The following is a 127,100-nucleotide window of genomic DNA, read 5'->3' on the forward strand; positions in this document are numbered from 1 at the left end:
CCCTCATTCCCCTCCAGTGGAAAACAGACAGCCACTTTTCCAGAAGGAAAGAAGGAAAAGTAGGGAATCACAATGTGTATGTGCTCTGTGATCACCCCAATGACTATGCCATGTCAACTGGTCCCTCAGCTACTTTTCCCCCCTTCGTATTGTAAGACCTCTCTTAAGGAAGCCATTTGATAAGGAATTTGCCAGAAGAAATGAAGATTGGAAAGAAAGCATCAACAAAGATCGCCAAATTAACTGAAATCTCCTGCTTTTATAACTGAATTATCAAAGATTTTACAAAAAGCAGCAAACAGCCTTTTTTTTTTTTTTTTTTTGCTTCTTATGGTGTTATAATACCGACCTTAGTCCTTCTAAAATGAACCAAATGGTATTTACAGTGAAGACAGTGACATTGTAAAATCGAGCTAACTGCCTCAATTTTGACTTTATCATGTAGTGTGGACATAGCCATACTGTGTTGGGCGAGTGTCTAGGTTGGTAGGTTCTGATCCTGACATCACTGAGCACTCCTGTACTATAAATAACAATCCCAGGCAGTGACTGGGGCCTAACCCAGCAACTTATGAAGTCAATGGAAAACCTCCTATTGCTCTCCGTAGACCATGAAGATACAAGAAGCCCCCAGTCTATGAATTGGTACTGCTCGAAAAGTTTGTTTAGCACTCAGAACATGTTTCTCATAGAAACAATGTTATAAATGGTAGTTAGGTTCCCAAGCTAGCTCACAAAATCCTATTTAACACATAACACAGCTGAAATACTGTATATTTGCAATGAAAAATAGTAGAAATTGTTTTTTATTTAACCCTGATAGCTGGTGCTTGAGGAAAGGCAGGTTTACTTTGAGGAGGTAGGTGGAGATTCTGAAGGGGCCCTCTGGGCATCCCCCAGCTTCCATCCCCACAGGCTCTGCACTGGCTCCTGCAGCTAACACTATCCCCACCCCCAGGTGACATTCCCCATCCTGTGGATTGCATTCAGCCCCTGCTCACCAGAAGATGGTGAGCTGTACAAGGGTGGGCAGGACTCTGGATGAGCAGAGGGCGGCCATGCAGCCAGCAGCTGAAGAGAATCAGCACAACTTCTCTCCAGCTACTAGCTGTGCAATCACCCCCTGCTCTCTGGTGTTGTCCACCCAGGATTGTGTGGCTCACCACTACCTATGCCTCTTGTCTACTCCCCTGAGGACAGGGCCATCCTTACCCATATGCAGAATATGCAGCTCCCTAGGGCATCTGAAACTTGGGGCACGACTAGGTCTCAATGTCCCATATCCCTGTTCTGTGGGCTGGGCTTCCTGTGGAAAGGAGCTAGTTCACTTGAAACTTGCCAGGCCTATTAGTAGAACACTGAACCTGTGTAAGAGACATTTGGTAATGAAGCCATTTCACACACATTTGCCAGCCCCAAGTATAGACTCAATTTCTGAATTTATTGTTAGTCAACAGGACCTTACTTTAAAATTTGCTTTAAAAATATTTCATCAGGGTGTTGCTGGAGATAAAGAAGTTACTCACCTTTGGACCGTAATGATGGTTCTTCAAGATGTGTCCCCATGTGTGCTCCACCTTACGTGTCAGGCTTGCCCTGGCACCGCTGATTGGAGATCTTCATAGCCGTTTTCAGCCGGACCATGCATGCGTGTTGCACCCTTTCAATTATGTGTATGGTCCAGACTCAGCCAGTTCCTTGAAACTGCTTCCAATCTGAAACAGAAGAACACAGAAGAAGAATCAATCCAAAGCGGGGAGGAGGGAGAGAGTGGTGGAGCACCCATGGGGACACCTCTTGAAGAATGATCGTTACTGCACAAAGGTGAGTAACTTCTTTTTCTTTTTCAAGTGTCCCTGTGGGTGCTCCACCTTAGGTAACTGAGTAGCAGTACTCCCTGCCCCCACCCCGAATAAAGAAGGAGGTGAGTACCAGATTCATGCCTTGTCCAGGACAGACAGCACTGCTGTGGACAAAGAGAGATCCTCAGTCATCTGTTGGTAGATATTTTATTGCCTGAAGAACGTGTCATAGGACACCCTGCTCACCGCCCTGCAGGTCCGGCATTGGTGCCACACGAGCTGGTGCCTTCGTCAGTGACGAAGTGGATGGTACTGTTGGACTTGGGTCCGTGGGTGCCGAACATTGCGGTGCAGAGACCATCAGTGCCAACTTAGGACAGTCCAAGACCGATCTACTTCCTGGTTCCGCTCTGTATCTCAGTGCTGTTGGAGGGATAATTTTCTTGATCTTGGCCTTTTTAGACATGCCAGAGACCAGTTCAGTGATGCCCTCAGCTTCATTCATTGTTCCTCTGGGCAAACTAGGCAATGATCGAGTTGGGGAGGCTCTTGGTTACTTGTGCATGGCAGCTTCAAAGGAGCATGCCCTGCGCTTGCGCTGGCTGTCGTGGGCAGGCTCAGCACTCTCAAGAGAAGACAGCTGGAGGGCCTTGTCAAACACGATCACGTGCAACGGCATTTTCCTGTCTCTCCAAACCTGTGCAGTAAGTTTTGAACAATGCAGGCACTTCTGGGGAATGTGCCCTTCTCCCAAGCATCAAATACACATTGGAATGGCTGTCCAAGGCAGACATTGCCTCATGGCAAGTATCACATTTTTTAAAACCAGTGGTGCCAGGCATGATTACATAAGCTGCTTTTTCTCTTAACTTGTATATGTGTCTAGTTTTTTTTAAACAGAACTAGGAGTCCATTTGCTCCACAAGGGTTGCATGAGAGCTCTAACAGCTAATTTGTAAATGTAAGTTAACTAGGAAACTTTAAACTTCAAAACTTTAAACTTACAACTTTATGTTCCGTTATAAGAAGTCTCTATTTCAGGTTGAATGAACCAAAGAAGAAGGAGATAAACAACGCTCAAGGCTGAGAAGGTAGAAGCTCTGTCTGCAGCCGTTGGTAGTTGAGAGGAGTTGGCTGTCTGGACCATGCACATGATTGAAAGGGAGCAAAACAGCAGGTTGGAGCTTGCGCATAAGTAATCTGGCTGAAAACAGCTATGAAGATCTCCAATCTGTGGCACCAGGGCAAGCCTGACACGGTGGAACACCCACAGGGACACTCGAAGAAGAATATAAAAATTACATCTCTAAAAAATTATCTCGTACTCCCTCCACTGGGCTCTGTTGGGCAAAGGGATGCCAGTTTAATAATACTGCATAGGGCCCCTGAAGTCCCTGCCAGAGGCTGCCATTGAGCTTTTGTTTGGAAGTACAAACTGTAAGTTTGAGACCAGGATTTTGGCCACCAGGGGGCTGCAGCAGCTCATTTTCTGCTTTCTTTCCAAAGGCTTGCTTTCTGTGCACATGACTCTGCAGTTTAGTTTTGTGGTCTGCATGCACTGTCACTTGATGTGTGTCCAGCCTCTTACAGTTTTCAGCAAACTTCCTACTTTTTTGTTTTCATTTAAATTATTTAGCCAACATTTGTAAAGGTGTTGGTCGTTATTAGGAAAAAAAAGTATTGATGAATATGCACAGAAAAACTCTGAAATAAAACTATGCAATTTGCTTTCTGAAAAACATTCTTAAGATCTAGACCTTATCACAAAGGCTGTGTCTACACTAGCTCCCTTCTTCAAAGGGGGAACAGTAATCAGCCTGAGCGGAGGGCACTTTGAAGTACTCACACAACTTCCAAGTGCCCTTATTTCCTTTTGGGAGTATTCAAAGTTTTCAAAACAAAAGTATTCAAACATACTCAGAGTTTTTCTGTGCATATTCCTTTGGGGAGTAAGGGCATTTCGAAGTTGCGTGGGTAATTCAAAGTGCCTGCAGCTATACAGCATGACGGTGCTTCAAAGTTTGCAACTTCGAAGTTGCCATGGGGAGAATTAGCCTAATGAGGTGCTGCATATTCATCACAACACTTAATTAGTATTCTCCACTCAGGCTGATTTACCTCCACTCAGGCTGATTTAACCTTCAAAAAAGGGGACTAGTGTAGACACAACCAACATGAAACAGTGTTAGGATTCAAGGCACTGAAACTACCATTCAAGTAAAAAGCCTCCTGAACAACAGTGGAATCATTTAAGCATATCTAGTTAGAATAACTGGAAGAAAAACTTTGCATAAGCTTAAAAGCTTGTACCTCTCACTAACAGATGTTGGTCTGCTAAAAGATATTACTTCATCTGGTCTCTCTAGAATAATCTCACAGCACTGAACTCTAAAGCTACATATATACTCAAGAGTTTTGTCAACAAAACTCACAGAGTATCTACACTAAAAATGTATTCTCTCAACAGTAAATTGACAGAACACAGCACTTTTGTTGGCAGCCTTCTCCCTCTCCCCCACGAGACAGTACACCTTTCTCAACAGAATCTGTCAACAAAAAAGACAAGTGGACACTCTAGGGGGCTCTCTGTCAACAGACATGGCTTCTGGGTCACCGGGCAGTCCTGCTTGCTGTGCTTCCAGTTGGCCATTCTACCGAGAGAGTGGCCAGGCAGTCCAGCTGCTCTCTGTCGAGAGAGCGGATCGCTTTTTTTATCTGCTTTTCTGTCTGGTCGCAATCTATGAACAGAAATTTTGTTGGAAGAGTAACGGCTGTCAATAGATCGCTGTAGTGTAGGTATGGTTTAAGCGAATGAACCCTGAGGACCATTTTTTCTAATGCAGCAAATAACATGCCACTACAAAACATCTAATTAAATCAAGCAGAGTAAGGGACCCAGAGAAGTGAACAAAGTTTTGACATTGAGTTCAGTGGGGTCATGATTTCACCAGAGGAAGATGGATTCACAAGAGCGCCATCCTCTCCCCTAAAGAACTACGCTCATCCCTCGCTATGCGAGCACAATTGGTTCCCAACTTTCTGCTCGTAGGCAGAAACTCATAAGGACACTAAATTCCTATTAAATTACTTGTAAAAGTCTCTGCAAAGTTGCTAGGGCTCCTAACTCAAGGAAAGAGTGACGGCAGGTGGGGCTGCTTTTGAAAGGTGAGTGAACCTTGGGTTGAGGAGGATTAAAGGCTGGAGGTAGTTTGGGGCTGTAAGCAGGAGGGAGGGTTAAAATGTGGTGGCAGTTTGAGGTGGCGGGGTTCAGGCTGCTGCAGTTTGGAGCCGGCGGTGGGGGGGGGGGTCAGGCTGCGGAGCCATGGGAGGTCAGGTGGCAGGGGGCATCTGGTGGCCACAGCTTAGGGCTGCGGGGGTGGGTGTCAAGCGGTAGGGGAGGTTTGTCTGTGGGGCCAGCAGGCCATCAGGCTGCTGCGGTTTGGGGCTACAGGGCCACGGGGGCGGGTGGTCAGGCTGCGGGGCCAGCAGGGGGTCTGGCTGCAGCTGGTTGGGGCTGTGGGGCTGGTGGGGGGTGTCAGATTAGGGGGTTGGAGCCACAGGGAGGAGGGTAAGGCTCATATTAGCAGGGGAGTTCAGTCAGAGTGAACTAAGGTAGGTAAATGTGTCCCTCATTTGAGCGAGTACTCGTAAATAAAGTACTCATTTAATGAGGGCTGAGTGCGCTGCATTAACTTTTAAATGAATCTACAGTTGACAATGATGTGAGAGAACAGGGATGGTGCTCTCCATAGCAAGTTTCAGTCTGGAATATGGCAGACCAGAAAGCAAAGGCTGGGATAATCTCACAGCCAGTGTAACTTCTAAACTAAGCACATTTCCAATGGGTTATTTCCCTCTGGGTACGCCCAGACTCCTCATTTGTCCATATCATACCACTGTGAACATAGCTTGGCAAGGTTCATGATCTCTAGCCAAAGTAGCAAAATAGCTGTGGTGTTGTACTTCATATTAAGACAGATAGGAGTTTAGGATTACGAGAGTCCTTCCCTTTCATGGGCAGGACATTCACTCATCTGACATAATGCAGGCCAACTCCTAGGTTTTGTTGAAGGGTACATCTGCCAGACTAGCCTTGAAGTAAATAAAATTATGACTTGCAGCCATAAATACTGAGAGGAGATGTATACTTATAACGCCAATGTGCTATTTTGCTGCTCTAGGTTGCATGATATTGTTACATGTGGGCAGAGTTCATCAACAATATCATATTCCATTAGTAAAATCTGCTTATCAAATGTTTTTCAAAGGTATAAGTAGTCCTCTAATGACAGAATGGTGAATGTTTTTTTGCTACTAGCTACTGCAGCACAATGCAACTACTGTGGATGTGAAGTATGAGTCCCAGGAACACAATGACTAATAAGCAAGGAACAGAAACTATGAGGCCATGTCTACACTACTCAGGGAGCTTCCACACTGTCAACAGAACACAGCAATTTTCTTGGGAGAGTTAAGTCGCTCCCGTACAAGGCAAAACACTTCTGTCGACAGATTCTCTCAACAAAAAAATAGTGTAGATGCCCCATGGGCATCTCTGTCAACAGAGAGGGCTTCCAGGTCACCAGGTAGCCCTGTTTGGAGAGCTTCCAGTTGGATGTTCTATTGACAGAGAGCTGAGCAGTGTGGCTGCTCTCTGTCAACAGACGGTGTCGACAGGGAGTCTCTATTAGGTGTGGACGCGTTTTGTCGACAGAGGTTCTGTTGGGAAATATGTCCAGACAGTAACGTCTGTTGACAAAACTTTGTGGTGTAAACCCCAGCCTAACAGTGTATGGTTCTGAAACTGCTGGAAGTGGCTTTGGCCTGGTTGAATTGTCCCTGGCAACTGTATTGACACCTTTTCCAAGAATTTTGTTTGAATTTTGCTATTTCTATTAATGAGTCCTGTGCCTTAGCTCCACCTCATTATGTCCTTCTGGCTGCTGTAATAATCTGTTTTGTGCCTTTCTACATTATTTTCTCAAGCGTTTCTAAGATACTAATGATATTTGGCCTTCACTGCTATGTAGTATAATACCAGTCATTATGGCCATTAATGTTGGTGAAGCATTCAAATTCTATTGTGATATCTGCCATAGAAAGTCAATGATGAAATTAATAGTCCTGTATTCAGAGCACAGTTTGAACAGTGTGCAGTAAATAAAATCTGGGGATACACATTGAACTGTGAGGAAGAAAAAAACCTGAATAGCTTTTTTTATCATGTGGACTGAACCATGAGAGGTCCGGAGGGGAAACAATACTATGTAATCATATAGTTGAAGACTGTATCATAATGCATATGCACAAGGGGACCAAATTAAGGTTGCACAGGTGACCTTAATTTTGGTATTCCCTCTTTTCCAGTGCTTGACTTTGCAACCTTAAGAATAGAGAGACAAGGTGAGATAATATCCTTTATTGGCCAACTTCTGTTGATGAAAGTCAAGTGTACACAGTGCTGCTCAGGTCTGGAAGATTGCTAAGGGCTGGTCTACACGGGCAAGGTACTGCACTGTAACTTTCTCACTCAGGGGGTGTGAAAAAATGTCGGTATAAACACCTGCCCAGCACTGTTGTCTACTCCCCACCTGGGGGTGGTTTACCTAGAGCCATGGGAGAGGTCTCTGTTGCCATGGCTGTGCTTGAATCTTAGAGGTGTAGGAAAAGCCTCAGTTTCTCAGCTAAATACAAGGTGGAACAAATTACTTAGAGTAAGTGTTAATGCATATTTCAAGGGGCTATTCAAGGTGATGTTGCCTATTAACATCCTTCCAGTCATAAGGATTATAGATTGTTGTATTAAGGCATACATTTAGTGTGTCTGTTCAGGTCATGATTTTTGCCATCTAGCAAAGGTACGAATTTAAGCTCCCAGGCTGTTATTTTGAAAGTGTTGTTCCTCTAAAGATGAGGACTGATAGGTCAGATATAGAATGAACATTTAGTGATGAGGGGTTTCTGTCTTTATCATTTTCCTGTGTGAGTTCACTTGAGAGCATAGTGATTGTAGAAGGGTATGTTAATTATTGTAGTTCTGGATATATAGCTGCAGGGTTTGCATCTGTTATTTTCTATGTGTCCAGTGCATCTTTGAGCTGATATGTCCAGGTTGGTGGGGAGCTTGTTTCTGATGAACAACAAGAAGTCCTGTGGCACCTTATAGACTAACAGATATTTTGGAGCATAAGCTTTCATGGGCAAAGACCTGCTTCATCAGATGCATGAGTGGGGGGGCAGGGGTTCAGAGGAGTATTTAAAGAGGGGGGTCCCAGTAAAAGGGAGGGCCAGAGGGGCAAGGACTATGCAGTCAGGGTGGAAATGGCCCATTATCAGTAGTATACATCAAGAGAGGAGAAAAAAATGAGTCAGATCAGTCCGGGGGATGTGGCCCATTGTCAGATTCTAAGGTGGAGGTGTGAACTTCCATAGCAGAGAAACTGCTTTTGTGAGGGGCTAACCATTCCCAGTCTCTGTTTAATCCTCGGTTGATGGAGTCAAATTTGCAAATGAATGGCAGCTCAGAGATTTCTCTTTACATTTTATTTTTGAATGTTTTTTGTTGAAGGACTGCTAATTTTAGATCTGTTACTGAATGTCCAGATTGAAGTGTTCTCCAACAGGTTTATGTTGTTATTGTTCCTGATGTCTGATTTATGTTCATTTATTCTTTTACGTAGACTGTCCAGTTTGGCCAATGTAAATTGCAGTGGGGCATTGCTGGCACATGATGGCATATATTATATTAGTAGATGTGCAAGTAAAGGAGCCCCTGATGATATGGTTGAAGTAGGTCCTGTGATGATATCGCTGCCTGCCAACCTTAAACAAATTCTCACCAGCAACTATAGACCACAATACAGTAATTCTAATCCTGGAACCTACCCCTGCAACAAACCTCGCTGCCAACTCTGCTCACATATCTACACCAGCGATATGTGAGAGGTAGAAAAACACCAACCTGAACCAACAAAAATTTTAGTGGCAGGAAGCGCCTCTGTGGATGGCTTCATATAGGGAAGCTGCATTCCCAGCAATTAAGCTACCACTCCTTGTTGTAGGTGGTTTTATTTTATCATGGGGAGAGAGCTCTCCCAGCAATACAGAGCAGCCACACAACACACCTTAAAATGTTGTGGCTGCCACAGCACAGCTGCACCATTGTAATGTATGCAACGTAGACATAGCCTAATATCCTGGGATTGACACAACTACAGCATACATGTTTTGTATACATACATATAGAGTTTTTTTAAGTAATTGTGTGTACACATACATGTGAGTGAGTGAGAGCAACTATCATGTCTTATTAGCTTATGTTCAATATTCAACCTAGGATCAAGTGTAAAAGTCACACAATATATACCAGTGTGTAAAAGGAAATTTTTGGCTAAAGCAACTAGCCTTGTTCTTATTTTTTTTATGAAAAGATTAAAAGGGCCACCATTTCTTTAAGCAGAGAACTTCTGTTTTTAAAAACAATGAGGAATCCAGTAGCACTGTAAAGACTAACAAATTTATTTGGGCATAAATTTTCATGGGTAAAAGCCACTTCATCAGATACAAGATTCACTGTTTTTAAGTGAAACACCCGCAAACTTCACTCAGTACTTCATGATCTATCTTGAAAAGGATGAACAGTTGAAATAATGACTGTCTACTCCAATCATCTGAAGTGGGTCTTACCCATGAAAGCTCATAACCTAAAAACTTCATGAGTCTTTAAGGAGCTACAGGACTGCTTGTTATTTGCAATAATCCTGCTGAAATTTGAGCCTCCTGATTTGAGAGCATCTAGTATTTCAAAGATGATTCTAAGACCAGACATTCTGTGTAACCACATAAGCAAATTCTTGCTGAAAAAATATTCGTAATTCTTAAAAATAAAAGGAAACTTGTTTCAAGTATTCCTGTCACAGACCATCATCCAAAACCTATGAAAGTTAATGTGAGTCTTTCAGTTTATTTCAACACGCTCTAAGTCAAAGTCATAGTAAGTGCAAATTTAAAATACTAGGATATTTAATTTGCTTGACAAGTGACTACCTTGCTTATGTATTCAGCACTTCCCTCCCCACACACACATACTCAACGCTCTTAGGCCCCCACAAAGATTAGTGTTGAGACAGAAAAGAAACCTAGGGCAAACAAGTGAAGAATCATTTTAAAAATAAAATTAAGAGGAAACTGGAAGATTTCTTTGAGAAGCTGTCAACATCTGAAATGAAACCTTCACATTCATCAGATAAGTCAAACCACTGAAGTGAAAACAATTGCAAACAGAGACAGAGGTCTTCAACCAGCAAGATGAGAGGGCAGAGGCACCAAATCTATAAACAACCTTCAAATCCCAGGTTACACACCACAGGCTTCCAATATGACTCCTCTTATGGATTCCAAAATAAAACTCTTTGTTAAAATTTAAGTTAAATTTGTGAAATCACAGAACAGTGGTGGAAAAATGTCCTAGTTGACAAATTTAAACATGCAAGAATTAGCAATTTTCAATATCTCAACGTCTCAGTTTTGTTTTGATAGAATACAGACTAACATGGCTAGCTCTCTGTTGTTATTCAATGTCTCAATGTGACTTTCTCAATTAATATTCATTCTCTAAAATTATAATTAATGGATAGATTAGCAATAGCATCATAAGGCTCAAAAACTGAACTTTAACTCTATTTTCCTGTGCTGTGATCTTAGAGTATGTGGAATTCCTTTAGATTCAACAGCCTTCTGTGGATTATGACTGGATTAATGCTATGATGTCATTGATCAGATTTGATCAAGATAATGAGCTTGTTGCATGTCTGACTGCATTTGAACTGCTCTCCATAACCAGTACAGCTATGTCTACGCTACAGCGCTCTTCTGAAGGATCTCCCAGACAATACCCTCTGGAAGACCATCTTTTGAAAGAGCACGTCCACACACCAAAAGCAGATCCACTCTTTGGAAAGAGAGTGGCTACACACAAGTGCTCTTTCAAAAGAGCAGAGCAGGAAATGCCATAGAAGGGGTCGCATAGCTGCCGAGCCTTTCCGGGGTCCAGCCCAGCTGTTCCCTTAAAAAGCCCCTCACAGACACCCCCTCCTGCACACGCTGAGGCCTGCCAAGCTGACCAAAGCAAAGCAGAGCCAGTGCAGGGACCAGGTGGCCACTGCACAGCCAAATAGATCCCCAGAACTGAACATCGTGAATATTGTGGCCAGCTTCCTGGCCACGGTAGTTGTGGCTGTACTCCACCTCCTCCAGTGGGCAAGTGCTCCCTCCCCGCCACTGGGACCATGGAGCCCTTCTCCCTAGGACCCTGCTGGCACCCCACCCCCAGGTGCCCCAGCACCTTTGGAGCCATCCCAGCAGCTCCTACTGGGAGTCTGGCTTATGACGGGGGACTGGAAAGATGCCAGATGGCTGCAGAACTTCAGGATGAGCAAGCAGCCCTTCCTGAAGCTCTGCAACTGGCTTGTACCCGCCCTCAGACATCAGGACACCCAGATGTGGTCTGCTATCCCCCTCAAGAAGCAGGTCGCCATCACAGGCTACAAGCTGGCTACCCCAGACAGCTACGGGTCCATGGGACACCAGTTCGGGGTGGGCAAGGCCACTGTTGGGGCTATCCTCATGGAGATAAGCATGCCTTGGTCAGGCACCCACCACAGAGAGGGGGTGGGGGAGGGGGCTCCCAGGCAAGGGGCATAGGGGGAGGGGCCGGGGGCACTACATCACGGTCTCATGCATGTGCAGGCCCTCCATCCCATGCAGGTCATCTGGGCCACCAACTCCATGCTGCTCCAGAGGATTATCTGTGTGGGGAAACTGGACGCAGCCATTGTGGTATTCACCGTGGTCAGATTCCTGAACCGTTTTGACACCCTGCACGAGACCCATATCCTCATCCATGCCCTGGAACACAGTGTGGGACGCTCCATAAACTGCAAAGGCTACCACTCGGTAGTGCTCCAGGCCGTGGTGGACTCTAAAGGATGGTTCATGGACATATATCTGCGGTGGTCAGGCTGGACACACGATGTGTGTGTGTTCCAGAACTCTGTCTCTGCCAGTGCATGGAGGTGGGGTCCTCCATCTCCCAGTGGGAGGTCCTGGTTGTGGATGTCACCATGCCGCTATGAATGGCAGCAGATGCCACCTAGTGCTGCAGCCCTGGCTAATGCAGACCTACACTGGCCACCCAGACCCCAACCAGGAGCTGTTCAACACCAGGCTCAATGAAGAGTGCATATTCAGGTGCCTGAAGGGCCATTTCAGGTGCTTCCTAACATGTCTGGAGGTTGGCGTGCAGAACATCCCCCAGGTGGTGGGTGTCTGCTGTGGCCTCCACAATGTGGTGGAGAGCAAGGGTGAGATGGTTGTTCAGGGGTGGGTGGCCAAATCTAGCCCTGGCTACAAACAGCCAGCTGCTGCCCCAAGCCACAAGCCCCACCAGGATGGGGTATGCAGTAGGGAGGCCCTCCACAAAAGCTTCGCTCGTGGACCCCCACTGACTTTCCCCCAAGCACCCCACACAGGCTCCCCTGCACATCCATCTTCAGCACACAATGAGCATGGGACATGGGGATGGTGGCACAATAAATTGTTTAACATAATGAAAGAATGTGTGGAATAATACAGAACGTGCAACTAACTATTAACAGTGGGGAAAAGGAACTAACTATACACACTGGAGGGTCTGGGGGATGGTGGCATCTCGACCTGGGGGGGGGTGTTATTAGTCCAGGGTAAAGGTGGAGGGCCATGAGCTCTGTCGGCGCTGGAATACCCTTCCACTTGGGATTTGGGGTTCCCAGTGGGGCTGGGATAAGGCAGGAAGCACAGGGAGGTAGGGCTGTGGGAGGGCTTCAGCATGCTCAGGCTCGGTGGGGGAGGAGGAGCGGCAGGAGGTCGGCACAGGGGGGCAAGGGAGGAGCCAGGCCAGGTGTTCCCACAGGACAGCCACTATATCCTGCAGGTTCCCCCTCAGTTCTGCCCAGGCTTCCCACCACCAGGCCAGGTCTGCCTCCTTGCCTGGGAGCCTCAGCTCAGCCACCCCCTACCTGGCTGCAAATGGCAGGGGTGCAGATGGTGTCTGTCACGTGCCTCTGGGTCCTCCGGACATGGGCCCATCATGGTGCTGGTGGGGGGAGTGTCCTGCCCTCTCCTTTGCCTTTGGTGGGGTGGTTGGCACCACAGATGGGCTCACCTGGCCCTCTGACAGCACAGCTGTATGGATGGAAAGGAAGAGACAGAAGGAATGTCAGTCCCACGCTACTGCCCCGAGGGCCATGCCCCCTCCCATCCCATGGGCAGTAGTCCCCCACCTTCTGTCCAATGGCACAGAGTCCATGGGGGAGGGTACTGAGGGGGTCCCTGCCTGTGTTGGGCAGGCCCCAGGTGCAGTCCAGCCCTGCCCACCCACTCTCTGTGTATGTGGATTGTGGTGCAGTCCACAGGAGCAGTGCTGAGTGTTGCCAGAGACCATTACTGTGTGCTGAGTGCCATGACCATTGGGATATGTCCAGGCTGGGGCCACTGGCTGTGTAGATGGCCTACTGGCAGCTGTGGCGGGAGCAGGGCACCACCTCTGCACAACCCAGGATGTGCGCCCCAATGGGTACTTACCAGAGGGTCCTTCACCAAGGTCCAGCGATGCCTTGCTGGCTGTTGCCCAGCTGGATGACTGTGACAGCATGTTGAGGATGAGGTCCCCGTCATAGCTGGACTCATCAGAGGGTGGCTCTGGCTTAGTGCCAAGCAAGGTGATGTGGCCATGGGGTCCTGACTCTGCCTCCACCTCAGGGTGCAGCTCATCTGCTGAGGTGTCCAGGACAGCAGGTGGTAGTGAGGTGTCCCAGGACCCAAGGAGGATCCAGCAGTCTCAGTAATAGGGGCAGATGGTGGGTCCTGCCCCGACCGTGCTTCTGCATCCTGGGCCAGGCCATACCCCTGCCAGAGCTCCTTCACTTTACTACGAACCTGGTCCTGTGTGTGGGTAGGGTGTCCAAGGGATACCAGGCTGGCAGCAAGGCAGACGAAAGTGGCCGCATTCTGCTGCTTCTCAGCCAACGCACAGGGTGAGGAGGTCCCAGGGTCCATGACAGGGCCCATTTGTTGGGCAGCTGGGCAGGATCCTGCAAGTCCTGTGAGGATTTGGGGGGGTAGGGGTGGGGGCTGGGCTGGGGCTCATGCTAGAGCTGGCTGGTGGCCATGGCAGTTGTCTTGACTGAAGGTGGTGGCCATGAGGGTGTGCAGCAGGAGGCTTGTGCCTTTGCTACCTGCATGCTCTCAGCTTCCTGCCACTGGCTTTCTGGGTCCCTGCGTCTTTAAACACGGCTGGATATAGGGACCATCGAGCTCCGTCCACACTGACCAGGGCATCTCCACACACCAGCTGGCTGGCACCATGGAGGACTCCTCTTTTGAAAGAATAGCCCATGGAGCATCTACACGTTTTCTTTCAAAAGGATCTCTCAGAAGAAGGCACTTTTCCTGATCCATGATCTGACGAGTGCTTCCAGAAGAAGCACCATGTCCTTTCGCTTTACTTTCAAAAGAATGCATTTTGTGTGTAGACGCACTGCTAGTTCTTTTGAAAGGGCCCAGCTGTCAATTTTTCTTTTGAAAGCCCTTGCTAGTGTAGGAAGTGCTTTGAAATGGATATTATTTATGAAAATGGAAAAAGTTCCCAAAACTGTATCCACTAGCTCTTAAAAATGGCATGTGATTGATCTTATGCCTTTTGGCACTTTTTGATGGAAGTCCAAAGAATAAAGCTGAACTAGGGGTGGAGTATATCACCCTAAGGCTATGTCTACACGTGCACACTAAATCGAAATAGCTTATTTCGATGTAGCAACATCAAAATAGTCTATTTCGATGAATAACGTCTACACGTCCTCCAGGGCTGGTGCCGTCGACATTCAACTTCGACGTTGGGCAGCACCACATCGAAATAGGCACTGCGAGGGAACATCTACATGCCAAAGTAGCACACATCGAAATAAGGGTGCCAGGCACAGCTGCAGACAGGGTCACAGGGCGGACTCAACAGCAAGCCACTCCCTTAAAGGGCCCCTCCCAGACACAGTTGCACTAAACAACACAAGATCCACAGAGCCGACAACTGGTTGCAGACCCTGTGCATGCAGCATGGATCCCCAGCTGCCGCAGCAGCAGCCAGAAGCCCTGGGCTAAGGGCTGCTGCACACGGTGACCATAGAGCCCCGCAGGGGCTGGAGAGAGAGCGTCTCTCAACCCCTCAGCTGATGGCTGCCATGGCGGCCCCCGCTATTTCGATGTTGCGGGACGCGGATCATCTACACGTGCCCTACTTCGACGTTCAACTTCGAAGTAGGGCGCTATTCCCATCCCCTCATGGGGTTAGCGGCTCCGACGTCTCGCTGCCTAACGTCGATTTCAACTTCAAAATAGCGCCCAACACGTGTAGCCGTGACGGGCACTATGTCGAAGTTGGCGCCGCTACTTCGAAGTAGCGTGCACGTGTAGACGCGGCCTAAGGCAGCTATACCCAATGAGCTAAATTCATACTAAGTATTCCTATATGCCTCTACTGAGGTTACAAGAGTATGCTTTCGTGGGGACAGAATTTGGCACAATGTATTCCGTATGATCAACTATCTAACTTTACAGACCAAAAGGTGCAATGATTGCTCCCTAACATTGTTATAACTGTCTCAATCAATACAACAATTTCTGGGACACATTGTAGTGATCACCTTCAGTCAACAGCTGCTATATTACTTCATTTTGAATACTACTAGCTTAGTCCTTAATGCAGTGTTAAATTCTCTCCAAAATGTAAACACTCAGTGACCTTCCTTAATTCAGACGCATTCAGAAATTACTTCATTTTCTTTTGGTTTTGTAAAGTGCAAAAGACAGATCAATCATCACAGAAAGATGAGCAAGTAAATAACATTTTTTTCTTCAGCTTCCATGATGCGTTTGATGAAGTGGGTCTTTGCCCATGAAAGCTTATGCTCCAAAATATCTGTTCGTCTATAAAGTGCCACAGGACTTCTTCTTGTTTTTGAAGATATAAACCAACTCCGCAGCTCCTCTGAAACATGACACCAGTGGCATTATCTGAAGCCAATAGAATAGAAAGTTTACATAATTGCAAAGGCAGGCTCCTTTTCATATTGTGGCTTGTGAAACACACAATGCCTATGTTGAGATCAAAGACAATTGCTTTCTATTATCATGTCTTGTGGAGAGGTGTACTGATAAAGATGTTTCCACCCTAATGTTTAAACCCTATTCAGACCAAAATAAATGTGTGGACCCAGCACAGCCTCCAAGCTGGGAGTAGAAGGCCATGACTCCAGCACCAATTTGCTAGGCTGGCTACAGAACATATTTTGCCTTTGTGTGAAATGTATCATAGCTTGGCTTGCTGTCTCTAGGCTTCTTGTCTTCCAGCTGTGCAGAGAACTAACTACATTAAAACAAATCCAAGCTAAATAGCTGAATGACACCAGGTTGAACAAATACATTGGGGAAAAATTACTGGACAATAATTTATAAATGGTTTAAACTTAAATGGTGCTTAAAATTATTTTGAAAAATGTGATTTTTCTTTGACTGGTCTTCTAAGGAGCGGGAAAGAAAAGCTGAGCATGGAATGCATGTAATCAATTGAATACTTAACAAGAGAGGCTGATTTTAGTGAACAGCAGGGTTTTCATTCTCAAAATAACATTAAGGGCTTCATACTGGGTTTTGCAGCCTAAGATTGATGTCTAATTTTTGAGGCTCTCAAGAGGCTACTTTCATTATTAAAATAATAGAGGAGTAAACAGATTCAAGGTAGGATTGTTTTAGCAGACAATATTTGAAAGCTAGACTCAGGAATGTTATGGGACAACAGTAAGGACACCATTTTAAACACCCTCTGTAAATTAGTTGAAAAGATAGAGCACTTTGTTTGGGGACCATGCAACTTTGGAAGATTAGATCAGGGCCATTTTATAAACACAGAGAATTCTTGATTTAAGGTAGAGAGCTAAATCTACAAATAGACATGTAATGGGATGTGATATAGCTGTTAAAGCAATAAATTGGTACAAAAACTCCCAGTATCTCTTCCCAGCCTGCCACTGAATGATGTGACTTTCAGCATCTGAATTGCTTCATTATGAAAGGGAAGTAGTAGTATAAAATATAGCTTTTGGCAGAGTACCAGGTGGCACTAGTGGGAATCCCATGTGGTCATCCTTGACCAAAGGCAGAGTGTCTGTAATGGGGGCGGGGGGTCTCAAATGCGGAGAAGGAAAACGAGAAGTATGACATATTCAGTCCTTTTGCAGGTATTTGAATACAGGGGGATGCTGGAATAGAATAGAATAGAACTATGCCAATGGAATTGTTTTTATGGTGGTTAGGAACAAATAATTATCAAGCAATTATACATCACCAAGATGTACATGATGCTCCATAAAAGACTAAGCTTAGCATATTTAACCTTGCAAAAAAGTAGACACCCTTAGAGGGAGTGTAACTGTAGCAGTTTCTACCAATTCACATTGCATTAATGTACTATATATATTATAACACATTAATACATTGCGAGGTGATAAATATTGATACAGATACACTCCCTCTCAGAACTGTTCACTTTTTTAAAAGTTCAGTTATAGTAACCCTACAATCCCTCTCCTAGCAGTTTTACAACTATTTTCTTACATCATACTTTCTTTTTCATGAGCTCAGAATTCAGTTTCCTAAAAGCAAGTTCACTTGTAATATTGCATCAATTGATGGTCTTAGGGCACCTACAGGAATTTCTCGTAAGGTCTGTATACATTTATCTGTTTGCATTTATCAGAATTCAAAAGTTTAGAAAGTCTAGAAAAAGTTTGAATACAAGATTATACAAGTAGAAAGTTCAAAAGCAAAGGCTAGTATTTCATCTGTGTAACATTTTTTCTTTGTAGAATTATTAAAAGTAAATCCACATATTTAGAAAGTATATTATCTTGGTGTATTTATGGCAGGATCCATCAAAAAGAGCTTACCAAAAAGCCATCTGGCAGAAACACAGTGCAATCTACTGCTTTCATTGTTTGCTGACAAATTATTTATTTTTAAATCCCTGTCACAAAAGCCATCTGAAAATAGAATTTTTATTTCTCTCGTTTATATTACAATATATTTTTCAAAAGATGTTAGCGGGACAAATCTTGCCGTCATTATTCAAGCAACGTTCTCACTGATGAAAAAAAACTCAAGATTTGACCGTATGTTCCAGTTCAGCCCATATACTTATTTAAGCCTGTGCAGATCCTTACGTTTCACTATTTAACATGTGATTAAGTCCCAATGGGGTTACATTGCCCAATGTTTTTTATTATAATTTTTTTCCCTCCAGTAACCTAGTAAATGGAAGTAGGAGTCAGGAAACTGGCAGCACAGTTGAATGGGGAAGCTCCAGGCTCAATGGAGTCAAGTGAGTATCCACCTGAAAGTTTTACTTTTTTAATGGATGGAACATCTCCAGTAACAGCCAGAGGCCAAACATAAATTTCAAGTCTTGGTGTCTTTTTGTCTTATCATGCTAATCAGCAGCTGACTACAGGCCACAGACAAAAGAAAGTGCTGGGTACAGACAACATGACCCTATTTACTTTCTGGATGGACTATAAACAATTGGCATGTATTTCCTGTTTACTTTCATCTAAATTAACAGATCTTTGGCTTATGTTAAAGCATATCTATAAAGCATCTTTTGAACTACTTTTATTTCAAAAGGGTCTGGCAAATCTTTCCATACACTCTTTTGTAGGGTTGCTTTCCTTAAATCATCCTTTTAAATATTCTTAAAACCAGCATATTTTTATTTACTTCATGAAAACCAAGCATTCGATCCGGCTCATAAATGAACTTTTGTGGGAAATTAGATAAATCCAGAGTCTGATCGTCTTTACAAAAGGCTGCAAAATCTACCTCTTTGTAAGAATATTCCCTCTGTAAGAAGCATGACGCCTCCAGTGTTGACACCCCACTTACCTAAATAGGCCCTAACTTTTGCAAAAAAAAAAAAATTAATACCAAATAAATTAGAAAACTAAACTAAAATTTAAAAATTAACCTTAAATACAAATGAACAAATCAAACCATCAACACCACTACGGCCCTCCCATGCATAGGTTAGTTTTTAATCACCAAGATGGGACTCCATGAATCCACTACAGACTTGGCTTTAGCTACTGGTTTGATGTGCAAGATGCTCTCATACTACAATGATGGGCAGCAGTATGGAATCCCAGTATAGACTGTGTATTTCTAACACCTATAGGTCCCAGTCAGGAGCTGGAGCCTCATATTCTAAGCATGGCACAGACACCTGATGAAAAGATGGTCCCTGCCACACAGAGCTTATGTAAGTTTGAAGAGCTGGAATTTCACTTTCACAATAATAATCTTCAACTATTCTCGTCTCAGAAACAAGCTGTCACACACAACATGTACCCAAGAGCTGCCTCAAACTTTACTGTCTGCTGTGCATTGCTATCCACTGACTCTGCATCTACTTCTAAGAATGTTTTATATCTGTGCAGAGTTGCACTGAACTGAGGTTCGGAGCTTGCCATGCAAGTGTAGACTCACTGACTTCCATGAGTAATGATTACTTGAGGTTGGATTGACAGTGGAGTAGCCCTAGGGGTAATGCACTACACTGGGATAAAAGGAGAGGTAAACTCATCTCAGCCTGCAGTTGCCACTAACAATGCACTTTAACTAGCCCAGCCTTTGTTTAGTAGGTCTGTTCAGAAGCTGTTACTCTTTGTACAATGCTTAGCAGCCTGGAGCCCATGGAACCACTGTAGTAGCTCCTGCCAGTATTTCCATGGCCCTTATTACCATTGTGTCTGATTGCCTCATCAGAGACAGGATGATTAATGTGTTATAACCTCAGCAAACCTTGTGAATTAGAGAAGTGTTATTACTTCCATAGTCCAGATGGAGAACTGAGGCACAGGAAGATTAAGTGAATTGCCTAGTCTCACAGGAAATCTGTGACAGGGATTGAACTTGATTTCTGAAGTCCAAGACAAACATCCTAACCATTGGACAATCCTTAATCTCCAGTAAGTAATTAACAGTAATAAAAATAAAGCCCCTCATTTGTAACATCCCAGCATACTAGCCCTGTTTTCTTGAACTATCTATTGCACTGCCTTGCATGTTGATTAGTAACAGAGAGAAAGCCATGCTACGCTATATAGACTAGGGTATATAGGCTATACAGACTAGCATGGCTTTCTCCCTGTATCTATTGCACTGTGTGCTCCTACAGCCATTTTTAAATAAAAATATTTCTGACTTTAAAAAAAATTAATGCATCTCTAAACCGTTCTTATTAGCAAACTGAAAAAAAAACCCTTTCAGCACCAAACACAAGTGTTCCTTGCAGTTTTATTATCCCTGGTAGACATTTAGCATCATTTTTTGTAGTCCACCAAAATCAAAACCAAAAGAAGAGATTATGAAATAATTGCTGTAATGGAAGAAAGCTATCAGTATAATGGCAACTGGAATGTTGTTATACAAAATATTTATTCTACTGCTGACAGAGGTCTGCGCTTCTTGGAAATCTCTAATTAAGACGGAGTGGAGAACCAAGGCACAAGGCTTTTAACCCTTTCAAACCATCTTGCCTGTCTACAGTTATTTTGTTTTATATCTAGGCAGAATAAGTCTGGCTAAATACCACACAAAATCTTTACTATGACTTTTTTTTAAAAGTGTTTTGTTATCTGTTCAGATTGCCCAAAATAACTCCTGGCTTTTTTGAAGAGAATCCTAGTACCATTTCTTAGTCTGATTAGTGGCTCCGCATTAATCTCTGTCTCCCTGGAAACAGTCAAAGGAAATGAAGGGAACAGGCTAGAGGAGGAGGAGGATAGTCTCCAGTGACTCATGGAGTTATCAAGGTCCATCAGCAGGTGACTGTCTATCATAGCCAAGAACAGTAAATATGGCCTGTGGCTAATGGAGTGACCTCACAACTTTTCTTCAAAAATCATGAAGTGACTCATGCCTTAATTATATGTTCAGGAACAACAAGCAGTTACTTTTTGACTTGACAGCATCTCATATTTCAAGACTAACAAAACTTAGTCTATATAATAATTATAAAAAGTTGTGTGGGACCTGCAATTTCTTCACTCAGTTTCCTCAGTAACTCTTTCTTACTTTGTTTTTAGGTAGACCTCACTCAGGAAGCTCATCCATTGAAGTCCCACAAGGACTTTGAAGAGGGGCAAGAGATGCAGCACAACCAGAGGAATGAAGTGAAATATCTGAAAGAGGGATAAGAACATGTGGTAAGGATCTATTAGGAAACCTTGTGCAAATTCACATGGCAACTTTTCCACGGTGGGCTATAACTCATACTGCTGTGGAGAAGTCAACATGCTAACTAATTGATGTGAAGTGCTCTGCAAGCCATGTCTCTCTTCAGCAACTATTTTTCATGAGTCTCGTTAAAAATGATCAAGTATATCCAGCTGTGTCAGATCACGTCTCAATGGGAATTCTCTCCATTAAGGCTATCACACTATTGAGGCCTATAAATAAATACAGCTGAGATCCTCCTTTTACATAAGACTGAACTGTGAGTTTATGGAAATGAAGTGCCAGAACCATGCATTCTTATCTGGGAAATGATGTTGCTGAGAATAGCACAGAATGAGCAATTTGCCTCAGGTAATATACCCTTGAACTGGATGATTACCAAGGTACAACAAAAGCAAAAGCCCAGTCTAAAGACTCTGTTTTCAGACAAAAGGCGGCCTGCAAAAGTAACTAGAGCTATGGACTACTAGGTAAATAATGGTTTCAGTTCCTGACTCAAACCAGAAGCAGTGACAAATCTCAAGCATGTGGGGTATGTATTTATCAAAGTCAATGATCACACAACAGCTATGTGCTCACTGGATTGTGATTCACAAGAACTAAAATGGTAAGCAGGGGTTCACAAACTTCATTGTGTTGTGAGCACCATTTAACAACAAAAGTTACTACATGACTCCAGGAGCAGGAATTAAAACCTGAGTCCACCTGAGCACCACATCCCTAGGTTGGGGGGCGCAAAACACAAGCTCCATCAACCTGGCCATTGGAGGTGAACCAAAGCTGAAGCCCAAGGGCTTTAGCTCCAGGCAGGGGCCTGTAACCAAGCCTAAGCCAGCCTTCATGACCCCATTATGACACACTTTGGGGAGTGAAGAGGATAGTTGCTATATAATGCAGACCTAGAAAGGGTTCCACTTGTTTCCGCACTACACCCGGCCCGCATCTAAGCCAGAATCCCTCCTACTTCCTCCCTCTCCCAACCCACTTCCTCCCAACCCAGAAACCAGCAGTTGTTCTCTATTCTACAGCAAGCGGAACCCCTGTAGGCCAAGCAAGAATTAGAGCAGAAGAAGGGTGCTTTCAAAAATGGGATTTTATTTCCAAAGAAACCATCTACACTGCTGTTTTTCTTTCAAAAGACTTTCTTTTGAAAATGTGATTATGCAAATAAACCATGAGGTATGTAAATTGGAACTTTATTTGCATTTCCGATTTGCATCATTTGCATTCCCCTTTTGAAAGGGAACTGTGGTGTAGATGCAGTCTTTGTAGCAGATTTATTCTGATTACGACCTAATATTTTATTAATAGTTAAACACTTATTGAAATAAATCTATACAATATGTTGAAAAGTAGCCCAATTACTCCACATTTCAGATTAATAAATAAATTCTTTAGGGAGAAATGTATCAAATGATAAGTAATAAAATTAAAAAAAATCCAGCTGATGATCTATTTTCATCAAAATATAAAATGTCCTTAAATTCTTTGTCTGAAGTTTGAAATTCAAAAAATTTCAACCCTTTTTAGATATAGTAATATGTGTATGATAGCTGTAAGACAGATCCTACACATCCTCAACTAGTCTGCTCCCTTTGCTTGTATGTCTAGCACCCTTTGATTTTAATACTGTGAAGGAAAATAATGTGCACTGTCAGCAGTTCTATTTATTTTTAATTAACAAAATCGACAATAGAATTTGTAGTAAACAGGGTGATGGGACTGGTGTTTGCAGTTATACATTTTAATGTATTCATAAAGTGTTAAAGGAATTATATTCCTCTATTAGTATACTAATTAAATACATAATACTCTGAGGTTGTATCTACACTACAGCATTCTGTCGACAGAAATCACTGTCAACAGACATTTATCGACAAAACTTCTGTTGACAGAACGAGGCCACACCTAATAGAGGTGCCCTCTGTCAACAGAGAGTAGCCAGACTGCCCAGCCCTCTGTTGACAGAACAGCCAACCAGAAGCTCTGCAAACAGGGCTGCCCAGTGAACCAGAAGCCCTCTCTGTCAACAGAGGGCCCCCAAGAGTGTCTACACCAGGGATTCCCAACCTATGAGTTGGGACCCAAAAATGGGTTGCCATTAGATTTTCTAACGGTAGCCAGCTGGGCAGCTCCAAGTTGCATGTGGCTCTTTAAGGAACCATTTGTGGCTCCCACTGCTGCTCACTCATCCAGCTCCCAGTCCCTGTCCTTCCATGCTGAAATAGAACTCAACTGAATTGGTTTAATGGCTGGCAGGAGGGATTCAGCCATTAAACCAGTCAAATTGAGTCTCATTTCAGCATGGCATGGCAAGGAACTGCCTGCGCTGTGGGTGGGGAAAGTGAGTAGGAAGAGGAGCCATACAGACGAAGCAGCAGCAGCCCAGTGAAGGAGCAGCAGTGGCAGTGCACGGTGCTTGTGTGAGTTAGGTGGGGAGGTGATTTGGGGCTGAGAGGGGTTTAAGCCAGGGGGTGTGCATTCTTCACAGGGGAGAACCTCTCCCTGCCCCATCTTGAATTGCCTTGGGTCACAAAGTCTTACTGAATTGTCAAAATGGGTTCCCGTCTTGAAAAGGTTGGGAACTGCTTGTCTACACTATTAGGCACTATTTCTTGTACAGTCACAACAGAAATCTGCCAGGAAAAGTGCTGTGTTCTGTTGACAGATTCTCGACAGAATGCATTTGTAGTGTGGACACCCCCTGGTTTTGTCAACAGAAGGCCACTTCTGTCAACATAACTCTGTAGTGTAGACCCATCCTGAGTGCCTTAAATGTGTACCACCTTTCATCTCAAACAATCCCAAAGTCCTGTACAAATTATATGCCATATAGGGTTTTACACTATCTACCACTGAACTTGAACATACCTTCTGCTAATCTGATTAATGAACAATGAAAGTTCCATAGCTAAATGTATAGCTGTACTTCTGGATATCCTAATCCAGTGTTTCTCAACCAAGGGAATATGTACCTTTGGGGGTACAATGAGGTCTTCTAGCGGGTACATCAGCTTATTTAGCTATTTGTGTAGTTTTACAACAGGCTACATAAAAACACTATTAAAGTCGATACAATCTAAAAGTTCATTCAGACAATGACTTGTTTCTACTGCTTCAGATGTCTTACGCCGAAATGTAAATACAATATTTCTGTTCTAATTAATTTATTTGATAATAAGATGGTAGAAAGTTGGTAAGATTTCAGTAGTAGTCTTCAGTAATATTTTTGCATGTTTTTGTAAGCAAGCAGTTTTTAAGCAAGGTGTAAATTGGTGGTATGCAAAACAAGTCTGGCTCCTGAAAAGGTCTAGAAAAGTTGAATGGCACTTATTTAAAGACCTCAGATTACCTTAGATCCATGTTTCTCAACCAGTGGTATGCATGTGTTTTGGGGTACATGAGAGTAGTCTGGGAGTCCTCACAAATTTTTTTAAAAGGAATACTTCATAAAAAAAGGTTGAGAAACACTATCCTAATCAATAAAACTATACTGTAAATTCTGTACTAAGTGCTCAGTTCTGTGACTCCAACTGAAATCAACAATTGATGTGCTACACTGAATACTTCATAGGACTGGGACCTAACAGAAGTTTCCAGACAGAATGTTATTTTACTCACAGAAAGCTGTCTCCCTTGTAGTACTTGACCACAGAAAGAAAGTGCCTCTTGAAGTTGTAAAACAGTACAAGAGACATGGGGCAATTACCAAGAGCAAACATTTTCACTTGATAAGTCAATCTGGGTTGTTTCTGGGGTTTTTTTTTCTGCCATATCAGCAATGTCTGAAAACAAAAGAGACACTCCAACCCCAGGAGACAGCCTGTCTGTCAAGTACTCTTGTAGGGGCTCACTTAATTTGATTTAGCATCCACATACCAAAACTAGCATGTGTCACAATTTAATATGCCACAAAGCGTACTGCAGCACTGACATTTTCAGACTCACGAAATCCAATATGTAAATTTTTACAACTAAGGAAAGTCATTGTCTCCTCCTACCTAGTTATCACAACAACCACTTGAATGGGCAATAAGCCCAAGTCTCGGTTTGAGTGCTCTGATAAGCTGGTGATAGTGAATAGGGCTGGTGAGAGCTCTTGGTATATATAAACCACAAGGCTTGTGTGTCTAAACACTGTGGTGGAAATTGCTAACTCCCTATTAGGACCTCTGGAGTCACACAAAGATGTTTCCTGCAGCACAGATGTTTGCCTTTGCTCTGAGTGGCTTCCTAAAATTTACAATGGGTTTTGACATTGGATTATCTACTAAGTGTGTATCGATACCTACGGAGATGAGCATGTGCCACAGCATTGGTTATTCTGAAATGAGGCTTCCCAACCTAATGGGACACACGAATATGGCAGAAGTTATTCCAAAATCCGCCAAATGGCAGATATTTGTGCAAACTGGCTGCCACCCGTATGCAAGGACATTCTTGTGCTCTCTGTTCGCACCAGTCTGTTTAGATACGTAAGTATAATGCAATGTTCTAAAATCCTGCTTTGTGTACCTATATATGTATAAATCTGAATGCATGTTGTTAGTCTAAAATTGAATGTAATTCTCAGTCCAATTATTCCTCTTTTGCTGAAGTATATTTATTAGCTTCTTTTGGGGGGGGCTGTCTTTTTCAGGAAGAAATTCCACACAAGCGTTCCACTTAAACATTGGTTATAATTAGAAAGAGAGAGAGAGCTATGATCAAACAATGCTAAGTTTTCTTTCATCATGATTGCAAAAATTTAGGGTCCAGTCCACCTACTGCTGAAATCCTTTATTGGACAGAGAAGCAGGCCATCACTGATTGACTATAAAAAAGAAATACAAGCATTGTTCTTAAAACAATGCACAAATTGTACAAGCCAGCCCAAGGCCCAGATACACAGCCTTCAGCAGCACTTGTGTAGAGCTGCACATCATCTTGGAGGTAGAGGATGTTAAACACTGAGCTATAATTAATAAGTAGTCCTGTAACTTAAAGACTTAACAAATTTATTAGGCAATGAGCTTTCGTGAGTAAGACCCACTTCTTATTGGCAATTTCCCTCCTTTGATATTCACAAAAATGGCACACATACACTTAATTTCCTTCATCTACTGGTCCTACTAGTGGCAGGGAAACCCTTCCCACGCTATATAAACCCTGGATTCTAATTATCAGCTCCAGTAATAAGAAGTGGCTCTTACCAAAGATCAGGACCTACTACATTTGTCAGTCTTTAAGATGCTACAGGACTGCTTGTTATTTGCGAAGCTAGACTAACACAGCTGCCCCTCTGAGATAACTGACTTATAAGAAAGACTTGCACAACTCTGTACAGAATTTGCTGTAGGAATGCTCACTATTGTCACTGACTTCCAATAGATGTACCTGATCAAACCTGATTTTTACTTTTTCCACAGCTTCATCCATCCTTGTAGGAGTATGTGTGTCGCTGTTCGTGACAGCTGTGCTCCTGTACTCCTCTGTCATGGACAGTCTTGGCCTGACAGTTTGGATTGTGATCGTTTCCCTGCTGATGAGGACATGTGCTTGGCATCCCTTACCAAAGAATACAAACATATTCATAAAGGTAAATGGAGGAGAGGGGTGGAAGCAGCTGTGCGGTATTAATCAAATGCATAGAATCAATCAAATACAACTTGAGGGGCAAATTTTGAAAAACAGTCTATTTTGTATGCAGCATTACCATGCCTGCACATTTATCCAGTTTGTGTTTGTGTTCAGATCTATTTTGTATCTGATCCTGTGAAGTCCTGAATACCTTCAATGTAAATTTAACTTGGTATAATCAGTATAATGCCAATGAATACTGGTCAAGGAAGGAGGAAGGTTAGTACAATCATGTATATATTCAGCATAATCCCCATTGTAGCAATAGAATTCAATGTATTTTATTTATTTATTGATAAGAGGTATTTCAGGGTTTCATATATACAATAAATGTGTCCTCGCCATAGCTAGGGTAAAGAAGGGTTCCCATTTTGCTGTTTGGAAACTGAGGCACGCAGATATTTAATGCTCAGATTTCGGCGCCCAGCAGCACCTATAGGAATCACATTTGAAAATCTGGCCACAAACGACTTGCTGAGGTTCAGACAGGAAGCCTGTGGCAGAACCAATACCATTTCTTGATCCCTAGTCCAGTACCTCACCACAGGATCTTCTTTCTGGTGGATTTAACACAGCATCACCAATAGGATTGTTCCATTACATATACATAAAAACACATTTGTATGTAAAACAATACCTTAAGTGGTACAAATTGGTACCTGGGCACTCTTAGCAAGGACTAAAATGGCACAGAAGTGAAACTCCTTTTCAGAGCACTGTCTGGAAGCTTGTGGTGCCACTGCTTATGTCACGTGTTTGGTGGTTAAATGGAGGAGGTCACTTTTCACGCCTAGCTCTACCACCTTTCATTTGCATCAGATTTAGACAGGACAAAACAATAATGGGACTTTTAATATTTCTTACTAGAATTGCCAAAGCCGACATGCCAGACCTGCCCAGTATTGGAGGACTTCTTTACACAGAAGAAAATACTAGATGTGCTCTGTGCCAACAACTTTGGTAAGTTCTTGTTAATATGTGTACAGTTAGAGACACTATTCTTTAGATTCCTGAATAGTGGATAAATTTTGTCACTTCAAATGTATTCAAAAACTCTAACTGGTAGTTTCTGATGGGACATTAAGGGCTAAATCCTAATTGCACTGAAGTCAACGACAGTTTGTTCACCAGTTACAGGGGGGCCGGGATTTAGTCCCAAGGAAATATTTTCTGGAACTTTTCTCCTATAAACAATATACAAATAGGATTTCTTTTGACTAATGAGGTTACCTTATCGTCTATTTTATAAGAAAGTAGCTCTTTTATTCTAGACAGTCTTGATTGCTGTACTGTACTGCAGTGTATTTTATGGATAACATCTGTGGTAAAGCAGAAAAGTGGCTTCTATTGGTATAGTTAAAAGCAAAAGAAAGCTGAGGTACTTCTATGTTTGACATTACAAGAGGAAAGATCCTTACTGATTGTGTACACAAGACTTATTCCTGTTAACCACACAAGGCAAAATGCAATGAATGGAACAATAATAAAAGGCTTACCTGATAAAGGTTTGAAAGTTCATGGAGCTCAGGGCCTTATGGAGCTTCCACTTCCACTGTGAGATTACAGCTAGGAGCCTCTCTTCCAGAACCTATAGAAGTCAATGCAAAGACTTTCACTGACTAGTTAACTCTTATTCAGGCCTTAGGTAAAGTGTGTGTGGAAAAGCAGCAATGAAGTTATATGTAAGGAAAAAGCTGGATGGGATGCTTTACTGAGAAAGGGAAGAACTAAAGATGGGAGAACAAAGAGCAAGCAGCAGTAGCCAGATATTTTGCTGTTTGATTCAGCTGAAAAATGGATAAAGACATAATTTCACCAGGGCCGGTGGGCTTCCCTGCAAAGCTGGGCCATGTCTACACTAGCCAAAAACTTTGAAATGGCCATGCAAATGGCCATTGTGAAGTTTACTAATGAAGTGCTGAAATACATATTCAGCGCCTCGTTAGCATGCGGGCAGCCGCGGCACTTCAAAATTGATGCGTCTCGCCGCCACGTGGCTCGTCCAGATGGGGCTCCTTTTCGAAAGGACCCCGGCTACTTCAAAATCCCCTTATTCCTATGAGCAGATGGGAATAAGAGGACTTCAAAGTAGCCGGGGTCCTTTCGAAAAGGAGCCCCATCTGGACGAGCCGCGTGGCGGCGAGCCGCGTCAATTTCGAAGTGCCACAACCGCCCACATGCTAACGAGGCGCTGAATATGTATTTCAGCACTTCATTAGTAAACTTTGAAATGGCCATTTGCATGGCCATTTCAAAGGTTTTGGCTAGTGTAGACGTAGCCCTGGAGTGATATTAGTATGTTGAAACATTTGGTCACACAAATAGCTGGACATGTCACGTGTCACTAAAGATACATTATGTTTCTCCTTATGAGTACCTTACCTATTTCTGGTTGTGTGATTCAGTGAAAAACTTCTCTTATGCTCCTCTTTTAAAAAAATACTTCTATGACTTTTGACAATGACTCAGAACAAGGGCATGACCTAGTACTTATACTGTATAATACACCACTGCTGGTTAGACTGTATTCTTTCCTACATTTAAATAGCTAATGCATCTTAATTTGTTTTTTCCCCCTAGCGGTGAAGGTAAAGCTGTCCAAAAAGAGAACAGTTTCTGGCGATCAGGAATATAATATTGAATGCCAGGTGGAATTCATCAACCAGGGTATGTTGTTGCCTTATGATACTCAGAACATGATACAACAATGGTTGCTTATCAATGAAAATTGTACTCAGAGGATGACCCAGACTTACCGCCCCATGGTGTATCTCATTGTGGGGAATATTAAAGAGGGTACCATTTTAGTAAACCAAGTTTTCCGCTGGCAGAAGAGGGACTCCCAGCTGACTTTAGCCATGCGGAAGTGGAAACACCATAAATGTTTATAAAGATATGTATATGTAACAGGTGACTATACGCCTCCTATCAATTCTATCTTGTAAATAGAAATGTATAATAAATACAAAGTCTTATTGTAATTTCTTTCTTCTTTTCTAATATAACTGGGTATAAGTGGATATAATTTCTGTGTGACTGGTATTCCAGACACTTACATGAAGCATGAATTTGCCCCAACATGTATAAATGTGTATTCTCAGGTTGTGAAAAATCTTGCAGAATAGGTATAAACTGTCATAGAACACCTTCTTAAACAAATTTTAGCAATGAATGCTTCTAATGCAGTTTGAGGCACCTGCTAAAGTCTGTCCATAGTTTACATTTTCTTTATTGCCAATCACTGTAATATCTCAATATTGACTTTTATATGCTATATTGACTTTTAAAACTGTGGTTTTTAAGTACTTCACTTTCGGTACTTGCATGGAGGAAATTTGGCCTAGGTCTACGCAAAGAATCTACCTAATTTCTTACACTGATGGGGTATTTTTAAAAGAAGGTGGCCCTCTCCTGGACTTTTCTATATGAATAAAATGTTCTAATTTTCTGTCAAGTAGAGATCAGTTTGTAAAGCTACTTCAAAGTGTCTCAGCCTCAGAAGGGACATGGCTGGGGTGGTTAGTTTTATTTTATGAATAGCACTTACAGTGCCCTACTATTAATATGTTGAATCATAGAATGAGTAGTGTTTGAAAAAAAGTAGTTTCTTTGTATTGTGTGATCATTTTGAATGTGTACACACCTACTGGAATCTGAACCAGAACTCTGCAGAATTTGTCTAGGCTGTCTGCATTCTGTTTATGAAAATAAAACACTAGTAAGTTTAAAAATATCAACCTAGGTACTTTGACAACTATCTCTGGGAATTACATGGGACTAAGACAACTGCTAAAGGTACTGATAATATTCAAGAAATGTAGAACATTATACCGTCCAAATGACTGTGATTAGCATCTTCAATTGTAATGTGCTTGTGCTGATCTTAAAAAGTAGCTGATAATGGATAGGGCTCAGATACGTAAGAATTAAAATAATAAACATGTATAATCAGCACAAAAACATGAAAGAACTACTGAGTAAATTATCAGATACTCCAGTAATATGCTACCTAAATTATGTTTATATCTTATGTATTTGCTGTGTCTGTTCAACACTCTGGACAAGGTTCTACCATGTTCCCCGCCATCTGATGGAGCTCCCCCCTGCCATGCCAGCCCTCCAGCCCGCACAGGTCCCAGCCCTACAATGGAGCCCTCACACCGTGCCAGCCCCAGCCCCAGCCCCAGCCCCTCCCTGGCCAGCACTGAACTGAGCCCAACCCCCACAACAAAGCCTCCCACACAGACTGTGCCAGCCTCAGCCCCTCCTCTGGCCAGCATGGAGCCTGGCCTATCCCCCAGCAGAGCCCCCTGGCACCATGCCATCCCCTCCTCCACTCTGCACGGGGCTCAGCCCATCCCATCCCATGGAGCCAGTCCCAGTCCCTTCCCTGGCCAGCAGGGCACGCAGTCCAGCCCCCACCACGGAGCCCCCCCAACACCATACCAGACTCTCCTCTCCACTGGACAGTTCGGGCCCACCCCATGCACTTAGAATGTGTATTACAAGTTTATATATAGACCTTTCTTTCAGCCCGACTTCCACTTGCAAGCAGACCTGCAACCAGGCTTCTAGTATTTAAAAGTTTGAAAAAGAATCTGGAATTTTAAAGCCAGATTCTGTCTCAGGTCCCAACTACGCATTAGTACGATTCATTTTCCAGAGCATCCTTGTTAAAACTAAGCAAATAATTAGTTATCTATGTATCATCCTCTTGTTCACTTATATTCTAAAATTTCAAAATCTAATTTATCCTTAGTTAATACTTGCAATCGTTTGTTCCAGTCACTGTTTACTCATGGCTTCTCCTTTCCCACTATTATGTCCTGTACTCACCTGTCACATCTTATCCTTAAAACCTAGTCCTGTAATAAACTTCTCAATGGTATCTACCAACCCTTGCAGAGCTCACTATGAATTGTAAGGTCTCTAAGACAGGGAGTGTCTTCTGTTCCATTTTCTTCAGTTTCCAGCACTATGGAGTCCAACTCTTTAATAGTAACAACATGGCTTCTTTTTACCAGTGTGGACAAGAAAATACGAGACTGAATCTTACTACAGAGCTATTGTCCCCTTCATAATGTCAGTAAAAAGCTGTTTAAACTGTTATAACTGTGTTCCCTATTCATAGCAGAGAGTTGCGTAAAAGCATGTTTATTCAAGTAGCACAGATAGGCCCCTATATGAATCTTTTCTAATAATTAAAATCCGTATGTCATAGAAGTTTTGTATATGATGTGGAACTCTTGTTGTGAATTTAGTAGAGTTGTTAAAGGTAAATCATATAAATGCATTAGCAGCTAGCTCAGTTTGCTATTACGGACTGAAAACCTCATACAGATTGAGAAATATCCAGAAGCAGGAATGACCTATTTTAAAGCTGTATCATATAATGAAGCAACTGCAAAAACATGTTGTTCAAAAGTTCAGGTCACTCTGTCCTGCAGCTTCTATGTCAATCTCTAGTGGTAAAATGTTAAATATTGAAATCACTCTGTTAGTGCTCATACAAGTTCCATCTCTCCAATAACGGTCACATAAGAAGGCTTTCTTCACTGTAACATTCACACCCTGCAGTGGGTGACCCATTTTAGAAGCATAGGAACTTAGATGTCAGAACATCAGAAACCTGGATTTGAGGGAAAAAAAGGAACATTTTGAATATGATCCATGGAGAATTAGACTTCTGATTCTCTGTAAAAATGAATGATTTCTTTAGTTCAATATTATTTACCTTTATATTATGGGGGACTGCTTCATCTGGATTTACACTGTAGGGTTTGTTAAATTATAGCAAAACTTTGATAAAATACTCTCGTTTTAAACCATCCCTCATATGGGAGTGTAACAAAAACCTGCCCAGAAAACACATTCAAAATGGGCTCTGACAAACAGGCTGATACCAATTTGCATAAAGGTATGTGTCTATACTACAAATGCTACAGTAGCACAGCTGTACACACACTTGCTACAGTGAGGGCAGTTTTCCCTCCTTGTAGTAAATCCACCCCCTTGAAAGACAGTAGCAAGGTACAAAGAAGAACTCTGTTCACCTTGGTCAGCTGAATGTCTCTGAGGGTGTCAATTTTTACATTCTCCCAAACTTTTCAGCATCATGCCCTGCTTTTGAGAAACCCTCAAGCCCCCCCACTTCACCTTTACCTTCATCTAACTCCCTCTTTTAACAAAAAATTCAATTCGTATTTAAAATAAACACAATACTGATATAAAATTTTATTTAAAATTAAAAATAAGCATACATTTTTTCTTGGCCCAAAAATTTAATAAAACATAATTTAACATCAGAAACAGAAATAAATTAATTTAATGTGAAAGATGCTGCTGCATTTTCTTCATAAGTCAGGAATTCCTAGTCAACCAACTATCAACTATCCAGGCTAATGGCACAGGCACCACCTTGTGGGTGCCTGGCGCAACCCAAGCTGGCCCACCCTCCTGAGCCCTGCGCTGCCTGGGCCAGCCACACAAGCCCAGCACTGCTGGAGCCAGCTGCCCATGCTTCCAGGGCCAGCCACCTGCCGAAGCCCGTGTGCTGCTGGGGCTAGCAACCCGCCTGAGCCCCATGCAGCCAGGGCCAGCCACCCAAGCCCCACACTACTGGAGCCAGCTACCCGGTCAAACCCCGCACTCCCAGGGCCCCAGTGCTACCAGGGCCCGCCGCCCAAGCTGCCTGCCCGAGCCCCCACATTGCCAGGTCCAGCCACCGGAACCGCAGGCCAGCTGCCTAATCCACCTGAGCCCCTGCGCTGCTGGGTCCAGCCACCTGCCTGCCAGCCATGGACCAGCTGCCCTAGCTGTCCAACCGAGCCCCACACTTCTGGGGCCAGCTGCCCAAGCCCCTGGGCTCCCAGGGCCAGCCACCCAAGCCACCTGCCAGAGCTCCAGAACTTCTGGTGCCAGCTGCCCGAGCCCGGGTGCTGCCAGGGCCAGCTGCCCAAGTTGCCCACGAGCTGCTTGCCCAAGCGTGGGCCACGTGCCTGTGAGCCACCTGCCTGAGCCCCTCACCTTCCCCAAAGCCAGGCACCGCCAGCCCATCATCTAACCCCATCCTCCTCCTACCCCCAGCAATGCACACTCCTTCACTACTGCAGGAGGCAAGTAGCTAGCTCCACATGGGCCTTCACCAGATGCCTGCTTTTTATAGCGGCATGCAAAATGTCAGGGGCTGAGAGCTGGAAGCAAGGACCTGCTCTTCCTGGGGGTGGGGGAAATGATGGGGGGCTGTGTCACCTCATGCCCCCCCAGAATTTCTTCAAACCCCCTAGTTTGGGAAACCATGCTCTAGAGCAGTGTAGCTAAATCCACCTACATCTCAGGTATAGATTAGGCCTAAAATGTACTTTAGATAGGTGTAAAGGAGCCCTAGAATAAATGTACTTTACATGTATAGCCACTGTAACTCTTTACACAAGAGAGAGGTGTAAAGTTGCCTTAGGGTAATGGGAACCAGGCTCTTCAAGCTTCCTCAGTGAGGTTCACACACATACACAGTGACCGGGTAGCTGGCTCCAGTAGTGTGGGGCTTGGGTGGCTGGCCCTGGCTGCATGGGGCTCAGGGGACTTCGAAGTAGGCGGCGTCCTTTCGAAAAGGAGCCCCGTCTGGACGCGCCGCGCGGCGGCAAGGAGCGTCAATTTCGAAGCGCCGCTGCCGCCCGCATGCTAATGAAGCGCTGAATATGCATTTCAGCGCTTCATTAGTAAACTTCGAAATGGTCATTTGCATGGCCATTTCGACGTTTGGGGCAATGTGTAGACACGGCCCCCCCCCCCTCTCTCTCTCTCACACACACACACACACACACACACACGCCATTACCCCGCCCCTCTCTCTCTCTCTCTCTCTCTCTCTCACACGCCGTTACCCCGCCCCTCTCTCACTCAGGCGCGCGCGCGCCGTTACCCCGCCCCTGCCTCTCTCTCTCACGCGGCTGCTTCTCGCCCCAGCCGTGATTCCTCCCTCAGACATGGGTCACGTGAGCCGCGTGGCCGGACTGACGGAGGCGGGAGGCGGTTGTGCTGCTGGGGCAGGGGCTGACGGCCGTAGGAAAAGGCGCAGCGGCGCACAGCCAGAGGCAGCCGAGGTAGGGGGTGGGAGGCCCTAGCACCGAGCAGAGACACCGGAACCTGAAGCCCGATCTCACCCCCCCCACTCCGGCCAGGCGCGGAGGTGCATATCTCGGTGTGTTCCCCCTCCCCCGCCGCTCTCTCCTACCCGCTCGTGGCGGTTGCCGCCCGCCTGCAGCCCCGCCTCAGCTGTGCCTGGGATTGCAGTGTGAGCTGCGGGCCGCCCGGCCCCTCCTGCTCCGCGCGTTGTAGTGCGGCTGGCAGCGTCGCAGGCCGGCCGCGCGCTTGGGCCTCGGTTGTCCTTGCGGGGCAGGCTGCAGTGACCTGCTGGTTTGAGTCCGCAGCTGGTGCGGCGGCAAACATGCGAGTTATTGACATGCTGGGGAAGCGGCCTGTGATGCAGAGGTTGAGTCTGAGGGGCAGAGCTGAGCTGGTGTTAACGTCCCACCGGCTGATCGCTCCTTGGTGGCACCCGTTCGCTCTGGGTTGCGTTAGAGTTCCCTTTTGTCACGGTGTAACCGCTTGTAAAATGAACCGTTTTATGGCCATAAGCAGCCTTGGTGGGGGGAGGGGTCCGTCCCCGTCCCCGTCCCCGTCCCCGTCCGCAAAACAGCAAGAAGTCTTGTGGCCCCTTATAGAGTAACCGATTTTTTGGAGCCCGGGCCTTGGTGGGCGAAGACCCACTTGGTCAGAAGCCTGGGGTGGAGATTCCATGGTCATGGCCATGTTAATATTTTTAAAGACTAATTTCTAAAAATAAACATACAACGGTTAACATGGTAAATTATAACTGCAATGGCCATTGTGTAAATAATAGTACTTTAAACTTTGGATCTAGCTGTTTGAGGTACTTCTCAAACATACGTTCAGGCCAGCCCTGACAGATGGGTATGTATCTCAGTGTTACAGATTGGATAACTGAGTCCAGTGCTCTATTGCCCAACCATGTTGGCTTGTTGTGTATGCAGACAATTGGAAGGCCCCCCTTTGTGTTCCAGTTTCAGGATCTCTGATGCTTGTTTGTATTGTTTCCTGTGCAATGTTGGTGTTCACCCCACCATTGATTACACAGGCTATGATGACATCTGAACAGTTTAATCTTTTTTTACTTGTAAAGTTTGCTTTCTTCCTGAAAGATGCACAGGATGTATTTTGGGATGTCTGTTTTGTTTTGTTTATAGCAATGGCTTCAGGAACAGCACTAATTTACGATGATGAAATGACAAGTCACAAACTACTTTGGGATGAGTAAGTCAGCTGGAGATTTGCTGCTTTTTCTATGAACGGGCTGCTATTAACATTTCTAAAACTGAGAAGTAACAAGTGAGCTTAATTTTACCCCATTCTGCCTGAAGGAAGGAAATTTGTCACTTTCTCAATAAATGGAAAATGGTTTGTTTGTTTTTTATTCCCAATTCATATTCAGCTATTATAGCAAGAGTTTCCACAAGACCTTGACTAGCATTCAGCCTCAGATATAAGAACTGCGGCACTGGTGAGACCAGTGCTGTATGTAGCCCACTCTTCTGTCTTCGGACAATGGCCAACGTCAGGTGCTTCGGAACAGTCACTGAGTGCTCCCTCTCCTGTTGTGTTGGTTAGGCTAGGGACATCCCAGCCATGTGAGTGAGTACCCGTTGATGGATCTGTTCTTCACCTAATTCTTTTTTGAACCCAGTTATAGTTTTGGCCTTCACAGCATTCCTTGGTTCTGTGTGCCACAGGTTGACTGCCTGGTGTAAAGCAGCATTTCCTTTTGTTTGTTTTAAATCCATTGCCTGTTAATTATACCTGCTGCCTAAACTGCTTCAGAATGTGCTTAACCTTCAGCATTTGAGGAGTCACGTGCTTAAAGCTAAGTAATGGAGTGCTTAAGTAAACTCGGGGTTGTTAAAGGTTGTGTGCAATTAAAGGAATAGTTTAATTGGATATCAAACAGAAGTATTGGTGCTATATGAGAAATGTATAGATATATCCATGTAATTTGAACTCCATCAATGCCTCCTCATCTACTTCTTGCAGTCACCATCTTCCTTTGTCTTCTGAAGCCCTGATGGGAATCCAGGGTGACAGTGATGCTGTAAATGAGATTAGTTCCTTGATGTATTTAGCAACTGTTTCTTCTAGACATGGAAAGCTGGGCGCTGTGGGAGTTGAGTCTGGCATGAGGTAGTAGCAGGGGCGGGCTCTCCTCCGTGCGGTGGCAGGAACTGGAGCAACCAAGCAGCCTGCTCTGCTCCACTCACTCCACCATCCATCTTCCAGCCTACTGTGTTCAGCTTCACCATGGCAGTGGGAAGCAGAACTCCCAGCAGGATTCTACTTTGATCAAAAGCTGTAAAGTCAAAAAACTCTCTAGGGGCATGTCTTCACTTCAGGGAAGATTGATGCGGCTGCAGTTGATCTTTTGGAGTTTGATTTAGGTGCCCTGGTACAGATGCACTATATCAAACTCACAGGGTGCCCCCATTGGTGCCAGTACTCCTGTCCTTGCCAAGAGTAAGAGAAGTTGACATTTGCTCCTGTTGACCTCCTGCGGTGGAAGTTAGGTGGAGTTGCACATCTTAATTCAACCTTACCCTGTAGTGGAGACCTGACCAAAGTCCTGTGAAAATGCAGCTCACAAAATGGAAATCATGGCCAGCCATCAGGTTTTCTATACAGTTTTCCCCAGGGCTGTCCCAGGGTGGGTGCAAGATTGGGAAAGAGCTGCAGGGTGGAGTGGAGCAGTTCACTTTGGCTCCCCACCACCATGGTGAGTGTAAGAGGCTACAATCTTGGTGAATCACAAGAGTGTGGAGCAGGTGCTGGAACAGAATGGTGGAGCAGGGACAAAGCAATGAGAAGTAGTGGAGCAGAGCCTGGGCAGGCCCTGCCATGAGGTGGGAGGGGTGCACCAGGCCACTGTCTAAAGCTCTGGAGAGTTGCTCAAGCCCTGCACACCCCTACAGGCAACGGTTTACCAGACCTGATACACATACATCTCATAGTGCTGGAAGGGACTTCAGGAGGTCATTCAGTCCAGTTTCCTGCCCTTGTGGCAGGACCAAGCACTATCTCTTTTTGTCCTTTAAATCTATTTGCCCCAGACCCTTAAATGGCCCCCTCAAGGACTGAGCTCACAACCCCCTGGGTTTAGCAGGCTAATGCTCAAACCACTGAGCTATCCCTCCCCTTGGCAGCCTTGATTTCCATATTGTAAGCTGCATTTTCATAATACTTAGAGCAATTTTTGATTTTACTGCTTTTGATCCAGATAGAATCCTGCTGTAAATCCCCTTTTTCTTTGTTGTCCTTAACTTTATTTATCTCTGATAACGGTTTTGCAGTTGAATACTACTACTACTTTGTCTTTGGGATCTATCTCCATTTTTATTCTTTTGATTTTGGTTTTGTTTGGCTTTGTTCTTTGTTGGTTGCATTCTTGGGTTTCTTTTTTTAAGAGTTACATAAAGTCCTTTTTTACTCACGCATTTTGTAACCAAAAATATTTGCTGTCCTGCCCTGACCCAATCCCACAAGTTGGGAAGTTTTTAAAGATTATTTTTCTTTCATTCACCTTACAAGAAAAATCAATCTTAGTCTAAACACATCTGAAGGGAGTTTGTAATAGGTTTGTTGATATTGAATTTTAGCAAAACAATTATTGTTTCTTTGTAGCCCTGCCTGCAATATTGAAGTTCCAGAAAGATTGTTAACCACCTATGAGCAACTTAAACTTTATCATCTTGTGGACAGATGTGTTCGTGTCCCTGTCAGGGAAGGAACTGAGGAAGAGATTATGTTGGTTCACAGGTATGATATTGGGAGTAATGTTAATTACATCATCTGGTTCTTATTTGATCTTTACACAAACTTTTTGTATGTTTTGCTGCTGTGAATGGTCCTGACCCAAAGCTCATTGGAGTGTGTTGAAAGCTTCTTGCTGACATCATCAGGCAAAGGATCAGGCTCAAAATGAAAGCCTGTCTAGATGTAGGTGTAGTGTGGAGGGGCACTGAACATACTTCCCTTCACAAGTCTGTAATGCCATCAAATCCTGTCTGACAATTTTCTTGCTTTTCCTATTGTGAGCTTTTATGAACAGAGATTGCCAATTGTTTGTATTGTAACTGCACACAAGTGAGGCTATGTCCATATAAAACTTTAAAAGTAACATTTAAACAAAAAAAGTAAACATTTAAACTTTAAAAGTAACATTTAAACAAAACATTTAAACAAGTCCAACTTCACCAGAAAAAATGATCAGTTAACCTGCTTGCTTGCTTGCTTTCTTTCCTCCCTTCCCTTCCTTCCCCTTCCCTTCGCAATTAAAGTTCAGAATACTTGGAAGTTGTACAGAGCACCCAGGCAATGACTGAAGAAGAACTCCAGAGAGTCTCAGAAAATTATGATGCTGTTTACTTTCATCCGGTATGTGAGCATGGCCATTTCCTTATTGTAATTCATTTCAGTGTTTGTACTGTTGCATTAGAAGCCCATTTTTTATAGCTGGAAATAAAATAGACAACATTTTTTGTTTAGATATATTTGTAGTTTTTTAATGAGGGGCTTACAAGTTGCAGTGTAGTAATTTTAATTGACAAACGTAACAGCTCTCTGGTTTCTACTCTCTAACCTAGTGTTTCCCAAAGGGTGTTCCATGGAACCCTAGTGAAAATAAGGATTCAGCAAGAAAATTCCATTGCAGCACTTTAAGGAGTCATTTGGAACTCTGGATGCTGCCACTTCTGACTCTTCTGTGGCTCCTGGCCCTACCACAACTGAAATAATACGAGTCAATTTTATTTATTTAATGGCCAGCAAGGTGGTGAGATCTGGCTGTTAAACCAAATAAAATTTAGATCCATTATTTCAGTGGCAGCAGGGCAGAGAGCCCCTCACTCGCCCCACTACCCGAGTGGCCACACCCTTCTAGTGGGCATGACTTGGCTCACTCCTGCCAGTGGACAAGCTTCATGCCAGCTTTTCTTCTGCTGGGCACATGTGGCTGCCCAGCGTAGGCTCACAAGCCAGTACCACAGATGGGTTAGTTCTGGGGGCTGGTTTGGGGTGGAGGCAGGTTGATCCTGGGGAAGGGAGTGATTGGAGTTTGAGGCTGATGAGTTAAGCCTGGGGAGGATGGGGGGGCATTAAGCTGCTAGGGTAGATTTGAGGTCTGAGGCAGGTAAAGCCTGGAGATGGGGGGTGGGTTTGGGGACTGAGGAGGATAGAGCCTGGGAATGATTTCCACAATATTGTTTCATGTTTAAAGGCTTCCATGGCAAAATAAAATTGTGAAACACTGCTCTAACCACACCATCTGAATGAAGCACAGTTCTAGATTTTACCTTAAACTAATAAAAATAAGGAGACTGACAGTTAAGGCCAACACTCTCCTTCTATGATTCTTCCCAGTTTGCCTGTTTATTGCTCTCACTTCACAACAGTGCATGATTTACACAAATATTTCTAGTAAAAGTCTCACATCAGTTTTAATTGTCAAATTCTGTTCTGTTACATTCATGTGACTCCAAATTCACTGGGGAGGGAACACTTCAGGGAATTGACTATAGCGAAGCAAGACCTATCAGTTATGTTTAGTTTAAACCAACTGGTGGGTGGCTAACGATAATTATGCGATTTCTTTTCTTAGAGTACTTACCATTGTGCTAAACTAGCCGTTGGAGCAACTTTGCAACTGGTGGACTCTGTGATGTCAGGAAAAGTGTGCAATGGAATAGCATTAGTAAGGTAACAAAGCAGTTAAGAGTTACTGTAACGCAGACCCTCACAGGGATGCCAGCAGCAAGGATGAAACATGGGACCTCTTGAGCTAAATATGAGCCTCTGCTGCCTGAGCTAAAAGGTATGTCTTAGCCATGGCTATGGCAGCTCACTGATTTCTAGTTGACCTTGCCACTAGACAGGCACAAAGTGCTACTCCAAGCAGGTTGGGTTACGTTACTTTTCAATTGAAGCTCAGTCATAGTGAGTGACCATGCAAAACTTTGTTTTAGGCCTCCAGGACATCATAGCCAGCGAAATGCAGCCAATGGATTCTGTGTGTTCAATAATGTTGCCATTGCAGCCCAATATGCAAAAAAAAGATACGGTCTACAGAGGTTAGTGTATGTTTGTCTCTGGGGCAGTTTTTTAAAGGCACAAATGCGAGTTAGGTACCTAACTCCCATTAAAAGTCCATAGGCATTGGGAACCTAATTGCCTTTGTGCCTTTAGCAGTCTTCTCTGTTACTTACTATCCTGCTGTAGTTCTTCTAGTGAATATTTCCTTTTTGATTTATGCAGAATTCTCATTGTTGACTGGGATGTGCACCATGGACAAGGAATTCAATATATATTTGAAGAGGATCCCAGGTCTGTAGTTTTCTTTTGTGTATGAGGTTGGTTTATTTTGGTCACATCTCTGTAGAATAAATCACTAATTATTTTGAAAATGGAAATTTCTTACAAACTACCTCTCTTTCTTCTAGATATTTCATTCTATGTGAAACTGCATTTATTTATTGACATTTTTCAGACAAAAAGAAACAAACATATACACCTAATTAAAAGGAATTTGTAAGTCTGCTCTGGAAACACTGACACATTATGATCCCTATGGTTCCTTTGTTTATGGATAGAAAGCTCTCTCTGCATTACCATCCAAATATTCAGTGAAAAGCTGGTCTAAACAATCAGGCTACTATTTTTTTTTTTTTAAGGAAGAAGGGTTCTTTCGAAGATGGGGTTTGTTTTTGAAAGACCCACGTCTACACTGCTTTTCTTCTTTCATAGGAAGCTCTATTGAAAGAATATGCACATGAAGTGCCAGATATGTAAATTTGTGCCTCTTGCATTTTTGATTTCCTTCATTTGCATGCTGCTTTCGAAAGAGGAATACTAGTGTAGATGTAGCCTCTGTGTTCGATGCTGTTTTGTGAAAGGTACAAACTCTGTGGCCATTCAGCAAGATGGCTGTTTTTTCAAAATTTCCTTTTTCAGGTTTCTGGGTCTATGCCAGAAACTTACAGCAAAAGTGCCCCTGCTGAATTTGATTGTTGTGCTGACTGTACAGAGATTTTTCAAGTAAGTAGGTGCTAATTTGTTCAGAGATACTAGTTGAAGAGCAACCCAGCAGAGATCCAGGGTCTGTCCATTGGATTAGCAGAGTGCCCACAGCTGGCAGCATGTGTTTCTGTTGGTGGCGCACATCCACAATGCCTTGGTGTACCTAGCTATTTTTTTTTCTGCCCATGGATGGAAAAAATTGGAGGGAACGTTGGTGGAGAGAAAGATGGGAAATGTTTGCTCCTGAAGGCCTATTGTCATGCATTACGTGAAAAGAGCCAGAAGATCAGAATGTGAAAATATCATAATTTCTGTACCAGTTGGTTGTGTTTCTTCTTTCTTTCAGTGTTCTCTATTTCTCCTGGCATCGCTATGAACATCAGCAGTTTTGGCCCTTACTCAGAGAATCTGATTATGATGCTGTTGGTCAAGGAAAAGGAAAAGGATTCAATATAAATGTACCTTGGAATAAGGTAAATATTGCTTGACTGCATAACAGTGCAAATCCATTAGTTTTGTCTGTTGTGTGTTCAGGCCAGTGTCTTAACATTTTTAGAAATAATATTTTTTTTGAGAAATGCATTAACTTGATACTTAGTGGATGTTACACATTCCAGTGAGTGGAATCTCTGTTGAGGAAAATATGACTTCCAGTGTGATGAATTAACAATCAGTCACCAATTCATACATTCCCCTTCCTGTACATTATTTAGTTGGGCTCCAGAACAACAAAGCATTTGAGCACATGACGACATCTCTCTTCAGCAAGAACTTAAGCACATTCTGAACACTCACTGAAGTTGGTTGCATATATCCTTTGCTAAATAGGAATCAATGGATGTTCTGGGGCCTAAAAAGCTAAGGCTCCAGCTTTGTATTCTGTTCAACCATTATCCTTTATGGTCCCTAAAATCTTGGAGGAATTGAGACTTGGCTCCACAGAGGAACTTAAGAATTACAGTGCTCTTAGAAAAACGCAAAGCCTGAGTTAGGATACTAGGCCCTCTGTACAATACTTGGAGAAGCGATAGGCGTGTGAGAAGGGGATCCTTAAAAGCCTGTGCTCTAGGCAGGCCAATGGGAGGTGCTGGTAAAAGTGGAATGTTCTAAGTCTGGGGATGTTAGTGGTTAACCAGTAAGCCTCACCCTAAACGGATGAGGCTTACTGGTTACAGTTAACTTGGGACTGGAGCTGCCCCCCTGCCTGCCTGGGACAGAGGCCTCTCCAGCCTGGCCAGAGCAGCTCCTGTTCACAATGGGAGGGCCAGCCCTTCCGTCCCTCTCCTCTCCCTCCCCCCTGCACCATTTAATCAGCTAACCAGTTAAACTTAACCTTCAACCAGCTTATTAATTGGGATTTCACATCCCTACCATGGTTCCTCCACTTTTACACAGTTAGACGTCCAGGCTGCAGAAAGGCACCTGCAATCCTAAATGCCCTACAGTGTTCTGTTGCTGTAGACCCCAGCCAGGTATGCACACAACCTACAAACATACAGACTGTTAGCATGCAGGTGACATCCTGAAGTGTCTGGTTTCTCCGTAATCTTGCTTCAGCAGCTGTGACCCCAAGCAGCTTGTCTGTAGCCCCACACCCCCATTCTGTCTTCCAGCAGCCTTGGTTGCAACCAGCAGGATAGCCTCAACACGCTCTCAATCGCAGATTTTCCCGAAACCATGTGCAACGTCCTACTCTTGCTGGACATTGCAGAGAAATAATAAGGCTCATTTGTTTTTCTAAGGACACAGAAGCTTATTAACTTAATGCAGATTTTCCTTTAAACATAGCACTGGGTTGGTTTACGGTTAAAAACAAATTCATTAACAACTGGATATAGGTTGAATGATCCCAAGTAAAAGGAATACAGTTAGAAAGGGTTACAAGCAAATAAAAGTGAAAACACGCACATCTAAAGTCTAAAATGCAATCTAACTAGGTACAGGATTTTTCAAAATGGTTTCTATATTCAGTTCTTAGAGGCTTCATTCCCTCCTTGGTTGAAGAACCCATCTTAGCAGACAAAAACTCTTTCCCTTCTGTCCCCTAGTGGTACAAGCCAAAGAGGGCTTCTGCTTTTAACTTCCAGAGTTCAATGACTTTGTTTCTATATGCAGGGTGATCTTGTGCTGTTCTTTCCTTCTAGTGGGTTTCTCATTCCTCTGCATGTAAATGTGTTCCCATTGTTTTGATTCTACCTTATTTAATTTGTAAGAGATAGGTGTCCTCTCTGGGAGGTTTCTTCTTGTTTGGCCATAGATTTTAATTTTTAGATTTTTAATTAAGTATCTGTATTTCCTCGTGTAGTGTTAATACCTACGTATCACAGAAATATTAATCATGTCATTAGCTTCCAGAAAAGAGCTCTGTCCACTTTTTTTCAATTCTATAATCTTGTATGTAGTCAGTTGATTCAGAGAGAATCAGCTACTCATTTTTTATAGACCAGTAAGCCTTCAAAACGGATTCTTTTGAGGGCATCCCTCACAGTAAAGTTTATTCAAGCTGTGAGGAAAGTGATATAGGGATTTAGTGATGAAGGAAGCTCCATAATCTCCTTCCTCCCACTTGTTAGCTTTGTTTCCAATGTTTTAAAGTGAATGTTGTCTTTACGTGAAGAATGGCCAGGTCAGAGAATCAAACACACATTCCTTTGTTTACATCATACCTGTTTTCCAACTTCTCCAAAATACCTGGATTCAACACACTTTAGTTACAATTCAACTATATATCTATACCTCTTAATAGACACTGAATACATATATCATATTATGATATAAATGGTCAATCAGTTACTAATTTTCAAATGATGCCTCACAAAGCATATTTTATGCAAAAATTATTAAAACAATATGCAGGTTGTGAATATAGGCCTACTTATTGTCACAGCATGTAATACCTTTTGGGGTTCTTTCTCCTAAAAAATAAACACATTACTGTCTCAGAAAAAAAGTGTTGCTTCACATCTCATGCATTGATTTTGCAGGTTGGGATGGGAAATTCAGATTATCTAGCTGCATTTTTCCATGTATTGCTGCCAGTGGCTTTTGAGGTAAAGGTATTCAGATTTTTTTTTAGTAAAAATAGTTTAAAAAAATCCTCTCTTCTTCTATAAACACTTTTTTGAAGTGGCATTTTCATAAAAATGTGTAGGTATAGGAGTCTATAGACATTTGAAATGCAGTTGATCCATTGTTTCTACTGAGGGAATGTGAGTGATTGATGCCTGAATAGTGAAATATTGACATGAATGAAGTGTATATTTTTACACATTTGGTGCAAAAGACTGTAACAAAAACAATGCATAGGCCCAAGTCATGCAGCTTTTACCAAGAAAATTCTTTATATGTGTTGTCCAGATGGAATGCATATAAATAGATCTTTGTTTTATCACAGTTTGTTCCAGAACTTATTCTGGTCTCTTCTGGGTATGATTCAGGAATTGGTGACCCTGAGGTAAGCAGTTTTACAGAATTTTGCACCTTCCCTCATTCGTATTGTATTTGTAAAATATGTTTATTTTAAATGTCATAATGGTCTAGATATTGATAGGTAGATTTCACTTTGATCAAGGGTTGAAAATTCATGTTTCAGGCCTTAAACTAATCTTGTACTAAGGATCAGGCTGAGACATTTATGGGTGGGTTGAGAGAGGTACAGGTTTTCCCATATGTTGCACATTTGTCTGAAATACTTGATGTTGGCCCATGTTGGAAACAGGGTACTGCACAACATGGACCAGGAAGTGAGTCACTGTAGTAGTTCTTGTGTTACCAGCTATGTTGACTAAGGCTTCTATTTCTTTCTAACATCTTCCTGGTTTTAGGGTCATATGGATGCTACTCCGGAGTGTTTTGCCCACCTTACACATTTCCTAATGCAGTTAGCTGATGGAAGGCTGTGTGCAGTTCTAGAGGTAAATCTTTTAAGCCAGAATAGATACATACAGATGAAAATGAGTTTAATAGAGAAAAGGTATCAAGGGAGAGATCCTCACCTCCCAAACTGACCCTTTTATGTAATAGGGCCAGAGCAGATAAAGGAGCCCTAAAACTCCTTGTTCATTTAGGAGAGGAGTCTCCTTATGAATGCACTGTGAAACTCCGGCTTCAAAGACCATCTCACAAGGTATGGGGCTAGGAGCCAGGAGAGTTTTATGGGCCAGCGTTGCAACATTTACTGCTGCAGAGATTCTGGGTTGTGCTGTGGTCCATATGAATGTAGATGGGGCTCCAGAGTTCTGTATGTTATTCTTGGGTCTCTCCAGCCTTTGGTGCAACTAAGACTCCCTTCCAGGTTGACTCTCCCTTAGGCTACGTCTACACTACAGTGGTCTTTTGAAAGACATTTTTCCAGAAGAGCTCTTCCATAAAACTTTTTTCAAAAGAGTGCAACCACACACAAAAAGCGGATCAAAAAAATCAATCTGCTCTTTCAATAGAGAGCATCCACACAGCCCCTGCTCTTTGGAAAGAATGGGCCAGAGGTCGAAAAATCCAGTGCCATGAGGACTGCCCTTCTGAAAAAAGGGCCCATGAAGTGTCCCCACACACTTTTTTTCGAAAGAAGCTTTCCAAGGGAGGAACTTTCCCTGATCTGGGAGCAGAAGACAGCTTCCGGAAGAAGAACCGTGTTCCTTCTATTTCAGATTGAAAGAGCATGTTGTGTGTAGACACCCTGCATATTCTTACAAAAAAGGGCCAGATATTCTGAAAGAACTTGCTAATGTACATGTAGCCTTAGGGTATGTCTACGTTGTATTTAGAAATGCATGGCTGGCCCATGCCAGTTGACTCAGGCTCGCAGGGCTTAGGCTAAGGAGCTATCTAACTGTGGTGTGGAAGGTTGGGCTGGAGCCTGAGCTCTAGGACCATGCAAGCTGGGAGGGGTCCCACAGCTTAGCCTGCAGCCTGAGCTGAAACAGCTGCACTGCAGTTAGACAATCCCTTATCCTGAGCCGTGTGAGCCCAAGGCAGGGGACAGCTATGGTTTTTTAATTTCAGTGTAGCTGTATCCTTACTAGCTCAGTACAGAACCTCACCTCAAGATCCCTGTTTTTTGTGGGGGAGGGGTGTGGATGTAAAGATGCAAACTGATTTCCAATAATGCATGCAAACCATGGTAGGCTCATTGGTGTCATTTCACAATGATGTATTTTAACAAGTTATTTTTGACTAAGTGTATTTAGACTGAAAGAGAATCTGTAGCTGAGTATTTCCATGGCAGTAGCTATTTAGCTAACATCCAGATCAGGCATGTTTCAAAAGGTGGATGTAGAATACTTTTAAATGAAAAAATGATTTTTACAAGCATATTTGTAAAATGACAATCATTTTACAGATAGATTATTCAGCATGTAATTGTTCTTTGTATGACACAAAACATGGTTTAATTTTGCTAGGGTGGATACCATTTGAAGTCATTGTCTGAATCAGTCTGCATGACTGTTAAAGCTTTGCTTAGGGACCCTCTGCCCCAGATCTCAGGAGAAATGGCACCGTGCTTAAGGTATGAGCTGAGAAATATTTTGTTTCATGATTTATCTGTGTCTGTTATTCTTGTGCTTGAAAGACAATGATCATACATTAAATTGGCACTATTTAAGTGTGAGATAGGAAGGAAGTCATATCGATATTTCCTGTTCTTTCTGCTTTCATCATTAAGCCTTAAAGTGCAAATAATACTACCTTAAACCCTGAATGTGGGAAGTAGAATATTTAATCAAAAATACTACAATTTGTATAAAATAATAAAAAATTCATTGCTTAAATTTTTAACCTTGATGCTCAAAATAATTAAACAGTACTATAATGATAGAGATACAAATTGTTAGATCTCAATTCAGAAAGGTATTAAGCACATGCCTAGCGTTAAACATGTGAGTGGTTCTATCCATGGGACAGTTAGGCATGTTCTTACAATACCTTGCTGATCAGGATTTTAATATGCTGCTAGAATGTATTATTTTTGTGACTCTTGTGACTTACACTCCAAATTTATTTCCAGTTTTGTTTTTCTTTTCTGAGATCACTTCCAATTATTATGATTAAAATGTGAATGAACTCAGGAGAGGAATTTTTTTTTGCTACCGCTGTCATTAGGCCTTATTTCTCTATAGACATCTGCATCAGTCTGGCCTGAACTCATACTGTTGTAAGTGTCAGTACCAAATAATAACAGCCAATGAGGGTAGCACTTTAAAGACTAACGAAATAATTTATTAGGTGATGAGCTTTTGTGGGCAGACCCACTTCTTCAGATCTGGAAATTCTGATGAAAGTAAATTGGCACAATGAGAATTTAACAGAATGATAGAAAAAAATACTAAATGAAAACGGACAAATCAGCTACATAGGACAGAACGGGGGAGTGAGTGGTGAACTATGGATGCATGCTACATCTTGTCATAAATTTAAGATGTAATATCTCTGAGGTAGTGTCTCTCTCTTAACTTTACTGTTTGTACAACACACAGCCCAATAGGATCTGGTTCCTGACAGAGGCTGTGATATATTTAAATACCAGTAATAATATGAAAAACTATTGCTTTCAAAACAATGAAATAGCAATGGATATATCGCTAATTTCTCAAGTCCCAGACCTGTGTTGTGTCTGTCCCTTGTGCCTGCTTAGAGCCCCACTGACGTCAAGCGTGCACGGGTGGATCTGATTGCAGGATTGGTGTCTCTTTCAGCTCAAGCAATGGGAAGACACAATACAGTGGATGAAATCCTGGCCTCACTGAAGCCAATGGCAATTTTGACCTTGGCACAGCGGGAGCCAGGGTTTCACCCAGTGCCATTTAATGAATTAGTGTATGCACTTCTAAGGTATTGAAAGAGCCAAAAACAATGGGTTCACATTACGGCTACGTCTACACTAACCCCAGAACTTTGAAAGGGGCATGATAATGAACCTAATCAAAATATGCTAATGAGGCGCTGCCATGACTGTGCAGCACAATTAGCATAATGGTGGCTGCTGCACTTTGAAAGTGCCACTTTCAATTGCGTGCAGCTCATCTACACAGGGTCCTTCTTCGAAAGGACCCCGCACACTTCAAAATCCCCTTATTCCTATTTGGTTATAGGAATAGGGGGATTTCGAAGCGTGTGGGGTCCTTTCAAAAAGGACCCCGTGTACATGAGCCGCGTGCGAGCGAAAGCAGCACTTTCGAAGTGCTGTGGCTACCATTATGCTAATGAGGTGCTGCATATACATGGTAGCACCTTATTAGCATCTTTCATTTAGGTTCATTATCATGCCCCTTTCGAAGTTCTGGGGCTAGTGTAGATACAGCCTACACATCATAGAGCTGTACATTGTTCAGCCACTAGGTAGTACTGTGTGTGAAAGACTTATTCAAGCTAACCTCAGCCATACCTGCAGGCAAAGCATTAAACAAACATGTGATGTGTTACTTGCTCACAAGTAAGCTCTGTAGCCAGTTCAGACTTGCTACAGAACCAGAACCATCCCAGCCATATAGATGAACCTGGCAGTTGCCTAGGGCACCAGGCTTTAAGAGACCCAAAAACCTGGCCAGTGGGAGCCAGGGGTAGAAAAGCCTGGAGGTGAACACTTTCTTCTGCTGTTCGCCCCAGGTGGGACAGGGGAGGGTGAGAGGAGGACTGGCAGCGCGCAGTCTCTTCCTTCCCACATCAGGCAGAGCTGACTATGCTCGCTCTAATGCCGGTTTTAATGCCAGTTCCCCTACTGCTTCACCCAAAGTAATCCTTCCAAATAACATGCCCTTCTCTTTGTTTTTGCAGCCCAGACTTAAGAAATAAAATCTTATGCTCACCTTGGAGTAAACTTTCTTACATTTCCTTCTGAACTGATGATGCTAATCATTTGTCTTTTGTAGTGCTGTTGAATCTATACAGAATGTGAGAGCTGCACATATACCGTACTGGAAATGTTTGATGTATGAAGGTAAATGTTGTTCTGTTTCCTTTTGCTAATGCAGCTGATAAATATGATGCATACTTGAACCACGTTCATAAGTTCATATAACTTACCTATTTTACAGAAGTGAAGCACTTCATTATTCAGGGCCAAGTTCTCTGCTAATGTAACTTAGAATAGCTCATAAGACTATAAGAATGGCAATACTGGGTGACATCAGCAGTCCATCTAGCCCAGTATTCTGTCTTCCAACAGAAGAAAAGATGCCAGATACTTCAGAAGGAATGGACAGAACAGAACAAATATCACTTAGTCCATTCCTTGTTGATCAGTCCCAGCATCTGGCAGTCATCTCTTTTCCAGCCTGAATAGTTGCAGTCTTCATGTGAAAACTCATGATTTCTAACTAGCTTTATTTAACTGCCATTATGCACTGAACAGAGTTTTTTCAGAGAATTATCCACAATGACCCAAAATTCTGTGACCTCAAGATCCAAGAATCATCATCATCATCTTCCTTGAGTGGTAACTGCTAATTTGGACCCATTATTTTGTATGTACAGTTGGAATGTTTTCCAGTGTACACTATTTTGCATTTATCAGCATTGAATTTCATCTGCCATTTTGTTGCCCAGTCACTCAGTTTTGAGATTTCTTTATAACTCTTCACAGTTAGCTTTCAACTTAAGTCATTTGAGTAATTTTGTATCATCTGCATGCTTTGTCACCCGACCATTTAGTCTTTTCTTCCAAATAATTTATGAATATAATGAATATTTACAAATCAGTCCCAGTACAGATTCCAGGAGCAGACTGATATTTACCTCTTTCCATTCTTAAAAATTACCATTTACTCCTACCCTTTGTTTCTTGTCTCCTAATCAGTTAGTGATTATATGAGAGGTCCTCCCCTCATATCCCATGATTGTTTAGTTTGCTTAATTGTCTTTGGGTGAGCAACCTTCTTAAAGTCTTCCTGAATATCCAGGTACTCCTGTATCCACTGAATCATCATTATACATGTCTATTGACCTCTTTAAAGACTATTAATAGATTGGTGAGGCATGATTTCCCTTCACAAAAGCCATGTTAACTCTTCCCCGAACAAACTGCATATATTTATGTGCCCAACAATTCTGTTCTTTATTATAGTTTCAACCAGTTTGCCTGATACTAAAGTTATGCTTACCAGACTCTACAGCCTTTTGAAAAATTGGTGTCACATTAGCTATTCTCCAGTTATCTGATACAGAAGTTGATTTAAGTGATAGGTTACACACCACAGTTAGTAGTTCTGCGATTTCATATTTGTGTTCCTTCAGAACTTTTGGGTGAATACCATCTATTTCTGGTGACTTATTGCTCTTCCATTTATCAATTTGTTCCTAAACCACCTCTGCTGATATCTCAGTCTAGGACAGTTCCTCAGGTTTGTCACTTAAAAAGGATCATGTTTGGGAATCTCACTCAGATTATATACAGTGAAGATTGATGTAAAGTGTTAATTTTGCTTGAGTGCTTCACTTACCAGAATTTATGCTGCTTTTATTTTCCTCAGTAGGATATCACTTCCAATACTTAAAGGATACCCTTTTGCCTCTCTCTGCTTTTTTTGCTTTGTTTTTTTTGTTTTCTTTTGTTTTTGTCACCATGATGGCACTTTTTGGTCCTCTTACTATTTTTTTTAAAATATGGAATAAAAATTTTAATTCAACCTTTTGCTATGGTGTTTTTAAAAGATTTCATTTAGCTTGCAGGCATTTGTCTATTATAACTGTGTTTTTTAAATTTCCTTATTTTTGTGTAGTTCTCACCCGTCTGCTTGCCACCATCCCCACTGTTGGTGTGTGCAGGGAATGGGCTGGACCCCTGCTGCCAGTGCTAGGTTCCCCACTAATCCCCCAGGCCACATTACTGACGGAAGGGGACTTGGGGAAAGGGGTGGGGCCCCAGCCTGCTCCACCCCACTCTTCAGTTGTTTAACTCTGCTTTCTGCTGCCAGTGAATGCGGTGGTGGTCCCACACCTTCCTCTAGATGTGACTTCTCTAAGTGGGCGGTTTGGGAGCAGAGCAGGGTGGGGCCAGGTCACTATGTTTCCTGCTGTCACTGGGGAGTGTGGGGAAGGGTGCAATCCTTGCTGCCAATGTTGGGTCCTCCCCTAGTCCCCCAAGCTGCCGTGGGCCCCACAGGACCCCCGCCCAAAATCACAGGGCCCAGGGCGGTTGCTCCAAACTGTCCTGTTGATGGAATGGCTCTGTTTGCACCAGCCAGGCAAATGCACTCTTCTATGGTAAATAAATGTAATTATATATTAATATGTAACATTTTTATTGCCCAGGAATTATACTTGTGTTTTATGATACTTGTGAAACCAAAAATACATTTTTTTCCGCCTAGAAGAAACACCTATAGAAGATGTCAGCACCAAATCACAACAGATGATGGAGGCTCAGCTAGTTCAAACTAGTGCACATTCCACTGTAGAGCAAGCAGCTGGGACAACTAACACTGATGAAGCCATCAAAACAGACAAGTTTTTGGAATCACACATGAAACGAATTCTCTTTCCCATGCCACCTGTTAAAACAGCAGCAGCTGTTATCTCTAAAGCTGATGCACATTTGCTGCCAGTATCTGTTCAAGTGGAGAATGAAATGAATGAACAAGAACTGAAAGCTCTTGTCAGGTTGGCCTTATTTATGTGGCTGTCAACTTAATGTTGAGGAGAGAGCATGGTATAGTCATTTGACTACAGGACTGAAAACTAGTGATTCTTGTCTTCCATCCTATTTCTCTGATTCTTTCTCTTTGGCCCTGACCTTACTTAACCCCGTCTCAGTCTCCATCTGCAAAATGGAATAAGTGATATTTGCTTTCCATGTCAACAGAGCTTTTTGTAGAACTTGTCAGACCATTTGGGACTAAATATAATTTAGTAAAATATGGTGTTTTTTCAAAGCTGAAACATTTTGCAGAAACGTACAGATTTCAATGAGGTTTTCCATACAACGTTTTGAGGGCCAATGCACTATGTCATTTCTGAACAGAGAGAGGGAGACCTGAACTGAAAATCTGAGCTTTTCAGTCCCAAACCAACTGTTTTGGCACTATTTTCCTTTGGAAAGTGTCCCAAAGGGTTTTGTGGAGTAAAAATAAAGACCTCAAAAATTGTCATGAAATAAAACTGTCCTCCTCTAATCACCTTTCGCTCTTTGAGGACAAATGTGTGGCACATACCTAATGCTTTAGGAACCTTTACTTATTAATACTGCTTCTGAAAATCACCTTAAAACTGTACTATTCAGAATGTAAAAGATTATCATCCCTAACCCAATTCTAATTAGTTTTAAAAAACTTATTTTACAGCAGATTTGATGCAGAGCTTGTGGGGGAAGAGAAAGTTATAGTCTCTCTTCAGAAGATGGTGGCTGTCCTAGATAAAATACTAATGAAGGCGGTAATGTAAACTGCTTTAATTGTTTTCTGTGTTTCTTCCAATCTTTGATTCTTCAGTGTTAGGTCAATATTAGACCTATCTTTTCCTGCTCGGCTAGTCTCTCTCTGAGTGTATCTCTGTTAAAGTTGTGCCTACTTGCTAGAGTAAATGGGAAACATGAAAACAATTATATAAATAGCAGCTTACTTCAGAAATATTTTGGATTTTGTTCAGTCAAAATTATGCAATGCACTTATGTGACAGGGGCATGTGAGGATGTAAAAATGGTTTGTCTGTTCGACTTACCGAGATCATTTGTTCTGGTTCTTAAGAGAGTACAGAGGACTTTGCAGTGGGTGCTTCATGCAAAACTAGGCAGGGATAAATTAGAGCTGTGGCTGTGCAAATGAGAGTATTTTGCGTGCCATAAAAGAGCATCACACATTATTTCTTTCCCAGTGCGTGTTGGGAGTAACTTTGCCTTTTGGCTCTATCACTGTGCAATTCACTTGTACATCATCCTTTATTGTGGGCTGTATATTAAATGTGCAGTTTATGCCTTAATTATGACTTCTGTTGGTGTCTAACAGTTACTCAGAACTGAGCTTTTCTCTACATGTAATTCATTAGAAAAGCAATAGTTCTCTTTGTTTTGTTTAAAATATCACAATGTATTGCCATGACAATTATTTAGGGCTCTTGAGTGATTAGGAAATATAACAGGCATTAAACAATAATAGAAAACTACATACATTGATATTTTTGATGTTTTTTTACATTTTCAAAGAATTTGATTTCAGTTATACCACAGATTATGAAATATATTGTGCCATTTTTAGAGCAATTATGTAGCATAACAGCCAAACACATCCTCTTTCCAGATAGTAGGCCATAAAGATTTTTAACAAGTCTTGTCTGTATTTATATTATATATGCTATAATATATTGACAAAAACAGTTTCAGTTGATACAAATTGTAAAGAATAGCATGATATTAGGCTTTATATATAATAATATAAATTATTTTTAGGTGTGCAATGGAATTGTAGAATCATCTGTAGCTTCTGTTTCTACTACCGTTGCACTAAAGCACTGCTTTGATTCTGGATTACAAAGGTGAGCTTGCTTACTGAATAGTGTTTTCAGTTACAAAATTTGAAAATGTGATACAAATTCATAAATAGAATGGGCTTCCTTAAAAAGGTTTCCTTCCTTGGCCTCTGTAATAAAACTGTGTTACGTCTCAATATGTGCAGTGTTGCATATATACTAAATATAGGCAACCCTGTGAATGTGACCATAAAGCTATCTAGTTACCGAAAACATGACTTAAAATTTTAAGGGTTGAATAACAGTTCTTCTAACTGTTTTTGTTTGTCTTAGGCACCATTATTTAATCAGCCTGTTTTTTATCCTGAACATCCATGAACCAGAATGTTATCCTACTGTTTTTAGATTGCTCGTTGGTCAAATTTAGAGCAGCCCCACAGTTGGTTATTTTTTTTTTTTCTGGGATTGAATTCTCTTCCAGATATGTAAATCCCTTAGCCAAATGGTCGCATTTTCAGATTTTTCTCTTGTACTGATCACTTAATTGCACTGCATGTTTTAGAAATTTAGAAGTTTATAAATGTAAGTTTTATGTATATGTACGTGTGAAAGTGTGTGTATATACACATTTATAAAAACACACACATTCATAAAACTTAACATTGGATATATCTTGATATTTATAAAACTTATATGATGTATAAAACTCACTTGCATGATTATTCTTTTTGATCTGTAGAGTGCTCTGCATAATTGTTGGAGACATGGATCTTGAAATTGACTTAGATGATGGGTAAGGTGTTTTTCCATTAATTTCAGAGGATTAACTCCGAGAGGACCACCTATAAATGATTCTCGGTGTGCATGTATGTGGCATGGGATGGAGAGTATGCTTTGGGCCCCATTCCTGGGGCACTAGGAGGGGTTGCTCCAGGCCCCACCCCCTGGGACAGCCCTGGCTTCAACAATGAGTCATTGCAATGGTCACATCCTTTCAAACAACCAGTAGAACTGGCACTATCCTTAGGAACAGTATGATGTATATAAACAAGTTAACAGAGGTTGTCATGCCCATGTTCATCTACAGCCCTGAACTCAAATGTCTACATGCAAAATGCACTTTGTTGACAGACTGTTGACAAAACACAGAACATACGCTGGTAGCATTGTGCCTCTGGGCATTGAGAAATAACACCTTTGTTTACAGTTTCCTGTCAACAAAAAAAAATGTGTAGACACTCTAGGGGACCCTCTGTTGACAGACGGGCTTCCAGTTCACAGGGCAACTCTGTTTGTTGAGCTTCCGGTTGGCTGTTCTGTCGAGAAAGCAGGTGGGCAGTCTGGTTGCTTTCTGATGACAGCAGATTTCTCTTTTGAGCTGCTTTTGTGTATGGACATGGTCTGTTGACAGAAGTGTTGCTGGAAGATCTCTTCCAACAGTAACTTCTGTGGACAGATTACTCTAGTGTAGACATGGCCAGTGTGTGTCTGCTATTCTCTGGATCTGAATGGGGAGGGGAAGAAGCAGGAATGGGCATACATACATCATTTCCCACAGACCTCTGCAGTTTATCTACAAAATGGTTACATTATCTTTTCCACAAGGGTCTCTCCATGACTAGGTCCCCTCTTTGAGGGGGTTCTTTAGCCAGCCCGGGGAAATGGGAAGTCATCAAGGGCATAGAGAGGCTGCACAGACACAAGACCTCACTGCTGCTGAACCTAATCTACCAATTTTTCCCCAGGATCCATGTGGGTACAGGGGATACTAGATTTCTTCTGTCTGAGTCACCTCTGATGGATTTCACCATGGGTGGTGGGGCTTTTCTTGGAAATCCCAGCAGAACAATAGCTCAGATTCTCAAAGGTGTTTAGACTCCTAATTTCCACTGAAATCAGTGATTGAAATTCAGTTGATTTCATTGGAAGATCAGATCCTAAGTATCTTTGAGGATCTGGGCTTGTATGTCTGCACTTGTTTGTTGTAGCTGTGTCGTAAAGATACAGTCTCTTCCAAAATGTATACAGAATACCATGTAGGACCTGAATGTGCTAAATGGTAGCAAACTGCCTCATTATTAAGACCTAACATGGAATGCAAATTTCTTGTTGTTTGTAAAAATGTAGGCATGCTATGTTTGTACAATGCCTAGCTCAGCTGAGTCCTAATAAATAATAATAACACTATGTAGTTGTTTGAGAGGCAAGCCAGATGTTATATTAGACATGTACACTTCAAGATCATGTGATCTGGTTTTCTGCACATACCTACCTACTCCTGCCAGTGATCCCTAACCTCTGTGACTGAGCTACTGACATCCTCAAATCAGGGTGCAAAGACTTTCTTATGAGAATTCACCATTTGCAGTTATTAAACATGCAGGTGATTCATACCCATAATGCAGAGCAGTACTGTTTTTGTACTCAGCCAGCTCCCTGCCCCTCCATCTGCAGCCAATCCCGTGGCTGGGGCTTTCAAGGTGCCGGTACTCTGTATGAACGAGTCTTCTTGGACTGAGCCATTGCTCGATGGTGAGCGATTAAACCAATCCTTGATCTGTGGAGCCAATTACAGATGTCACATAAAAAAACACCAGCAGCAGGTGTTGTACATTCTTTTAGGATCCTTCGCATTTCCTGTAGTTCCCGGATACGCTGACTCTCAAAGGACTTAAGAACCCGTACAGTGGTTTGCCACCAGAACAATCTGTCCTGATCTAGAATTTCCAGATCATTAGGAGATTTGCCCCATAACTTCACGTGGCCTTTAAGATGTCTTTATAGCCCTTATACTGACCACCAATGGAGTGCTTTCCATGAGCAAGCTTGCCAGAGAAGACCATCTTTGGTCTCCCGTGGCAAGTACGGGCACATAAAAGCACTGCTGCAGAGGAAGATGGAAGCCCCCTCTCAAGGGTCTCTGTCAGTCTAACCTGGAGGAAAACTCTTTCCTGACCCCCCAGATGTGGCAGTCGGTTAGACCCTGAGCATGTGAGCAAGACCCACCCCACAGATACCTGGGAAAGAATCCTCTGTAGTAACTCATAGCCCTCCCCAGCTAGTGTCCCATCTCCATCCATTGGGGAGTTCTGCTACTGGCAGTTGCAAGTGGGCCACACGGCACTGTGGGCAGTACCATTCTTCCCCTCCAAAAACGATCAAGCTCAGTCTTGAAGTCAGGTGGGTTTTGTTTTTTTTTTCCCCCCCAATCCCACTACTCCCCTTGGAAGGCTGTTCCAGAACTTCACTCCTCAGATGGTTAGAAACTTTTGCTAAACTTGCTGATGGTCAGTTTTTATCCATTTTATTCTTCTGCCCACGTTGGTACTTAATTTGAATAACTCTTCCTCAACCCTGATATTTGTCTCTCTGATGTATTCGTAGAGCACGATCATATCTCCCCTCAGCCTTCTTTTGGTTAGGCTAAACAAGCCAACTTTTTGAGTCTTCTGCCATAAGTTGGGAAGTTAGGTTTTCCATTCTTCGGATTATCCTAGCAGCCCTTCTCTCTGCCTGCTTCAGTTTGAACTCCTCTTTCTTAAACCTCAGAGTCCAGAATTGCACACAGTATTCTAGATGAAGTCTTGCCCAGTGCCTTATATAATGATACTACCCTTATTAAAAGCTGAGGCAAAGTATTTGTTTAGGTTTTTTGGCCATGCTTAAATAATCTTTACCCTAGCCTCTGTGCTTAGTGATCCATCTTCTTTCCATCTTTTATTCTTATTTGTATGCTTGTAGAACCTTTTATTGTTGGTTTTAATTCCCTTTGGCAGGTCCAACTCTGTTTGGCTTTTGAGTTTTTACTTTATCCTTATGCTTTCTTACCTCCAAGAGGTGGCTTTGCTTGCTGATCCCTCCATTATCCCATTCCTTAAATGCTTGTCTGTGGTTTTAAGCTTTTCTAATCAGCTGTAAGTAGGAAATAGCAACTAGAATAGTGAAAGCAAGAGTGAGTTTGAAGGTGATGGATAAGATCTGGAAGAGCAAAGCGATTAGCTTAGAAATGAAGCTGAAGTCTTGAAAAAGTGTATTCAGCAGCATTTGATATGGATGTGAGACATGGGTGATAATGAAAGATTCAAAGAGAAGGATATTGGTGTTTGAGTAGGGAGACCATACCTCTCTGTCCCAAACATGGGACAGGGAGATATGGGGGAGGGGCAGATCTTCCCAGCAGCACCAAGCACCGGGGAGGTGGCACTCCTCAACCCCCCAAACCCGTTGGAAGCAGCAGCTGCTGGAGCTCCCAGCCCGGAGCTCTGGGGAAGAAGTGGCCAACACAGAGCCCCAGGGAAGCAATAGTCACTCATGGCCTGGAGCCCCAGGGAAGTGGCATCTGCGGGCACTCCAAGCCCAGAGCCTCGGGGAAGCAGTGACCATGGGTACTCCAGCCCAGAGCCCCAGGAAAGTGGCAGCCATGGGCACTCCCACCCCCAGACCCCAAGGGCCTAAATACAGGACAGTTCATCCCTTTTAAAAAATAAGTTGGGACCATCCCACCAAATATGGGATGGTTGGTCACCCTCCATTTGAGGGGAGTTGTTATAAAGATCCTGAGAACAGGATGGATATAGAAGGTCACCAGTGAGGAATTATATAGGAAGATACAGCTAAAAGAAAACCTACTGCAGAAGGTTATACAAAGGAAGCTACAGCTATTCGGGCATATCTGCCGAATAAATGACGAGGGAAAGACAAGACCCTGATATATGGCATAATGGACAGCTCAAATAGGAAAGGCAGACCCCACAGAGAATGGATAGATGGTACAGAGCTAGTCTGCAGAAGCTAAGCCACTCTGCACTGGACAGGTAAAGATGGAAGGAAGTAGTGAGGGAGGCATCGGACACCAATGGGTGCTGAGCTCATGGTTGATGGTGGTGATGAAGAATCAGCTATTTGAGATGCTTACTCGTCTAGCTTCAACTGCCACCTTCCGCTACATTTGTTTTCCCCAGGCTAGGGATTCAGGTAGTTATTCGAAACCTTTTTCACCTTCAGATCTTTGAGTTCTTCAGTCCAGCCCATTTACCTAATTCCCTTAATTGTTTAAAGTTAGTTCCTGAAGTCAGGTGCCTTTATTTCAGATGTTTTTGTTTTTCCTAGTATTTTAATTGAATTACCTCATGATCATTTGAACCAAGTGTGATAGAGTGGGGGGAGTGCATGTGTGAGACTCAGACTGGATGTGAATGAGACAAGCAGAACAGCTCCCAGTGGCTAAGGATGACCCTGAGGCTATACTGGCAGGTAACACCTCTGCCCTGAACAAAGAGGAGGGAGGAGCCAAAGGGGGTTTTTGAATCAGAGGCGGCAGTTAGAGGCAGTGGGGAGAGGGAGCTGGAAGGCAGCCAGCCTGGCGAGGGGGGAAGCTGTACCCCAGAGGGGCCCCTGTCGGGCTCCTCTCCCCAGGACAGGTTGGAATGACTGTCTCTGACTCCTGGACTGACTCTTTTGTGAGAAACTGTGCTGCTGTCGCCTAACAAACTTCCTGTTCTACCTACTGAGTGAGAGTCGCTCCTGCCTGCAGATGGGATGCAGTGCATGGGGACCCCCTGAACCCCATCACACCAAGATCTTCCCCTACAACCAGTTATTAGTCACTGAACCAGCAAGAGGAAGAAGTGAATAAATCTCTGATCTATGACACCCTGGAAAATCTGGGCCCTCCTGCTATTAGTATGCAGTTGTGTAGTTAGGAAGTTAAAAGTATGTTGTCATCACAAAATTTACAGTATTATTTAACTGACTAAACAGGTTTCTATTTGTATCCAAACTGGATACTAGTGGTGTGTAGCACATCCAAGCACTACGTCATAGGAGCTGCTGGAGGCTTTCTTTCCCAAAGTGAATTGGCCCAAACAGGCTCTTATTTTTTCATTCCATCACTTCTAATGTCTTTACATTCTATTTGGTCATTAGTATACAATGCAGCTCCACCAACTTCTGTCTCCCTAACTGGCACAAACTCTTCAATACCTGTGCTCCAATCATGTCTATGAATCCACTATCATACAGTTATCCCTATGATATCAGGTTTCACTTCCTCCACCAGCAGTTCTAGTTTCTCCATTTTGTTACTCAGGTTCCTTAAATTGTTATACAAACATCTTAGTTATTTGCTGCATAGCTTCACTCAGGTTCCTCACTAAATTGGGTACAATCATTCTACTTCCAGTATCACCTTATCTGACTGGTATCAGCACTATTCTTCCTCTTAATGTACATTCTTCTACATACTACTGTTCCTTTCTCCATTCTTATATCCTTTTCTTATTTGATTTTCAACTTTTCACTGTTTAAACTCAGATGTGACATTTGCATGAGCATCTCCCCTGAGGTCTTTGTTTAAAACTCTAGTATTTTTAATCAGTTGTGCCAGTGTCCATCTGCTTCCCTTACTACTCAGGTGGAGTCCATCCCATGAGAACTGTCCATAAATGCCTCCCAGTTGTCAAACATCCTAAAACCCTGTTTATAACACCACTGCTGCCAGCCTCTGAGCTAGCTGTTAATCATCATAGTTATGGCCCCACCAAATTCATGGTCCATTTTGGTCAGTTTCATGTTCATGCCGTGTTAGAAATAATAAATTGTATGATTTTAGCTATTTTAATCTGAAATGTCAGAGTTGTAATTGTATGGATCTTGACCCTAAAAGGGTGCCTCTAGAGTTTGGCACCTGGCCTGCAGCTACTCCTATTTGTCAGCCAAGCTCTGAAGACAGCACAGAAGTAAAGGGACCAATAGTGCAACACCACCAAAATGACCTTGCATAGCTCCAGCTACTCCCTTTTGGGTCAGGAAAGGACCTCCAGTTTGAGAAAATGCTGGTCTCCTCCCATAAAATCTGTATAGTATAGGGTAAAATCATACAAAAGACCAGATGTCTGGGGGGCAGACCAGATTTCACAATCAGTGACATGTTCTTGCTGTGAATTTGGTAGGGCCCTAATCATGATCTAGTCTCGCCTTTGTTTTGCTCCTCTAGTGATAAGCAGAATCCCACTAAAGATCACCTGAGCCTCCATTTCCTTAATCACGTTCCCCAGCCTGCCATAGTCTCCCAATGTGCTTTTGTGAAAGTTATTTTAATGACATATTATGAAAATGTGCTTTGCTAATCCTATGGCGGGGGTGTGGGGAGGGAGAGCCAAATCTACAATTCTTTATTGAAGGCCAGCTTCACATATTAGTATCCTACTTCTCCAGATCCTCTTTACAATAAAAGCATCTTGACCATTATTTTCTTAAACTTTTTTATACAAAAATTACTTTATTGAGATTTCCATTTTAACTGGTATTGGCATTTTTAAATATTTTCATAATTTAAAGTAGGGACTACAGTGATTCAGAAGTGTTTGCTGCTGAGATAAACATGAGATCAAATTTGTGTAAGGGACCAGAAGTATCATCCAAAGAATGATTTTCAGTATCCACTTACACTAATTTTAGTAACATTCAAAGTTGTTGATAAAATAATTAAATGTATTTTTACTTGCAGAAAATTACTTTTGATGAACATTTGCCAGAAACAACAAACAGAAGAGACCAATTCAAAATACCGTATTTCTCTGAACTGGAAAGAGGTACATAACATTCTGTGAACCAAATAAGGGAAAGGGTGGGTTGGTTTGTTTTCTTTTTAACTCAAGTAGGATAGAATCAAATATATTGTCTACTAGTTTATAAAACTGATAATGTCTAAGATTGGTTTGAGTCCAGTTTTTACTAATAAAATTTTGGGGAAAATTTCAAGATACCTATATGCGTTAGGCATTTAACTGACATCAGGTCTTTGAAAATTTCCCTTTTTATTTTTTGTCCTATGTTTATGTACCATGAATTTTAGGGACCAAATTTGGGACAACTTGAAGGAGGTTTTAATGGCTTCTGACACTAATTCTGGAAGGGTGGAGTTGTAATGAAAGGGGAGAGGAGGAATAATGCATGTTGAATATTTAAAACAATGAATAACTCATATGAAACTAAGAACATTACATGAGATCAGACAGGTCATCTGTTTCCAAAAGGATATAGTCGAGAAGGTTTTTTTTCTTTTTTTTTCCCCCTTTATTTCTTGGGTGTGTTATTTAAAAAAAAAAATCTAGGTATTGGCACACTCAAGGATTTTGGAGTTGCACGTAAATGTTAAACTGTTTTCTGTTCCTTGTTAAAGGGTGCTGAAAGAAACACTTCCTTTTATGCTGTACTTGGAATAATTCTTCCTGTAGCATATAGTTACCAACCTGATTTAATAATAATAGTCATTGGACCAAACAGGAGCCTTGGTGAAAATGGGATTTCTCTGCTTATTAGTTTACTGAAAGGATTAGCTGAGTCTCGAATTCTTGTGGTAGTTCAGGTAAGACGTGGCATTAGTTCTGATGACCCTAAAATCCATTTGTCTAACAAAGAGCAAGTGTTAAGCACCATTGTCTGCAGGGGTGTGTGGGTGTGTGGGGGTGTGTGTGGGTACTCCACTAATAAATATATATAAATTAATTAAAAAAAAAAAAAAAGAAGCCCATGTAGTAGTAGTAGTAATAATAATAATATGTATGTGGCTTAGTCCAAGTCGCTTAAGATCAGATTTGTAAAAGTATTTAGATACCTACAGATACAGAAATGCGCCCACAGGAATTCTCAGAATCACCTACAAATTGAAATTGTTGGAGGTTAGGCACTAAGCTATTTTTCAAAAGCTTACTAGGCACATGGTCTTTAATCATCCAAATACCCTTACAGATTTGGCTCTTACTGTCTCTAGTCCAACCAAACAAAAAACCCATCATGTAGCACTTCAAAGACTAACAAAATCATTTATTAGGTGATGAGCTTTCGTGGAGCAGACCCATGAAAGCTTGTCACCTAATAAATTATTTTGGTAGTCTTTAAAGTGCTACATGACTGCTTTTTTGTTTTGTTAGGATGCAGACTAACACGGCTTTCTCTCTGTTACTATGTCAGTAATAGTGCTTTAATTACCAGAAGGGTATTACACACCTTAACTCTTTTTAAGATAATCTAATGAAAGGTGCTATTATAAGTGCAAAGTAGTACAGGTTGAACCTGTCTTGTCTGGCACCCTTGGGACCTGATTGGTGCTGGACAAGAGAATTTACCGGACCATGGGAGGTCAATATTTTCGAGCACATTACCAACACTTCCACTGCTTACTGAGCTCTTAGAAGACATTTAGGGGTAAATTACAGCTAAATAACAGCTCAGAACACTGAGAATCAGGACTGGTGGTTGTAAACAAACTTTATGGGACCACAGGAAGCTTGGCCATATCCATGCTAAGTGGACATCTGGCTAACTAAAGTCATACCAGATTATGGAGTTTACTGGACAAGAGAGTTCCAGGATTAGAGGGATTCAATTTGTAGCAGAATTGTATAGCAGAAAAGAAGCCAAGTGAGCAAAAGGAAAGAGTGGATTCATGGTAACTTACATTTTCCATTTATAGATTTACTGACATGTACTTATGTGGGGTAGGTATACCATCTAGGATTCTGGAAGTTGTTTATAATGTCATTACTGGTCTAAGTCAAATGAATCACTATTTGTGATGGAAAATAAAGTAATTTAAATAAGCCCTATCTTCCTCCATTTTTCCATCTTTCATTCTGTATTACTTCTGTTGTCTCATAAATGAGTAACTGAGAGCTAATCAGTAGTTGAGACAAATTAGTTTTATAGGAGTTTACAGTATGAATTCCTTAATTATCTCCTTCAGAAACACCACCATTGGTTGTATTTTGAGACTTGAACATTGAAAGTTACTCATTCTTATGATTGATACTGTCAACTTCATTGCAATAGGTTAAAATGCTGAATTCTCTTGTTGAAACAAATCACAACTGTTTTTCAAATAGGACACAGAAATAAAACTATTGCAAACTGTAGCCACAGCTTTGACAGGTGTTTCTACACCTGACTTTGGAGTCTATGCACCTGCTTCTCAAGAAAGTGTACTTGAAATCAAACAATTAAGACGCCAACTCAAAAAGGAATGGAAAATGCTTCAGTGTTCTGGTAAGTAATCTGTTCATAGTTCCACTTATTGGTACTGAGAGCCTGGAAAGCCTATAAAATTCCCCTTATTAAAATCAAAGGGAGCTTTTTCACTGACAATGTGGGCAGGATCAAAACTTACATGGCTGGTGAACTCTGTCTTGTATTTTCAGTGCAGCTTGATTAATAATGGTGCTGTTTTTCCTCTTTGTAGTAAGGGACTAGACTGCTGGAAGCTGAGATAACATATGGAGATGCACATCTCAGAGCTTGAAGGACCACAGGAAGTTATTGAGTCTAGTCTGCTGCTTGCTTGGCAGGACCAAGCACCATCACTCACAGATTTTTTTTTTTTTAAATCTATTTACCCGCAGTCCCTAAAGGGCCTCCTCAAGGATTGAGCTCCCAACCCTGTGTTTAGGAGGCCAGTGCTCAGGCCACTGAGCTATCTCAATCAAATAACTAGTGCTGTCATTTCATCATAACAGGAAAAAAAAGTATCAAATGTATTTCATGTTTACTGATTTAAAAGAAAATAACCAAAGATTGTTGAGCTATGCCCACAGCTAGAGCCATTCATGATTGTTTTGTGACTTTTTGTTTAAAAGTGACAAATTTTCAGCTGAGAGCTCTTGCTGCTTGTCTGCAAATTGTGCATGTGCCAAGTTGTTCATGCAAAATCTGTATTTGCATGTAACTGCCTGTCACGTTACAGATCCATTCCTACAAACAGGTACAGGTGTATGTTTCCATGCACAGCATCACAGAAGTCTAGAACTGGAAGTGACACTGAGATGTCGTGAGTGCAGTCCCCTGCAGTTAAGGAGGACTAGGTGTTATCTAAACCATACCTGATTGGTGTTTGTCTACCTGCTCTTAAAAACCTCTGTGACAAATTCCACATGAACTGTCCTATTTAACTTACTGAGACTGCTTATGTGCCTAAGCCTACTCATGTGATTTGTGAATACACAGATGGGGTTTGCACATGCAATAAGTTAAATGTACATGAATTTTGAAGCTGATTGGAGACTTGGGTCAAGTGGAGGGTAGACAGAAGATGGGATTCTAAAAGGTGTGATCCTAATACAGAAATTAGTCTGCAGTGCCTTCCAACAATATGCACCAAAGCCATTCTGAAGCTAAACATGGTAGCAGAAACTTGTATGGACAGAATCCTGAAGCCTCTTTTTAATCTCCTTTTGCAAGCTCCCACATTACTTTCCATGGAACAGATCTGGTATCAAGTTGGATTGCAAAATATTTTCACTTAGTCACTCAGGCTGTGTCTACACTACAAAATAACTTTGAAGTTGTTCACTTCAAAGTAAGCAACGTTGAAGCAGAGCATCTACACGTAAAAAGCATCTTCCCTTACTTCAAAGTAGGCTCCCTACTACTTCGAAGTAAAATGTCTACATGCCAGTAGCCCCTACTTTTGAAGTAAGGGGCCAGGAAATGATGCAGGCAAGGGGCTGCATGGCCAACAAGCTCTTCCGGGCTTGCAGCCAGCTGATGCCCTTAAAGGTCCCCTCCCAACACTCCCACCCTACACATGCTCAAGGCTGCCAGGCTGCGAACGGCAAGAGGGCACGTGCTGGGGAAAAGAGCCGGAGACCATGCCAGCTGACACCCTCCGCAAAGATGATGTGCTCTCCATTCTGGCCAGCCTGCTGGTCATGCTGGTTGCCCTACTGCACCTTCATTGGACCCAGCCTCCAGGCCCTGGTCACAGCCCTGCTGACCCCCAGCCCCCCTGAGGCAGCGCCAGTGGGCCTTCACCACCAGCACCAAGTGGTGGGACTAGCTGGTGCTGAAGGATTGGGACAAGTGGTGGCTGAGGAACTTTCGCATTACCCGCCAGACATTCGAGGAGTTCTGGCCCTAGCTTGCCCCAGTCCTCCAGCATCGGGACACCTGGATGCGGCCAGCGCTCCTGGTGCAGGAGAGGGTGGCCGTTGAACTATGGAGGCTGGCAACCCCCAACAGCAACCAGTCCATCAGCCACCAATTTGGAGTCGGCAGGGCCACTGTTAGAGCAGTACTAATTGAGGTACGTCCAGCCCCAGCCGTAGACCCACCCTGGGGAGGAGGTGACTGGGAAGGGGGAAGGAGACCCACTGGCAGGGAGCGGGCCTCCCAATCAAGTGTTCATGGACGTGTCTTCCTCCGCCACCGGAGGTCATTTGAGCCATCAACACCATGCTCATGCGATGTGTTGTGACTCTGGGGGATCTGGACGCCACCCTTGCCAGGTTCGCGGACCTGGGCTTCCCCAGTTGTTTCAGAAACCTGGAGAGGAAGCAAGTGGTGATCCAGGCTCCAAACCACAGCATAGGCACTTACATTAACAGGAAGGGGTATCACTCGCTGGTACTCCAGGCCCTGGTGGATGTGTGCAGCTGTTTCCTAGATGTGTGTGTGGGTTGGCTGGGCAGGTCCCATGACTCCCAGGTGTTCTGGAATTCGTGGCTGGGACACCAGATGATGGAGAGCATATATGTCCCCCCCCCATGGGAGCTCCCACTCGGGGACATCATGATGCCCTCCCTGCATTGTGGCTGACGCTGCGTACCCACTGAACCCATGGCTCATGTTGCCCTATACTGGACATACTTTGCGGGACCAGGACACCTTTAACAGTTGCCTTAACCACACCGGGGCACAGTAGGGCTGGCATTTGGGAGGCTGAAAGGTAGATTTTGCAGCCTCCTCCCCAGGCTGGATGGCAGCCTCCCAAATGTTCTCTTGGTGATTGTTGTCTGCTATGCTCTCCACAACCTTGTGGAGGGCCACTGGGAGCCCTTTATCCAGGGCTGGGCCATGGACCTGGGGTCTGGCCATGAACAATCACCCATTGCCCCATGCTGTGAGACCCACAGGGATGGGGTCAGGGTCTGGGAGGCTTTGTGCCAGGCCCTTGACCAGGGCCTACCCTGACCTTCCCAGCCACATGCCACCCGACTCCCACACCTCTCATTCTTCACCCCTCTCCCACCAAGCACCAGGGACATGGGGTTAGGGTAGGAACAATTAACTTTGCTGTGGGAAATAAAGTATTTGAAAAAACACAATAGAACATTGTAACGATTTACAGTGCACAGGGGGAACAGTCAGCAGTGGGGAGGCAGGGGTCTAGGTGGGGAACTGAACCGGGAGGTGGGCTGGAATGGGGGAAGGATCAGTTGCCCAGAGACATGGGGGGCCAGGACCACAGGGAGGGTAGGGTTGGAGTGGAGTGCCACAAGCTTGACCTCTGCAGGGTGTATGTTTGGGGGGGTGGGCAGTGGGGCTGGGTCAGGTGTGCCTGCCTCCACGCCAGCCTGATGCAGGTGGCTGGTGCCAGGTCTGCCATGCAGTGGGTGGTTGTGGGACGGGCTGGTGAGGGGGTGGGAGGTTGGGTGAGACAGGCAGCCAAGCCTGAGCCAGTGTTCATGCTGCCGGCCAGCTGCACCCACACGTCCCGCTCCATGGCCAGCCAGTCCAAGACCATCCCAGTCATCCCCCACAGTACTACCTGGTCATTCAGTTGCCTCCTCCCTCCAGCGTCATCTCCAGGAGGCCATGTCACAGGGGGATGCAGACTGGGGCAATGGGGCAGCTTCCTGCAACTGCAGTCCTCTCTGATGGGCTGTCGCAGCTGCCTGGCAATGGAACTATCTTTCTGATAAAAAGAAATTGTTGAAAATTCCCAATAAGTTATACTTGTGACCTGCCTTCATTTGATTGTAATATTTTATAGACAATGCTTTAATGACATCAATATTTTTGCATTTGTAATGTAAATGTTCTTGAACTCTTGATCAAATTAAGTGGAAGAATTTCAAGGATTACTTTGCAGGTAATTTCAGAAGTTTGTTTGCAAGGCTGTTGAGTATTAGTCAGCTATTTACAATAAAAATTATTCATTTCTGTACATTGTCTTCCAGTGGCATTATTTGTTATAGACTTAGTAGTAGGCATCCTTCAGTCTGCATAGACTATGGATCGTGCCCTTTATAGTTTCAATTGAGGACTTCATTTACAGCATCTACTATGACTATGAAGACCCACATGAGAGTGACAGTCCTTGCTGCATCTTTTGCAGATGTGGTGGGTGTCTGGCAAGTCCTTTAGTGTGCTTTCTGTATGCTCGCTTGTCCTCTGCTAGCTGTCTGATCCTTATCTCGCCCTTCTGAAGACCCTTGTGTAACCCCTGCCTCCATCTGCTGTGGTCTGCTAGTTCTTCCCAGTTGTCCAGCTCGATGTCGACCTCTCTGAGGTCTCTCTTGCAGACATCTTTGTAGTGCAACTGGGGGCGTCCGGGAGGTCTTTTGCCAGAGGCTAGCTCACCATACAGGATGTCTTTTGGAATCCTTCCATCATTCATCCTGTGGATGTGGCCAAGCCAGCGGAACCAACGCTGCCTGAGGAGGGTGTGCATGGTTGGGATTCCAGCTTGCTTGAGGACGGCGGTGTTGGTCACTCTGTCCTTCCATGATATTCCAAGGATGCATTGCAGCAGGAAAGGCCCCTGGCCAGGATGGTATACCACCAGAGGTAATCAAGTGTGCCGCGGACACACTCCTGGAACCCCTACATGAGCTACTGTGCCTGTGCTGGAAAGAGGGTGAGGTTCCACAGGATATGCGCGATGCTAACATTGTAATGTTGTATAAGAACAAAGGAGACAGAAGTGACTGCAACAACTACCATGGAATCTCCCTCCTAAGCATCGCTGGTAAACTGTTCGCTCACGTCATCCTTGGCAGACTCCAGAAGATTGCTGAGAGGGTGTACCCCGAATTGCAGTGCGGATTCCACGCAGAGAGGTCTACCATTGACATGGTCTTCTCTCTAAGGCAGCTGCAGGAGAAGTGCAGGGAGCAGAGGAAGCCACTCTACGTAGCCTTCATTGACCTGACCAAGGCCTTTGACTTGGTCAGCAGGGATGGTCTGTTCAAACTGCTCCACAAGATAGGCTGTCCTCCACGGTTACTCAAGATGATCCAGTCGTTCCACAAAGACATGAGAGGAACCATCCAATATGACGGCGCATTATTGGATGCTTTCAGAATCAGGAGTGGCGTCAAACAAGGATGCGCGCTTGCTCCAACATTGTTTGGGATCTTCTTCGCACTCCTCCTGAAGCATGCCTTTGGATCTTCAACAGAGGGCATCTTGCTGCACACAAGATCTGTTCTCCAAAGCGTGCAAGGACTTTGGGCTTACCATCAGCCTAAAGAAGACAGATGTACTTGGTCAGGATGTTGCTGAATCCCCATCAATCAGCATTGACAACTATACGTTAGAGGTCCATCCACGAGTTCGTTTACCTTGGGTCCACCATCAGACACCCTGTTGTTGGACACTGAGCTAAATAGGAGGATCGGAAAAGCGGCCACAACTCTGTCCAGACTCAGCAAGAGTGTGGAATAATAACAAGCTGTACACTCACACCAAAATGCAAGTCTACAGAGCCTGCATCCTCAGCACCCTCCTTTATGGCAGCGAGACTTGGACCCTGTATGCCCGCCAGGAAAAGAGGCTGAACTGTTATAAACTTAGTCACCACAAAAATATACTGGAAGTGCAACTGCTAAAAACGTGGTGCAACAATAGCAATCAGACTTTGAGAAGGTAAAAACAACCATACTGGGTTAAACCAAAGGTCCATCTAGCCCAGTATCCTGTCTTCTGACAGTGGCCAATGCCAGATGCCCTGGGGGAGTGAACAGAACAGGTAATCCTCAGGTGCTCCCTCACTGTCATCCAATCCTCACTTCTGACAAACAAAGGCTGTGGACACCATTCCTACTCATGATGGACTTAGCCTTCATTAATTTATTCAGTTCTGTTTTGAACCCTATTAAAGTCCTGGTCTTCAGAACAGCCTCTGGCAGGGAGTTCCACGGGCCTACTGTGTGCTGCATGAAGAAAAACTGCCTTTCATTGGTTTTAAACCTGCTACTCATTAATTTCACTTGGTGACCTGTAGTTCTTCTGTAATATTAATAAGTAACTTTTCCTTTTTCACCTTTTCATAGAATCACAGAATATTAGGACTGGAAGGGACCTCCAGAGGCCATCAAGTCCAGCCCCCTGCCCTAATGGCAGGACCAAGTACTGTCTAAACCATCCCTGATAGACATCTGTCTAAGCTGTTCTTAAATATCTCCAGTGATGGAGATTCCACAACCTCCCTTGGCAATTTATTCCACTCTTTGACTGCCCTGACAGTTAGGAACTTTTTCCTAATGTCCAACCTAAACCTCCCTTGCTGCAGTTTAAGTCCATTGCCTCTTGTTCTATCCTCAGAGGCCAAAAAGACCAAGTTGTGTCCTTCCTCCTTAGGACACCCTTTTAGATACCTGAAAACCACTACCATGTTCCCCCCTCAATCTTTTCTTTTCCAAACGAAACAAGCCCAATTCTTTCAGCCTTTCTTCATAGGTCACATTCTATAGACGTTTAATCATTCTTGTCGCTATTTTCTGCACCCTTTTTAATTTCTCCACATCTTTCTTGAACTGCGATGCCAAGAACTGGACACAATACTCCAGCTGAGGCCTCACCAGTGCAGAGTAGAGCAGAAGAATGACTTCTTGTGTCTTGTTCACAACACACCTGTTAATGTATCCCAGAATCAGTGCTGACTCATATTTAGCTTGTGGTCCACTATAACCCCTAGATCCGTTTCTACTGTAGTCATTCCTAGACAGTCTCTCCTCATTCTGTATGTGTGAAACTGATTGTTCCTTCCCAAGTGGAGCACTTTGCATTTGTCCTTATTAAACTTCATCCTGTTTACCTTGGACCATTTATCCAATTTATCCAGATCATTTTGAATTATGACCCTATCCTCCAAAGCAGTTGCAGTGCCTCCCATCTTGGTATCATCTGCAAATGTAATAAGCATACTGTCTATGCCAATACCTAAATCGTTGATGAAACTATTGAACAGAACCAGTCATAAAACAGACCCCTGCACAACCCCACTTGTTATATTTTTCCAGCAGGATTGAGACCCATTAAGAACTACTCTGTAAGTATGATTATCCAGCCAGTTATGCACCCACCTTACAGTAGCCTCGTCTAAGTTGTATTTGCCTAGTTTTTTTATAACAATATCATGTGAGACTGTACCAAATGCTTTACTAAAGTCTAGGTATACCACATCTACTGCTTCTCCCCTATCCACAAGGCTTGTTATCCTATCAAAGAAGACTATCAGATTGGTTTGACATGATTTGTCCTTTACAAATCCATGCTGGCTGTTCCCTATCGCCTTACCACCTTCCAAGTGCTTGCAGATGATTTCTTTAATTAACTGCTCCATTATCTTCCCTGGCACAGAAGTTAAGCTGACTGGCCTGTAGTTTCCTGGGTTATGCTTATTCCCCTTTTTATAGATGGGCACTATATTTGCCCTTTTCCAGTCTTCTGGGATCTCTCCTGTCTTCCATGATTTTCCAAATATGACAGCTAAAGGCTCAGATACCTCCTCTATCAGCTCGAGTATTCTAGGATGCATTTCATCAGGCCCTGGTGAATTGCAGACATCTAATTTTTCTAAGTGATTTTTAACTTGTTCTTTTTTTATTTCAACTTCTAACCCTACTTCTTTCCCACTAGCGTTCACTGTTAGGTGATCCTTCATCAGACTTCTCAGTGAAGACCAAAACAAAGAAGTCATTAAGCATCTCTGCCCTTTCCAAGTTCCCTGTTTGCTGTTTCTCCCTCCTCACTGAGCAATGGCCCTTCCCTGTCCCTGGTCTTCCTTGGTTTCTAATGTATTGATAAAAAGCCTTCTTATTTCCCTTTATGCCTGCAGCTAGATTGAGCTCATTTTGTGCCTTAGCCTTTCTAATCTTGTTCCTGCATTCTTGTGTTGTTTGCCTATGTGCATCCTTTGTAATTTGTCTGTTTCCATTTTTTAATGATTCCTTTTTTATTTTGAGATCATGCAAGATCTCCTGGTTAAGCCAAGGCAGTCTTTTGCCATATTTTCTATCTTTCCTATGCAGGGGGATAGCTTGCTTTTGGGCCCTCAATAATGTCCTTTTGAAAAACTGCCAACTCTCCTCAGCTGTTTTTCCCCTCAGTTTTGCTTCCCATGGGACCTTACCTACCAGCTCTGAGTTTACCAAAATCTGCCCTCCTGAAATCCATTATCTCTATTTTGCTGTTTTCTGTTCTACCCTTACTTAGAATTGTGAAGTCTATGATTTCATGATCACTTTCACCCAAGCTGCCTTCCACTTTCAAGTTTTCCACCAATTCCTCCCTATTTGTTAAAATCAACTCGAGAACAGCTTCTCCTCGGTAGCTTTTTCAACTTTTTGGAATAAAAAAATTGTCTCCAATGCAATCCAAGAATTTACTGGATAGTCTGTGCCCTGCTGTATTAGTTTCCCAACATATATCTGGATAGTTGAAGTCCCCTATCACCATCAAATCCTGGGCCCTGCATGACTTTAATTGTTTAAAAAAAGCCTCATCCACCTCTTCCACCTGGTTAGGTGGCCTGTAGTAGACTCCTAGCAGGACACCACCCTTGTTTTTTCCCCTCTTAGTCTAACCCAGAAACTCAACACGTCCATCTCCACCTCAGTCCAAGTGTGTACATTTTTAATACATAAGGCAACACCTCCCCCCTTTCTTCCCTGTCTATCCTTCCTAAGCAGGCTATACCCTTCAATACCAACATACCAATCATATGTATTATCCCACCAAGTTTCAGTGATGCCAGCAATGTCATAGTTGTATTTATTTATTAGCACTTCCAGTTCTTCCTGGTTATTACCCATACTTCTTGCATTTGTATATAGGTATCTAAGATATTGATTTGATCTTGCCTCCCTGTTTTGCCCTGACCCTCTTTTTACTCTGAGATTGCTGCCTATGCTCCCTCCTATTTCTGAACCATCTCCCAGGTTTCCATGTTCTCCACTTACCTATGGGCTTTGCTCCCCTGTCCCCATCAAACCTAGTTTAAAGCCCTCCTCACTAGGTTAGCCAGTCTGTGTCCAAATGTGGTCTTTCCCCCTCCTCGAAAGGTGAACGCCATCTCTGCCTAGCAGTCCTTCTTGGAATAGCATCCCATGGTCAAGGAAGCCAAAGCCTTCCTGGCATCACCATCTTTGAAGCCAGGCATTCACGTCTAGGATGCACCTGTCTCTGCCTGGGCCCTTACCGCTGACAGGCAGGATTGAAGAATACCACCTGCACCCCAAATTTCCACACCCATGCCCCCAGAGCCCTGAAGTCACTTTTGACCTGCTCAGTGTGTCACGTCGCAGAATCATTAGTGCCCACGTGGATGAGAAGCATGGGATAGTAGTCAGAGGGCCGGATCATCCTCGACAACGCCTCCATAATGTCTTGGATCTGGCAGGCAGCATACCTCCCAAGATGAAATGTCAGGGCGACAGATGGGCACCTCTGTCCCCCTCAGAAGAGAGTCCCCCACCACCACTTCTATACGTTTCCTCCTTGCAGTGGTGGCAGCAGACTTCCCAGCCTTGGGAGTAGGAGGCTTTTCCTCTGCTGTACAGGGTGATACTTTGTCTCCTATATCAAGTACAGTGTAACGGTTTCCTAGTACCACACTGGGAGGGTTCTGAGCAGGGGTGGAACACTGCCTACTGCCAGAAGTAACAAGCTGCCATTGTCCACCCTGATCTATCTCCTCCTCCCACAGTGGTTTATCAGCCATCCTTTGTACTGGGACAGTTACCTCAGCTGTCTCCACATGAATACTATCCAGGAACTACTCGTGGAGTCGGATACTCCTCAACCTAGCTACCTCCTCCTGTAGCTCTCCCACCTGCTGCCTGAGAGATTCCACCAGCAGACTCCTTTCACACTGGATGGTTCCCCCAGCCTGGATATCAGTAGGTGGGAATTGCAAGCCACAGTCTCTGCAAAGCCACACCAGGATCTGGGTAGAGGCATCCATGGTCAGGCAGTCTGTCTGGCTACAGGCACAGGTGGAGGAGACAGTAGTAGTGCTGGCACAGGTGTTGTGGGTCTTCCTAACCATCATAGACCTCCCTCTTAAACTCTCCTGGCTGCAGCTCCCTGTCCGCTTTGCTTCCCTGGTCGCCCTTGCCTCTGGCTTTTAAAGCCTGCTGGCCTGGGTGAGGCCCTCCCCCCTGCGAGTGACACGGGAAGGCTGATCAAGGGAAGGTAGGTCAGGCACGCAGTCCCAACTGCCACGGAAACTGAAACTCACCCACCTGAAATCAAAATGGCAGTTCAAATTCAATAGCAAGTCAGCACTTAGAGGGACGGGAGCCTGTGACACACAACATGTGCACCGGGGCTCAGGCTGAGCTTGCTTCCTGACACAAGTGCGGTGCTGTAGGGACACACAGGGTCCCCATGGAGCAGGGCTGGCTTGAGGATTTCAGGGGCCCCATGCAGTATTGTTTCCAGAGCAGTCATGATTTGGTAGACCTCTATCATATCCACCCTCGTGCTCCTCTTTTCTAAAAGTCCCACTCTTCTTAATCTCACTTCATATGGCACCCCTTCCAAACTCTTAATATTTTTGTTGCCCTTTTCTAAAGCTTTTCCCATGCCAGTGTTACCTTTTTGATGAGATGACCACAACTGTATACAGTATGACTCTGGCAGAGCACTGCATGGTCAATACTGGGGCAGGTGGTCACAAGCAGATGATTTGCCATCTGCTGCCTGGTATCTGCCTCAGGTGGATAGGTTTGGACCTGGGGGGGAGGGGAGAACTGTGTGTTCAGGCCAGGGGGTATGTTGGGGCCTTGTGGGGTCAGGGTTCAGTCAGGGAGTTTCTTGGGCTGAGTGGGGGCCTTTTGGGGGGATAAACCAGGGATGGCTAGAGGGGAGGAAGGGCCACCTGGAAAGCCTCAGGTGCAAGGGTAAGTCATACTGTGGGGTGGGGTAGCAGTAAGTCTCTTCCACCCTAGATCTTAGAGCATAGGCCATCGACTACCATTCAGCAGCATCCCATCTTGGGAAATCTTTTCCAGTTCTTCTGAGCAGGTGTATCCCATCTTTTTAGTATCTGCCTTCAGGTCTCTAAACCAGGTGTTTCTAGGACGCCCTCTTTTCCTTTTAGGTTCCCACTTAAGGTTTGCCTTCTGATGTTGGTGGGTTGGTTTTCTGAGGGTATGTCCAATCCATCACCAATGCCTCTTCCTGATTTCTTCTTCAACAGGAAGTTGGTGCATCAGATATCACAGGTCTTGGTTGTTGGCATACAGCTAGTGGATCCGGAGGATTTCACATACAACCATTGATAAACATCTTTTTTTTGTTTTGTTTTTGTTTGTTTTGGACAGTCCTCTCTGTCGTGGTGGGTGGTCCATATCTATATAAAGTATCCACCCCAGAAATTCCTGTGTATGGACCTGGGCTCCCTCTCCTCCACTTTGCCTGAGTTCACCAGGATTCCTGGAATCAGGCTCCATCTCCTAGAGACTGCTGCACCCAAACCGAGAGAGTTCACTTCCCTAAAAATTCAGTGGTGCAGGGGGACTAAAGCAAACTCCCTCTCCAAGCTGGGCCCACACTGCTCCCAGAAGCAGCTGGCACATGCATGCGAACGTTGGGAAGCCAGGGGGTCTCTACTGGGTCTCCAGGAAGTTCTCCTTGCCCCAGTCAGTTCTGCCACTCCTGTTAGTTCAGAACCATGGCCAATGGGACTTGTTGGGGATGGTGCCTGCCCACTCCCCACTGCATTATTGACCAAGAGGTGCTTGAAGTAAATCTCACCTACCCAGAGCCTGCACCCCAAGCCCCTGTCCCTGCCCTGAGCTCCTCAAGGAGTCCACACCCCAAATCCCCTCTACCACCTACCCCCTTGGCCCAGCCCTGAGCCGCCTGGTGGAGCCAGCACCTCACAGCCCATGGCCGTTCCCTAACCTCCCTCCCACAGCCCACACCCTTCTCCTCCTGGACCCCAACCACTACCCCGGGCCTCAGCCCCGAGCCCCTTCCCACACGCCAACCCCCGGGCCTCAACCCACACCCGCTTCTGCCCCCAACCTTCTGCCCCAGCCGGACGAGAACGGGCGGGAAGGGGGATCCTAGCGCCAACACCCCGGGGCAAAGAGCGGGGCAGAGGGTAGGCTACGGAGGAGACGCCGGCAGGGGCAGCCCGCCCCCAGAAGCCTAGGCGGGCGACGCAGCGGCTCTAGCGTCCCGGCTGGACTCATGCTGCAGGCGGTTACTGGCCGTGCCAAGCGGCAGCCGCTACGTTAACTGGGGGGCGAACAACTCGTGCAGAGTCGGGCACTATCTGCACCCGTCAGGTGGAGCACCGCCCCCCGCCTCCTGCAACCAGCCCCGCCCTTCGCAGCCGCAGGGACTGAGGCCCTCCGCGGCCAGCGGCGGGACACAGCTCCGCTCCGACCGCGCCTCGGCGTCCCGTCTGCCCCGCCCGGCCCCGTCGCTCTCCTGTGACGTGTCGAGGGCGCCGCCGCGCTCTTGCTGGAGTCGAAGAGCGGGACGCGGGACGCGCGACGCGCAGCTGCTCGCGGGCTGGAGCGGCTCCGCCAGGCGCCTGGGGCTGCTCACGCGCGGTAGGGCCGGCGGCGGCGGGGGCTCCGCGTGTGGGTGGCGGATGCCTCGGTTCTCGTAGGGGGACTGCGCCCGGGGAGCGTGGGCTGGCGCGGCCGGGCCGTTACAGTCCGTGCCCGTTTAGGGGGCAGTAGTGGCGCCTTGGCGGGCGAGGCGCCGCTGGGTTTGCTCGGCGTGGAGTGCACCTGCTTGGTCAGCTCAGGCTCTCAGGCTGTTCCTATCCCCGGAAGGACGTGGCCCTCCCGCCCCGCTTACACGGTGCTGCTTGAACATCTGGTATGATCAGCTGAGCGTTGCGTTTGTTAATCAGGTTGCTAGTGGGGAGTTGCTGGAGGATGTGTGGTCGGGCTAGCTCAATGGTCTGAGCATTGGCCTGCTAAACCCAGAGTGTGAGCTCAGTCTGTGAGGAGGCTGTTTAGGGGTTTGTGGTAAATAGATTAATCTTTTTCGGTCAGGCATGGTACTTGGTCCCGCCGAGAAGGCGGGGGACTGAACTTGATAACCTCCAAGGTCCCTTCCAGTTCTATGAGATGTGTGTCTCCATATATAAATACTGATGAGTATTGATGAGACACTTGGAGTCATTAGTGCTGGATCTCCCTTCGTGCGCTAACCTGGGTTTGCTCATGTGCCAGGACAGGCTTTTTCTCCACCATGTGCCCTGTCCTCACTTTAAAAAAAAAAAAAAAGAGAGACCAAAATAAGGGTTTTTATAAGAAGTTAAACAGTTAACTGGCCCTTGCTGGTGAACTCAGCCGCCAACCACACCAGGCCACAGCAGCCCTGGCAGTGGAGAGGCTGGCAGGCTGGTGGGTCTCATACCTGGGGCGGGACCTCATAGACACAGTGGTGGTCTAGGCTGCAGGCAGTCCCTAAGTTTAAATGGTTAACTGATCAACTGCTAGGATTTAATCCTAATTAATTTTAAAATTACTTTAAAAAATTGAGATCTGTAAAAGTCACCATGGCCTGATGAAATGTGCCCTAGAATGCTCAAGCAGCTGATAGCTAAAGGCTTGGATACCTCCTCTATCGTCTTTGAGAAGTCATGGAAGTCCGGAGGGATTCCAGAAAACTGGAAAAGGGTAAATATAGTGCCTTTCTATAAAAAGAGGAGTAAGAATAACCCAGGAAATTACAGACCAGTCAGTTTAACTTCTGTTCTGGTAAGATAATGGCGCAAGTAATTAAGGTAGCATTTCCCAAACTGCATTCCATATAACACTGGTATCCCACATGATGTGCATAGGTGTTCCATGAAAAAATTTGGATGAAAGCGATATTTTTCCTTCTAAAATATTAAATAAGCAATCATATGTATCAAAAACACGTAGGTATTTGAATAGTATTTAGATTGTAGGTGTATAAATATTTATAATGTGACTCATGTCGAAACAGATGCAGAAACACTCTTCCCATTTAAAAACTGTAAAAAAATTATAAAAACACAATTTACAAAAACATTTTTCCATACCTAAGTTTTACATTTCTTTTTCATAACAATGTTTTTTAAGCTTTAAGGAAGAACAGTCCTTTTTTGAACAATATTGTCCTTTCTACTTTGTACAAAAGAATGATACTAACTATACTTCTTTTGGCTGTTATACTGATGTTTTGTTTTGGGTTTGTACTGAATATTTATTTTTTTTAATTCATCTGCAGACATCTGGAAGAAAATAAGATGATAGGTAACAGACAGCCTGGATTTGTAAAGAACAAACCAATCTGATGCCTTTCTTTGACAGGGTAACAAGCTTTGTGGAAAAGGGAGAAACAGTGGACATGGTATATGTAGAATTTTAGTGAGACATTTGATATGGTCTCACATGATCTTATCAGTAAACTGGGTAAATACAACTTAGATGGGGCTACTATAAGGTGGGTGCATAACTGCCAGGATAACAGTTCTCAGAGAATAGTGTTTAGTGGTTCACAGTCATACTGGAAGGGCATAACAAGTGAAGTTCTGCCAGGGTCTGTTTTGAGACCGGTTTTATTCAGTATCTTCATCAACGATTTAGATATTGGCAGAGAGTGTACTTATTGAGTTTGCAGAAGATACCAATCTGGGAGGGATTGCAACTGCTTTGGAGGATAGGGTCATAATTCAAAATGATCTGGACAAACTGGAGAAGTGGTCTGAGGTAAATAGGATGAAATTTAATAAGGACAAATGTGAAGTACTCCACTTAGGAAGGAATAATCAGTTTCACACATACAGAATGGAACATGACTGTCTAGAAAGGAGTACTGCAGAAATGGATCTAGGGGTCAAAGTGGAGCACAAACTAAATATGAATCAACAGTGTGATGCTGTTGCAGAAAAAGCAAGCATGATTCTGGCATGTATTAACAGGAGAGGTGAGAGCAAGATATGAGAAGTCATTCTTCCACTCTACTCTGCACTGATTAAGCCTTATTTGGAGTATTATGTCCAGTTTTGGGCACCACTTTTGAAGAAAGATGTGGAAAAATTGGAGAAGGTCCGGATAAGAGTAACAAGAATGATTAAACGTCTAATGACCCTGAGCTATGAAGGAAGACTGAAAGAATTGGGTTGTTTAGCTTACAAAAGAGAAGACTGAGAGGGGACATGATAGGGCTTTACAAGTACCTAAAAGAGTATTCAAAGGAGGAGGGAGAAAAATTGTTCTTTTTGGCCTCTGAGGCTTACACTGCAGCAAGGGAAGTTTAGGTTTGACATTAGGAAAAACTTCCTAACTGTCAGGGTGGTTAAAGAATGGAGTAAATTGCCTAGAGATGTTGTGGAATCTCCATCACTGGAGATATTTAAGAGCAGGTTAGTTAGACATCTATCAGGGATGGTCTAGACGGTTCTTGGTCCTGCCATGAAGGCAGGAGATTGCACTCAATGACCTCTCGAGGTCCCTTCCAGTTCTAGTGTTCTGTGGTGATAATTCATTAACTATTTTAACATCTGTAGGTGTTTGCATGTGTAAAGCAGAGGTTATGATGTATAGGTTGAGCCTCTCTCATCCAGCACCGTAGGGACCTGACCAATGCTGGACGAGAGAATTTGCCGGGCCATGGGAATCAATATTGTCTAGCACATTATTAATACTTTCACTGCTTATTGTGATTTTTAGAAGACATTTAAGGGTAAATTACAGCAAAGTAACAGTACAGAACACTGTGAGCCAAGACTTCTGGCTGTAAACAAACTTTGAGACTGTGGGAAACTTGGCCATACCCATGATAAGTGGCTTCCCAGCTAACTAAAATCATACAGGATTAGGGATATTGCTCGATGAGAGGGTTCCAGATTAGAGAGAGTCAACCTGTCATACTTTGGTTAGCATTTACTGAGTAGTCACAGAGAGGTAGCCATGTTAGTCTGTATCCTCGCAAAACAAAAAAGCAGTTATGTAGCACTTTAAAGACTAACAAAATAATTTATAAGGCGATGAGCTTTTATGCGGTAGACCCACTTCAGATCTGTAAATAATGCTATTCAAGATCTGAAGAAGTGGATCTGACCCACGAAAGTTCGTAAGCTAATAAATTATTTTGTTTAGTCTTTGAAGTGCTACATGACTGCTTTTTTGTTTTGTGTACTTATTGAGAATCTCCTTCTGTGGCTGGTCAAAAATATCTTTTTTGCCTTTGTATTTTCCAGGTCTTGAAATGGAATCAAACACGAAACATAAAGTTGTATTTGCGGTGAGGTGACTTTACAGCTGCACAGCTCATTTGTGTTGAAATGGAGAGCATTACACAGCTGTTTGGTGACTTGTGTGAAGCACATGTAACAGGTTTGTCATGGAAGGTTCATCTGGGCAGACAGAAGATCAGCAAGAAAAGAGCTAAGCAAAATCTAAAAAGGGTTGCATATAATGCCCTGTTCATGAACCTTTTTCAGGATGAAACCCGTAAAGTACAGTCAAACATTTCCAGACTTCCTGTGAAAAACAAAATTTTAATGCTGTCCTTCAACTTGAGGGTTGGTGGAATGGGTGCTCAAGCAGATAGACTAGAGAAACTTGTGGAAGAACTGGAAACCTCTAACTGCTTACCCTTTACCGAAGTAAATTCTGTTCTGGATCTTCTAGTACAGCTTGCAGGAACTGGTCCTCCTCAGTGTCTACCACCAAAAAAAGACTATTTTCTGAACAACAAGTATGTTGGGAGAAATGTTAAATATCAGGGTTATGATTATTATGATGTGAGTGTATTTGAGGCTGATATACAGTCTTTAATTACAAGTGAAGAGCACCAGCTTAATGACACAATTCAGAAGACGCTTCGGATAATGGAGGCTGCACCTGGCACTGGACTTCCTGCCATCGGATTACTTTCACAGAATTACCCTGTGGGTGACAGGTTTGAGAAGGAAACACGTGTCTCACTCTTCGGTGCTCTTGTTCACAGCCGTACATATGACATGGACATAAGGTTGGATCTGCCACCAGTACCTGACAATGCAGATTTGTCTGGACTTGCGATTAAAGTAAGTGGCATGCTTATGTTCACTATCCTTATTATTTTATTTGAGTAGATGCATACGGTAAAATCCTGATTTACGCAGTTTCGACTTACATGTTTCTTGGATTAATGCGAGTTGAAATTAACAAGTGAATTTGAAAGGAAACCCTAGATGCGTGTCATTCACATCTATACATGAACACGTGCTCCTGGGGTTCCCAGCAGCAATGGGGGCTGGCTGGAGTGCAGGTCCTCCCCCAGGGAGCCAGCTGGCTGGGGGTAATCCCTGGCAGTAACGAGGGCTGGGAGCTGGCCGTACTGCAGCACTCTGTTCCAGCTCCAGCCCCCAGGAGCCGCTGTGGCCGGGGACAGTCTCTAGCAGCAAAGCAGCTGTGAGCCGGCCAGGCAGTGCAGCACTTCACGTGCCAGCTCCAGCCCCCAGTTCCCCCAGCTGAAGCAACTCTTCCTTTTTATGCTTGTACCCCTTCTCTCGGGTTATGTTAAATGGTTTCAGAGGCAGCTGTGTTAGTCTGTTTCAGCAAAAACAAGGAGTTTGATGGCACCTTAAAGGTTAATAAATTTATGAGGGCATAAGCTTTCGTGAGAGATGGGTCACTTCCACAGATGCTTGAAGTCTTCACTTCAAATAAATAAATATCTCATGAAAGCTTATTCCATAATAAATTAGTTTACCTTTAAGGTGCCACCAGATTCCTTGCTAAATAAATGTTCTTAGATGAAACCTGTGTCCAATGGATTTGACCTGTTACGCTGTACACCAAATTCCCAGCCAAGTCTGGTAGTTCCTGGGTTGGGGTGTTTGGTGGTTCACATGACTGAGCCCTAATCCTGCGAATATATGCCTGATTATATGCACATGAATTGTCCCAGTGAAAACAGGGGAATTTGTCATGTAAACATTAATCACGTGCATAAGAATTTGTGGGATCACAGTCTACCTCACTTATTTTGTGAAAAAGAAAAACAAAACCAGGTTTATTGTTCTGGTGCATTATGTATTATTGGACATCTAGTGTTTGAACTGACATTATATTCCAAGCAAAATATTTCCACTTCTAGTCTTAACAAATTGTTAATATTTTAGTTTGTTTATTCCACTGGCTACCGAAGAATGGTTTCTCAGAAACTGAAGTAGATTCTATTGTTTGTGTTACAAATAGCAAAGTTTCAATTAGTATAAATAATCACAAGGCCGAGTACTTAAAATGAACATCTTTCATTATTAAATTGAACCAACATTTAAATGGTATTATTATAACTTTCTCAGTGAGCATTGCATCTGTGTGTGGAGTTTGAAGTCTCATGGTTATTTACAGGTTCCTCAAAGTATAGATCAATCAGAAGATGAGGGATTCCAATCAGCGTCCAATCTGACTCCTGATTCTCAGTCAGAACCCAGCATGACTCCAGACATAGACCTCTGGGATGCCGTACTTACTTATGGACCCAGCAAACGCAGATGCTGGGAAAGAATTGGATGGTATGTGTCTGATGTTATGTTGTGAAATAATTGCATGCTTTTATATTATTTGTAATATTTGTAGTTGGAAGTGACCTTAATTAGAATAAACACAGAATATACCATCTGATTTGAAATATGGAGTTCAATATCTTTGATCATAGAGTTAGTTATATTTTTGCCAAATGATAGGGTAGAGCTTCATGGCATTTTTGAAGGGGTGGGTCAGTTTTCCTTGCTGCCACTGAGATTTTGAGTGTTCAGGGGCATGGACTGTTTCTTCCTATGGGTATGACAGAGGCTAGCACATAGCTGGTGCCATCATAGAAATCAATAACACTATAAGTAGGAGCATTTCTCATTTTATGAATAGCTATTCTTGTTCGAGGGAGGGAGGGTGTTGAATATGTTAATATAGGTACTTAGATGATATGGGATCCTTTTTCCTCTACAAAATGATTAACAAATATTAACTATAAGTTAAATATTGTCCTTGTTTTACCAACGGAGAAACTGCAACATTTTCAGGGCTAAGGAGGAGCCTGATAAATTCAGTCCAATGTTCTTTGTTTGTGAACAATTAATGAAAATAATCTTTCAATAGAAGCTATTGACAAATATATAATGCCTTCCATTCTACTGACTCATTTCAGCCAATAAAAATGCATCATGTAAATTAACAGTTTTAGTTAATTGGTTGTGGTGGTTGCATTTTGTCAAATGTCAGTTTTTAAGAATGACTTGAGCTTTAACATGGCCTCACATACCAATAACAATTACTAATAGTGATATTTTTAATTTAGCTAATGTCACACTTCAAATGGAACCTTTGCAAAAAAATTTAATGGGAATTATGGAAAATGTTGTCTGTTTTTTTCCATTTTTCAGATCACTTGGGTCAAGAAAAAGACAGGGAGTGTTGGGGGAAAAAAGATCATTTTTAAAATATTTGTTCAACAAAAAATAAGGAAATATTTAATCCAGAAATTGATCTAAAATATTGACTTGTCCTGTGAAAAGCAATTGTGCTTTTTTTTCTTGATACAAAATTAAATTATGCTGTGTAATAGACTATACATCAGCTAGACTCTATCAGTACTTGAATACTAATTCTGTATCCACTGAGTCACTGTGGTGTGGTGACATTTCACAAAACTGTAGTCGTGGAAGGGGTATCAGTTGGAATGGTAAATAAAGATCTCCTTGGATGAATAAGTCAACAAACATGGTTGTCAGTATGCACAACTAAACTGAGATTCACTAGGTTGTATAGGTTTGGATGTATTGGAATTTAGCAAAACAAGGTATGTGCAGCATTATACGGTATATTTGAGACCATTTGTGCTATGTTTGTTCGAGAACTCCTTAAACCATAAGAGCTACAACCACAAAATTTGGTATTCAGCTTCCTCTTACCCTAACTTAAACTATGGTCAGGGTATGGTTGTGTCTGGAAAGTGGGAAATGCCTGAAAAAATTCCATGGCCCCAGATGAAGCCAGACTCCCCCACAGTTGATGCAGTTCCCACCAAGGACCTCAGCCCCACCCTTCCCCCAAGTGTGAGAAGATTCCACCTCCTGTGTAGCTACAGCTGGGCCTTCTCTCCCCCCACCCCACCCCGACCCAAAGGTGTTGGGCCAAGAACCCCCAGACCCTCATAAGGAGGTGCCAGGGCTGCGCAGCACAGCCCTGACCCCCACCCCAGGGACCAGACAAGCTCCACTTTCGTTGCTGTGGCTCCTCCTGGTAAGCCCCCAAGACCTCCCAACCACCCTGTAAGCTCTCTGCTTGGTGACCCCCTGACCTGACCCCCCCACCCACTCTCTGGCCTCACTCCACTACCCTCCACCCCCTGGCTTGAACTCTCCCACAAAGCCCCTTCTTTGATGTCTGCACCCCCACTCTGTGCCCTGATCCTCCCACACACACAGAACCCTCTGCCCTCACCACACCAGCCCTGCCCTTTCCACTATGCCCCCATACCCTCACAGGTCCTGCATTCCTCCACCCAGCCCCTTGGCCACACTCTCCCCCCAAACCTCAATGCCGCTTCTAAGCCCCCGCACTGAACCCTCAGCCGCCCACTCCCTTGTTCCTGCCCTCACTGCTGAATTGCAGCCCTACCTAAGCTGCCCCACCCCCAAAACCCCTGTTGTGACATCAGTATCCCCTTCCCAGTCCCCCCATGCTCACACTAAATGCTGTGCCGAGTCCCCACCATTCTGCCCTTACTCCAGTACCCTCACTTTGTCCTGAGTCCCCCACACCCAAAACCCGCCCCTCACTTCTCCAACCTCACCCTATCTTCAGCCACACAGCAAGTCCTCGGCCCTTATCCACCACCCTGTGCCCTCATTACAGCCCCTTCCACTCCCTGCTGTAACTCCCAACTCTCCCCAGCCCCCTGCTCTCACTCCTATACCACCCGCAGCAACACTTGCCCACCCCTCTATCTATTCTAGCAAAAGACAAAGAAACTGCAGCTGTTGTCTGCCAAGCTCTATGTAATCTTTGAATCACTGTTACTTATATTAATGCAAACTTCTTTTTTCTGATACACTTTCCTTTTATTTTCCAAATAGGGAAAAAAACACCTTACTTACATAAATACCCAAAGAACACCAAGCCAATTTTCTAGTTCTCTTTAAAAAAAAAAAAAATGCTTATTTTGAAGTCATAGCCAAATAATACTTTTGGATGTCTACTCAAACAAGAATTGGTGAGGCAACATTAATACTTTTCCCTTCCAAATGGTGCATCATTTTATGAAAGGTCTATGTTTACATATGCTATGTTTGCAAATTACCCATGTTGGACTTTTAGATTTAGGCAGTTAAGAACATTAATGGTGTCTAAGTACACATATATGAACGTGGAAGCTGAACCAGGGTGTGATAGATTGCATATAGGAGGAAGTAGTTGCAGAAGCACTTAGGAAAATGAAAAGAAGAAAACATTTGGGTCAGGTGAAGCACTAGTGCATAGGGTGAAGTCATTAGGACGGGAAGGCATTAAACACCTTAAAAATGTGTTCTGTTATATTCTTGAGAAAATGCTGGATGAATGGTATAAAGACTTTGTGGTGTCTATTTTAAACATGAAGGAGTTATGGCATTGTTTGCTAATTTTCACCTGTTAAGCTGATGTCACCATGTTATAAAAGTGTGAGTGAAGATAACTGAAAAGGGTCTGCACAGAATAGTTGAAATTTGAAAGGGTCTGTATGACTTGAGGCCCAGAAGGAGCAGAATTAATGTAATATTTGCGCTATAAATCCTCATGGAAGAATTCTGAGAAAAGAGGTGGCAATGGGGTGTTGTCTTGTGGAGCCAGAGAAGGTCTACAGTTGTGTACTATGAGAACTAGTTTGGTGGATTTTGTGATAGAAAAGTATTCCAGAAGGGTATGTACACCTGACCAAAAATGTATGTGATGGAGTGACTACCGTAGTTGAAACTAAATGGGGCTATTATAGAGAATTTCCTGTAAGCACTGGCCTGCATCCAGAATCAGTATTAATCCTCTTTCTCTTTGCAGTTGTCGTTTGATGTGGGCAGTGAGAAGAAAGAACTGATTTAGAACATTTTGTTCAATGGTGACCTAGTGATGTGAGCATAAGATTGTGCGACCCTGCAAATCAATTTTGAATAGTGACAGCATAGTTTTGACTGTGACTCTGGTATCTGAGGCAGAAGGACTCTCTGTGAAGGACATCAAAGGCAGAAAGCTTAAAAGAGTGAAATATAGTAAACTCTTTCTTTCATATCCGACAGCCCCAGGAGGTTGCCAGATATTCAAATATTCTGGATAATAGAGAGGTATACATAACAATGCGTAACCCTTAAAAAAAAAAAAAAAAAAGAGAGAGAGAGAGAGAGAGAGATTAAGAAACCAACAAAAATGTATGCAGAGTACTTTATTTACCAGCAACAGCACAGTAAACTCTTGGTTTAAAAGACTAATGAGGGCGAGGGGTGTTCATGCCCCCTGAAAGTCTGTTAAATGTGAGAGTTTACTGCCCACCCAACACGCCAAGCTACCTCACCCCCCCCCCCCCCGAATAAAAAGGGGGGGGAACCTGCCACTTACCAGAGCTGCCGCTGTTGGAAGACAGCCAGACCCTGCCATGTGGCTGGGACTCTGCCAGTGCAGCTGGGACCACCTTGTTGCCAATGGCTGAAATCACCTTGCCATGCTGGCTTCCACGTGCTTTGCTGCATGTGGCATGAGCCACCTCGTCATGCAGCAGGGTGCCTCAACCTGCAGACAGCTGGAGGGACCACCACTGGAGCTGCCAGGGATGGGGTGCATATGCAAGTGCCATTCTGCCCATGTACATGCCCCACCCCAGTGGAAGGAGTGTGTGGCAGCTCCAGCAGAGGAAATGGTGGCTATTCCAGGCTGCAGTAATGTGTGGTGGGGGGGTGATTTTATGGACCTGTGGCCTTCAGGGACAACAGGTGGCGGGGAGGTCTGCTAAATCAGAGGTCTGTAAATTTGAGGGTTTACTGTAGCATTGTACACTGTAAACTTATACTATATTTGCTGTGTTCATTTGTATTTACTTCCTCTGTACGTACTTTTGGAAAAGGTGGCTCAAATAACCAGCATTTTAACCATAAGTGAATTTTAGAGTTCCGGATGGTAGACTGCCAGATATGAAAGAGTTTACTGTAATCAAAGTATCTAGTAGTTGCTGATGATGGTGCCCTCCTGAGTAAAATCCAGCATCATATTAAAGCTGTATGGTGCAGATGACATAGCGGATCCCCGCTCTCTGTGACAAAACAATGCCAGTATAGTAAGCAGGCAGCGTAAGATGGTAATTCCACTCCTTTTAATATATGGAAGAGATACTTGAGCAGCCACAAGAGATCAACATGCTCTACACTGTGGAAATGTTGACGTGGTCAAATGGTTGGATGCTTCATGATAGGAAGTGAAATGACATGCAGGGTCTAATGCTCATTGTGCTAATTGAAGACATGTTGGGGGAGGAAAGGCTCTGTTGATATGGTTATCTCATTGGAAACCTGAGAACTATATCAGCAGCAGGGCTCTAGCAATTATTGTGGATAGAAGATGACCCGGGAGTAAACAAAAACTCAGTATGTGGGGTCAGATATCCGAGTACAGTACAGAGAGCCCGGTCTGCACAAGAGCCTGGAATATAGTTGTGAGTTCTGGAAGAAGGCTGTAAAAGTTGCTGGCCCTGAATAGATAAGCAGGAGCATTTTAGCTCGTGTGTTTTTAACCCTGTAGTTCTCAATCTGTGGTCTTCAGACCATGTCTAGGATTTGCAAAGGGGTTTGTACCTCCATTTGAAATGTTTAGGGGTCTGCCCATGGAAAAGAGGTTGAGGAAACTGTTTAAAACCATTGTTTGCCCAGAATCCTTATAATATCCACTCCAGTTGTGGTTGGAAATTGTGCACAGAAATGAAAGACTTAATTGACAGATGTATTGCAGAATATTGTGTGACTGTTTTCTGATGGCTTCTCAGTAGCATTTAGCAATAGTTGTTATAATTATTATTACTGGAATGTATGTGTAGTGTATGAAAAGACTTTTGAATGCTTTGTTCCTGTGTTTAGATTTGAAGTACTTTTATACAGGGATGTGTTTCTTCTGTTCTGTAAATTTTCTAGAACACATCTGGGTGCTGTGAAAATAATTATCATGGTTAAGAATTGATCATGGAGAGATTTTTAGGTTGTAGTTTGGAATTGGCTCCTGGTAGTTGCTGAGCATTTTTAACAAGTGCATTGTGCAGATCTTCATTTACTATCTTAACAGGCATTAATTGTAATTTCAGCAGTTAATCTGTTTGGGTAATTTTGTGCAAGCAGTGGTACACTTCTTCCCTTCTACTTTGGGACCACATCTCACTCTTCTCATTCTTCCAACTGAGCTCGTGCTAACGAGATCTTGGGGTCAAGTACATCTATTAGATTCTTCAAGAATGCAGTTTCCTGCAAGCTTTTGCCAGGTGTCCACATAGCCTCCTTATTCAAATGTTGCATTATAGATAATCCACTGGGGTAATACATTTTAATTTTAGTGTAAAGTTACAGGAAAATGTTGGTTTTTTTGGCTCTTACTACTTTTGTATTTTTTTTCTGACTCAGCCCACCTGGTAAAAAAGAGGAACCATATCTTACTGAGGCTGGAAGAGAAGCTTTTGATAAATTTTACAGGCTTCGAGAAGGGGAATTAGAACTATTTAATAATACTATACTCCAGCTTCCACAGCTTGTGCTAATGAAAGAATCTGAACTGGTTAAAGATGTTTTGAATGTCCTTATTGGTGTGGTATCGTCTACATTTTCACTTAATCAGGTATGAACAATTTTCTAAGCATTGCCATGTTCAGTAATACCTGACTTCATGAGTTTTGGTAGAGATTTTTTTTGCAGAACATTTCTTTTATATTTGAAGCCTCGTAACTCTTATTAGTATAACTTAAAATAACCAGAGAACTCTCTTACTGCAGTTTAAATGTTCAAAAATTCTGTAGTGATCTAGAAAAGAAAATGTGTGTGAGGACATAATTAAAGGATTCCATGAATGCATTAAAATTATTAAAATAATGGATAAACTGTTTTGGTTAAAGATTTTTTTTAATTCACGCTTTAAAGTAATCATTATTTGATTTTCCTCATCAAATTGTGCTACTGTTTTATATCTGTTATCTTTCTGTCTTACATATTTAACTCCAGTCACCATAACATGTAAACTGTGTATCTATGTGCCATTAGTTTATGGATGTTTTGTTTTCATGCAGTTGGGAGTGAGGTGGTGTAATTTGGCAGTTGGAAGTGAAGTTGTGTAGCACTGAATATATAATTCTGAAATAACTGGTACTTTCTCCCTTTCTGCACCATTCTAGGCTGCTCAAACATTTGTGATAAAGCAAGGGATATACGTGTCTGGAACATCACCAGAAAGCATGAACAATCTCCTTTCAGAAGTTGCTGAGTATGGAACGCATTACACACGATTGAGTCGTTTTTCTCTTCAGCCAGTCCTAGATTCCTCCTACAACAAAGGTCTTGTATTTCAGGTAATGTGCTTGAATGGAATTTAGGATGCTAGCCTTCTGAACAGAATGATTATTCCTTGTATAGGGAATAATTTTGACATGCAGTTCTATTGAGAAGTAAAAGGTGATAGCAATATTGCTAAATATTTGCATAGTAAATGTATTAAAACTGTAGCAGCTCTTTCTGGTAAGTGTGAATGCATTTTGCAATGTAAAGAAATAAAATGAGTGAAACGGTCTGCTTTAATATTGTCTCAAGTAAGTCTGAAGTTGTTTACTGCCTCTTTGTAAATATTAGTTTTCCAAATGTGATTTGAATTAAGCAATTTGCTGAATCTTTGCATGATATATAACTAATTTTGTTGGTGTCAAATGAGAATTACTTTTTAACCAGAGGGTTCAAAGGAAATCATCTTTGTAATACCCTATTACAACTATGAAAATAAAAATTACCTAATGTTCATGCATTTGTTCTTTTAAAGTATTCAGTGTGTTTCACATTAACGTAATAAATGGTGTTCATATACATGAAAACGAAAAAATCCTGTTATCCTTCAAGTACACACATTTTCTTGTCTAGCCATTAAACTTGAACTTTTAAAAAAAAAAAACTTGCCAAAAGTAGAATGCAATAAATGTGTTTTCATGTTTGATATACTGCAATCAATGTGAACATAAACTGAATGCTAACAATTTTAACACAGGGTGTTGTCAATGTTTTTCTTCTATTAGGCATTCACAAGTGGATTGAGAAAGTACCTGCAGTATTACCGAGCATGTGTGCTGTCAACACCTCCCACTTTAAGCCTTCTAACAATCAGCTTTCTCTTCAGAAAATTAGGGCGACAGTTAAGGTAATATTATAATATTAAAGCATTGTAGGAATGAAAAAATGAAATCAAATTCCTTCTTTATGATCACTGAAAAGACACTGCTAGAGAACACTTACTACTCGGTCTTTGTTCATTTCATAATATTTTCACATCTCAAAATTCCACAGGCTAGTAGTAGCAACAATGCTAACTAGCTTTCTCAGAGTGCTTTTTCATCAGTAGGTCTCAAAGTATTGCACTTCACAGATGAACTCATTATATGTTCTCAGTTATTACAGAAGGGGTGAAGTGTGGCATAAAGAGGTGAAGTGAGGAAGGATATAATATAAGGACTGATAGACTAGAAAGCTTTAGAATAGATAGCTAGACTAGTGTCCTAGCCAAATTCCAACTTAAAATCCATTCTGCTACTTCAAATTGTTCCTATAGCTTGGAGAAAAGTTCTCCACCTTCCTCATCTCTCTGCCCCAGTTACAGTTTGGTAGTGCAGAATGATAGCTTTATGCCATTCCAGGGTGGTGCATTTCATTGATAAGTGCAAATGCCTTGAGATACTTCTTGCTAAAAGATCCTACATTAAATGCGTTTTTTTTGTTTAGGTATTTAGCTGAACTCTGTGGTGTAGGAGCAACTGTAGTGGGGATCAGCAGAGGTGCCACTGCTTCATTTCCTATGGTGATTATTGATCTTATTTTTGGAAAACTGTTTTAGTTTTAATACCAGGATTTCGGCTTCAAATATAATTGAGTGGTGTCTTTTAAATGCTCAGTTTTGGCCTAAATCTGCTCCCAGTGAGCTTAGTAAGAGTATTAGCAATGAATTCTATTAGACCAGTGCTGAATGCTTTTGAAAATTCCACATAATTGTTGCATTAAATAAGAGAGAATTCATAAACTGGTTATACACTGTTTATGTAGGAAGCCTGTCATTGTTCTGTAAGTGGGTGTACAATACAAACACTTCTATAATGTGCAATATTAAATATTATTCAATTGTATTACTAAAATAATCTAAATATTAAAAACAATGCTATCAACAGAAGACAGCCTTCTGTAATCCTTCCTATTTAAACTTGCCCCTCTGAAAAGTTTGTGATTTTACAAGACCTGAAGGTGAACAAATGAAGGCACTGCCAGAACAAAGAAGAAATATGAACTTCAGTGTCTGTGGCTTTTCAATGGGCGTGCTATGCCAACACAAAATATTTAAATATTGGGACATTGCCCTAGTGATTTTGATAGAAGAGATAAAAATTAAAATGTGGTTCCTAAGATATTCAGGACCCACATTAATGAAAGGAGCTCAAGAGATCAAAACCAACCCCTTGAATTGTTCATGAAAACTTGTTAGAGGGTAGTCCAACTGGTTATGCGCTGGTGTAGTATGGCATATGCTTGAAATTCTGCTAGGTGTGTTGGCTTGTTATGCTGTTTTAAGTTCCTATGGTAAACAGGGATGGCCCCACATAGAGTATTGCAATAATTAAGCATATAGAAGTGGTAAAAGCAGGATAACAGTGGTAAGGTGTACATCATGTAGGTAGGATTATGCTCTTGTGCTCAAGTAGAGATAAGAAAAGCACTCATGGCTAGAGTTAATATCTAGGTATCCAGAAGCAATCCAGGATCCAGAAAGAATCCTCAACATTCCAGTAAAGCTTTGTCAGTGAACGGGGCATATGTCACCAATGTCTGTCTTCTGGTTGGTTTTGACAAATCCTCGCAATAATATTTAATTTTTATCCAGACTGAGCCATGACCAAATTGCATCTGTCTAATAAATAGATATAAGGATGTGTGTATTCTGAATCTTTTTTTTACTAGCAGTACAGTGGATTTTACTGTTTTGAAATTTAGGTGTTTATCTTTTTCCCCCCCACTTAGGGAGTAAGATTGCTTTCATACCTGTATAAAGAGGCTCTCAATAACTGTAGTAATGAACATTATCCAGTTCTTCTGTCATTGTTAAAAACCAGCTGTGAACCATATACCAGGTGGGTTGCAGTGGCACTGTAATAATAATGTACTAGTTTTCTGTTTGGATGTTTTTAATTTAATAACTGTGAAGAAATGGATAAGTAGGCTGAGTTAGTCTATATAGAACAGTCCATTAGCTTGAATAATATGAGTTATTTTAAATAAGTTAAGGCACAATTCAGCTCCGAAAAGAGACTGCAAAAATGGTATGATGGGGTACCATATAGGCTTCCTAGGGACTTTGGTATCAAAATCTTTCCTAGCAAATAAAGAATATTTTTTTCCTAAATTATAACCCAACTAATTCACTCAGGCCGTTTCTACACAGACCACTTTCTTCGGAAGTGGCATGCTAATACAGGGAGCGAAAGATGCAAATTCCCCGCGCCTCTTTAGCATGACGTCACTTGATTTGGAGTCCGGAAGACTGTTCTTCCTGACTCCAAATTGCCGTGTAGAAGTGCGGCCCCGGGGCGGGCGGATTCCGGAAGGAAGTCCTTCTTCCGGAGGCCCCTTCTTCCCAAAAATTTTTCTTAGGGGATAAGGGGATTTTGAAATGTGCAGGGTCCTTTCGAAAAGGACCCCCACGTAGACAAGCCTTGCACGATCGAAACTCAGCACTTTTGAAGTGCCACGGCTGGCAGCATGCTAACAGGGCACTGAATATTCATTTCAGCGCCTCATTAGTATCCTCCGATTTGGCCATTAGCATGGCCATTTCGAAATTTTGGCCAAGTGTGGCCGCAGCCAATGTGTCTTCAGTTCTGCAACTTTTATATACTGCTGGACCCCCAGAACTTCATTTTGTTTATTGAAGGATTAGGACAGTAACGTAGGTGTGTGTGCGCGCACGCGTGTAAGAATTTGCAGGGTGAAAGTGAATGTGTTTGTAGCAAGTCACGATAGCTTTGTCTGCACTTGTATTCCTCATTCAAAAGAGGCATGCAAATGAGGGAAGTTGAAAATGCAAATGAGGCACTGATTTACATATCAGATATACAGAATAGGAAAAGGGGTTCTTTTGAAGATGGGGTTTACTTGTGAAATTGCTGCATCTGCATGGCTTTTTTTCAAACGAATATGCAAATTAAGCACCAGGTATGTCAATCAGCACCTCATTTGCATTTTTGATTTCCCTCATTTGCATGCCTCTTTTGAAAGAGGAATGCAAGTGTAGACATAGTATATGAGGAAATAATTTAAGCAGTAATGGTTGACAGAGATCATTTCCTGTTAACTTAAGGCTGTCTTAAGGATGTTTAACCCTGTCTCTAATTCATTAACTTTCAGAAGATGTACTACTTGGATGTTGTTCTGGCAGCTATAAATCATAAAAATATAAGAATATTGAACCTTTACAGTTCTGTAGACGAGGAGGAGCGGGTTGATGCTGATACGGCACACTGAGTTTCAGAATCTGTAGTTTATAATTTTGTTTCCTCTGTGCATACAGGAAGGAAGATAACAACCTATGCATCACACTGAGGTCGAGAGAGTCTTTGTAGTAAAATATGAAAAAAATATTCCCAAAATAATTCACATTTCTCCAGATAGATCAAAAGCTGCTCAAACTCAAAGAGGGGATCTCTAAATTTGTGTCCTAAAGTTCTATAGCCTCTCTTCTTCTTCTGCACAAGTTACATCTAATTAAAATCTTTGTTCCTACCCCAGTTGCCATAAAATGGGCTATGCTGTCATTATTAGAGGGCAAAAGCTTTTATTTGAATTTTATTTTAGCTTGATTTCAGACTAAATATTTGCAGTTAAGATTCTCTCAAAGGATGCTTGTTATACCAAAAATGAGGTACAGTAAGGTCTCAGAGTATGCGAGGGTTCCATTCCACGCACGGTTGCATAACCCAGATTTCATGCAAGTTGGGGTCTGGCTTTTTCCCCGGCTAGCCAGGGAAGGAGCGGAAAGGTAAGTTCTGGAGTGGGGGGGCAGTTGGGGAGGGTTAAGCCTGGCAGTGGGTTGGGGCCATGGGAGGTGGGGTAAGGCTGGGGTGGGTTCGGGCTGTAGAGCCAGCGGGGTTGAGCTTGGACAGGGGGAGCAAGTTAAGCGCAGCTGGAAAGTGCACTACAGGGTTTACAATAGGAATCAGGGTCAGGCACGTAAGGGCGGGGTCACATACTCTGAGACCTTACTGTATGTATTGTTTTGTATTGCGGGGAGAGGGTAACTCATTGTGATTCTGCTTAACTTTTACATTTGTCTTCAACGTGACTTAAAAATTTATTTTTGTTGTGATTTTGACAAATGTGCTTCTGATTTTAATATGTCCTTTGTATGCATATATACTGACTGAGACTTATATGGAAACAAAGGTATGTCTATTTGTTCAAATAAAATAACTTTTATAAAAAGGAAAGAGGCTCTTAACTCTGTGTTGTATAATCTTAATTTTTTAGGTTTATCTATGATTGGGTGTACAGTGGTGTATTCAGGGATGTTTATGGCGAATTCATGATCCAAGTAAATGAGGATTATCTTAGCTTTAGAGGTACAGTATGTATATGAAGAACTTTCAGCTCATTTAGTTTGCATTCTTGTTATCTTTATTAAATACATATACTTTGATCTTTCTTATCTTTGATTTATAGATAAACATTATTGGACCCATGGATATATTTTGATTTCAAAAGAAGTAGAAGATTGTGTCCCTGTATTTCTGAAGCATATTGCCAATGATGTGTACATTTGTGGGAAGACAATAAACTTATTGAAATTGTGTTGTCCCAGGGCAAGTACTTGCTTGGTTCTTCCACATTGCACTACAAAAACAAATTCTTGACTAGCTCTCTGGAAAATAAATATGCACTTTTTATATAAGTGGCAGTGCCAACAACAGATACTGAATGTTGTTTAGCTGTTTACATTCAAGTATTCATGACTTTGGTATTCCATTGTAAAACAGGTCTTTGCCCATGAAAGCTTATGCTGCAAAATATCTGTTAGTCTGTAAGGTGCCAAAGGACTTCTTGTTGTTTTTTGAAGATACAGACTAACTCAGCCAGCTCTCTGATAATTGTAACCCAGATGATGATTTCTAATTGACAAACTAAGTGTGCAGCAGCAAGTTTAAAGTACCTTTTCACAACTTTAGGTTTCATATTTTCCTTTGTGTAAAGCCTGGGTGTGTTAGGCCTCCAAGCAGTTGTTCTTCAATACACAAACACTGATAGAAGCTGAGGACTTCTTCTTCAAGATGTGAACTTTGCTAATAAAGGAGATCATACCTCCCCCCGCCCCATTGTTTTGGCTTTTTTGTTACACTCTTGTTCGGATACACTTCAGTAATTCCACTGTATACATTTTTTTTACAAAACAATTCTGTTTGTGGTAGGAAGAATTATTAAAATAATAAATGTAAAGTACCCTTTAATTTACACTTTTATCTCATTTCGAAGAGAGCCTGTCTTTTATGTACCTTTCAGGGTATAGAAACATGATCCTTTTTATATCTGTTCCATTTTAATGTCTGGATATATGTGTGGAACCTAAAGTGCTCTTTGTTTGACATGTAGTGCCATCAGCTATTCAAGAATGTAACATGGTTAGATATTTAAATATCTATTTTTACAGAATGGCTCAGAACAAAACCTCCTCATAGGAGAACAAACCAGCAGTCTTGTAGCACTTTGAAGACTGACAAAATAATGGGTTTGATCTGAAGAAGTGGGTCTGACCCATGGAAGGCTCATCACCAAATAAATTATTTTGTTAGTCTAAAAAGTGCTATATGACAGCTTGTTTGCTTTGTTAAAATACAGACTAACACAGCTACCTCTCTGTTACTGTTCCTCCTAGGAAGTATCTCAACAGTTGATCTACACATATACAATCATAAAGCCTGATTTGTCATTTAAAATTCACTGACTTTCTTCACTGCTCTTTAATTGTATATTTCTTGTTTGTAGCATTACATATGCTGGTCTGATATCCCTGTTCCTCGGATTTCTGTTACTTTTTCTCTTGAAGAGCTGAAAGCGATTGAGAGAGACTGTGCAGTATATGTAGGTCGAATGGAAAGAATTGCCCGTTACAGTTCAATTAGCAAAGAAGAAAAGGTAAATTAGTATTAAAGAAGGAATTTTATATCATTAGCATATTTAAAGAGAGCCTCAGATTTTTCATTTTATTGTATGTGTAAAAGTACTGACATTCACGACTGCAGTTGTCCTGCATTGTTTTGTATTACTATCTCAGTAAATAAAGATGAACTTAATTACTTTCTGATTTTTGTTTACCTGGGGTGTTGTTACTGTTAATATTTTTGATTTTTGGAAACTGTTTTGTAGGACTCTCCTCTGGTAATTTTGTTCTATTTGGTTTAATCTGTTAGGGAAGGTTAATCAAGATTCAGGAAATACGCTTTTGAAGTCTTACTTGTTTATTAACTAATCAGATTGTTGCGTATGTCAAGACTGTTTAGTAATTTGCACAGCTAATTGTTTCAGTAGAACTTCATTATTGTGAGCAGATCATTGATTAAGGCAATTTTAGTAAACTTAGATACTATGTTCAGTGGCTTACCTGATTGTGCCCAATTTATTAAATGGGTATAAATCCTGGAAGCCAGCTATCTCAGGACATTATTGGTATGTGTTTGTGGAATGAAAGCCAACACTTTAAATTCCAACACCCTCTCTTCATACTGCAGAAGTATAACACTGCATGTATGTATATTTTAGGATTTGCGCATGGAGATTGCAAAACAGGAGCTGATTGTTCATGCTCGAGAAACAGCTAGTAAAGTATTAAAAGCTATTAATGGTAAGTTTCAGTGAGATTTTCATGTAGTGATATTTTTCTTTTGTATTTTCAATATGTGATGTAAAGTAATAATATTTTCAATTTAAATATAGATCAACAAATATCAGAAAGAATGGCCTTGGATGCAAAGAAACGGGAACAGTTTCAGAAATTAAAAGAACAGTTTGCAAAAGATCAAGAGGTATTTCTGTTTGATTGCACTGAGAATTTGCTAAAGAAAAGTAAAGACATTCCATTTTTTCACACTGAAACATCAACTGTGATTAAATCTAATCTTAGGAATGGCCTATTATGAACCCTTTTTCCTGAAGAGGGGAAAAAAAATCACATAATAGTGATGTCCATGAAGAAAAAGTCAACATTCTGATATTTTTGATGCTTTGGAAATCATCTTGCAGTGGTTTGAAGGATAAGAAGAAAATAATGCAGTGCACTGTACTGCAGTTTATTCAGTATATCTGTTATTTTAAAATGTTCAACTTTGACTTTGTCGGTCTGCATTTTAGTTTATAAGATGGGTTTCTACAGTACATTATGAAACTGTTCAAACACCTAATTATGTACAGTAGAAGCTTGGTTATCCGGCATCCTGTTAACTGTCAACGTTGTGTTAACCGGCAATGCTGCGGCCACCAGGCCAGTTACCTGGCCTTGGCTGGCTGACCGCATGGTGGCAGTGGGGACCAGTGAAGCAAGGTTACTGGCCCTACTCCACTATCCAGAACATTTGATTTTGTGACACCGCAGTTTCCCGGCTCAGTCTCTGTTGGTGTTAAGTGATTTTATTTTTTTTAAAGACTTATAAATGTTTGTTTAGCGTCGGCTTGCGATGAAACAGGAGGAGATTGATGATGATTTCAGCTATGCCAGAGAACTTAGAGAGAGAGAGAAAAGATTGAAAGCCTTAGAAGAGGAACTCGAAAAAAAGGCAAGGTAATACATTAAGAAACAATGTTTGTCATTAGTCTCCCAAAGATTTCGTATCATGTTTTCCTATAAGGTAGGCTTTTGAAAACAAATAAAATATTTCTGTTTATGGAATCTTAATAATTGCTCAGGAGAAGAGTCTACACCAATAACATGTAAACTATTTTTTTATAAGTGTGACTTGAGAAATACTTTAACAACAAAATTTGTGATTGAAAGCTGCCCCTGCTGCAAAAATATTAATGTGTTCAGGTAGGTTAAAAAATTGTGTGTAAATAACATAGGCTTTTTTGTTGTTGTTTTTTCTAGTAATGTTACATGTGGGTTCATAGAATCATAGGGCTGGAAGGGACCTCAGGAGGTCATCTAGTCCAGCCCCCTGCTTCAAGCAGGATCACCCCCACTAAGTCATCCCAGCCAGGAGCTTGTCAAGCCGGGACTTAAAAACCTCGAGGGATGGGGAATCCACCTCCTCTATAGGCAACGTATTCCAGTGCTTCACCACCCTCCTGGTGAAGTCGTTTTTCCCAATATCCAACCTATGCCTCTCCCTCCTCTGTAACTTTAGACCATTACTCCTTGTTCTGCTGTCTGACACCACTAAGAACAGTTTCTCACCATCCTCTTTAGTGCTCCCCTTCAGGAAGTTGAAGGCTGCTATTGAATCACCCTAAGTCTTTCTTTTCTTCTGTAAACTAAACAAGCCCAAAACCCTCAGCCTCTCCTCATAGGTCTTGTGCTCCAGCCAATCATTTTTGTTGCCCTCCGCTCAGCCTGCTCCAGCACATCCACATCCTTTTTATACTTGGGCGGGGGGGGAAAGCTGGACATAATATTCCAGATGTGGCCTCACCAGTGCCAAATAGAAGGGGAAAAACCCCTTCTCTAGATCTGCTCGAAATGCTCATCCTAATGCACCCCAATATGCCGTTAGCCTTCTTGGCTATAAGGGCGCACTGGTTACTCATATCCAGCCTTTCATCCAGCATAACCCTTAGGTCCCTTTCCGCTGTACTACTGCTTAGCTAGTCAGTCCCCAGCCTATCACAATGCTTGGGATTCTTCTGCCCCAGGTGCAGGACTCTATACTTCTCCTTGTTGAACCACATCAGATTTCGTTTGGCCCAATCCTGCAATTTATCCAGGTCGCTCTGGATTCTATCACTAGCCTCCAACATATCTATCTCTCCCGCTAAGCTTTGTGTCAGCTGCATGAGTCTACATGGCCCCCAAACTTAACTACACTGCAGCTCTACATGAGGCCTACATTCCACCTTGGCAAATCTGATTGGCTGGTCAGAGCCACAGTTTGTACATTGTTGAATGCTGTTTGGTTTTATTTGGATTATGTTTTAACAGCTGTCAGTGGTTAAGGACTTAATTTTAATCTAACGGCATACACTGATTGATAGGGCCACAAGTGGTGTCTGGGTATGTAAGGTGAAATGTATCTCTTGGTTCCTTTTTAATATATAATCAGGTCTGACTTGTATCCAAGTCAGATGTTTGTTTGTAGTTAGTCATTATCAGGAGTAGAGCTTTGGGCTTCACCGTGTACTTTCAAAACCTCTAGCTGGAGGTGGTGGGTTCTTCATCTTCTGAAGTGTTCAGCTCAAGACTGGATGTCTTTGTGGAAGACGTGTTTTAGCCAAGCTCAAGGTACAGGACTCAGTATTGTGGTAACTGGTTTAAAGTCCTATGGTAGGTACAAGTCAGACTACTAGATGATCCCTCCAGGACATAATGAGAGCAGTAATGACAACTGGCTCAGGTAACAATCATGAGGACAATTGAAATACATTTGTGTAATTAAAAATTAAATTGATGAGGACAATGCCATGGGTGTGATGTGCTATTTTTAAAGGTAATTGTTTTTCTTTATCAGGTAGACATAAACAGGAATGGGCAGGAAACAGAACACTATTTTCAATGTTAAAATTGATTGTAATTATGTAAATTCTTCATAATAATTGTAGCTATTACAAGTTTTGATGTTACTCACCAATATACAGTCATAAATACCAACATTTTTTTTGTTTTCTATAATATATTTAAGCACATTTGTTTATGAAAAATTAGTGTCCTAATAATATGGTTCTACAAAAACTTTTATGACAAAAATAGCTTCGTAATTTTGTTATGTTTCCTCAACTGCCTTCTGTGTATAAGAGTTCTCGGGACACACGTTTCCTTGCTCTTTTAAACCGGTATATTCTTTGAGTATACAGAATGAAAGTTGGAAAAATAAACATATGCTGAGTCTGTAATATAGTATCGTTACTCTCCTTCAGGCAAGAATTAATTGACCATTATAGCAAGCTTTCGGATGATGCAGCCCGTAGGGAGCAAAGGGCTTTATGGAAAATCCAGCGGCACAAACTGGAAACAGCCCGTCTTAACTTTCTATTAGAAGATCAAAAACATATTGAGGTATCTTTTAAATTAAAAAAAAAAAAATCTTTAATAGCATTTTAACCTTTGATATATTAAAGGTATTTTGGTTTTGCTGTTGGGATTTTTAGGAGATGCTTGAAAAGCTTCCTGATGTGAAGTACAGGAGGAAATTAGACATTATTCCACATAAGCCATGCCTAAGAGTTTCAGTTACAGACACTGTTGTAGAAGACCCAAGTTCTCAGGTTGGTTTATTTTCTTCCAGAATCATTTCATTACAGTTCCAGGTTTTCTAATGTTGATTTTGTAGATCTGTGGTCACTAAACAGAAGAGTCGCCACAGCAACAAAGTGAATGAGTATTACAATATTGTGGTGCTGACACTAAGGGGCAGGGTGGAACTGGAAATAAAATCTAGTTGTGGGAAAAATTATTTTAAAATGCATACAAGCTGTACGTAAACAGCTGAAGTATGCAATGATTATTTGTATTTTAGGTATCTTCTGTGGAACCTGAGCGTTCTGATGACACTGTTGGCAGAGGTGACTCTGAATATGGACTAAAGAGTTCTACTTCTGCTGATAAACCATTGGCTTTGCCCGAGACAGTAAATAATCACATTAATCAACATTCTGAGCAAGCTGCATCAGGAGTTGAATCCCAGCTACTAAGTACAGAGCAAACATGGGATCCATCACAGAATACTAATTCCCTGCATGAATCCAGTCTAAATATTGAAGATTTCTTACCAGTATCAAAGGGAGAACAGCCTGCTGCCATTGATGTACAAACACGATCTTTGCTAGATGAAGCATTTCAGAATATTGACTCAGAACTTCATGAAACTACTGAAATAATTGAGAGTCAGCCTCTTTTGAAAAGAGGAGTGCAAGGAGGAGGCAATAGACAGTTACATCAGCAAAGTGAATATGATTTTAATACAGTTCTCAAGCCAGCTGCTGTTTCACAAGGATATGGCAAAGTTGGAGCAACTGTGTTTTTGAAGAGTAGGAGACTTCAGTGGGATGTTCATGGACATGGATCCAATGCCACCATTACTGTAGGAGAATATGTGCCTCATGAAAATGCTTCCCAGTTGCATTCAAATCCATATGGACGTGCTTCAGATTCACACATAAAAATTGGGGAATATACTTCTGCAGTTGAATCTAGCCAGCCTCGCTGGAATATTCATGGGCATGTTTCTGCAGCTCATATTAAAATTGGGGAATATTCATCAGAGATAGAGCCCTCAAGGCCCAGATGGAATATTCATGGACACGCCTCAGAAGCCAATATTAAGATTGGTGAGTATGTCTCAAATGTAGAGCCTACAAGGCCTCGGTGGAACATCCATGGACATGCATCTGATGCCAATATTAAGATTGGTGAGTATGTCTCAAATGTAGAGCCTACAAGGCCTCGGTGGAACATCCATGGACATGCATCTGATGCCAATATCAAGATTGGAGAGAATGTGTCTGAGTCTGAACCATCTAGACCTCGGTGGAACATCCATGGGCATGCATCTGATGCCAATATCAAGATTGGAGAAAACGTGTCTGATCCTGTATCATCCAGACCTCGGTGGAACATCCATGGACATGCCTCACAGTCACACATTAAAATGGGAGAGCTAGTTTCAGATATTGAGCCTTCAAAATCTCGCTGCAGCCCTTTTGGCCATGCATCTCAGTCAAACATTAAAATAGGGGAGTGGTCTCCATCCACAGAAAGTGATCCAATACCTCATAATAAAATCACCTCAGGTCACTCATCAGACTCTACGATTCAGACATTGCTGTACAATGGAGAATTTTCTCCCACTGATGAAAGTAAGAGAGATAAGAAATCATCAGAAGTCAAAAAAGAGGTCATACCCCAATCACTGTCCTCAAACAGTGTTCCAGTCCTTTCAGATTCTAATATTGATGGTGAAAAGCAAGAAGACATCACAGAAGAGGGAAGAAAACAAGGTTAGCGTAAGACAAATTCTATTCAACTGACCAGCAGTTTTTTTCAGGCCTTATGAAAATTGCCATCACGTGTTTGTTTTACACTGATACTTATCTGAGTTAAGTCATTGAGTATATGACTAAACACTATTAGGCTTTGTCTAGATTGAAGCCTTCTTTTGAGAGACTGGAGTACTCCCAACAGAAGTCTGCCACATCGGGAGCCTTCTGCTGACATCCCAGTCTCCTCGTTCCATGAGGAAGAAGAGGTGCATTGACAGAGGGGGTTTTCCTGACATTTGCTCCCTTGTGGACAGGCCAAATGTCAGGAAAGCGTCTCCCACCAGAACTGTTGGCAGGAGATACGCAAATGCGTTGTGCAATTTCCATATCTTTTGCCGACACTTCTCTTCAACCTAAACATAACCTTAGAATTTAGAGGTGAGAATTTGCATCTAGCCTGGTCACCTGTGTAAAAAAAATGTGACACAATTGTTTTAAGTTTTCCATTGGTTTGAAACTTTGAAGGCCAGCTATAATTCTAGTGTAGTCAAAGGTGCAGGAAGTAAGGGGGTGTGGGTGCTGCAGCACCCCCAGGTTTTGCACTCAGCTTTCCTGTACCTGATGACCAGGTCCAGGTCCAGGCCTCTGGGCAGCCCCCATGGGGTCCCACCGCTGCCATCCTCAAGAGCTCTGCCAGTCCACTGGGTCTCCATTTCCTGTCAGCCTCACTCCCTTGGCTGATTGCAGATTCCAACCCTGCCAGCCACAGCATCCACACTACCAGCCCAGCAGGCCCCTGGCTTGGCCTGGAAGGTTCTGCTCCTGGCATCGGCTGTGGCTCCTCTGTGGGTGGCGAGGGGCTAGGGTTGGCAACTCTCCCGAGCCATACGGGCTGTACTCCATTGTCACAAATGACATCTAGCCAGTTTAGTCTGGGAGAGTTGAAACCATCAGAGGGGCTCAAAATAAGTGTAAGGGAGGGCATAACTCAGCACCCCCACCCAAAAAATTGTTCCTGTGCTACTGAGTGTGGTTTTGAATAGCTGCCTCACAGTCTGAACTTGAAAACTGTTCTGGCAGTGCTTTAAATATATTAATACTAATAATAGTGCAGCTGTATAGCATAGCCATGTATGCGAACCTAAAATTCCCTGTTTTTCAAATGAGTTGCAATGATGGTTTTGTTACAGATTTTATGTTCTTATGGAATTATGATCATGTCTTAGAGATAAGATCCAGAGACTATTGGAAGTCAGATGTATTTTATGTATTTATGGGGCTTTTTTCTTTTACTGTTTCCATTTGTATTATTACAGTAATTGCAAAAGGAGTCAGCAAAGATCTCCCTTCAGAGTTTCCTGAGGTTTCACAGGTATGGAACGCATCATTTTTGCTTGGGATTTATGAGATGATCAGCTCTGTGTACAAGTGTTACTTATTGTCTGCATTGTCTTAGACAGAGGAACCTGACAAATCGATCACACTGGCTGTTACGCCACAAGAAACTTTACTTTCTGAGCCTTGTGCTTGTGAGATTAAAGAGAGGGAAGCTGATGATGAAACATGGATGACCGAACAAGCTTATCTGAAAGCCTTATCAGACCAGTATTGCCTTGAAAAATACCAAGACAGCTATGATTTAATGTGTGAGTAGAACTCTTGAAATGGTAGTTCAGCACAAAAATGTCATAAGCTTGAGGTGAGAAATCAGATGTTCAGTATGAAGAAAAAGTATTAGATTATTTTTATTATTTAAATTAAGTGGCAAAACTCTTCTTCTGTACCTGAAAATTTAAAGTGTACTGTAGCATGTTTTGGTTTTTCAAATCTGAAATGACTTTCAGGAGATTAATTGAAATATTTTAAGTATAACCTCTTATATTTATATGTACTCTTCATTTAGCAGAGTTGCCAGTTTCCCATCTCTTGCACCATGTGATACCCAGGTCATACACATTTCCAGTGGATCCTTTGATACAATCAGCAACAGATGAAACAGCTGTACAGTTAAGTGAGCTTTTATCACTGCCAGTGCTGATGAAACACTCTATTACTGCTCCACTAGTATCTCAGTAAGTATTAATTAGAAGTAACAAATCCACTTTGATATTTTTTCCTTTGATCATTTTTGCTTGAAACAGAGCTGCACAAAAATCTATATACTACTTCGAATGTGGGTCTAGTCCCTATATGTATTCCATTCATGCACACATATGTATACCATGTACCTGAGTCTGGAAGTTCTTCAAAGTAGCGTCCATTGACACTCACATTTGCATTAACTTCTCTTATGTTCCCAATCAATGGTATAGCAGATGGAGCAGGTTTATGCCTCTGCAGTCCCTTCTTAATGCTGCATGTGGCCTTGGTTGGCATTGCGTCCATTGTATAACCTGTATACAAAATATTTACGCATTTTTATATATAATTTAGCGAATACAATGTTTGTTTTAGTCATATCTACTTTTAGTATGTCATGGGCAGTAAAGAAAAATGCATGGTGTGTGACCTGTTTGTGATTTGTACTGTATACCCTGACTAAATCAGGATGGAGGGCAGCCTGATGATACTATGGATGATGATGTCTGAGAATGCTGCAAGGGCTGGGAAGGTGGCAGCGCATGGTACCGGCCCCCATTTTACCCCCTGAGTGGCAGCACCAGCAAAGGTCCTGGGCTGTGCACAATGACCCAAGACTGCACAGCAGCTGGCACAGCTGGCTCGGGCTGCCTGAGTTGTTCAGGCAGCTGCAGAAGTCACGGGTGCCCTGGAAAGTCATGGAATCCATGACTTCCATAACCTCCGAGACAAACCTGCAGCCTTAAGTATAGCGTATAGGATAGTTTGCTTCTGCCCCACCTTCGGGGGGGGGGGGGGGGTGGAATCCTCCCCTCAACACTGGGACTATCCCGTAGAGTTCCAGAGTTTAGGAATTGCATCTCCCGCCCCCTCTTCCTCTGTCGAGGACTGACATCAAAGGTGCCTTTATTATCTGGGTGAAGTGCATCTCTCTGCAAAGATACAGGCTTGACACTTTTTTTGCTTAACCAGTCCAGATCCCACCAGATGAAAGTTTCACAGGCTGTGTCTACACTACAGTGATCTTTCAAAAGATTATCTCCCAGAAGATCTCTTCTGGAAGATCTTCTCTTGAAAGAGTGCATTCACACCCAAAAAAGCAGATCAAAAGATCAATCCACTCTTTCAATGGAGTGTCCACGCAGCCCCCACTCTTTGAAAAGAATGGGCCAGGAATCGAAAAATCCATTGCCATGAGGACCGCTTTTTTTAGAAAAGCGCCCGTGGAGCATCTACACTCTTTTTTTTTTTTTTTTTTTTAAAAAAGAAGTTTTCTAAAGAAGTCACTCGTCCTGACCAGGGGGCAGAAGAGGGCTTCTGGAAGAAGAGAGACATTCTTTCAATTTCAGATTAAAAGAACGCATTTTGTGTGTGGACAGTCTGTGCGTTCTTTCCAAAAGGGCCTGATGTTCCAAAAGGACTTGCTGGTGTAAATGTGGCCATAAAGAAAAAGGTTACTGCTGCTTTTTCTGTGGCCCATGTGGTATTACTTAATTGCCCCTTACATATAATCAGTGTGCAGATATGTTGGCAATTCCATTCAAACTGTAGTTCCCAGTAGAGGCAGGTTTTAGTTCTGGCTCATCTTGGATATTATCTGTGTATAAGTTTTCTCCCACTTTCTCTTGTGTATATGAATGTTATGAAAGTTTGGATGTGCTAAATATTGAAGCATTAATTTGATGCTAATATTTGTGACTGCCTTTTAATAGTAAGGGAAGAATTTGTTCTTTAAAAATGATTATTGGTTCATGTTTTTATTAGTGTTTCCCTTGTGAACAAAGCAATAGTCGATTACTACTTTGTGGAATTGAACATAGAGAAGCATTTTGAAGCACTAAGACATTTTTTATTAATGGAAGACGGGGAGTTTGCTCAGTCTCTTAGTGACCTACTATTTGAGAAGGTATTTGTGATATCATGTTTTAAAATTCTGGTATTTGGTTATTTGTGATAGACACAATGTCTGTGAAACCTCTAATACTTCATGAAGTAATACTAAAGACAGTTCCCTGTGTTGACATAAGTAGATAAAGACATAAATATGAGTAATGGTGGTAGAGAGGTACGGGTTAAAATGCTATCTGCTGTTTTACCCTTATCCATTTTAATTCCTCCTTGTGCCCAGGAAGCAAATTCTGTAGCAAAGTGGCCCTGCTGAGGCTTTAATGACTTGGGGGTGCCAGGGGGAGAGGCAATGCATCCCCTCTTAGAAATGTCCGAGAGGGGGACATACCAGGCCTAAGAAGCACATTGAGAGCAGTGTATTTCTGATATTGTCTCGGAAGAAGAGGGTGTTGGGATTTGGCACGCTGCAGTGGAGGCAAGGGGTATAATCTCTAAACCAGCAATAGGCAACCATGAATCCTGAGTGGCCCTCCTTCACTTCAGTGGGCTGCAGCAGCCCATGGCCCACTGGGGTTCCACCTGCAACCCCATAGTCCCCTTGTCTGCTCTCCCTCCCCCGTGCACCTCTCACGCACTGAGGCACCGGAGCCCCACCCTCACCTGCTTCTCCCTCCCTCCCTCCCAATATTTTCAGCCCATGCAAGTCCTCTTATCTCCACTCCACCCCTGCTGCTTTCCCTCCCTCCTAGATCTGAAACACTGCAAACAGCTGAGTCGCAGCATTCCAGCTCTGGGGGAGAGGGAAGTAACAGTGATGAAGAGCAAATCAGGCAATTCCTGGTGCTCAAAAATGCTGGGAGGGAGAGAGAGGTGTAAAGTGTAGGGCTCTGGCGTCCCAGTGTGTGAGAGGTGCCTGGAGGGAGGGGGACAGCCAGCAGGGTCTTGTGCCACAGGTTGCCCACTGCTGCTCTAAATTCAGCAGAAATTGGCAGTCTTCAGGGAGCAGACTTTCCTGTCCTGGGAAAGGCTGGACAGTTGTGTGCTACTGCTCTGATCCTTGCTGGCTAGTGGCAGCACAGCTGGAACACTCTGTTGCCATTGCCGGGGCCCATGCTGTAATAATTTGGTCTATACTCCCACATCAAAAATCCCACAGTGCGCTGTTGGAGGAAAATTAGAGGGGGGTGGGGGGGTCTTGAAAATTTTTTCAGAGGTGGCATTTTTATGGCTCATGTCTGCGTCCCTGGGCCAGGCCCACCTGTGAAAGGTCACAGAAGCAGGAAGGGTCATTTGGGCCAGCATTCTGTGGAACCCCGAGAGTCTGTGAGAAAACTCCATTACAATAAGATTTTATTATTTAAAATAATAATTAAATCCATAAGTGCTTAAATATTTCTTAAAAACAATTTTCATTTGTGTTTGCCACAACGAGTGTCCCAGTATGATGTCAGCTTAGCCAGAGAGAAGGGACGATGATGTCACCATTCAGTGCTGCACGCACAGCGGTGCAATCTCCTGTTGTATACCACTGTAAATACCCATACTCGCTCTCAGGGAGTATAAATATAGTGTAGTCATGTGATTTCTTGTATTTAAAAATTTAACTGTGACACACACACAAGACGACTATGATAGATTAATCTACATATCTACAATACATAATAATACTTAGGTTGATAATACAGCAAGTTAACACATTGAATTTAAATTGATACCAAAATTCCCTATGGGTCATTGGCTAAAAGAAGGAACTTGAATTAAAAAGCAAGTACTTCAAACACTCCTGTTGTTACTGAAGCCGCTAAGGAAGATACCGAGACAGTTCAAGCTAATTATGAAGAATTACACCCTCTGTTGTCACAGGTAATGAAGTATTACTGCAGTCTGTTAGCGCACATTCCTCCTTAAATGTGATTTTTGGTTTTAAATATGTGCAATTAAGTGTTGATCTCATTACCTTGTTTAGTGTTAGTTTATTGTTATCCTTATTTGTGGTCTACTTTTTCAGCTCCATTTATAAAACTGTTATTAGGGGTTCTGCAAAATTCTTTTGCGTTTCAAAGGGTTCTGTGGCCAAATAAAACTGGAAGACACTGATCTAGGCTTATGTCTGGCTATCAGGAGGTGCTTGGGAACAGGATTGTTAACACCAACTCTTCAGAAGCTAAGAGCATTTTGGTCATGATCAAGAAAAGCACTTTAGCACGTGTTTTGAGCATATGAGAGAGCCCCTGCTACAGTCAGTGTGGCTGCTTATGCTTAAATGTTTTGTATCTGAATCTTATGCTCAGGACTGTCACTTTAATAGTTTCAGGGGGATCAGGATAACAAATGTTTAGAATTACATGTCTCTTTGTTCATTATGGATTTTGGCACTCAACACCTGCATTTCTGAGCTTACTACATACTACTATTTATATTTTTCGTGACATTAGTTAAGTGTTTGCCTTCATATTTTGAAAAGTGAATTAGCAAATTCTCATTTGGATTTGCAAGAAATACGTTAGTCAATAAACAAATGTCAGAAAACACATTAAAGTCCTTTAAAAGTTCTAAAGGTGAAAACTGCGAAGTTTGTTTCAGGGTTAATATCAGTTCTGTCACACTGATGCGTTAATTAGTCAGGTTGTTCTGATGTCGGTCATCATGATATTGAGCCAAAAAATAAGGATAAACATTTTAAAAGCAGCCAAGTCCCGTTTTCAGAAATAAACAGGACTCGTGTATCACTTTTTAAAATTGGACTTAGGCTCTTAGGACACTTAGGTAATTCTGAAAAATATAGCTAAAACCAAGAACATGACTTTTATGTCTTTACAAATTTGTGTGAAGGTACATATGTAATTAAGTTGTTGTTTTTTTTTGTTTTTTGTTCCCCCCCCCCCCCCCCCAAGCTTGGTTCAGGGCAAACTCCTGGTGAACTTTTGAATCCACTGGTTCTCAATTCTATCTTAAATAAAGCATTACAGTATAGCCTTCACGGAGACACCCAGCTTGCTTCCAATCTTTCTTTTGCACTCAAATACCTTCCAGAAATTTTCAAGCCCAATGCTCCTGATGTTCTAAACTGCTTGGAGCTGCGGTACAAGGTAAGAAAAGCCTGTAGAAAAGACTGAAAGTTATACCTTGCTCTTGCACTGTGATCATTTGAGCATCAGTGTTTGTTGCTTCTTGTTTTTTGATGTATAGTGACGATGTGCCGACCTACTCCGGGTCCCGTGGGTGCGCGTGGGGTGTGATACAGCGGGGGGAGTCGGGTGGCCCGGGACCAACCACCCCACCTTTATAGCAGCCTGATATAGTGTAGCAGCAATATGTGATTCAGTGTATTCACTTTAAAACCTAGGTTTCCACAGTATTATGAGTACCAGGAACAATAACACTCCGATTGTGAACACCACAATGCCCTGTGGCTGTTTTAAGTCCCAATAATTCTCTATACAGACCCAGCTAGACCAGCTAGTGGTATTTACCAATAGTGATTTATTCATTTATTTGTAACTACAATTACTTAACACTTGTTTTATATATATATATATATATATATATATAATAGATAGATAGATAGATAGATAGTTATTTATTTGGCATAAGCTAAATACTAGGTTACATATAACTATATATAATTACATGTGACTTACCAATAACATCCAATGCTCCCACATCTCACCAATAACTACGTTACAGCGGCCCTTCAAGTCAGAGATACGGCTTGGTTGGGACCTTTCGTGGTGGTGACGTCCGGGTGATCAGGCTGGGGTCTGCTGTCTGGACTGGAAGTTGCTAGCCTCCGCCTTGTGTCCAGGAGCCCACCCCCTTATTCCTGTTAAATCACCTTTTATACTGTTTCTTACTTGGGGGTTCGATACCTGGCCAATTAAAGCGTTTGTTACCTAATTTGGGCTTTCTATCCTCCCGGCCTGTTAGAACATGTTACAAGATTTCCTCTGTCCTTGGTCTTTTTCTGAACCTCCCCTGAGACCCTCTGATGTTGTACAACCAAGATGTTCTCTTTGGGGGGCTTCCAGCTACTAGCCCCAGCTGTTCTCTTTGGGGGCTTACTATCTGCTTGTCGGGATGTTCTCTTTGGGGACTCTCCAGCTACTTGTCAACTTTCTGATTTCTTTCTCCTGGCCTGACTTCAGACCTTCCCTCCGCTGTGTGATAGCGTTCCAAGATGGAGTGTATGGTCATTCTGCCTTGCGAGTGAGGCCCGGCCACCAGGTGCTCGTGCTCCCACATATAGTTACTGATGATTCTCTACCTCCCAAGGAAAAGTCAATAAATTAGGCTGATTTAACAGATTTTGTAGGGTTCACTCATCCTGCTCATTCTTTGATGCCATTTATAAATTCATTGTTATGTTTCAACAGTCTGTAGCACCTGTGAGTTTGAAATGTTCTGAAGTGGTCATATATGACACTATGGACAGGTAATGTTTATGGCACTTGGTTTTTAATATAAATACTTCATTTTAGGTTGACTGGCCTCTGAACATTGTCATTACTGAGAGCTGCATGAATAAATACAACAAGATCTTCTCCTTTCTACTGCAATTGAAACACATGGTGTGGACCCTCAAAGATATTTGGTTCCACTTAAAACGCACTGGTAAGATAAATAAGTAAATTCTAAAGGATACTGCATAAAAATATTTTTAGTGCTGTGTGCGGGACAATCAGTTGTAAAGATACAATTTAAAACAGACTTTGGACCTTGGAAGCCATAATTTAGTCAAGGAAACTTTGTTTAGAATTTCAGACAGTTTTTTGCTGATAGTTGTCTCAAATCATGATTTTTATGGGAACAGGCTCTACAGGTGTCAACAATAATATTTCTATTTTTATTTTCAGCATTAGTGAGTCGTGCATCAAATTCTGTTCAATTTCGACAGCTTCAACTGTATAAACATGAAATGCAGCACTTTGTTAAAGTTATTCAGGGTTACATTGCTAACCAAATACTGCATGTCACGTGGTGTGAATTTGGAAACAAACTGTCTTCTGTAGGAAACCTGGAAGAAATTCACAGAACACATGCAGAATACCTTAACAAAGCAATTTTCAGGTAAGTAAAGTAAAGAGAGTTCAAGGAAAAACAGTGAAGTCAAATGCATCAGAGGATTTAGCCCACTCTTTTGTAGTGTAAATATCCTGATTTCAATAAATGTACCAAGTAGTAATTGTACTTATGCAAATATTTTACAAAAGAATTGTATAACTGTAGCGCCCCAATTATTAATGCTGTGATTAAAGGGAAGTTCATGATTTGTAATTGCTATTTACTCTTCAGGAAAATGTGTGTTCTGTCTGAATAAGTAGTACGTACAGATAATCCAAATTCAAGGATTGCATGAGGGCTGTCTCTGTACTTCGTTTATTCTTTTCATACTTATGCAGATTTAGTTTCCGAATGCAAGACTATGCCTTGGTGGAGCAGTTGTCATCTGATGTACACAGATTTTGTCTTTGAGGGTTGGGGGGAACACCAGGGTTCATGAGTAGTGGAAGTAGCACTACTTGTTTAAGAATCTGAGGGTGTTAACACTGTAAGCCTCAGACACTAAATTTGTTGCTAGCACCAAACTGTAGAGGCCCTTAGATAATATGATAGAGAGCAAAAAGGGCAGGGGAAATAGGATGAGTAGAAAGGGATTGGTAGATAAGCAGATAATGAGTAAGAAAGGAAGGAACAGAGCAAAAAAGTCAGAAATGACAAGGGAAGAAGAGAAGGTAGTGAATAGGAGGAGCAGATGCAAGAAAAGGCAAAAAGCGTATGTCCTCCTAGAACAGCAACGAAGGGTCCTGTGGCACCTTATAGACTAACAGAAAAGTTTTGAGCATGAGCTTTCATGAGCACAGACTCACTTCATCAGATGCTGGTCTTGGAAATCTGCAGGGCCAGGTATAAATAAGCCAGAGCAAGTGGCACCTCCTTTTTAGTTACAAAAAAGAACAGCTGCATTCAGAGAAAACAGATCAGGCATTGGGCAGTGGCAGAAATTACACCTGTTGCTTAGTTATCTGGGCAAAGGTAAGCAAAAGTAGAGCAAGACACTTGTATGTTGGTGCCAATAAATTTTAAGGACAAGTATCTTGATGGAGCTCTTCATATGTAAATGTCAGCAACCTCAGAGAGAAAGTAAATCATACTGGACTCAAGAGTCACATAAATTAGTTCCTGCAGTACCCCTTTTTTGTTTTTATTTTTAAATAGCTAAAGAGGGAACCTAAAAGATTCTCCCAACTTCTGGCAGCTCAAATATACAATGACTTTTTAGGTTTTATTTTTGAAGTCTGTTTTTCCTTTTGCTAGAGGACTGCTGACGGAGAAGGCCGTCCCTGTGATGAACATTATTCACAGCATCTTCAGTCTCATTTTGAAGTTCCGCAGCCAGTTAATATCTCAGTCGTGGAACTTTGAGGCTGGCAAGCAAATGGCTGTTCATCCCAACTTTGGTTTGATGCAGCAATCTTACAATACTTTTAAATATTACTCTCACTTCTTATTCAAAGGTAGGACTACTCACATACATTATTGTGCTAATTTATGTTGCTTCAGTCAACTGACATCTGAAAAACCTATCAGTTCTTGCAGGTGTCTCTGATAACACAGCCTAAAAACAGGAGACAATGTATATCTGAACTCATTAGTTTAGTGCTTTACTACTGAGAAAGCTAATCTGTTTGTGTCCCCTAATTTAAAGCCTCAGCATCAGAAGTCTGAATTTTTTGGTATGTTTTCCCATAGCTGACAGTAAGTAGCACATTTGGTGGCTTACAGGTAGTGAATTCATGGCAAATAATTTGTGGCTTAGCCTTATATATGCTTAGACGTACGATTTATCTACAATGTGTCTTTGAAATCATATGTCAGGTAAAAGTAAAGTATCTAAAATGGCAATACAAAAAACTTCTTTGAAATGTATTTTACATCTTCCTACAAGATAAATGCTGCATCTTATTGTGACACTGAGTTTCCCGGCTTCTGTAAGAGGTGAAGAGACAGGCCCATGGTCTGCTCACCTACTGCCAGATGTAGTGAAATCTTCTTCAGGCAAGAATTTTGCCCCTGTGCAGATGTTTTGCCACGTAGGGTGTGTCTACACTTGCATTCCTCTTTCGAAAGAGGTATACAAATGAGGTAAATTGAAAATGCAAATGATGCATAAATGTGCATATTTGGCACCTCATTTGCGTATTCTAATTTCGAAAGAGGTTCTTTCAAAAGTAAACCCATCTTCGAAAGAATCCTTCTTCCCTTTATTTAATGGGAAGAAGGAGTGTTTCGAAGATGGGGTTTACTTTTGAAAGAGCAGCGTCTACAGTGGCTTTCTTCTTTCAAAAGCAGTTCTTTTGAAATTAGAATATGCAAATGAGGTGTCAGATATGCAAATTTATTTCTCATTTGCATTTCCAATTTGCATACCTCTCTCAAAAGAGGAATGCAAGTGTTAGATGCACCTGTAGTGTATTTTCACAATGGAATTCCTTATGGCTGTCACCTCAGATGCAGGGTATGTAAATTAGAGACACTCTGTCTACTCTTCTACTCTTCCCAAATAATACTGGTTTTATAGACCCTTCCTGTATTTGTCGTCTTTTCTTGTGAATACAGGCAGCTCCTCACTTTTTGTTTATTAGATGCTCCGATATCCAAATAAAGTACAACTTGTTTTTTAGCTTTGTCATTAAATACTGTTTCCATCAAAGGGTATCTTTCAGGAAATGAGATACCCTTTTTATTCTTTAAAGGTGTCAAAAGGTGGTGTCAAAGGACAAAAAAACAACAAAAGCAAATATTTTAGGATGTTAGAATGGAACACTTCTGGGAGCCATCTAAGCCAGTTGCATGAGATCTCTGGTTGCTTCTTGGCCATAAATTAATAGAGCATCTTGTACGCAAATATGCAGTGACCTGGTCCTTTACTCTCCCCAGTATTTATCACCGCAAAACAGATGAGTACTTACACATGTCCCTATAATCACTGTGTTTGCAAGATTCTCTCACTGAAGCAGTGGAGAGTCTCCTGTTGATTTGAGTGGGCTTTGAATCAGGCTCTAATCCTGTATATTCTAGAACACTAGAACTGGAAGGGACCTCGAGAGGCCATCGAGTCCAGCCCCCTGTCCCAATGGCAGGACCAAGTACTGTCTAAACCATCCCTGATAGACATCTGTCTAACCTGTTCTTACATATCTCCAGCGATGGAGATTCCACAACCTCCCTTAGCAATTTATTCCACTGTTTGACCACCCTGTCAGTTAGGAACTGTTTCCTAATGTCCAACCTAAACCCCCCTTGCTGCAGTTTAAGTCCATTGCCTCTTGCTCTATCCTCAGAGGCCAAGAAGAACAAGTTTTCTCTCTCCTCCTTATGACACCCTTTTAGATACCTGAAAACCGCTATCATGTCTCCCCTAAATCTTCTCTTTTCCAAACTAAACAAGCCCAATTCTTTCAGCCTTTCTTCATAGGTCATGTTCTCTAGACCTTTAATCGTTCTTGTCGCTCTTTTCTGGACCCTCTCTAGTTTCTCCACATCTTTCTTGAACTGCCGTGCCCAGAACTGGACACACTACTCCAGCTGAGTCCTAACCAGTGCAGAGTAGAGCAGAAGAACGACTTGTGTCTTGTTCTGCACCTTACCTTCCTCCTTGCATGCTGCTATTGCTTGCTAATCCCTCTTGGTGCATGGGATGTTTGAGGCCGGGGCAATTTTTCTTATCTGCCTAAAGCCCACACATTAGAAATATCCTTTTTTATTTTTAACAATGGCTAGTATTAAGTTTATTATTCCATTTATAGTTGAGATTTGCAGTCAGCCCTGGGGTTTGTCTCATGGGCCGTGTCTACACGTGCCCCAAACTTCGAAATGGCCACGCAAATGGCCATTTCGAAGTTTACTGATGAAGCGCTGAAATGCATATTCAGCGCTTCATTAGCATGCGGGCGGCAGCGGCGCTTTGAAATTGACGCTCCTTGCCGCCGCGCGTTTCGTCCAGATGGGGCTCCTTTTCGAAAGGACCCCGCCTACTTCGAAGTCCCCTTATTCCCATCATGTCCCATTCCCATTCCCGCATGCTAATGAAGCGCTGAATATGCATTTCAGCGCTTCATTAGTAAACTTCGAAATGGTCATTTGCGTGGCCATTTCGAAGTTTGGGGCACGTGTAGACACGGCCATGGTCTCTTCTGTAACGATGGTCTTGCCATAAGAAAGCCAGCAGAGTTGCTTACGTCTACAGAGGTCCAGTATCTCAGTAGTGCCTTCTTACAGGCTAGTTTGATGTTATGGGTACCTAAAAATTATCCTTTTTTGGGGGGGGGGAAAGTGTGGCTAAAGTGTACTTGTAATTCAAAGAATAAAATGTCATTTATGTGCACACTGTGCAGGATTGACATTTCTGTTCCTTGCCTGGCATCTGATTTATGATATAGATAATCAGAGCATTTTGTAATTTTAGAAATAGAAGCAGGGGCTCTTTTACAGAGTGTTACTGATCAGTTTCCATCTAAATCAGACTGCCCTAGTCTTTATCCGTGATAGTATTCATACATTTAATCAATGGATTGTACTGTTGGAGGTTTAAATTAAGATTTATATATTTGCTTTTCCTACAGTGGTAACCAAACTTGTAAACAGGGGATACCAACCTCACCTGGAGGACTTCCTGCTGAGAATCAACTTTAATAATTACTACAAAGATAATTAAGCACCAGTATTCTGTCAGGGATACTGTTAGCATGCTAAAAGAAAACTCAGCTACAACTTTATGCTTATTATTTATGGAAATTGATGCTAATTGAAGATGTTTAGCCTAAGAAGTAATCCATTGTTCAACTCAACTTTGAAGCGTGGAACCACAGCATTTAGAATCTGTACAAGTCATCACTTCTCAGCTCATTGAAAATTGATCCTGTCATTACCGATACAGGGAAGAAGTGGACCTAGTGTTCACATGGGAAGTGGCATGCCCATGTAAATCTGTTAATGTATACATTCACCTTCCAGTGTTGTGAATTTATGTTCAGTGTAAATATGTTTGTGAAATAAACACAAATGTATCTTTTTAAACTTCTGAGTGTTCAGCATGCCCAAGTTTGGTCCACTTCTTTTTTAAGAAACTGACACACATTCCGATTCTAAATCACATTTACATTTACTATTCTATAGTTATGCCTACAAGGCTTCTATTTGCAAGGAGTGAATGATGTGTGTGAAATATGACACTTGGAGTACATTTGCTCAGATGCTGGAAAATAAGCCTGGAATTAGAATATTTGTGAAAAATAGTCACTGACTCACGTGAGACAAAGCAATTTAAAAAAAAAAAATTTGGTTTAAGATGTGCATAAGATGACATCCTGCAGACCCCCAGGGGGCAGCTGGAGGAGGGTAGCTTCCCAGAACCTGGCTCTTCTCCCAACACACAAACAGCCCACAGGCCATGGAGGCAGGCAGCTGAAGAGGGGCAGTCCCTTTATAGTCTAGCTCCCCCTTCTCCACCCGTAGCCTGCAGGCTGTGGGAGGTAGCTGAAGAGGAGCAACCTCTGCATCCCATCCCTCCCCAGAGAGACTGCGGAGAGGCTATTGAGGCCTGAGCCTGGCTCCCCACCCAGACAGAAGGCTGCAGGAGGCATTAGAGATGGGGAGTAGCCCCCATTGCCTGCCCAGCTGCTGGAGGCTGGGGATAGCCCCAAAAGTGCTACTCTCCAAGATAAGTGCAGGACCCCGGGGGCCAGCTTGAGGATTGGGGTTAGCCTGTAGAGTGCTGGACCCCCTGCTCCCCCCGAACAGACTGCAGGATAGGGTGGCCACTACCCCAAGCAAAGACCCTCTGGAGCAGCTGTAGGGGGCCTGGGGGGGCAGCAGGCTGGGGGCTGTCCCCAGAGGGTGTAAAATGTGATGACAACAGCAATACTTTGTAGAGAACAGTGTTAATGACCACATTTCTGATTTTTCCCCTAGCACATGCTCCTGGTAGAGGGCAGCCAAACAACTTCAAAAGGAAATAGTGGACCATTAGAAAAAATTGACTGAATGCAAATCTTTCTACAACAAAACATAAGGAGGACAGTGTTGTTTCCTGTAGATTCAGTCCACTTCACTCCAGTGTCCATGAAAGATTCCCCCTGATTTCAGGGGCAGTTGGAGTAAGTGCTCTATTATGAAGAGAAGATGGTGATAATGGGAGAAAATTAGACATGCCTGGCACCTATAGTTTATCTAGTTCTCCTCCTGAGGGACTCTCTTTTAATTTGAATGCTGCTTTTTAAGTAACTAATCTACAGTTACATTATTCAATGGTAAAAACTACATCAAAGCACAGTTGAAGTTGTAATCCTCTAGTCTGACAGCCTGTATAACAGGCTATGGAACTCCCCCAAAGTAATTCCTACAGCATAGCTTTTAGAAAAGCACTCAGTCTTATTTAAAAGTTATCAGTGATGGAGAATCTATGGTGGTGAAGTGATGGAGACTATTTGTAAATTGTTCCAATGGTTAATTATCCTAATTACCAAAAATGCATGCCTTATTCCCTGTCTCACGTCTCAACTTCCAGCCACTGGATTGTTAGGCTTCTCTGGTAGATTGATGAAGCAGTTATTAAATATCTGTTCCACATCTAGATACCTACAGTATAGAGTAAGCAAGTCACATCTGAACCTTCTCTTTTTTAAATGTAATAGAATGAGATTTTCGAGTCCCTCATAAGACATGCTTTCTAACCCTTTAATCATTCGTGTGGTTCTTCACTGAACCCTCTCCAACATCCTTCCTGAATTTTGAGCACCGGCAATGGCCATGTTATTGAAGCAGGGATGGCACCAGTGTCAAATAAGTAGCTTCTCTACATCTAGTTAAAATTTCCCTGTTACTCTATCCCAGGATCACGTTCTCTTTCAGCAACAACCTGGCACCGAGTGCTCTCAGTCAGTTGTTTATCCACTACAGTCCCCAAATCTTTGTCACAGGCGCCAGCTCCTAGGATACTGTTCACCCTTTGGAAAGTATGGTCAACATTCTTTGTTCCTAGATGCGTAGGGTATAGTCACATTTACTTCTGTGCTACTTCTGCCAGAGTGAGGTCCTCAGTCAGCTGCCACCACTGGCCAGCAGGCAGTTCTGAAGGCAGCAGTATAGAACAAAAGTGGGGTGCTCTCTTCAGAGTTGGTGCCTGGCCAACATCTGCTGCTCTCTGGCAGTGCAGAACTAAGGGTGGCAATACCATGACCCTTCTAAAATAATCTTTTCTCACACACACACAAGCTCCCTTTTGGGTCAAGACCCCTAATGTGAGCAGCACTGGTGTCCCTATGAAATCTGGCCTTTTGTGTACTTTTACCCTAGACCAGCCATTCTCAACCTTTTCCAGGCAAGGACCCAGTTTGACAATTCAGGAAGACTTGATGACCCAAGGGTGGATGGGAAATGGAAATTACTTACTGCAAGAGGCTATTGAGTGGCCTGCCTGGAGTGGCTACAAAGGTGGGGAAGCTGTCTTTGTAATGTGTAATTGCTTCTCCATAGATAGCAATAGCTGCTGGATGTGGCAGTGTTAAGGAGCTGCAAACAGCTTCTTTGAGAGCCTGTGCAGCTCCCAGCTGCTGGTGAGTTAACAAATCTAATTGCAACCCATGTTTGGATGCTGATCCATAGGTTGGGAATCCCTGCTCTAGACCATTCATAGGGGACACTACATTTCATGTTCTGTAATGCTTTTTTCATGGGCATGAAGTGGGGAGGACCCTATGTATAGTTAATAAATACAGTTAACTGGAATCCCAACTGTATAGTTTTCAGATAGGCCTATTGTAGTACAGAGAACACAGCCACACTAAAAGGGCATCCCAGAAAAATTCCCCTTTTCCCACCTGCACTTTGACAGTGATAAATTGTATGGGCCCTAGGCGTAAAGAGCAAGGAGGAATTGGAAATCTACTCATTTTTCTAGTTTAAAGAAAGTAACCCCTCAACAGCAAGCCAGCAGGAAGCCAGTATCACCTGCCCAACTATGAAGTACCCTTCCCAGGAAAGAGCTTAACTTATTAAGGCTGTACAGTGCACAGACTGTGCTATTGAAATGGAGGGTGAGACTACGTCTTTATCAGAGGTGCATTTATATAGGTTGTTTCTTCAGAAATACTTGATGGTTGGTGCAAATTTGTACATCAAACAGTAATTTTAAAAGCATGTTCTTTAAAGCTTTTCCATGAGCTAAGCAGAGAAGTCATCACTGGGGTGCATCCATGTTTGCACTCCTCTTTCGAAAGAGGCATGCAAATGAGGTAAATTGGAAAATGCAAAAAATGCATACATTGCATATTGGCACCTCACTTGCATATTCTAGTTTCAAAAGAGGTTCTTTGGAAAGAAGAAAGCCAGAGTAGATGCTGCTCTTTTGAAAGTAAACCCATCTTTGAAAGAATCCTTCTTCCCTATATTTAATGGGAAGGATTCTTTCGAAAATGGGGTTTACTTTCAAAAGAGCAGCACCTACACTTGTATTCTTCTTTCCAAAGAAGCTCTTTTGAAACTAAAATATGCAAATTTATATATCATTTGCATTTTTTGATTTCTCATTTGTGTGCCTCTTTTGAAAGAGGAGTGCAAGTGTAGACGCAGCCTGACAGAACTGTTGTGGAACTCAACATCTTTAAACTGCTAGGGAGGCCCACAAGCATTTTAATGGTCCAAGGCCCTTTCATGTACAATACCATTGTCGAAGGCGCTACTGAAGCACATGGGTTGTACTCCTCCCTTTCAGAAGGGGCATGTAAATGCAGCAGAGTGAAAATGCTAATAAGGCACGGATATGAATAGTCAGCACCTCATTTGCATAATGGTGGCCACTCACTGCATCGAAAGTGCTGCTTTCAAAATGCAAAACAGCTGTGTAGATGGGGTTTCTTCAAAAGGAAGACTGGCTTTCAAAAGCGCCCTTCTTCCTGAAACAAATTAGCCATAGTGTTTGTCTTGTTCAGAGGATGTCAAGTGACTTGGATTTATGGTAGGCGCAGCCCTTGGTGCTGGTGACAGGCATGCTAACCACCCTTGATTCAGTCTCAGTAGGGAGCAATTAAGTGCCTGTTTATTTGGAAGCTAAGAAATGTAGGGCTGGCAGCAGGCCCACCAACAAGTGGTGGAGGGGAGGAGGCAAATGGGACAACTGCATAGGGTCCCTTTGAAACGCTGCAGGAGTAGCACTTTGCTGCTCCTTATGAAAACAAAAAGCAGACAAGTAGCACTTTAAAGACTAGTTTATTAGGTGATGAGCTTTCGTGGAACAGACCCACTTCTTCAGACCAGAACAGACTCAATATTTAAGACACACAGAACCAAAAACAGTAAGCAAGGAGGACAAAATCAGAAAAAGATAGTCAATAGGCATCCTTCTGTCTGCATAGACTATGGATTGCGCCCTTTATAGTTTCAATTGAGGACTTCATTTACAGTGTCTACTGTGACTATGAAGACCCACACGAGAGTGACAGTCCTTGTTGCATCTCTTGCAGATGTGGTGGGTGTCTGGCAAGTCCTTAGTGTGCTTTCTGTGTGCTCGCTTCTCCTCTGCTAGCTGTCTGATCCTCATCTCGCCCTTCTGAAGGCCCTTGTGTAACCCCTGCCTCCATCTGCTGTGGTTGTCTGCTAGTTCTTCCCAGTTGTCCAGCTCGATGTCTACCTCTCTGAGGTCTCTCTTGTAGCGCAACTGGGGGGGTCCGGGAGGTCTTTTGCCAGAGGCTAGCTCACCATACAGGATGTCTTTTGGAATCTTTCCATCATTCATCCTGTGGACGTGGCCAAGCCAGGCAGCGTCGGCTCCGCTGAGGAGGGTGTGCGTGGTTGGGATTCCAGCTTGCTTGAGGACGGCGGTGTTGGTCACTCTGTCCTTCCATGATATTCCAAGGATGCACCTGAGGCAGCGCAAGTGGAAGACGTTCAGCCTCTTTTCCTGGCGGGCATACAGGGTCCAAGTCTCGCTGCCATAAAGGAGGGTGCTGAGGATGCAGGCTCTGTAGACTTGCATTTTGGTGTGAGTGTACAGCTTGTTGTTATTCTACACTCTCTTGCTGAGTCTGGACAGAGTTGTGGCCACTTTTCCGATCTTCCTATTTAGCTCGGTGTCCAACGACAGGATGTCAGTGATGGTGGACCCGAGGTACACGAACTCGTGGACGACCTCTAACGTATAGTTGTCAATGCTGATTGATGGGGATTCAGCAACATCCTGACCGAGTACGTTTGTCTTCTTTAGGCTGATGGTAAGCCCAAAGTCCTTGCAAGCTTTGGAGAACTGATCCAGCAGTTTTTTTAAGCTGGTCTTCTGTGTGAGACACTACAGCAGCATCATCTGCGAACAGCATGTCTCTGATGAAGACTTCCTGCACCTTAGACTTAGTTTTCAGCCTTGCAAGGTTAAACAGTTTCCCATCAGATCGTGTGTGCAGCAAGATGCCCTCTGTTGAAGATCCAAAGGCATGCTTCAGGAGGAGTGCAAAGAAGATCCCGAACAACGTCGGAGCAAGCACACATCCTTGTTTGACGCCGCTCCTGATTCTGAAAACATCGGATAATGTGCCGTCATATTGGATGGTTCCTCTCATGTCTTCGTGGAACGACTGGATCATCTTGAGTAACCATGGAGGACAGCCTATCTTGTGGAGCAGTTTGAACAGACCATCCCTGCTGACCAAGTCAAAGGCCTTGGTCAAGTCGATGAAGGCTATGTAGAGTGGTTTCCTCTGCTCCCTGCATTTCTCCTGCAGCTGCCTTAGAGAGAAGACCATGTCAACGGTAGACCTCTCTGCACGGAATCTGCACTGCGATTCGGGGTACACCCTCTCAGCAATCTTCTGGAGTCTGCCAAGGATGACGCGAGTGAACAGTTTACTAGTGACGCTTAGGAGGGAGATTCCACGGTAGTTGTTGCAGTCGCTTCTGTCTCCTTTGTTCTTATACAACGTTACAATGTTAGCGTCGCGCATATCCTGTGGAACCTCACCATCTTTCCAGCACAGGCACAGTAGCTCATGTAGGGGTTCCAGGAGTGTGTCCGCAGCACATTTGATTACCTCTGGTGGTATACCATCCTGGCCAGGGGCCTTTCCTGCTGCAATGCTGTCGATGGCTCTCTTCAGTTCATCCACAGTCGGTTCTTGATCCAGTTCCAGTTCGTCCATTACTGGTAGGAGCTCGACAGCATCGAGGGCTGCTTCAACCACAACGTTCTCGCGTGAGTACAGCTCGGAGTAGTTCTCAACCCAGCACTCCATCTGTTTGGCTTTGTCAGCGATGACTTCATCAGATTTGGATTTCAGAGGTGCCATCTTGTTCTGGGTGGGTCCTAATGCCTTCCTCATACCCTCGCACATTCCTCTGAGATTACCATAGTCAGCACAGGTCTGGATGCTGCTGCATAGCTGGAGCCAGTTGTTGTTGGCACAGCACCTGGCTCTCTGCTGTACTGTTCTTCTGACCACTCTAAGTGCTTGCTGGGTACTCTGGCTCGGTGAGCGTTTGTACTCCAGGAGTGCAGCACGCTTCTTTTCAATGACTGGAATCATCTCATCGGAGTTAGCTTCGAACCAGTCGTTCATGTTTCTAGCTCTTCTTCCAAACACCGACAAGGCCGTGTTGTAAACTGTGTCCCTCAGATGTTGCCATTTGGATGTCACATCAGCGCCCCCAGGGCTGCTGCGCAGATTTTCCTGGAGGGTCTCCCTGAACTTTTCAGCTTTCTCCGAGTTTGCCGTCTTTCTGGCATCAATGTGGGGCCTTCCAGCAGGTTTAGAGCGGTACAGCTTCTTCGGTCTCAGCTTGAGCTTGGAGCAAACTAGCGAGTGATCTGAAAAAGATAGTCAAGATGAGCAAATCAGAGAGTGGAGGGGTGGCGGGGAAGGTCAAGAATTAGACTGAGCCAAGTATGCAGACGAGCCCCTATAGTGACTCAGAAAGTTCCCATCACGATTTAAACTGTGTTAATGTGCCAAATTTGAATATAAATGTCAGCTCGTCCACTTCTCTTTCTAAGACGGAGCGATAATTTCTCTTCAATAACACACATACCTTGAGGTCATTGACAGAATGCCCCATTCCATTAAAATGTTGACTAAATGGTTTGTGGATCTGGAGTGTTTTGATGTCTGTTTTGTGCCCGTTGACCCTTTGTCTAAGGGAGCTAGAAGTCTGTCCAATATACAAAGCATTTGGGCATTGTTGGCACATGATGGCATATATGATGTTAGTAGAGGACCATGAGAAAGTGCCCGTGATTCGGTGAGCAACCTGGTTAGGTCCAGTGATGGTATTTCCAGAGAAGATATGTGGACAAAGCTGGCAGCAGGCTTTGTTGCAGGGAAGGGTTTCAGGACTGGTGTTCCTGGGGTATAGACTGTGGCTGTTAGTGAGGATCCTCATGAGGTTGGGAGGTTGTCTGTAGGAGAGAACAGGCATGTCACCCAGGGCCTTCTGGAGTGTAGCATCCTGATTAAGAATAGGTTGTAGGTCTTTAATAATTCGTTGCAGTGGTCTGAGTTGGGGGCTGTAGGTGATGACCAGTGGTGTTCTGTTCTTGGCTTTTTTGGGCCGATCTTGGAGTAGCTGGTCTCTGGGTATTCGTCTAGCCCTGTTGATTTGTTTTTTTTTAACTTGTCCTGGTGGGTAATTCAGGTTTATGAATATTTGGTAAAGTTCTTGTAGTTTTTGGTCTCTGTCAGCTGGATCAGAGCAAATGCGATTGTACCTAAGAGCTTGACTGTAAACAATGGATCTAGTCATGTGTGCAGGATGGAAACTAGAAGGATGTAGGTAAGTATAGCGATCAGTAGGTTTTCAGTACAGTGTGGTACTGATCAGGCCATCCTTGATTAGTACCATAGTGTCCAGGAAATGTCTCTCTTGCATGTTGTAATCGAGGCATAAGTTGATGGTGGGGTGTAGATTGTTAAAGTCTCTGTGGAATTCTTCTAGGGCCTCTGTACCATGTGTCCAAATCATAAAGATATCACTGTATCTTAAGTAGAGGAGTGGTAATAAGGGACAAGAGCTGAGGAATTGTTCCAGGTCAGCCATAAATATATTAGCATATTGTGGGGCCATGCGGGTGCCCATAGCAGTTCCACTAATCTGTAGGTATAAATTGTCCCCAAAACGGAAATGATTGTGTGTGAGAACAAAGTTACAGATTTGGCTGTGGTGGCATCAGGGATGGTGTTCCTGATTGTTTGTAATCCGTCTTTATGTGGAATATTAGTGTACAGAGCCTCTACATCCATTGGGGCAAGGATGGTGTTATCAGAAACTTTTCCAATGTTTTGTAATTTCCTCAGGAAGTCGGTGGTATCTTGGATATAGCTGGGAGCGTCGGTGGCATAGGGTTTGAGGAGGGAGTCCACATAACTGGATAGTCCACCAGTGTGATGTGGTTCTGGGGTCCCCCAAGCTCTGCACCCTGTCCGCAGGCAGGAGAGTTTCTCACTCAGCAGGAAAACAGCGGGTTTATTAGCTGACAGGACACAGCATCGTACAGAGGAGTCAGTACAGCAGGCACAGACAGCCAGTCCCATCCATGTTGAGGAGAGGAGGCCCTGAGGGGCCCCCAGAGCTGGGGCCTTGCCCCCTCCTTTGTCTCTCTCTCCCTCAGCCCAGACTCAAACTCCCAGTTCCAATTCAAACCCCTCAGGCTCCACCTCCTCCTTTGTCTGCAGTACAAAGGTGTTACCTGGTTGTCAGAATTACCCTCAGCAGGAGCCTCACACCCTCTGTGAGCCACACACAGGTATCCCCCACTCCATCACATCAGGTGGTAAGGGTGCCAATACCTGAAATGATAGGGCATCCACACACACACACACACACCAACCCCCCCCCCCCCCGCTACATGGGCTGAATGGTAAGGCCTTGGCCCCAGTTACACATTTATCTAGCTTTGTGTATGACGTCACACTTGTCGCATAGTTGGCTACATCTACCACACCCTTGTTTCGTAGTAGTAACTCTCATACAATGACTAGTAATAGGTGGATGATGACTATTATTTTGCTCCCCCCACCCCACTCCCCAGGTACAGGATTTTCAGTTACCCCCAGCACTTTTCTACATTACATACAGCAGAGCCAGCAGGTCACAGCTGTGACCCTGAACATAGCCTTATGAGGTGCATGAGACCTAACCCAAGCACTAGTGTTAAAGGCTGCAGGTGCCACATTACAGTTTTGCTGCAGCTACCTACTTAGCTGTTTGTCTAGGCTGCAAGTAAGGAGGAAACCATGTCTATAAAGCAGCAAGGAAAAAAGCCTGCCCCTGCCTCTACACTCCTCCCAGTATTTAGGAGCCTGGCTGCCTCTTCAGGGGAGGGCCTATGTCCACCATTTAGGCCCCACTGACATTTTAAAAGCTGCCACTTGACACCCCCTCCAGGTGCCTCCATCGCAGACCGTCGGCATTTTCACAGCAAAGAACATGCTACTGCTGCTTTGGCTCAAACTGTGCCTTGCGGCAGGTGTCTATAAGCTGAATAGGGCCAGCCCCTCTCACCAGCAGGCCCTGCTCATGTGTGTGCTAAGGACACCTATGACTGGGGAAAGCAGTCTAGGCCTAGCGTATGAATTGGTGGATACTGGGGGAGGGGCGGGGGGGGATGCTTGCGGTGTACTCAGCCTGCAGACTCCGTGCTGAATGTAAAGCTAACCGCCTTCTCTGTTGTCCTGCTACTGCCATGTTGGGCTGATACAAAGGATAACAAAAGTAGCTCAGTAAGCTCTGCTAAGCATGGGGGGGGGCGGGGGGACAATGCATGTGGGGGTGTAAGGCACTCTCCCCTCCCTTCCCCAGTGCTGTGGGCCAGAGGGCCTGGCCAGCAGCCAGCATGGGGATTACAGAGGGTGGATGGGCTGGCACCCACAGCAAGTCTCTGGCTCACTTATTGCACTCAGGTGCAGTGCAAGGTTGGAAGCAGAGCAAGGTGGCCCCAGCTGCTTTGCTCTCCTGGCACAGTGCTCCAGAGGAGGGACAACTCCCACTCACCAGCAGGAAGTGGAGGAGCAGAGTGAGTTGGTAGTGGCCACCTTGCACCCGTTGCTGCTGGTGTGGGTGGTGACTCCTGCTGCCAGCTCTGGGATGCCCTGGCCCCACTCCCCTGGGCCATCTTTGATGGGGAAGAGGCAGGGCCTGGAGGGGAAGGGGTTGTCCTATTCCTTCCCTCTGCTGGGAGATGGGGGGGATAATGGGTGTCATGTGGCCAGTTCTCCCCCGATCCTCCCTCACCAGGATAAGTATCAGAGAGTAACCATTAGTCTGTATCTTCAACAACAAGAGGAAGTCCTGTGGCCCCTCATAAACTAACATTTTGGAGTGTAAGCTTTAATAGGCAAAGAGCTGCTTGGTCACCAGGACAGGCAGGTATTCACACAGGAACCGTACCCTTTGCCAAAAATTTGGCTGCGCTCCCT

The 127,100-nt window shown here is 43.0% G+C and overlaps 3 protein-coding genes across 10 annotated transcripts; all 3 read left to right on the forward strand.

The window, feature by feature from the left end:
• Positions 1 to 25,367: 25,367 nt before the first annotated feature.
• On the forward strand, positions 25,368 to 29,689 carry LOC142023951 (secreted frizzled-related protein 2-like). Its single transcript, XM_075015444.1, has 4 exons — positions 25,368 to 25,654; positions 26,588 to 26,757; positions 27,666 to 27,758; positions 29,379 to 29,689. Exons 1-4 carry the CDS (start codon positions 25,368 to 25,370, stop codon positions 29,687 to 29,689), a joined length of 861 nt encoding a protein of 286 aa, XP_074871545.1.
• A 5,075-nt stretch (positions 29,690 to 34,764) lies between these two features.
• On the forward strand, positions 34,765 to 68,265 carry HDAC10 (histone deacetylase 10). Of its 7 annotated transcripts, none has more exons than XM_075015397.1 (21): positions 34,765 to 34,900; positions 36,065 to 36,131; positions 38,544 to 38,678; positions 39,200 to 39,296; positions 40,519 to 40,616; positions 40,883 to 40,987; positions 41,172 to 41,240; positions 42,280 to 42,406; positions 44,918 to 44,983; positions 45,328 to 45,387; positions 45,758 to 45,847; positions 47,333 to 47,439; positions 49,799 to 49,866; positions 52,238 to 52,526; positions 53,207 to 53,297; positions 54,307 to 54,392; positions 55,066 to 55,119; positions 61,834 to 61,918; positions 62,509 to 62,694; positions 64,211 to 64,370; positions 64,564 to 68,265. In XM_075015397.1, the coding sequence occupies exons 2-21, from the start codon at positions 36,067 to 36,069 to the stop codon at positions 64,572 to 64,574; spliced, it is 2,049 nt and encodes a 682-aa protein (XP_074871498.1). In that variant the 5' UTR covers positions 34,765 to 34,900; positions 36,065 to 36,066; the 3' UTR covers positions 64,575 to 68,265. The 7 variants fall into 7 exon arrangements, with proteins under 7 accessions (XP_074871498.1, XP_074871479.1, XP_074871506.1 ...); XM_075015378.1 differs by having other exon boundaries at positions 34,803 to 34,998; XM_075015405.1 differs by having other exon boundaries at positions 34,803 to 34,998; positions 53,210 to 53,297.
• An 8,521-nt stretch (positions 68,266 to 76,786) lies between these two features.
• TUBGCP6 (tubulin gamma complex component 6) lies at positions 76,787 to 116,718 on the forward strand. 2 transcript variants are annotated; one of them, XM_075015457.1, is made up of 26 exons: positions 76,787 to 76,894; positions 80,530 to 81,360; positions 82,673 to 82,836; positions 88,945 to 89,155; positions 89,706 to 89,879; positions 90,591 to 90,712; positions 91,291 to 91,366; positions 92,575 to 92,684; positions 95,077 to 95,168; positions 95,269 to 95,408; positions 96,586 to 96,735; positions 97,360 to 97,441; positions 97,534 to 97,622; positions 98,259 to 98,374; positions 100,660 to 100,798; positions 100,891 to 101,007; positions 101,259 to 102,738; positions 104,037 to 104,092; positions 104,177 to 104,366; positions 104,624 to 104,792; positions 106,564 to 106,705; positions 109,542 to 109,736; positions 111,126 to 111,258; positions 111,501 to 111,714; positions 112,963 to 113,162; positions 116,271 to 116,718. In XM_075015457.1, the coding sequence occupies exons 2-26, from the start codon at positions 80,614 to 80,616 to the stop codon at positions 116,360 to 116,362; spliced, it is 5,400 nt and encodes a 1,799-aa protein (XP_074871558.1). In that variant the 5' UTR covers positions 76,787 to 76,894; positions 80,530 to 80,613; the 3' UTR covers positions 116,363 to 116,718. The 2 variants fall into 2 exon arrangements, with proteins under 2 accessions (XP_074871558.1, XP_074871569.1); XM_075015468.1 differs by lacking the exon at positions 76,787 to 76,894 and adding an exon at positions 77,051 to 77,168.
• Positions 116,719 to 127,100: the final 10,382 nt, after the last annotated feature.

The sequence above is a fragment of the Carettochelys insculpta genome, chromosome 1 (assembly GCF_033958435.1).
Source record: "Carettochelys insculpta isolate YL-2023 chromosome 1, ASM3395843v1, whole genome shotgun sequence".
NCBI lineage: Eukaryota > Metazoa > Chordata > Testudines > Carettochelyidae > Carettochelys > Carettochelys insculpta.

Coding starts and splice junctions, on each gene's coding strand:
- LOC142023951 (XM_075015444.1), top strand. CDS start 25,368: ATGTTTCCTGCAGCACAGATGTTTGCCTTTGCTCTGAGTGGCTTCCTA. Junction 26,758..27,665: donor ATACAAACATATTCATAAAG/GTAAATGGAGGA, acceptor ATTTCTTACTAG/AATTGCCAAAGCCGACATGC. Junction 27,759..29,378: donor GCTCTGTGCCAACAACTTTG/GTAAGTTCTTGT, acceptor TTTTCCCCCTAG/CGGTGAAGGTAAAGCTGTCC.
- TUBGCP6 (XM_075015457.1), top strand. CDS start 80,614: ATGGAGAGCATTACACAGCTGTTTGGTGACTTGTGTGAAGCACATGTA. Junction 102,739..104,036: donor AGAAGAGGGAAGAAAACAAG/GTTAGCGTAAGA, acceptor GTATTATTACAG/TAATTGCAAAAGGAGTCAGC. Junction 109,737..111,125: donor GCTTGGAGCTGCGGTACAAG/GTAAGAAAAGCC, acceptor ACTTCATTTTAG/GTTGACTGGCCTCTGAACAT.
- HDAC10 (XM_075015397.1), top strand. CDS start 36,067: ATGGCTTCAGGAACAGCACTAATTTACGATGATGAAATGACAAGTCAC. Junction 47,440..49,798: donor GAAATGGCACCGTGCTTAAG/GTATGAGCTGAG, acceptor TGTCTTTTGTAG/TGCTGTTGAATCTATACAGA. Junction 55,120..61,833: donor GAAATTGACTTAGATGATGG/GTAAGGTGTTTT, acceptor TTTTACTTGCAG/AAAATTACTTTTGATGAACA.